This window comes from Brachycentrus maculatus, unplaced genomic scaffold, assembly GCF_059751285.1.
Source record: "Brachycentrus maculatus isolate JH-2025_06_01 unplaced genomic scaffold, ASM5975128v1 h1tg000326l, whole genome shotgun sequence".
Taxonomy (NCBI): domain Eukaryota; kingdom Metazoa; phylum Arthropoda; class Insecta; order Trichoptera; family Brachycentridae; genus Brachycentrus; species Brachycentrus maculatus.
In genome coordinates this window covers 2,183,847-2,328,025 of record NW_028281075.1, presented here as the reverse complement: position 1 = coordinate 2,328,025, position 144,179 = coordinate 2,183,847, and the positions used below count along the sequence as shown (strand labels likewise).

The 144,179-nt window shown below is 32.9% G+C and overlaps 16 protein-coding genes across 25 annotated transcripts; 6 read left to right on the top strand and 10 right to left on the bottom strand.

The window, feature by feature from the left end:
- Positions 1-3,364: 3,364 nt before the first annotated feature.
- Positions 3,365-6,412, bottom strand: LOC148304285 (uncharacterized). The gene is made up of 3 exons (XM_088268713.1): positions 6,053-6,412; positions 5,641-5,777; positions 3,365-5,557 (listed from the first exon to the last, which is right to left on the bottom strand). Exons 1-3 carry the CDS (start codon positions 6,207-6,209, stop codon positions 5,351-5,353), a joined length of 501 nt encoding a protein of 166 aa, XP_088124839.1. The 5' UTR covers positions 6,210-6,412; the 3' UTR covers positions 3,365-5,350.
- An 8,647-nt stretch (positions 6,413-15,059) lies between these two features.
- Positions 15,060-21,590, bottom strand: Arpc2 (Actin-related protein 2/3 complex, subunit 2). Its single transcript, XM_088268674.1, has 8 exons — positions 21,411-21,590; positions 19,847-19,940; positions 19,085-19,184; positions 18,372-18,558; positions 18,143-18,278; positions 17,760-17,844; positions 17,175-17,376; positions 15,060-16,801 (listed from the first exon to the last, which is right to left on the bottom strand). The coding sequence occupies exons 1-8, from the start codon at positions 21,482-21,484 to the stop codon at positions 16,774-16,776; spliced, it is 906 nt and encodes a 301-aa protein (XP_088124800.1). The 5' UTR covers positions 21,485-21,590; the 3' UTR covers positions 15,060-16,773.
- A 6,498-nt stretch (positions 21,591-28,088) lies between these two features.
- Positions 28,089-31,475, bottom strand: LOC148304283 (sedoheptulokinase-like). Of its 5 annotated transcripts, XM_088268627.1 has the most exons (4): positions 31,435-31,475; positions 30,927-31,018; positions 30,282-30,601; positions 28,089-29,657 (listed from the first exon to the last, which is right to left on the bottom strand). In XM_088268627.1, exons 3-4 carry the CDS (start codon positions 30,572-30,574, stop codon positions 28,550-28,552), a joined length of 1,401 nt encoding a protein of 466 aa, XP_088124753.1. In that variant the 5' UTR covers positions 30,575-30,601; positions 30,927-31,018; positions 31,435-31,475; the 3' UTR covers positions 28,089-28,549. The 5 variants fall into 5 exon arrangements, with proteins under 5 accessions (XP_088124753.1, XP_088124754.1, XP_088124751.1 ...); XM_088268628.1 differs by lacking the exon at positions 30,927-31,018 and having other exon boundaries at positions 31,334-31,469; XM_088268625.1 differs by lacking the exon at positions 31,435-31,475 and having other exon boundaries at positions 30,927-31,293.
- Positions 31,476-33,095: 1,620 nt separating this feature from the next.
- On the top strand, positions 33,096-34,835 carry heix (UbiA prenyltransferase domain-containing heix). The gene is made up of 2 exons (XM_088268591.1): positions 33,096-33,273; positions 33,654-34,835. The coding sequence occupies exon 2, from the start codon at positions 33,660-33,662 to the stop codon at positions 34,689-34,691; it is 1,032 nt and encodes a 343-aa protein (XP_088124717.1). The 5' UTR covers positions 33,096-33,273; positions 33,654-33,659; the 3' UTR covers positions 34,692-34,835.
- A 12,299-nt stretch (positions 34,836-47,134) lies between these two features.
- On the bottom strand, positions 47,135-56,412 carry Ube4B (Ubiquitination factor E4B). Its single transcript, XM_088268679.1, has 15 exons — positions 56,249-56,412; positions 55,415-56,050; positions 54,939-55,068; positions 53,756-54,814; positions 53,501-53,674; positions 53,188-53,308; positions 52,967-53,098; positions 52,448-52,678; positions 51,662-51,949; positions 50,957-51,250; positions 49,606-49,744; positions 48,860-48,973; positions 48,147-48,267; positions 47,836-48,036; positions 47,135-47,746 (listed from the first exon to the last, which is right to left on the bottom strand). The coding sequence occupies exons 1-15, from the start codon at positions 56,270-56,272 to the stop codon at positions 47,676-47,678; spliced, it is 3,735 nt and encodes a 1,244-aa protein (XP_088124805.1). The 5' UTR covers positions 56,273-56,412; the 3' UTR covers positions 47,135-47,675.
- A 4,234-nt stretch (positions 56,413-60,646) lies between these two features.
- On the top strand, positions 60,647-63,123 carry LOC148304280 (cytidine deaminase-like). The gene is made up of 2 exons (XM_088268531.1): positions 60,647-60,831; positions 62,384-63,123. Exons 1-2 carry the CDS (start codon positions 60,786-60,788, stop codon positions 62,788-62,790), a joined length of 453 nt encoding a protein of 150 aa, XP_088124657.1. The 5' UTR covers positions 60,647-60,785; the 3' UTR covers positions 62,791-63,123.
- Positions 63,124-66,448: 3,325 nt separating this feature from the next.
- mTor (serine/threonine-protein kinase Tor) lies at positions 66,449-76,097 on the bottom strand. Its single transcript, XM_088268540.1, has 6 exons — positions 75,727-76,097; positions 74,631-75,424; positions 71,619-74,197; positions 69,169-71,535; positions 68,870-69,085; positions 66,449-67,630 (listed from the first exon to the last, which is right to left on the bottom strand). Exons 2-6 carry the CDS (start codon positions 74,830-74,832, stop codon positions 66,485-66,487), a joined length of 6,510 nt encoding a protein of 2,169 aa, XP_088124666.1. The 5' UTR covers positions 74,833-75,424; positions 75,727-76,097; the 3' UTR covers positions 66,449-66,484.
- Positions 74,940-75,778, bottom strand: LOC148304279 (serine/threonine-protein kinase mTOR-like). The gene is made up of 2 exons (XM_088268583.1): positions 75,727-75,778; positions 74,940-75,424 (listed from the first exon to the last, which is right to left on the bottom strand). Exons 1-2 carry the CDS (start codon positions 75,776-75,778, stop codon positions 74,940-74,942), a joined length of 537 nt encoding a protein of 178 aa, XP_088124709.1.
- Positions 76,098-77,772: 1,675 nt separating the features above from the next.
- Positions 77,773-85,591, top strand: LOC148304277 (uncharacterized). Of its 2 annotated transcripts, none has more exons than XM_088268665.1 (5): positions 77,773-77,898; positions 78,156-78,335; positions 78,411-79,646; positions 80,158-80,265; positions 83,928-85,183. In XM_088268665.1, exons 2-5 carry the CDS (start codon positions 78,198-78,200, stop codon positions 84,057-84,059), a joined length of 1,614 nt encoding a protein of 537 aa, XP_088124791.1. In that variant the 5' UTR covers positions 77,773-77,898; positions 78,156-78,197; the 3' UTR covers positions 84,060-85,183. The 2 variants fall into 2 exon arrangements, with proteins under 2 accessions (XP_088124791.1, XP_088124790.1); XM_088268664.1 differs by having other exon boundaries at positions 77,889-77,972; positions 83,928-85,591.
- On the bottom strand, positions 85,171-94,429 carry SmydA-3 (SET and MYND domain containing, arthropod-specific, member 3). Its single transcript, XM_088268666.1, has 8 exons — positions 94,150-94,429; positions 92,012-92,225; positions 91,709-91,907; positions 90,394-90,536; positions 89,021-89,247; positions 86,016-86,173; positions 85,612-85,804; positions 85,171-85,461 (listed from the first exon to the last, which is right to left on the bottom strand). The coding sequence occupies exons 1-8, from the start codon at positions 94,277-94,279 to the stop codon at positions 85,238-85,240; spliced, it is 1,488 nt and encodes a 495-aa protein (XP_088124792.1). The 5' UTR covers positions 94,280-94,429; the 3' UTR covers positions 85,171-85,237.
- Positions 94,430-98,313: 3,884 nt separating this feature from the next.
- Positions 98,314-103,531, top strand: LOC148304275 (voltage-dependent anion-selective channel-like). Of its 2 annotated transcripts, none has more exons than XM_088268660.1 (6): positions 98,314-98,503; positions 101,309-101,467; positions 101,579-101,742; positions 101,834-102,061; positions 102,577-102,785; positions 103,012-103,531. In XM_088268660.1, exons 1-6 carry the CDS (start codon positions 98,369-98,371, stop codon positions 103,101-103,103), a joined length of 987 nt encoding a protein of 328 aa, XP_088124786.1. In that variant the 5' UTR covers positions 98,314-98,368; the 3' UTR covers positions 103,104-103,531. The 2 variants fall into 2 exon arrangements, with proteins under 2 accessions (XP_088124786.1, XP_088124788.1); XM_088268662.1 differs by lacking the exon at positions 98,314-98,503 and adding an exon at positions 99,570-99,671.
- Positions 103,532-104,878: 1,347 nt separating this feature from the next.
- Positions 104,879-108,375, bottom strand: LOC148304274 (calmodulin-like protein 4). The gene is made up of 5 exons (XM_088268663.1): positions 108,154-108,375; positions 107,995-108,025; positions 107,166-107,371; positions 106,469-106,576; positions 104,879-105,775 (listed from the first exon to the last, which is right to left on the bottom strand). The coding sequence occupies exons 1-5, from the start codon at positions 108,154-108,156 to the stop codon at positions 105,674-105,676; spliced, it is 450 nt and encodes a 149-aa protein (XP_088124789.1). The 5' UTR covers positions 108,157-108,375; the 3' UTR covers positions 104,879-105,673.
- A 1,232-nt stretch (positions 108,376-109,607) lies between these two features.
- Positions 109,608-110,590, top strand: galla-2 (MIP18 family protein galla-2). Its single transcript, XM_088268618.1, has one exon. The coding sequence runs from the start codon at positions 109,915-109,917 to the stop codon at positions 110,380-110,382; it is 468 nt and encodes a 155-aa protein (XP_088124744.1). The 5' UTR covers positions 109,608-109,914; the 3' UTR covers positions 110,383-110,590.
- A 1,426-nt stretch (positions 110,591-112,016) lies between these two features.
- LOC148304272 (protein-lysine N-methyltransferase SMYD4-like) lies at positions 112,017-117,492 on the bottom strand. 2 transcript variants are annotated; one of them, XM_088268524.1, is made up of 12 exons: positions 117,038-117,492; positions 116,211-116,456; positions 115,403-115,703; positions 115,228-115,332; positions 114,690-114,769; positions 114,386-114,507; positions 114,167-114,288; positions 113,684-114,001; positions 113,288-113,453; positions 112,849-113,073; positions 112,379-112,508; positions 112,017-112,255 (listed from the first exon to the last, which is right to left on the bottom strand). In XM_088268524.1, the coding sequence occupies exons 2-12, from the start codon at positions 116,403-116,405 to the stop codon at positions 112,091-112,093; spliced, it is 1,929 nt and encodes a 642-aa protein (XP_088124650.1). In that variant the 5' UTR covers positions 116,406-116,456; positions 117,038-117,492; the 3' UTR covers positions 112,017-112,090. The 2 variants fall into 2 exon arrangements, with proteins under 2 accessions (XP_088124650.1, XP_088124649.1); XM_088268523.1 differs by lacking the exon at positions 117,038-117,492 and adding an exon at positions 116,593-116,661.
- Positions 117,493-120,748: 3,256 nt separating this feature from the next.
- CSN4 (COP9 signalosome subunit 4) lies at positions 120,749-123,174 on the bottom strand. Its single transcript, XM_088268530.1, has 8 exons — positions 122,925-123,174; positions 122,761-122,840; positions 122,421-122,676; positions 121,954-122,139; positions 121,715-121,833; positions 121,474-121,628; positions 121,176-121,392; positions 120,749-120,978 (listed from the first exon to the last, which is right to left on the bottom strand). Exons 1-8 carry the CDS (start codon positions 123,005-123,007, stop codon positions 120,845-120,847), a joined length of 1,230 nt encoding a protein of 409 aa, XP_088124656.1. The 5' UTR covers positions 123,008-123,174; the 3' UTR covers positions 120,749-120,844.
- Positions 123,175-123,868: 694 nt separating this feature from the next.
- LOC148304270 (uncharacterized) lies at positions 123,869-142,348 on the top strand. Of its 3 annotated transcripts, none has more exons than XM_088268610.1 (20): positions 123,869-124,411; positions 124,492-124,642; positions 125,427-125,512; positions 131,422-131,568; positions 132,143-132,272; positions 132,442-132,612; positions 133,929-134,038; positions 134,172-134,301; positions 134,984-135,048; positions 135,277-135,390; positions 135,829-136,021; positions 137,307-137,381; positions 137,798-137,889; positions 138,186-138,317; positions 139,155-139,337; positions 139,707-139,791; positions 139,883-140,081; positions 141,068-141,182; positions 141,279-141,487; positions 142,036-142,348. In XM_088268610.1, exons 1-20 carry the CDS (start codon positions 124,361-124,363, stop codon positions 142,229-142,231), a joined length of 2,634 nt encoding a protein of 877 aa, XP_088124736.1. In that variant the 5' UTR covers positions 123,869-124,360; the 3' UTR covers positions 142,232-142,348. The 3 variants fall into 3 exon arrangements, with proteins under 3 accessions (XP_088124736.1, XP_088124737.1, XP_088124734.1); XM_088268611.1 differs by having other exon boundaries at positions 123,870-124,411; positions 133,944-134,038; positions 135,274-135,390; XM_088268608.1 differs by having other exon boundaries at positions 123,871-124,411; positions 135,274-135,390.
- The last annotated feature ends 1,831 nt before the right edge of the window (positions 142,349-144,179 follow it).

Here is a 144,179-nt window from a genome sequence, read left to right as displayed (position 1 = left end):
ACTCTTCACCAAATGTTGCACAAAATAAATAAATATCCAAGGTTGACCTAAAATTGTTAGTTGATACTTTTGTCGGATTACTGTTGCTAAATTATTAATTACAGTACACCCTCGATTTTCCGGGGTCGGGTTAACCGGGAAGGGGATTATCCAGGACATTTGAGTCATTGAAATACTATTTTACAAAAACAAAAATATTTTACAATAGTAGTAATAGTAGCAATGGGCAGGACATATTGCAAGACAGGACCCCAAAAATTAAGAGATGGAGACCTTGGAAGATTAAAAGAAGCGTCGGAAGACCCCAAAAAATAATGCCAAAACATGTGTGAGGGCCGAACACATTTGTTGTCCGCAGTGAAAGAATCTAACTTTTATATCATGTTTATGGCTTGAACAAAAACTCAAAACTTTGAAAATAGTGCAACCGTCAAATATTTGTTGAATGAATATAATGTTGGTGATTAAACTATATGGGACATCATTAATGAAAAGAGAAAATTTATAGATTTTGTGAGAACATCGGATAGCGCCAAAGGCATGATCAGTAGAAAAAGTAATGAATCATCTTACGAAGATCTCAATAATGCAATGGTTTTGTAGTCATTAACAAAAGCCAAAAGGTAAGGTAGTCATGCAGTAGTTGAATATATATCTAGTAAATAAATTAGTCACTCTCCACGTGACAAAATGTTAATGAAAATTTCAAGTGATGAAATACTTTAATAATTTTAATGTAATAATTTCATTTTAATTTCAATGACCGGATGATGGAATGATTTTCCGAAACCGGTAGTCACAAATAAGTGTTTAAAAAAGTGGTATTACACAAAGTAAACAATGGATGGTACGGAGAGTGTTTTATTAAAAGGATATTATTTGGCAAGCCCTGCCAATATCCGGATCGGCGCTTCCGCCAGTCAAAAAGTGTAACTTGTCAACACATGCGTCTTACTAAGCAAGAAGGTATACATAAGCGCAGTATTAAATTTATCTTTGTTTACTTTTTTTATGTTTTCGGATTAACCTGGAAATCGATTATTTGTGATTTTTTTCACAAATAAATAAAAGAATTTAAAATCTTACATTATTATATGAATTCAAACAAATACATCCGGCTCCGCAATTTAGACCATATAATTGGAGTGTAGTTAAGTAGAGCACCTGATCACTCATAGGAAAGGCAATGTTTCCAATTCCGGAGCAGGAAGTAATTCTTTAATTGAAATGTAAAGATTTTTCTTTTATATTTTGTTTTAATCTGAATGTATATTTTTGTCGATTTTGTTTATTTTTACATGATTCAATATTATAATTTGGGAAAGAACAAAGAAAATGAAAATATTTGATAGATTTTTGCAAATATTTAATTTAGGTTTTATAATTGTGTATCTATATATGCAAATATTTATATTAATGAAAATGCATTCATTTATGGTACAATGTACTGATGACCAATTTTATACAAATTTCACAAGAAAAAGTGACATGTGGTAGTAATCATGCCCAAACAACGTTCAACAATAACGAGATAATTACAAACATGTAAAATAAAAACACTACCCGCCACATATGGATCAGTATGTCTAAGAATGTATTACATTTTGTACAAAATTGAGGGAAAATAAAATAAACTTAAGTACACCTGATATAAAAACTACAAGTGATACCCATTTTCGGCTCGGAGCGGTATAGAGCCTAGTGATTCTCACTCAACATTCCTACTGCCAAACTGAAACACAACACTAAACCATTCTGCAAGTCGGTGACCCCAAATTATTTAGAATATGTAATAATTTATCAATACCAAATTATTTAAAGCGAATTAGTCCAAAATTTTATTGTGATAATTTCATATAATCCATGTCCAATTTTAGCATTTTACAGCTTAAGCATAGTCTATTTGTAGCAAACCAATGTCTCGGTAGATAGAGATGAAGGACCTTTCGGTACATAGGCATCTACATTGCCACACTTGACTCGATAGTTCATGTGTAGCACGCCGATGTCTCGATACAAAAAGTTGGAGGACCTATTGGTACATAGGCATCTACACTGCCACACTGGACTCCATAGTCTGCTTGTGGCAAACCAATACTTGGCAGATAGAGATGGAAAACCTATTGGTACATAGGCATCTGTGTTGCCACACTTGACTTGATAGTCCATTTGTAGCAAACCATATCTCGGTAGGTGGAGATGGAAGACCTATTGGTACAAAGGCATCTAAATTACTACACGAGACTCAATATGTATATTATAATCGATACAAAACTCCAAATTTTCCAAACTAAATACAGGTACACCCCAATTTATTTTCAACTTGGTGTTTTCGTTTTCTTAAGTAATTTTCTAATAACTCAATATAATATAAAATTTGTACAATTTCACATCAAAACAACATTTATTTTAAATCATAAATAATTTATTAATATCATACAATAAAATTATGGTTTAAAATATACAATAATATAAATTGGAGTATTTCTGTATTCCAGAATAATCTGAATATAAAAATTAAACGACCCTAGGAATGATATTAAAAAATATATATGAAAATTGCTTTTCTAAAATATAAAATTTGTGCATAATTCCTTATACAATAAACAAACAGAGAACACTGGATGCCAGTGCATTTCACAAGAAGTGAAATATTTTCATTCCTATCTAAAATTATGTAGTTAGTGGACATTAGTGGTAAGATAAAGTTGCTTCCACAATATGTTACGCTACATAATTGGATAACAATATTGCCATGCAAAGTAACTAATGCTCGCAGATACGACGGAATGTTTGCGTACACGGTGCGCCTTCTACCCATCGCATATCCCCAATATGCAATATTTACATCTTTAAGCTCAATAATCTTACCAAATATAGATGTTTATCTAATTTAGTTCCTCCTAACTGTATAAATTACATGGGCCCAAACAATTCAAATTATACTGTGTACTTAGTCAGTTAGAGAATAATGGAAATAGAAGAGATCTTTCAAATAATAATAATTCATCAATGGGCATATCTAGATACATACATTGAAAAATATTCTTAATAAATATTAAAGATAAAAAATAATATATTATTAAAAACTCTTTAAAAAAGTAAATATAAAAGTAACATGAATAAAGCAATTTTTCCTGAGAAAAAGCACTGGACATTATTTAGCAATGTATTCTACACATCAAATTATATTGCACAAACAAAAACAAAATACAGTAACACCCCAAATTAGTTAACCTGCAACATACATTATTTCACAGTAATGTAATGAATGAACATTACTGGTACAATATATTACATTTCCAAGACATATTTTAGCCATTTGCATATTTTAGACATTTGCATATTTTAGCTATATAATAAATTTTGTTTTCTGTTAGCTCTTTCGTGTTTATATTATATTAATCTTTTAAGGGCTACTTTTTTGCATCAAAATGTTTCAGTGTTACCATATGGGGTTGTTTAAATGTTATAAAACAAAAATAATACAAAATCTATCCTTACTCAAGTCAAGATGTCACTGTTATAGAGGGTTGTATCGACCTCTCTTACGTATATTATCGTAAACCACATATTGTTGTGTATAATAGTTGTTCCAACTATTATTTCATTTTATTTTTAGTTAGCAAATAATTTCATTTTTTCTTGGAGGCAAAACTCAAGCAACTCACTAAAAATATGATTAAATCCTCGAGTGACATCTTTTTGTGGTATACAATAGTATACCTTGGAGCAGTCGATATATTGTGCAATGGGAAAATAAGAGCAACATAAATGAAATGAGGTAAGTATGCAGTAGGGGAAATGGTGTAATGAACATCGGGGTATATAGGGACGGTTTGAAGGTACAGATATTGAGCCTTCTTAGTCGTGAATACAATCTATAATAATATGAATACAATGCTGTAAGTTCAAAGCATCAATTTGATATGATGTTTAAAATAAAAGAAAAAGGACATAGCTTAATAAGGAAGGAAAATGAGTGAAATCCTAATCACGCACGCACACAAACACGCACACGTGTAAGTAATGTGTGAACACATGGTGTATATTTTTATTATTTACATCATCTGCCTATACATATTTACACACTGTATTAAAATTTTATAAAAACTTTACACTGATTGCAGATATTACCAAAACCAATGTTTGGATTATACTAGAGGTTGCGAGAGTGACACTTCCAATGGTGCTTATCAAACCCATTTACTTTCTATCACTTCCATAATGCAATGTATACATACCCATCCATTTGGGTAACTTTAATTCCTTAATACAATATTAAATGTGAAGTCTACAACTGGAAAAAATGGTCAAGTGTATGAAAATATAAAATAGCTTCTATTCTTAAATATGATCACTTACTCTTCTGCGTTTCATTGCAAGGTGAAAGGAATGGACAATAAGTTACATAAATACTACGCGTACAGAAAGGCAAGCACTAGTCCCAGACCACCAATCGAAGCACTTTACGGCAATATGATTCAATATGGACTAATGTTTCTGAAAGGGAAATACCTACTAACTGAGATACTAACGGGACATTAGGATCACGAGCAAACAATATCTGGCTGGAAGCCTAGTACGCTAGTACATAACAATAGATAGGGAACTAAATTATAGCAACATTCAGGTATGCTCGAGATGCCATTTACCCGCTGGAGTGCTCTACATCTACCATTATCAGTATTATCTGCATCGCCGAATTGGACTCAATACACATGTATCGCTAAAGTCTACATGTCTCCAAACTAAACTGAAAAGTAGCCACCGGGGATTTCCATTCTAGCCATATCAATCATCCATCCCGCTGAAGTGTGGAGTACAAAGTGGCCGTCAATCTAGTATGCACCATTTAATACCGAACAAAGTTTGCAAAACACCAAACAAATTTATCACTGAATATAAAAAAAGTTCAATATTCCTGTATTGTTCTATGTACATATTGTCAAGACGCATCAATGGAACAATCAATTATTTCTTAAATTTCTGTCATTTTATTTACAAAATTCAACGATATCTATGGTATGTACTATCAAATAGTTGGATAATTTAATAATCTTATTTACATATTGTCGTGTCGAGAATAGAGTATAAGTAATTAGTGGACATAGAAGAGAAAACAATGGGAGTGCAAGGTGACTACAGTATCTAGCCGGCACCACGCTCCTGTCGGTCACCTAGAACCGCTTCACTCTATTCCAACTATCCACTAAACACAAGGCATAGTCTGACGGCCACGGCGAGCACTGCACTAGTGTCTGGGCGCCTCGACGGCTTATCTGCGCGTGGCCTTGGAGGAAGAGCGCGAGTGCGGCGTGTGGGGGGTGTGGCTACCCCCCGGCCGCTCCTAACTGGAGCACGAGGCCAGCGGCGACACGGGCGACAGGGGCGAGTCCCGCGGGCAGCCCGACAGCGTGACCACCACCTTGCGCGAGCCCGCGTGGTTGCGGTGCTCGCACAGCCACACGCCCTGCCACGTGCCGAGGTTCAGCTTGCCGTCCGTGATGGGGATGCTGAGCGAGGAGCCGAGGAAGCAGGCCTTGACGTGGGCGGGCTGCAACACCACACAACTCGTTACTCGCCGCTCTCTCCCTCTCTCTCTCTCAACACGCGCTACCACTACTCTACTGCACTTACCATGTCGTCCGGCCCTTCGCACGAGTGCCGATACGGTAACCCTTCGGGGACTATTTTATTTAACATCATTTCCATATCATCTCGTACATTAGGATCCCAACTCTCGTTCAATGCCAGGCTAGCGGAAGTGTGCATTACTGAAATTAATTCAAAATCATCATTGGTGTACAAATGTCAGCTACTGGAACGATTATGCGCTTCCCTGTCAGAATGACAAGCGCGAAAGTAGCGCGTCGGTGTACACTCGAGCGCTGAACAGATTATTGTGAGTATTGCGGTGGAAACATAAGGTCACCGTTATAAACATAATTTAAATAAGCGATACATATTTTATAATATTCGAAGCAAACTTCGTGAGTGGGAGGGGGTGAGTTTTTGACCATGCGACATTTCTCGAGAAAAATATACTCACTTTGTATGTGACAGAGACCCACAGAAAACTGAGACAACTCGGGAATTTGCTTTAGAATCTCTTCGGTTACTAAATGAACGCCTCTGTGTTGAGGTCGCAGATTTAATTTCCTCTGAAACCACGCTGATCCGATCTGAATTCCTCTATTTGAAGCCATGTTGAATGCAAAATTCTTTTATTACCGACGAAGAAAAACACACACAGTAGCGTTTACCGTCACATTATTAGACATAAGTTTAAATTTATTCCGTAATTATCATAAAAGAATCATCTTGACTTCGTAATAAATATAAAAATTAATAAAAAGGTTATAGAACAGATTCCGACACCCTATTTTCTGCGGGAAGATGAAATAGCCATAAGAGAAAGAGAAAAAGCATATGACACGCTACAGTCTGACCACGGTTAAAACTACTCAACATGGAAAATTAATCTTTAGATACATGTACGATACATACGTTTTTAGCGTGTTTATTTATGAACAATCATTAAATATATTTTAAGTATAGTAAACAGCTGAGTTTCTACAAATACATTTAGTAAAATTGAAAGATAAATTACATTTTGAATAAAAATAAGGTTATTACTGAATGTTCCATGTTATATCGCAGAAGTGTCATGTCATATAGAAAATTATTTAACGATTTTAACAATATCAGTTTCGAAATATAGATTTGTAATATTAAAATATTAAAGGAAATGTATTTTTTTCTTGATTTTTATAAATATATCTTTTATATATTTTTTGAAGTCTCGGAGGATAAAAATAGCTTTACTACATGTACTTTGAAAAACCAATATATTTCCATTTAATGGTTTTAAAAAATTTTTCAGACCAACCCTATTGGATAAAATTAATTATGTGAGTAAAAAATGTATTTACTAGCTTCAATAATACATATTTGCATAAATAATATATTTTTGGACAATAATACATTATAATGTGGGTTTTTCAACAAAATAGGGATGTTACCTACCTACGCGTATATGGGTACTTACCCGTGTAAAATTTATTGAATATTTAAAAATATATTATTATACTTGTCACACTTGTTTCGGCGGGAGTTATGAAATGATTTAAAATTAAAGTAAATTTGTACGATTGATAAATTAAATAAAACAAACTATGCAGTTTTTTATAAATATATTTTGACGCCTAGTCTTACCCTCATATATGTAAAAACTATTTTATTTTTAAGTGATTTAAATTGTTTCAAATGTATTTGGAATATCATGATAATATTTTGGGAGTGCCTTTATTGCGTGGTGCAATAGAGGCGCGGCAAACCACTCCTTAATAATCATAAAGAGGGAAGAATAAGGGTGGCAGACCTAAAATTAGTTAGTTTCTGTTAGTTCCGTCGTACGAACAAAAGTCTTTCTTTTTATCAAAAAACAAAATGGATGCAGTAGTTGATGGAATGTTTAAAAATGCAAAAGAGCCTGAATGGTTGGAACAAAATGTATTTGGAAATTTTCGTGCTTGGCAAATAATTTTTTTAGCCTTAACTGGATTCACAGCGTTGAGTAAGATATTCTCTTTGTATTACATGTTATCTTTGAATATATCAAGTATAGGTTAAATTTGAGTCTTTAGTTTGAATAATTCCATATAATTTTTGGAATGATATAGCAAATTAAAATAACCTTTATATATATTGAGCCTCTATTTTAATAAATTTATATTCGCGAACTTTTTAGAATATTTATAATTCTCTGAAACAGCGTAACAACTCTGTGATTCTAAAATCTACTGTTATCTTTGATCTTTTTTTTAAATAAAGTAACATAATACTTTATTTGCAATAAAATACTTAATTATCATTGTGTTCACTAAAACAAAATTAAGTATAAAATAGGTGTGTCCTAAATTTCAGATAGAGGTTTATTTTTACACTAGTAAAAAATAATGATATTATATGTTCATAAACAATATATTAAAGCAATATTTTGCTCAATTTATTACTAAATACGTTATTTGAGGAGCAGATCAGCGGTGAACTTTATCTTTTTGGCTCCGCCACTCCTATCCTCTCGTTTGACCCTTATAATATTAATTTACTGCCATTTTTACATACCTACCCATATGCTTATGAAAAAATACCTTGCATGTATTTTGTTGCATAAAACCATTTCTTTACTTTATTTTACAAAAATAGTATGATAATACAATTATACTATTGTTTTACTTTATTTAAATCTTTTTGTTGTTTGATTTTTGCTGTTGCCACCTTTTTTGTCAGGAGCAATTCATTATCATATAAAGTTAATAACCTTTTTAAATAATATTCCAATCCGAGCTGTTTCCTAATAATCTTGAGGAAAGAATTGCTTTGCTGTTGCATTTTTAATCTATCCTTTAAATTTATTTTGTATGGATACAGTTATAGCTTTGTGTTGCTGCATTAAGTTTAGAGTTCCCCGTACTAAACAGCAAATAGAAGCGGATTATCAAAGAAGAATTATTACAAAGAAGTTTCGTGAGCAACTAGAGAGAATACAGAATTCTCAAATGGACATGATCGATTTAAAAGCTGGTAAGTAAACAGGAAACTGGCAATACATCTTTATTTTATTCATTATTCATCAGCAAAATATAGCAATTTCAAAGTAACACCTAAAACTCCAACACCACTATATTATATTATTAATTGCAAAAAGCCTAAAATTCTCTACACGGAGACATCTAAAATGAAAACCACATTTATATAATTGAGTGTTAAATATAACACAACTAAGATCTTGCTTTTTTCATCCATCAATTCAATAATTTATTAGTGGAATAAAATAACAACTATGTAATTTTTTCACATGTACATCCGACATCATCAGACTGGTCGGTTACGACGAAACCCAGTTGCTGATCAAATAAAATGAATGTGGAAAAAAATACAAAGTTGTTATTTTATTCTATAAAATGCAGTTCCACCAAGAAATGTCAGTACAAAACTTAAATTCATTAGTGTTTAAAGGGGTTCAATTAAAAATTTAGGTTCAAAAGCAGCGATGGCCTTCGCTTTGCCAGTCCCCTCCCACAGAACTTATCTGGCTATTTATCGGCGTACTTTATGCTAGATACGCAAAACTACTATTTAGAGTTTCCGAATCAGGCGTTCTGAATGCACTAATCCTTTAAAAAAATCTATCATGCATAATTCTTTTTTTAATGGAAAATATTCCAAATTGGGAAAACATTTTGTTTGGACTCCTCTGAGAGTCAATGGGTCTCCCATCACTATCTGATCTCATAAGCAACTATTCAGTCATAAAGCGAGTAAATATTGCAAAATATACTGTGTGCCATATATTTTCACTTTGAAATCACATTTACTTTGTTGATGACAGTTATCAGTCCGCCTCCTCCTTAGGAGTTTTACACGGTTTCCTCCCAGCAATGAGCAAATGCTGAGAAGCTCCTGATTGGCCCACACTAGATCATCCCTCCTGTTCCCAACGCAGATTTAAATAAAACATTTTTTAAAAGTCAGAAGAAACAAAAATCCACTTAATAATCTATAAACCTTGTACATAATAAGCAAGGTAAATAATATTCCCATCTAAAAAAAATACTTTGAAATCAGAGAATGATACTTTTTGTAAGTAATTTTGTAGAACGATGTACACTTTCCAATGAAACATATGTATATAAAAAATCCATAGAATTTAGTCTCAAAACACATTTTCAATGAAAGTTCTGTCTGATCACATACATAGTTTATTTTCAGCACTCACATATCGCTCACTCCTTTCAAGAACGTCATAAATCTAAATACTTGATTTTTCAGGAGAACGTTTTTAAAGTTTAAAAATATAATAGAATGTATTAAAAATAAATATCAAGCCACTTATTAAACTTTTTACTGTGCAACATATTATTTAAGGTAAAACCTGAAGGTTTTTTCTCCATTTGAAAAATATTTAATATATTTAAAAAAATAATTAAACAATGCCTTTTCTTCAAAATGCAAAAACAACACTTTTTGCCCTGTAGTGGGTAAATATTAAGTTAAAAATATGCCTCTTTTGGTGGGATATAGTACATTTTCTGGGCATTCCGAAAACATTCACAACTGAAAATTGACAATTTTTGATTTATGACGTTCTTGAAAGGAGTGAGCGATATATAGTTTATTTTCAGCACTGGATTTGGTTCGGGCAGAATTTAAATCGGATACCGACAGTGAAAGAGAACAACAAAGTGCATCCTTAATAAGCTCTATAACATCACCTGTTCAAAGTAAGCCCTTTATTTTAATGTTCAAATGCATGCCTGTCAATCTTTATTTAAGTTAAACTTGCCCAACGCTATTTGAGACAGGTGTATTATAACAATTTTACATAAATTTGAGGCACATATTATCATACAGAGTGCCATTCAGAAGTCAAAAAATATAATAATGGTTTTTACTATATTTTAACCATTGTAATATTGGTGATTATCATAGGTTTATACCATATTCAGAAATAAAGGTTTCTAATAAATGCCACTTCAGTTAATATTTCATTGATTTTAGGTTTAACCCCATTTTATTTTAATAATATAATATTTCAATATTCATACATCCATCTTCTTTCCTTTAAAAAGAACGATAAATGTTTCATATCAAGTTGAGACACCTCCAATATGATTTTAACTGGCTCATTTATTAACATCAATCATATATGTTAAACAAAGAAACAAAAAACTATTTCTTTTAAAAGTTGTACACCCATACCTCGCTTAACGGCCTATGGCGTTCCACGAAACTTGGCATGTTACATAAAATATGTGTATGCATACATAATTTTTTTTTAAATGGCTTTAATCTGAAGACGATGAAGAAATCACTGTCATTTTCGCTGGTAAGGATGGGCCTGGCTTAAAAAAATTGTCTAACGTTGTTCGTCTTGCCTTCTTGTCTATTTCATTCTTCAGTGATTGGAAGCATGCAGATATATCGACATTGAAAAAAAGTTTTTTTTGCCGTTATAACATTTTAGGCCATAAATCGAAAACGTGCCTTAATTGAAGAGGGCCGTTACAGTGAAATGCCGTATAACGAGGTATGGGCGTACTATTCCCGTGTGTCCTTTCATCCGTGTTTAATATGCATTCATGATACATATTATAATATAATTTTAGGTTCAGAAGATAACTCACTAAAGGCTTCAGCTAGGAACCAGAACGGTTTGCAGGACATAGATATAAGGGAACCTAGAAAACCTACTGTTAGCTTCAGTAGTAAAATAGCTGCGCTTGTTAAAATGTCTAAACAGAGATCTGATAACCAACCATCGCACATCATTTGTTAGAACACATAAAATAGTGAGTGAGACTAAATGTGTACATTATGTGTAGTTTATAAAGTAAATACATATTTAAATTTTATTATTGAAAGTAGAAATATTTGCATAGCTGCCTTTTTTCATCCATGCCTTCTAATTTCGAACAGACGGAAGGTTAGTCAAAGAGTCACATAATGTGACTTCATTAAATATATTTTTTTGCTGTTTAAAATATAAAATATGTATATGGATTTTGATTCTTCACATGTTGTTTACTTTTAAAATATCCTATTATATAAATTAAATAATGATGATATTGATTTTTTCTAGCCCTTATCCGCACTCAATAGTGCATGGGGCACTGCATTATATATGGTGCATATGGCGGTGTTATCTTGATCAGCTTTGTGCTTCGGGTACCATTCCAGGGTAATTTAAATAATAAGAGTAAAAAGTCTTATATTTATTATGACTCCCTTTGGAATTCAACTTGGGACCTCTAGCTCGGTAGCTAATTTTCACTGAAAATTTTCACTATTGGAAATAAGAATGTTCGTATAGTAAAATAAGATTATACTTATACTACTTCAAATTACAAAAGAATTGTAACTAACTTAATTCAATCAGATACTTATCATAAAAAGTTATTGTCAATATATTTAACTAGTACTTAATGCTAGGGATTATTATTTTTAAATGTGAACCCTTTTTTGTTGAAAAATAAAATTAATGTAGATAAAAAAATGGTATTGTTCCTTTAAGAACCACACCTTATAATGTAATTTGCCATTGATATTTTTTATTACTCACTGTAAACATTAAAGTAGTGTGGTAAACCACAAAAAAATGCAAATCAAAAGCCGTAGTGATTTAAACTTAAATACAAAATCGATGGTCTGTGGTTGTTGATTTTGAAAATATTTACTTTTTAACTAAATTAAAATTATTTATTTTACATGACATGGGTGATGTTGATCTTGTGGATTGGCCCATGGGGGCCAATCCACAAGATTTTAAAAAAAATTAAGAGCAGAAAGAAGTCATATGGGGTCAAGTCTAGAAAATGGAGTGAATGAGCAATTAATTCAAAGCCTTAATTAATCAGTATAATTTAGCCATAGAAACTGTTGATTTGTGATAATCAAAAAGTATTGGTGAAAGAGAAAGCACTATTTTCAGTGCCAATCGACAAGCACGAAATCGGTGTTGTTTATTTTTTATTAATAATATTTCATAATTGGGTCTTTCTACCATTTTAAGTAGATGTTAGTCATCTACTTAAAACAGATACACTGCTTGCAAGGCGGAGCTGAAAGTCATTTCTCTAATTCCTATGGCCGTTAAACGTTCACTCAATGTTGAAATACCAACATTTAAAGCTTTTGCTAGATGGATCTTAATCGAGTGAACCCTCCATTCTTCGCCTTCAAAGTTTTCTGGTATTCAGTTTTTTGTCATTAACTCTAAAATCACTCGCTTTGAAGCGTCTATACCATTCTCTGTATGATTTATCCGATGGGGCATGATCGTCGTAAACTTCCACAAGCATTTTATGCGCCTCAGCTGCACTCTTCCTTCAATTGAAATAGAAAAGCAGAATGTCCCGCAAATGCTTCTATTTACCACAAAAGTAGACATTTTAAAGAGCAATAAAACAAACATGTGGGAACTGAACTTAATATGTCAAGAATATTTTTAAAAAAAATGGTCACCAGATTTATGATTTATAAAATTAGGGAGTTTTTATGTACATAATAATGCATAGTTGGCAATTTAAAAGAGATGTATAATCAAACTATCATTTAGTAATATTTATATTTATTCACCATAATGTATTAAAACCAAAATATAAAACATCAGACATAATTAAATGTTATCAAAATTAAATATAATTTCTAAATTAAAATACTAGATCCGTGACTCAAAAACACTTAATCATATATGTATATTTATAAATTAATTTATGTATTTAAAGCAATAATTGTCAGCTTTGCAATGAAAAGATAGAAAGCAAAATAGAGTAGTGAACTTTGTTCTTGACTAAAACCAGAAAAATATATTTAATACTGTATTTTGAAACTTATTGTACATATTGCCATTATTGTACATGTTCATTACTTACACTCAGTAATATGTACAAGCATATTGCCTTTTAGAGCCTGATTATTTGAAGTAAAATTTAGAGATAATTAAGATGAAATATTCAGGACTTGATAATTGCTAAGTCACACAGGTTTTTATTCAACTATTCAGATTATATTGTATGGCATTCGAAATAAGAAAACCTCTTTCATGATATTAATTGAAAAACAAAAAGGATTCGGAGTAAGAACTAAAATTTAACAGCTTACTTATAATCATTGCATTATTTCCATTAATTATTCTCATTCCAAACTTAGTGAATGATGTAATATATTGTATCAAAATGGGTGCACCATTGGGTTTCGATAAGGATGAGAAAATTTTGTTTGTGAATCATTTACAATATTATATAAAAGACAAAAACCTTTTGGTAATATCCCATAATAGTAGTAGATTTAGTTAAGAAAATATAATGGAAAACAAAACTACAACACCGAACTAACTAAATTTTTTATCAATAATTGGAATCAGAATACTATACATTTGTGGAGTTAAAATGAAATGATTTTACATATGTTTGAAGTGAAAAATTAAATTTTATCTTTATTGCAACTATGTCATTTATAACAGAGTTAAAATATGTAGTTTCAAAGAAGAAAAAATGTGTTAATACTTATTTGACCTAAACAGACAATATGGATTTCTGAAATCAGGATGAGATTTACCTTCTATCAAAACATGATACATCGATCTCATCACATTATATGTATGTATGTTCATATTAATGATGTATAAATTGAGAAAAAACATGTCAGTATTTCAACAAGATATAATATTACCTTTTAATTGGACGAGGTTTCATGGTCATACTAAAGCCAGCCTATTTTCCCCACAAAATACAATAATAATTTGAATATAGATATCGTAGTCGTACAGGAGAAAGCTTAAAACTTAAAATGTTCAGCAGGGCCATTTAAGTCACTATTGCTTGGCAAGAAAATAAACACCAATGCAGTTAGTCATTTTTAACTAGTCAATATATTATACTTCCAAGTTTAAAATCCTTTGGGATGTTTTCAGGGCAATATTAAGCTAGTAAGATATCAAATAGTCAATGATCACGTTTTTGTAAAACAATGCACTTGGTCACTTTCTCCTGTATGACTACGATATATTGAATGACAAAAAGTATATTTTTATAATTAAATGAACACATTTAACCCATAATCCACCAGTAATGTAGCTTTTTTTTTCAAGAAGATACCAAACAAAATAAAACATGTCCATAACATATTAACATCAGAAAATTATTATGATATAAATGAATGAATGAATGGTGCCTTTAGGCTGCCTGTGGAGATTTCTAACAGAAGTAATTTATTCTGAGACTAAAATATCGGTAACTAGATCTCAGCAAAATGTGAAATATGTAGGCCGATGTTTTTATCTTATATCTGATCCAATTTTTTTTTTTAGAATCTTTAATATATTTACATACAAACATGAAGTTTATAACGTCACGGTTAAACACTTTCAGGTAACAAGGAGTTTTCCAATTCTGTTGGCTTGCATGATCAAAATATAAAATTCTAAATAAAAATAAAAACATGGATTATTCGTATGAAGGGCAATTTATAAATAGTAAAAATATTAACTGTCAAATTCTAGATATCATTTTAATATCCTGATTTCACAAATGTTTTAAAAAAGCATTAAAAAATTTAATATGATGATAAAAATATTTGAAATAAAAATTTCAAATTAATGGCAAAGCAAACATTTAATAAACATAATATTTAGTAGAATTTTAATCTGATATTACATAGGGTATAGGAAGTACGATATATGCTGTCGTCCTTGTGAAAAGAGTAACATCTCCAAAAAGTGAAATGCCAGGAAAATCAAGTAAACAAAAATTTCCTATTTGACTGAAATATATATGTTACAAAATATGTGGCAATTTTATTACATTTGAGATACCACATTCTTAATTAGGACCGCAATATAAACAACTATAATAGATAACGTGTAAAAAAATAAATGTTATAAGTGTCATTAGTAAGATGTATAAATAATACAAATTTGTTATTATTGTTGTTTTAAGATGAAAATATTAAGCACGTATTGTGGTGAAAAGTTAGCAAATAAGAAATATGCAGATTACATGGCGTATGAAGCCAGATTACATATTTTAGCGCATATAGATTTGTTAAAAACATAACTAAATGTCTTAAAATAATAAGCTTATTACATATATATTACCTAAACTTTAGAAAATATACTTCATTGATTTGCAGTTTTCTTTATTACAAATAATTATGACTAACTACCATAAATCATATCAGAGACATCTCTTTTTGAAACACAATTTATGTTTTTAAAAAACAAGAATATTTCAGCATAAAAATTGACAAATGCATACTGAAGAAGAAAATTATTGATATATGTATTTGCGGACAAACACCATTTATATAATACATTCTACATAACATTATTTTGACAGTGGTTAATCCTATTAATTTCTACAAAATTGTATTGAATTTCATAAAATAATGTAAAACTGTATGAATATATACAAGTTGCATTCATCTCATTCAAACTAATCTACATATTTTATTTTCACTCATTGAAACTCGAGGGCAATGTTTAGAATACTAAATGGTTAGTCTAAGAGTCCTCAAGATGTATGCATAAGTACATTGGTGTCTAGTGAAATCTTGGTTCAATAAGATTTCTGTTTTAACCGATCAACCGTATAATCTGAGCTCTTGAATGGGAGTTTTACTCAATTAGTAATGAAAATAACAGGATAGATAGTATTTTGTGATTCCACACAACTCTTCAAAAATACATATTTATAGCCATAATGATGAATAAGGTTTGTACAGTGGTGTAGGTATATAATATTTTTCAAAACAATTTGGTACATATATATCAGCAAATTTATGTTGATTGTTTACAGTAAATTGCATACATATATTCCTGTTCTCAAAATCTAGATGTACAGCAAATATATAATAGTTTAATAAAAATTTACAGGGAAAATAGAAACAAAGTAAGTTTCTCTTTGAACCGGCTAAAAACATTATTTCTATGTATAGACGTTTTTAAAGTTAATATTTCTTAAATATTTAAATAATATGATGAATTTCCTTTTTTCAGGTTCCTAAGAAACCATTTTGAGCATCATCTAATATTATAAACAATTTTTACATAGTTAGGAAATACTACTTTTTAAAACCAGCATATTCATGAATGAAGTATTAAGATGTAGATACATATATTTAAAAACATATTGAAATTCAAGGAACAGATGAAAAGCAACAGTTTTATGCAGTAACATTTGTACACTTTTGACCTGTCTTCTCACACACTCAATCTTTTCTTATAAATAATCTTCCCCTGAAACAAAATTAAATACATAAGAATAAAATTCGCAAAAGAAAAACAAATTTACTATAGTGAAAATGAGATAAAAACAGGAGAATAAAAATAAATGAAATCTAATCATTTCATAACAATTTTAAAAAATGTATTGAAGTTATCGATTGAAATATTTTAATATTAAATCCACTGCATTAAATAAATAAATAATATATATATATATATATATATATATATATATATATATATATATATATATATATATATATATATATATATATATATATATATATATATATATATATATATATATATATATATATATATGTATATATATATATATATATATATATATATATATATATATATATGAAGATGTTAAAATACTTACGAAATAGTCTTCTTCTCAACATTTTTAGGCTCCGGCCGAGCCCTGTTTAAGACTTTGAGAAAGTCCTGTGTTTTAGCGCGCATCCGGGAATGTATGTATGCTTTGGAGCACTTGATATGGTAGTGAAGGTAGTCTCTGAACATGTGTAGCAGGTCTATTGTGTTATCTCTGGCATCAGCGCAAGTGTGACGAGGGAACAGGACTGAAATGTTTGCATTATACTATTATTCAAATACTAACTCAAACCTCTTACTTTTCTATAAATATGTAATAAGCTTTTTAAACAAAAGGAGTATGCAATGAAAATAATAAGAAATTTACTCAAGCTTAAGAATTTTAGAATATAAAAATATTTTCAAATAACAATGATTGTATTGCAAAACAAATTCCATAAAAGTGTGCACCCCAAACAAATAATTCTTCTTTGTTTTAAGGTAATCAGTTTTAGGTGTCAATTTAGAACAACACAATAAAAATATTACGAGAAAATTATTACTAGAAATGAACCTCACGCACGTACCCAAAGCTGCTACAGAGGCGGATAAGTAATACAGATAAATAAATAATTAAGTAACAGTAACTTACCGAATGTTACATAACCAATATTATCGCCAACGATAGCATCGGTATTTAACAGTTCTAGTGGAGGCTCCTTGTGCGAAAATAAAACCTGTAAAAAAAATACATATAATTTTTTAACAATATTTTCGAATTTTACGTTTCAAGCTATCAGCTATCAGTCAAACATTGCTTTATGAATAGAGATGAATATATTAAACAATATTTGTTATTACATATTTTGCTATCAACCAAGTTTGTGCCATGTTAAATGTAGTTCGAAGATGGGAGAGGGACATAGAAATTAACTGGTTATAAGGTTAATTATACATTCGCCGAGGTTCGATTGGTGGACAAGAATAGCCCAGTAAAAGCAATACTCCTAAACTAAATAACAGTAGCGAACTCACCTGCGGTGCCGTGTGCGAAGCTCTCCTTCCTTCCTTCAACTCCTGCATAAACACCTTCCCAATAACAACATCATCTTCATGTTTAAAGATGGTAGAGAACACAACTGTGACCCGATCATTTTGAGCTTCTACATACCTAGAACAGAAATTTAGCATTTTTAATGTAAAATCATTTATATACAAGTTTATACATACTTTTACCTGATACAGGTTAAATAAGTTTACTTACAGGGTTTCATCTTGTCTATAGTTGATTACGGCTCTTTTGTTACCAATCTGTCCCTCCTCCTGAAATCTGAAATATCTCTCAAACACCGATGCAAAGCAATGGCGTTTGAGCAGTCCCACTTTTTTTACCACCTCTTCCCAATTGTCGGGTATATTTTCTAAATCCAATAATACTGATACATTGTAACCTGTAGATAAAAATTAAAGTTATAAACATTTTAGAATATGTACCTACTTCATTAAAAGAAACTACAACAATTATGAAATTGAGAGAGAAACAATTTCTTTGATTCAAACCATTTAAACCAATCGCTGTGGCACTCACATACGTCAGTGAGCGAGTACCTTAGGTCACCACAGTGTCGGTACCGACAGCGTTAATGAGCTGCCAATACCTAAGCTTTAAACCTTAATTGCTAAGGACACACACACACATACACTATTCAGATTGTAATAATTTTCAAGGTTATCTTATTATAAATATAGCTTATTCTTCCATAAATACCATTTGCTTCTCAATCTATTGGCGCTCAAAGATATTTGTGAGCATTGCAGAGATTGCGTTTACATAATTTGGATCTCACCCATCAATATATCATTGGATAAAAGTGTGAAACTTACAAATCCGAGCAACATATGAAGGACTTGGTAATATTACCCCTTTAACTGTCAACATTTCCCTTAGGTATGATATGTAAATATTGAAACACTCACCATTTTCGGGTTCAGTTAGCAGTGAGCCATAAACCCTTTTAAGGAGCTCATCCGCTCCGTGTTCTAACAATTGCTTGTAGAATTTAAGTGAAATACTAACCTGAAATTAACATTTAAGAATGTTATAAGAATTTTCTTTTCTTTATTTATATAGGTATATTTATATTATGTGTATGTACATTAGGGTGTCCCTTACATGGTCAAAAATGAAAAAAAGATTCTATATAAATTTTATATGTACTTATATATATATATATATATATATATGTATATATATATATTTTTTGAATTTGAAAACCCACACCCTATACTTTTTTTACAGCTACCATTATCAATTTAGATACGAAATTTCATCCCTGTACGATGATTTTAATCCGTGTCGACGAGGCCCAAAAGATTTTCCAACAAAGAGAGATTCTCCTCTTCTAGACAAAATGGTAGTTCAAAATGTTTTTTTATTCTGAAGTGGCAAAATAATATCGCAATTAATTACATTTGAATGACAAGAAAGTGAGTGCCACCCGATCGTTAATAATCTAGCAAAACATGTGTGAAAGAGTTCCGATATAAGTCAGCACGGGTTACTGTATTTAAATGAACTGAAAATTACTGTGCAAATGTTTTATAGCAATACGAAGAAAAAAAATAGGCCCTAGTGATTAAAAAATAATCACGCTGAAAAATAAGGGACAGTCTAATATATGTATTATGTAAATTCATATCTAAGAGATATTAAAGCTAATAGAGATGAAACAAACTTACTCTGACTTTGGTTTTATCGCCGTTTACATTTGAAATATGAAATAAAACACCATCGAAATCTGCTACCGTCACATCTGCTGTTTCAGGCTTTAATCTGAAATTTTAGGCAATGTTAAAAAATATGGGACATCTGAATTTGTCATCTTACAAATGTGGGATTACTAAGTAAACAAATTCAACGGAAGATAAAAGAACCAACAAATAAGAACAAAACAATCTTTACGTGAATTCGGAATTGCAGTAATAGGTTTTCAGGAGAGGCACGCAAAGAGCTCTGCAAATAAGTGATGATTTTGAATTATATTTTGTTAGGTTTTCCATTTTAAAAAAATTATTTCAATGACTATAATATACTTACGTGTTTGTAGAGATCTTTGTGTGCTTTTCTGAAATACCTATTGTGGCATTACTGCGCAACTACATGGCAGAAATGAAAACATGCTGAAGTTAAAGAAAATTCTTGGAGGTTTATTGTAATTTATTGAAAGATTATTTGTCATAAAAACTAAAATTTATAAATAAAAGTAGATAACAGACAAAAAAACTTCAAAAGAAAAAAGGTAACAATAAATAATAAAAAATCAAGACTTTATATTCATGTATTTTGTCTCTACAGTAGCAGGGCTCAGAAAGGTAGTGTAAGACTATATTTTTTTGGTTAATTGCTTAAAAGTGACACCTTTTTTCTTTTCAAAAGTGTAACTGTTTCTTAATTATGTGAACAGATTATACTGTTTAAGCTACAAATCTTTTTTTTTTAAATCATCAACTGTCACCTTTTTTTAATACACTCCAATAAGTAAAAAAAAATTAAAGTATTTTTTGTCATTTTAAATATATCAAATGAAAACCCGGTGTTTTAATTTGTGTCACTTTTCGATCAATATTATGATCTTTCTTTTTAAAAACTGTATTCTCAAAATACAAAAAGGTCAAATGCAAACAAATAACAGTGTGAAATTAATAAAACATAACAATGGTATTTCTCATTCATTTTATATAGTTTAATTGTATTAAACAAAAATATTATGGCATATTTATTATGGCATTATATTTATATATTCGTTAAAACAAAACACTCTTTAGAAAAATCACTGCACAAAATAAACATTTTAATTATTTAAGAAATAAATATAACATGGCTTTTAAATAATTTTTTCATGAAATATGTGTCGCAAACGACTAACATTTTTAAAAAATATTTTGTAAGTATAAAAACAATACTGCAAAATTAAAATAATCATTTTTTTAAGGAAACAAATAGGTTGATAATATGATAAATGCAAAAATATTTATGCAAAATAAATTTAACGGTAACCAACTACTCATATGCGTCAGATAAGAGTAGTAGCGATAAAGAGGCGGATACCTCAATGACCAACGTGGGGGCCTCACCCTGATTAACGATACAAAATGATCATCGGCAAACGTTCTCAGATTAAAACGTCATATGCCGAAAGTATATTAATTAATTGAACTATTACATTTTTTTTAAATCCTTTTAAATATCAAGATTTATGCTCAACTGAGCGTTAATATTTCGTTGTAATTTAAATCGACTTACCGAGCTAATGCATTTTTATATTTAACTGTTAACGTCTCTTCAACTATCCGATTGTTGATCTCGAGTAATATCATTATTTATTTCTTTTTATCTACCGCAACTTCATGAAACCAAGCCCTAAAAATCTGACATGAAGCACCTTTTTTACAACCGGGATGAATAAGCAATACCACAGATATATCTTCCTTCAACTGACAATCCATAAAAAAAATAAGACATGAACAATTCATAGACGTTTTTCCGGGGGATGTTGTTCAAAACTGTTCAGATAAGTAGGGGAACCCGGGGCGGAACGGGGTATCTATAATGTTTCATGTGAAATTTGACAATGAATTTGAAAATAGTGCTTGCATTTTGTTTATATTCTCATTATTTAGTTATTTTTGGACGATATTGAGTAAGGAAAATATTTTTAAATCTATAATAAGCAACTTAAAACAATAAATAAAAACGAAAGTATAATTTTCATACACGTATAAGTTGACTTATAATTAGTTATTTATGAGGTGCAGAATCATCATTGTCACTGTCTAGGTCAACACACAGTAAATGAGTCTATCTGTAGCAATTTACAAATCAAGAACAAGAACACACTAGCTTTCATTCGACTTGGAATAAAGTTCATTGCAATAAAGACAACTGGCATTTTTATTTTGTGAACTATTGTCGTTGTAATTTTTATTCTACTTAGTTTTTGTCGTTGTTTTCTTTTCATTTTACTGGCTGTTGTTAATTTAGATATTTTTATTCAATCTAGTTTTTTTCTTGCCCTTTCCCTTTTTTCTTCTGCTTCTTGTAAGGATATGTTGTCAAAATTGCTGCTTTCCCTCTTTTTCTTACGCATCTTTTCTGTGCTGATTTAACTTTAGGTAAAGGTATCAAATCTTTAGGTGAAGCACATTCGAAAATAGTTTTAGATTGTATAGAGCCTGGAGGGTGTCAGACATCCATGAACAACCAGGGCGTTCAACATCAATGTCCATATTTGTAACCTCTTGAGGAGTCTAGGAAACAGTAAAATCTTGGGGATTTTGGATAGTTTCCAGATGCTAGTCGTCGTGTTTTTTAGGAGTTTTGTGAACTTCTACTAAGGTTATACTCGATTGTATATTTTCAAATGGAGTAGGATTGTTATTTCTCTCAGGCTTTATTTGAGAATCAGCTGTGCTTGGAACAAGATTTTAGTTGGCATAGTGAGTTAAGTGTCTAACTATATATTAGTCAGTGAGGGCAGAAAAACAGTCAAAATTTGTCAGATGCCCTTTTATAACCCATTTGTCCAGTAATAACAGTTTCCACAGCTTGTTCCATATTTTCTGCCAAGCGTTTTTGTCTGTCAGTTTTTCTGACCGAATGCCGCATCATATTTATAAACAATAAATTGTAATAAAGTCTCATATATATCTTGATCAAAAAATAATAAAAAAATTCTGGGGCACAACGGGATATTCCCTTTCCGGCCCACCCCGTTCTGCCCCAATATGAATGTTTGAATTTGATGTCAATTAAAACGATTTTAGAAAATGATGTAACACGTTAGATATTGTATTACATGTAAGACTTCACGAGAAGACACATGACTAAATACAATTACAATAGAAGATAAAAATAAGACAATATACCTCGGAAGACTACAGCTGCGATTCACAAATGTTGTGTAAATTTTAGTACATTTGGAATATCACGAAGTGATGCAGTGCAGCAATGACACTAATTATATGATATGAGTTGCGGCCTGCTACTGAGTGACAAAATACGATCGTATTTCATTCCCCACCACTACAGATGGCAGCTTTTTCCCGTTCCGCCCCGGTATCCCGATCAGCCGCTCAGTAGGGTCCCCCTTCCTTATCTTCTAGGCAAACAGTAGTTTGCAAAAAACATTTTCCTTTTCTTCAAATATTAGCAAAGAATTTCTGAAAAATATTAACAGAAATTATATATAAACCATGAATGCACGCTGAGTTGCGATGACGAAAAGTAGACCTCCACGGCAAACGCCCTCTCCTCATTCGTCCATGGCATGATCAACACTTAACTAATCTCAAAAAAATTAAGATCCTGTGCTTTCAAATGCACTATAGGAACGCGTTCTAGGAGTAACTGTGGTTTTGTGGCGAGTTTCAAAAAAGGTAGTGACCGCTCCCCATCCTGATTTGCAGTCTTGGCCGCCCTAGACCCCAGGCCATGTAGTAAGAACCAGCCACCCCTTTCTCAGTACCCATCATATAAACTACAAAATCAATTTGCCTTATTGACAGCTTTTATTGAAATAGATTCAGAAATGTAATTAACTATAATAGCTGCTGGTTTGTAATACTTTCCAAGGTTTCAAGGGTAATTGCACAGTTAAATAAAACATTTAAAAAGATTTTTGGTTTTATTTATTCAACTAGTTAGACTACAGGTTTATTATCATGCAATATTTAATAAGTGTTTCACAATGTCTTACGAAACTCGTCTGCACTTAAGCGCAGCAAAATCATTAATTTAATCTTCGCAATCCAATTTCCTTAAAAAATCTGCATATACAGCATGACATAGGTTAAGCAAAGGAAGATCGTTCAACCTTTGCTTCGTCATTGCTGTGCATAAATAATTTTTAACTTGTCGCAAACAAGAAAATGAACGTTCTCCTGAACAGTTATAGTAGATTATTTTTATACAATGCAGTATAGTGCGGCCCACCATAATCTGCACGAGATTTTAGAATGTTTAGCTACTCTGAGTTATTTCTTATTATCATCAGTGACTTTTTTGTCATGATTGGCCGCCCAAGGCCTAGGCCTACAGGGCCTTTGCACTGCATGGCAGCAAAACAAGAAAGCAAGTAGAAAGATTGCAGTCAAACAGCAATCACTCAAATGAAACATCTTTTTGTCGCCATTATGGAGACTATCTTAGAAATATGGACAATTAAATATCTTCGGGTCAAGTACACCGAGATTCTTGTCCTTACAGTCATCAAGACTTACATCACCAAGAGGCCAGATTAAAACATTAATAAATTCTGTAAGAAGAGCAAAGTTGTATTTGAGAAGGCTGATCGATGAGAATAAGATGCTTCGTATATTTTTTTGGGACGATAGTAATATAAAATATATATTTGGTCTTATTTATTCAATTTTCCACAATTCTAAAAATATATTTTATTTACTACAAAAGATCACTAACGTTAAAAAATTTAAGTTACTTGGATGTATGTAATTTAAAAAAAAAATATTTTAACAATGCATTACAGAATTTCACAAATGATATGACGAGCAAATTTTATGAGATTCACATTTAAAATCATAATCTACCGCTATGAAAAATAGAAAATTATAATACTACATATCAAGTTTTATGTGCCGAATTTGTCATAAAATTTAATAGAATTTAAAATCAAAAGATTTTTTCTGGCACCTACTGCTTTTTTAAATATAAATATGGACCCTTAAGATACGAGATAGTTTTTTTTTTTAAATACTGAAATGTATTCACGGTTAATTTAATTTCAGTCAGTAATATTTTACATCAAATATAGAATGCCTTTGATAAAAAATAGCATTAAAAAAATTGTAAGGACTATCAATTATTTGAGTAAAAAAATGTGCTTTATTTGTGTGCTAAAATTACTTATTTTAAATGTAATGTGAATTGATAATTTTTTTTAAATGAATATTTAAAGCGCTGACTTTGTGACTTTCCATTTTATGACTTAATTTTTTAAATAATAAAACAATATTTCTTCTTAAAACTCCATAAAACTATAACATGGACCGGTTTTGAAGCCAACAGCTTCTTCTAAACTAATTAATACTAAATACTATCTACTTAATAAAAATTGGCAGTTATTTTCGAGCAAGCGTTGGCATTGAAACGTGTAGATGTTATAATTAATTCATAATAAGATATATCGCAATTTCATAACACAGTTATTTTCAAGAAATGAAATATTTTGTTTAAAACATAATATGTACTAAAATAAATAAATTGACAGATAAACATTACTCATACAAAGATGTGATTATACATATTTATTTTGTTCAAATAAATATTAAAAGTGAAGATGCAAAAAAATGTTTTATAAAAATAATGTTTTAACAGTAGTATATTGCAGTTTGATTCACTAATAATAGTAGAAGAATGCCAATTTTCAGTGAAAAAAATAAACATTAGCTTTACCAACAATATAAAAATAGTTTTGTATGGTAGATACCACCTGAGCATGCCTAATACACCATAAGACATTGTGAACCTACTTAAATACTTATTTGAATATATTTTATTCATAATCTAATTACTACATACATGTGTACTTGCCCCTTAGGACAATAATGTATCTACATTATAGGCAGTGGCATGCAGAGAATTAATTAGGGTAGGCAGTAGAGGTAGGTAGTAAGGTAAGCTAGGTACTATTTAGTAAGGTAGGAAAGGAACTGGTTGCATCTTTATGTCATGCGGGTAAGTTAGGATAGGCACTGCTTTTCTGCCTATATGGAATGCACGCGCCTGATTATAGGTACGCACTTTTTTAAAGGTAATGGAAATCAAATACTCCAATGATGATGGTCTCGATACTCTGTTTATCAAAAGTGGAACAGTTAAATCATAAACTGAACAAGTGGAACAGTTAAGTCTTAAAAATAAATAAATTACAAACATACATGCAAAATTCATTTGACAGACACTAAATTGACAAGGGTAAAAATTATAAGATAAAATACAATGTATAGTTTTTTTTAAATGCCTTCAAAGACTCCAGTCAAAAATCATGTCACTTATTTGTGCTCAAAAAGAATTGCAATATTTTGTAGCTTTATAAGCTTACAGGATTTGAAGAAAATAAACAGTATTGTATTAAAGGGTACATATTCCAGGTTAATAATTTCATAAAGTAGGAATTTGAGTAATATTATATTACATAATTGGAACGCAGGCTACTAAAAAAAATACACAAAATATCAAAAACCACTTGTAAAAGGTATCTCTTTAAAGGCGCATGATCAAAAGGGGTTTTTAATCACCTTTCAGATTTGACATCAATGTACTCTACGTGTACAAAAAATAATAAACTCTTAAGAGATATGTTAGCTTCCATATGTTACATGTATGTTCACCAAATCCAATTAATGGTATTCAAGTATATAGTACCGACCTTAACGATGTTATATCTATCATATCCTTGTTTTATTATTGGTAGTATGTAATTAATATGTTTGACGTAAAAAACATACGATAAGGTAAAAGCAAATAAGATAACATGTATAATATAGATAACATATTCAATATATATATATATATATATATATATATATATATATATATATATATATATATATATATATATATATATATTTATTTATTTTTATATTTATATATATATATATATATATATATATATATATATATATATATAATATATATATATATATGTATATATATATATATATATATATATATATATATATATATATATATATATATATATATATATATATATATATATATATATATATATTTATATTTAATTGTCTAAGCTTGTAAATACAAGAAAGTACAGCATGAATACTAAATAATGTTTGTAGACAATGATGAACATTCACTCAAAAAATTCTAAAATCTATTGTAAATTAACTTAGATTAACCAAGTTACAGATTATGGTCACATAATAAGGCATACGATGCAAATGAAAACTCAAGTTTCATTTGCTAAATTACCTAACACACATTTTATACATATATATATATAGGTGTGTGTGTGTGTGTTTGCCTATTTAATAACATCATGAACTTATTATCACTATTTTGTTAAAGGCACTTACATACTACATAATTGGTTCCCCTTCATAACAACAATAAGATATCAATAAGACTGGGCGATGTTACTGTACTCAGTTCTTTGGCTTCATAATTTGTATATGTATTATTTAAATTGATCACATAAAATTACACCCTTAAACTAGTTTGTGAGTCAGAACATGATTAGGTCAGATATAAATTCTTGGTATTAAAATAATTTTATAAATAAATATGCTGAACATGACTGTCATATATTTTTTTTATTAAACTAGTAATGGATTTAGTTTGTTGTTTTATTATGACCATGCACTGTAATTATTTTATAAAATTCTATAAAAAAGAAAGGTATAAGATAAATAAAAATATACAATTTGATCGAATTCAGTAAATAAAACATATATCTAAAAGCTTAAAAATATTTTTGGTGTCTTAGGTTGGTTTATTGCGTTTTATTCAATTTATTTTTAATAACGTACTTTAGCTTAGCTAAAGCTTAGGCTTTTAAATAAACAAATAATATATATATATATATATATATATATATATATATATATATATATATATATATATATATATATATATATATATATATATATATATATATATATATATATATATATATATATATATATATATATATATATATATATATATATATATATATATATATATTATGCAGATTAAATTTAACATTTTTACACTACAAATCACATAAAACTACCCTAATAAGCTCGTTTAGTACCAATATACTTTTTCTAAAGGCAATCGTATATATATATACCTTTTTTTACATTAAAACTTCATCAGAGAAGACTAGGTATTAGTCGAAACCGGTTGGAATAATAGAACCAAAAATTAAATTGGTTAAAAACAAACTTTCTGTTTTATTAATTTTGTAAAAGTTTATAAAATGTGCCACAAAGAATCAACATTTTTTGAAAAGTTTATCAATTTAATTAGTTTATTAATCTATATTTAAAAATATATTAAAACTTCCCCAACATACCAGATATTTTACATACCTGTATTTTTATATAATTAAACCAAAAAATAATAATAGAAACGCGTCAAAATTTATTTAAAAAATTGACCATTTATCAAAATGATTGATTCCCTGAAAATCACATGATTTGGCAAGAATAAATGTAAATCTATTTGAGAAAAGGTGTCATTTTAGTTCTTAGGGTAATAACAAATGACTAAAATGACCTTTTTTAGAAAGCTTTCTAGTTAAATCCAAACACAATAATCAATTTACCTATACATATACAATTGTCAAAGCATATAGCAATGACAATGTAAAGGTATGTATGGTTACAATAACAAGCAGTCAATGCAGTTGTGTAATTACATTATATATAATCATGCACCATGGATATAGCAGCACCCTTTGCAGCATCTCCACCAGAAGTGAATACTAAAGGAAGATTGTAGTAAGTTTCAACAGCTTTTTGGAGAACAATGTTACGGGACAGGCCGGAACCATTTCCTAAAATTCTGGTTATACCAGCATTAACCAAAATTTCTCTAGCCATCATCGAATTAATGTTTCGAATTAATCCATCACAAAGTCCTTTGAAAACTTGACCCAAGGATAAATTTGATAAATTGATATTAGTAACTGATGCATATCTTTCTGGTGAATGTCGTTCTCCTAGCAAAACTGGATGAACATCTATAGAGGAAGAAGCATTGTCTTCTTTCCCCAGAGAAATGAGTTTCTCCCAAACTTTAGACTGAGGTACGGCAAATCCTAAATCCATAACCCATTGTTGCAGCATCTTCACAAAGGTAGCTAGGGTATTTCCACCATTTAGTGATGCGGCAGTAGCTAAATACTTGCCGTCAAAATATGGAATATATTCTACTGTTTTAAGTGATTTACCGATTTCAGCTACTACGAAACCCAACTGTGCAGATGTAGAGATATTTAAAACAGCATCAGTGTTATTTTCAAGAGTGGCTAAAAAGGAGCATTGAAGATCCCCGAGAGCTGCACTCACTGGAGTACCTTTAGGGATCCCATACCACATTTCATGTAATGATCCGGCAGCTTTACCACTCATAGTAATTTGGGGCAATAAATTTATTGGAAAATTTTCTTTCTCCAATATGTCAATGTTCCATGTATTAGATTCTGTATTAAAATAGCCCCAACTGGCGGCATTCTGGTTTGTCATTATTGGAATGTCCAGATTACACATTATGGCAACTACAAAATCTTGTATGGTTGCGGCCCGGTTAAAAAGTGCTAACTTTTCAGGTTTGTGTTTCGCCATCCAAAGTAGAGTTGCGCAACCGTATCCAGAATAACAGTTTAGATGAGAATCTGGTTTTGTCAAATTGTCCAAGAATTCTTTCTTACAACGGTTATCTTGCCAAGTGTAAAGCGCAGAGACATTGCTCCTACGAGCTTCATATCGTACCAGGGTCCCGTCTTTCTCAATTGCTTCCCAAGCTCTGCAAATATAAAAAAGAGAAATAATAATCAACTTTATGTTTAACAAAATTAAACACTACTCACTACTCTTAACACAACTGAGAAAAAGAAATTGGAAATAAAGTTAGCAAGTTATTTATCTGCATAAATAAATATTTTTGTATTGAAGTTACTTTATAACTTTCTATGAAGTTTTTTTAAAATGTTATTTTACTTAAATAAATGGGGCCGCATTTATTATCATTTATTGCAATGCAATCAGAAATATCAAAAAGCATAAAACATGGGGTTTGATTCTTGGCTGTGAAAGCATATGAAGAAAGAATGACCTTTACCAATTATCTGAAACATTAGACTGCCTTCCTATAATTTAAAATTTATAATTTTAATGTAAAGGTGAAGACTGACCGGAGCATTTCGTTGTAACGTAACTGTTGCGATGCGAGCATTCAAGCAGTCAGTACACCGAGCCGAGTGCTCCATCCATAGTTTCGGATGCTTGGTGATGCTCACCGCTAGCGATGTTATGACGTTATATTACGACTAAATGCTCCGGTCAGTCTCCACCTTAAGACAAATGAGGAAAAAGAAAAAATTCATATTTTACTAATGTTGTATGAATATTTATTATTTATGCCACTTACTTTTTTTCGTCTTCATTCTTCCATAAAAGTACTCCATGCATCTGTCCACACACTCCAATACTAACAACTTGTTTTAGCAATTCTTTGGGTAGTCGGGACACACACCCGTGGACTGCAGAAATTATCTTCGGAACATCCTGTTTATTTCCTTCGCTACCCAAATCGCTTGGAATATTGGCAGCAGTGTCTTTATTTTGTTTAGCAACTATTTCCCGGGTATCAATATCATATACGCAAACTTTTACGGAAGTAGTACCAATATCCATACCAAGAATTAATTTTTTAGCAGCCATTTCTGCAAGAATTCTTCAATACAGCACCTACAGATGACAAACATAATTTTAAAAACAAAATTATACTTTATATACTTATAGTATTTTTTTATAGTTAATATCAGATTTTTTTGTGAACTTTCACCTTTCGAGAATGTTTTAGACAGTGTTTAGACTTGACTATAAAACCGTACAAAAAAATCAGTAGCACATATACTGCTCTTCACAAGGCGATTACCAACGAAAGCCAAATCAAAGATTAAATATATAAACTGATAACACTATGTACTTATAAATACATGACTACATAAAATCATTAAACTTTTATTAATTAAAGTTAAGATACATGAAGTAATAGCTTTGTGAAGATTACCTCGGACTTTCTACCCACAATGAGAATTTTTCAATCCTATTTTATTTCACCTATACGCATTAATTTTTTTTATCACATTCAGTTCATATTAACTGAAAAAACAACAAGCTCAAATATTACATGATAAGCTCCGCTACTAATGCAGAATACTACCACAGACCACCGGTTACTCCACTGGGATCAAAGACTAACTAATTGTAAAACTGTATAATCCCAGCCGCAGACTAATTCATCCCAGCTGAATGAAATTGGCTGAATGCTGAAATAAGAAATTAGCTTGAATCAGCTGAAATTGTTGAAACCATACACACACACACACACACAACACACACACAAACACAAACACACACACACACACACACACACAAAGCAAAGTCACCCACACTGCTTTATTTTTTTTGAATTACCTAACGTCAAAGTGACTGAAATCTAGCTACGGCTTATGCAACACCGCTTATCATGGTTCTACTTAGACTTCAACTTTATAAGTTTTATAGCCTATTCCTACTTGTGAGTGGATTTACTTTTTATGTTTAAAGTTACTGACTGCACCAACTAAAAAATACATAAACGGCGCTGAACGCCGCGGAACGGCGCCCTCGAAAACCAGCGACTGGAAGCGAATTGCGCTCCCCCTGCTGACGACTAGAAGTGAAAAATCAACGCCGAAAAGCCGATGGCCGGAAGTGCATATTTTTGGTTGTTGTTTTTTACTATTTCATTTTTTACTATTTACTATTTCATGTACCTTTAAGCTAATTTTGGATGCTTTGCCAAAAAAAAATTGATAGACCTCAGATTCGTAGGTAAGTTGTTACACACCGCGGGACGGCAGTTGGGCTGCCGTTAGCTGATGCTCTTGCTGATCGAAGGGCTGCCTGTCTTCCATTGATTGTCTCAGCAAAACAATACTCTGAGATACATACCGGTGACATTTCGTGAATTGCCTTATTAAATTAATTTTTAAGGTGGGGACTGATCGGAGCGTTAATTGTAAAGCACCCTTGAGGTGATATCTCACAAAACCAGCAGTATACAAATTGTCCAATAAGAAATAATAATAATGTGTTGACGTCTTTTCGTGGCTGTTCATAGAAACTCTGTCTTTGTTGGGTTTAAAATCAATTTATTCGATGTTATTCAGCCATATATTTTATCTGTGCCCTCACTATTTTTTTTTCTTTAAAGCGAATCATTTGGTTTGCAATAAAAATAGTTTTGCTGATCATTTGCATAAAAATAGGACAAAAGACCATGTGAATAAACAATCTTGGACACATCATCAGCTAATAAAATGGATAATAAAGATCCTAACATGGAGCCTTATGGTGGGGACTGACCGGAGTTATTTCGTTGTAACGACGATACGAATGCTCGCATCGTAACATGTTACGTTACGAAAAAATGACTCCGATCAGTCCCCACCATAACACGTTACGATGCAAGCATTCGTAAAGTCAGTACAGCGAGCCGAGCTCGTTCCGAGTACTTCAACCGATTTTGGACGATCGCCGCGAATGTTACATTACGACGAAATGCTCCGGTTAGTCCCTACCTATATAGAATATCAGATTCTAGTGGAATGAAAGGGAAATTTTTACTTAAAGGTGGGGACTGACCGGAGAATTTCGTCGTAACGTAACATTCGCGGCGAGAATCCGAACATTGGATGGAGTACTTGGACTATATGAATGCTTGCATCGGAACATGTTACGTTACGACGAAATGACTCCCGTCAGACCCCACCATAACACGTTACGATGCTAGCATTCGTATAATCATTACAGTGAGCCGAGCTGCTCGCCGCTCGTTCCAAGTACTCCATCCAAAGTCGGATGCTCGCCGCGAATGCTACGTTTCGACGAAATACTCCGGTTAGTCCCCATCTTAAGACACATTGATTGCATTTGATTCGAGAAATGAAACTTAATCACTGATTCCAAAAATCTTATTTTATCATTCATGGTGTATAGTGAAAATGACGAATTAAATTTCTACAAAAACGTGTGCGCTAATCCTTGGTGAATTCCAAGTGAAAATGATGAATATGAAATATGATAAAAACGTATGTACCTGCTAATCCTTGGTAAATTCCGAAAGCTGAAAACAACCGTGTGCTGACATCCAGAAGATATAGATTATCCATGTCTTGTCTTTGATGTTAAATATGGAAATGTTTTTTTTCTTTCTGTAATACGTGACGTTTTGACAGAACTCGCCAGGGAATATGATGCAGAAATGGTTTAAAAATAGTACTGCGTCTATAGAAATCTTTAGAAGTTCTGGAAAATAATTCTGGTTTTATTTTTTCTAAAGTTACACTTTCCGGTTCTATAACAATACAAAGGTAAAGTAATGTAGTATCTGCAATGTTATGTTGTTAGGTTATGTCAAGTTTTTTTTCTTATTTTTTTGTTATGTTCACCCATATTTACTTAATTAAAAATAAAAACATAAAAGTAAATGTATAAATTAACTTAAAATCAGAATTATTCACAACTAAAATTCGATAACTCTTTCATTTGTATCTCAAAAACTTTTCACGATTTGGTGAAATGTTAAAATTATACCTTTTTAACGATTTTAAATACCTAATCCATTTAACTGATTAAAATACAAAACTGACTCCTAAATATGTGAATAATTAAGACAGTTCAAGTATATATTTTATTTTAATATTGAAAGTATTGTTATTATTTTTATTATTGAAAGTTAATTTATTTTTAGCTCAATATGGATGATAAGATTTCCAACGGAGATGTTTGCGAGGAAGATAAAATAATCACAGGAGAATCTGGTTCGCCATCTTCATTCCTTACAAAATCAGGGAATGTAGCATCAACAAGAACTTACAAAAGTACTCCACTGATGAAGCTGAGAACATATGTTTTAGCTTTAAGACCGTGGTCTCTCAGTGTGAGCTTACTACCAACGCTGTTGGGGTCTGCAGTTGCATTCAAATTTCCTGGCAGCAACGACTTCAGTTGGATTATACTTTTGCTCACACTGTTTACTGTGGTTACTGTGCATTGTGCGGGAAATGTTGTCAACACATACTTCGATTTCGTAAAGGGAATAGATAACCGGAAGTCAGATGACAGGACTCTGGTGGACCACATCTTGACTCTGGACGAAGTGGTTTCCTTAGGAGCCATGTTGTACTGCGCAGGTTGCATCGGCTTCGGCCTTCTCGTTTGGCTGTCTCCAGCTCAGATGGTTCACCTGGCTCTGGTCTACTTCGGGGGTTTATCTTCCAGCTTCCTGTATACGGGAGGGATTGGACTAAAGTACATCGCTCTCGGAGATGTACTGATACTTATCATATTTGGACCTATTTCTGTGCTGTTTGCCTTTCTGTCCCAAACGGGAAGGATACACTGGATTACCATATATTACGCTATTCCACTCGCTCTCAACACTGAGGCTATCCTTCACAGTAACAACACTAGAGACTTGGAGGCGGATCGGAAAGCCGGAATTGTAACTCTGGCCATCCTGATTGGTCACACGGCTTCTCATGTCCTCTATGCATTCTTCCTCTTCACTCCGTATATTTTGTTTATGGTTGTGGCTACAAAATACACATTTTGGTTTATGCTACCCCTTCTTACCCTTCCGAGGGCCTTCCAAATTGAAAAAAACTTTCGAAGATTGGAAACTCTGAAAGATGTTCCCAAACAGACTGCTAAATTGAACATATGCTTTGGCCTTCTCTATATTCTCGCTTGTTGTTGTTCACATACATTACCCTTTTTTACAAAATAGTATGTATGAAATAACATGTGTTATTCTCGATTGTTTTAATTTATTGGAATATATATTGTAGAATTTTTTAAATGAAATTCATGTTTGTTTGTGACAATGTTCTCGCTAGAATTACATAATAACAATTTGTACTTAAATATTGAACAATGAAGTACTTGATAGAGCGGAAAGTCACCTTATGATCATCTATGTTACCTATTTTAAACAGATCATTTTTCACACACCATTTGTCGACAATGAATAAAATTTTATATTACATTTTTCATGAAACAAATACAATAAAGGAAATTGTTTGCACTTAGCGCAAATAAATTCCTTGATAAAGTGATTGACTTATATGTTATTAAATACGTTGCAGTATATGTATGTTGGGTCTTAATTATTGCTGCAGACTATCTTTTCCATAAAAATTGTGCATAAAATAAACGCACAACATATTACAGTGTAAGGATACTTAGCTTATAGCTTATCTTTTTCTTCGTGTGACGATGGCTCTCCCATTCTTGCTTGTGGTAAATAAACAGCCTTGCATTGATCTTCTAGCCTTCATCCGCATTCAATGGTGCACAGGGTACTGCATCACATTAACGGAGTATTATCTTGTCTGCTTATTACATTAAGGTAACGTGATCTGTCCTGCACTTGAGATACCAATCCAATGAATCGTCACTCACATTGTATTGCATTGATAGCTCTAACAAATTTAATGAAAGTGCTATATATAATTAGGTATCTTTATCCATGCCTCCTTTGATAGCAAAAGTAGCATAATTTTAGGTTCTGGCATCAGGAAGTCGACTCGATTGATATATTGATTAATGCTGAACCAACAGTCGAAATTGTCTGCTATTAGCGACAATTTTAATGAAAATTGACACAATGCCATTTCTGAAATACAGTAGGGTCGTTTTATGTTTTATTTACATGAATAACTATTTATATAATTTAAAAACTTGTATAAATAGTTATGCAACTGCTCAAAATCAGTTGCGGAAGGAACACAATGCATGTATAAAATAAAAAAATTACTTGTATGCGACACAGTGTAATTCTGTATTTATGTGACAATATGTATACTTAAAATTACCTATAAAAAGAAATTTTTCCCAAACATTCTACGAAATCCATGATATAGCAGACGTTATGTTTCATTCACAACACTCAATACAATTGCACATACAGGTACAAACACACCTGATTTTGTGAGAGAAGCTAACCGTCTCTTTTAGTTAGTAGTCTCAACTATTTATGTGTGCTTATAGATAAAAACCTGTAATTTTGCACTTAAATTCCAGCTAAGCACGTCCAATAGGAAGTGCATCTATAGCTAATTGCCCATAAGGCCTGTAAGTTACTACAATGGGCATATTAATTATCTAAACATAGGGCAAAGGGGCAAGAAGCGGTGTGCTCGGGAGACGATTGTATCAATATTTTTCCAAGTATCTAACAACTAGCCATAAAATATTTCCTTATTTGTAAAACAAAATTGTAAATGATGATTTTCATGCATTTATAGTAACATCATTAAAAATTTTAAAATATTCTTTAATACGTATTTATTATGTACATTCAAAACATAATCTATGATTTATAAAAGACCCTATTAAGGCTTATTCTGATTCGTTTCTATCAAATTTTTAAGATGAAAGCTAGTAACATTATTATTATTACTTTTTTTTTTTTACCCCTGTCCATACCCAGGTAGTTTATAGGACACTGCACAAGATAGTGATTATGTGAAGGCAGGGGGATCATCCCTGCACTCCAAATTGTTGGATATAGGGGAGGGGAACATGTTTGAAGGGATGGAGATGGCCAGAAGTAAAAGACTTCAGGGTGAAGGACATTTTACTGTATTGGAAAGGAAATAAAAATAGAGAAAAGAGGAAGAATAGTAACTATCAGAAGGGAAAAAGAATAACAGCAATAGCTGGGGTACCCGAGATTACCTACACATACATATACTAGCTCGTATAAATTATATACTGCTAATATCCCTTGAGGATAACAAGGAATATAGGAAGGATTGAACAGATGGGGTTTTTTAATTTTTTTAAAGTAGCATTTGGAAGATGTTTTATTTCATAAATAGTTTTAAGCTAGTATTTATAAGCGTTTATCACAAGTTTCATGAATATACTTTTTACAGTTGAATTTTAATTCCAATTATTTATGTTTTTTTTCTATCATTTTGGGTGATCATTCCACTTTCAACTATTTATCGTTGTTGTGATACCAAACATTATTTTTTTTCTTTTAAATACAAATTAAATATTTTAAATTGAATATCAACCGTCTTTCTTTACACACATACGAACATATTTAATTTTACCATTTAAATGATAAAATAATATTCTTAAAATAGGTTTATCAACAATAGCCAGATGATGTTATTAACATGAAATTATTTTCTGAAGTACAAAAGCGCATATTTATTTTAGAATCGTCTTAATTAATTTAAATGTGCCGGGGTACAAAACAATGAAAGAGCATATTTCTTATTAAATTGTGGTTCATAAAAATTACTTATTTAACTCAAACTAATTTACAAGTACCTTAAAAATAGAAAGGTCAATAATTTTTTTTAAAAATTGAAATTGATGTAATGTTCTTATTGAAATAAACTGTATGTACTATTTCATGCAAGCCATGCTGAGAAAATAAATATAAGTATCCTGAACATGTATGTACAAACATATTAAGATATGCTTTTTTGTGTTGAAAATAACATGAAAAAAGCTTGCATTTGTATGCGATAAACTTTGATTTCATATATTTTGTAAAATATCAGTCACCAGTATTTGACCCTTACTGGTCCAATGTTGAATCTCATTCGACATCGATTTTTTGCTCTTAGGTCCCATGTCGGATGTTATGTGACATTTTTTTCGTCATTAGTATTATCTATTCAAATTCCAAGCTTACATTTTTGTCACTCGTATCTATTAAACAGTATGTGGAGCACAGGACAAAAGATTTTTTTCCAATTGGAATGTAACTCTACCTAGATTTTAATTTTTTAATTTTGGGGGACCGGAAAGGGCTAATTCTTGCAAGAAAGTATTCATTTTCTATTGGTATCTCTTAAGAAAATTCCAAATAGATATTTATACAATGTATAAATAAAATAAAAATACATTCATACTTGGCTTTTTCCTACCTAAAGGAGAAGGATCATTAAAAATGTCATCTCTGATGAAAATGCTTTATCGTTAATTAATAATAATAAAAACTTAAACAAAAGAAGCATTTATATTCATATTATGAATATTTTAATATAATAGGAATATTTTTTTATTGTATATGAAAATAGTTGTGTTGTCTAAAACTATGTTCAATTTGTGAGATTAAACTTTCCCTTTTGGAAAAGGGGTAATAAATCAATCTAAAATCCTGCCACCTTTGCATATGACAATTGTATTGAAAAGATTGTCATTTTTATTTTTCGGCTAGTTAAAAAAATAATAAAACTGAGTGGTACCATGCATTTACACTTTAGATATGGTCCCAAATTAAATAACATATCACTATAAAATAAGTTTTATATTTAGTTTGTGGAAATATCATCCAAAACTACAAATCCAAATAAATTATAATTGCACTACTGCAAATAAATTATGATTATACTTGTTTTCGACAAAGCATACAATCCATTATTACTATTACAATATGTTGAATTTAACCACAAAATGCACACATTATTGTGTCTTTCTTAACATTGTAAAAAGTTAAATTTTATGTCAGAGCCTTAAAAGTAAATTTGAAAGTTTCTTAATTTTTTTAAAAAACATTATTATAAGTCTCGTTTTACGTATAAATTAATAAATTCTTATTTTTCATAATGTCGTATCCTTTCCCAAAGTGCAATATTTTGATCTAGATTACAATAAAGGTAGGAACAAATTTTAATTGTTCACATTAGCAGTATTATGTACCGTACTATAATATAGTAAAAATGGTACAATGTTTGAGGATTACCCAAAATATAATGGATTCATTTAATTCTTTGGAATATGTTATCTATACGAGGTTGCTATACGAGGCCAATTGTGCTTTTTACCTTTACTGTTTTGTCAAGTACACTTGGTTTCTATTTTATCATCCCCATTCTGGCACAATCAACTATTTTACAAATATATGGTGGCCTTTCTTGACTCTGAAAATGAGACATCAGAACTAATTTTAACACTTTTTCTATGGTTCATATTTTGAGCGTCAATGAAATGCGTACCTTAGCAATCGTTAGATGCTGACTTTGGTCCTGAATTGATCAAATATACATTTAGTAATCCTGACTCCTGTAAAGTCTTCCAATAGTCCCGTCCCACGTACCAAACTCACCTTTGCAATTGCAAGCTTTTCTTAATAATTTTTCTTTGGACGTTAACAAAATAGTAACTTATTAAACATTCATGGGCAGTTCCATATACAGTGAAACCTCTATCTATCGTTCCTCGAATAATCGTTTTCCTGGATGTGTCGTTTATTTCTTCTACCCCGAATTCATTTCATACAAAAATAGATCGCATCGATCGTTTCTATCCAACATTTTACCGCATTCATCGTTTGAATTACGCTACATATTTGATATAATTTGTTTGTTTTTTTGACGTTTTTTTACATTTTCTCAATTTTGTTATATTCGACGACAATATTTTAACGTGTGGGATACAGACTATCAAAAGCTTGTGTGATGGATACAGCAAAAGAGATCTGAAGATCTTTGGGTTCTGTCCAACTTTATATTTTTTTTTTAATTAATACATTTATTTACATCTAAAACTTGTATTCTTAAAATTTCAACCTACCAATGGTTATGCAATTGGGAGGACGGTATCTTTACTCAATCGTATATCCTTGTGTATTGACTTCTTTATCCCGCATTAATTGTTTTACCGCATTCATAGTTTATTTCACTAGGTCCCTTTAAAAACGATAGATAGAGGTTTCACTGTACTAAAAGTGTATGTATTTTGTTTTCTTACAGTGAGTTTAACAGATATTTCATATATAATAATAAAATAATAATCCTTTTTTATTTGAAAAAGTAATCTATGTATAGTATTATTTTTTCACTTATGGTGTTGGAATTAACTTTGTAACACTTCAAAATTACTTAGGATTTAATTAACTTGGTTAAAAATTTCACTTTTATGTTTTTAAATTTACACTACTATTCCGTGTTTATAACATTTTAGTTAAAAATAACCTGTCGAAGGGAGGAAGTCTTTCCAAATTGACAGTCTAAATTTAAAATCATAGAATGTAATACTTTTGACCAAGTGGATCATACGTATATAAGATTAATTTATATAGTGACAATAATAAATACGAGTATGTATATCATTTCTAATTTCTTCATAAAGTTATATCAAATTTGGTTAATCAGTTATATATCTATATAATTAAATCATGTTTCAGATTTTAAGAGTTTGCAAATAAATCTTTACGACTAATAGATTGTTTCATATACTTATTTAAACTGATATTTTTCTTACGTTTTAGTTAAAGTAATTTGCTCAGATACGGTGCTCATGTGTATTTATGTAAAATTGATAATGGTCTAATAACAACCAACTTAAAAATGACATTTAACTACATATATTTAAATCTATTGTTTATAACATACATACATCTTGCTAGCTATAATTATACAGCTAGTCAAAAATAAGATGATATGATATGTATGTTGATGGTATTAATTAATTGACCCACCATTGATTTTATTATTGCTGATTTTTCCTCAATTTTTATTAATAAGACAGACTGAAAACCATAGGGGTTCAAGCGATATTTTAGTGTTTTTGAGAAACGTAATTTTTTAAGATTAAAAATAATTATACATAGTCCATACTAAGTTACTTAAAACATCAATAGATACTGACTTTCACTTTTTATCTTTTAAAGAACAACTAAATAATATTGGATACTTATGCCACTAATTAAATTTCTGTATTTTTTGCCATTTTCTCTAAAGTGCATACTTTTAATCATCATTTTTAATGTTCTAAGAGATTTTGGTTCAACCGAATTACATGTACAGCTAAAATGCATGTTTCAAAGTACCATTCACACTCAATTATTTTTTGAGAAAATAATACAATAAATCACCAATTGTATCATTTATTATAGTGAAATATGCGCTAAACAAATATTTTCGTATGTAGTATTGTTATTCTATATATTCAATTTGATTCGATTCATAAATTTCATTGATTTGCTACATTTTTTATGAAAAATAATCTTACTTTTTGGAAAGTCTTTTATCATCTTTAATATCATAATATTGATTATGAGAGTAATGGGTTTTTCATTAGCAAATAAATGAATATAAATAAAAATCAGTTCTATATTTACTGAAATCTGTAAAGAAATGAGGGGCAAAACTTATTTCAAATGGCAGAAATACGAACAAGTGCAGAATCACACGTCTCACCTACTGGTTGCATTTTATGGCCGTGTACTGTACTGTTAACACAATCACCACGGATAACTCGTATGCGAGTCATACATGTTTCTTTAAAAAAGTCTCAAAAACCTCAAATCTCAAAGAGTCCTTGTGTACGTCATACTTTGAACCTAAAAAAGATCTGTCAGAAAAATATTACATTAAGATTTTGTCCACAGATGCCACTAGAAGGATATTAATAACCAAAACAAAATTAAATGTGGCCCTGAATACACGGAACACAAATTTTAAACATCCAAAAAAATATTTTTAAATATTCAAGGTTTTAAAGAAATATTTCACTACTTTAAAATTCATAACCATTTTCCAAAAACAATGCATTTTTTTGCTGATGTGTAAAACTGCCTCGTCATAGTGGTGACTATAATGTAATTTGTACCCAACGCGAATGTGTTAATGTAGAGTTTTGGTTGTGTGTTCCAAGTATGTCGAAGAGAGAAACAGGAGTATTTTTTGTACTTACTTTTGCCCTATGTGATTCATATTCACATAATGTCTGTATTAAATCATCTACTATTCCATGTTATGCACTCTTGGATGTTTCAGATGGCTTTATCAATGGATAGAGATAGTTCGCAATTATGAGATCCTTCATTATAAACTTGATTTTTTCAAAAAATATACTTAATATACGCATAATATGTGGGACATAAAAAAATGTGTATATATTTTTTAATTTATTTTTATTAAATGTTTTTTTGTTTATTTTGTTTTGTTTGTTTAAGGAATAACCCGCAAAGCGTCTATTTTAGATGCTTGTCAGCAGGAAGGATAGTAAGGATAATGTGAAAAATACATCACAAACACCCAGACCAATTGAAAATAAATCTTTCTTGAATTAATTTTGCAATTGGCGGGAATCGAACCCGCGGCGCCAGTTTCGTAGTCCAGCGTCCACCAAACTGTGCCACAGCGCCTTTAAGGGTACTAAATGCATAAATAGTGTTAAGGATCTCATATTTACAAAACGAGCTCTGTGATGAAAATTAAAAAAGATAATATAAAGATTTATACTAAAATTCAAAACATTTACACACATAGTTGTCAAACATATTTATATAAAGTGAACACCATGCTCTTAAAACCTTTCATGATAATATATTGTATAATAAATTCATTATTTCCTATGGTGGACACTAGTTTCATGGAAATTTAAAACTACAAACCAGCGGAGGACTGATTATGCTTAGTAATGTTCTATGTAACTTTGTACATGTATTACTGTTTTTAAATAAGTCAACATCCAGTTAAGTTACATCTGATGTCTTTTATATGATTTTAATTGTAACATTTTTAAATAAACACTCTTACCAATCATTTTTTTTGTTTATAACAATACCTATTGATTTTGATTTTATGAAATAAATTACGACTGAATTATTATTTTTATTTGAAGAAAATATGGACAGTATTTTAGTAACGACAGTATATTTTTTACGTTTTGTACAATCAAAAAGATTTTGAGACATGATTTACATATTTTTTGACATGTAATCAAAAACAAACAAAAAAATAACTCCTATGTGGAGATAATCCAGATTTGTGAACAAGTATTTGGACACACTCAAAATGTTGTAAATAATGATTTATAGTTTTCTTCTTTTTTATAAATATCAGTATGGACATTTTATAAATATTTTTGCTCCTTATTTTATTTTATTGCTTTTTATTTTATCATAAAGTATGATAAAATAAAATACACCATTATGTTAAAAGCTAATTGATTAAAAATGAATGGACCGAAATTTGAAAAAATATCAATTTACGAATAAGCAAAACTGAAAAAAAATCATCCATTTACTATATATGAGGTCTGTTCAAAAAGTATCTGACTTTTATTCATTGAGATAAAATTAAATGACACTTATCCCCTTCAAAGTATGTAGTCCCCTTGAGCTGCTACACACTTCTCCCAACGGTTCTACCACTGCCAGAAGCAACGCTGAAAGACTCTTTTGGTATGGCGCGGAGGTGGTCCATCGCAATGTTCATGATGTCTTCCCTGGTCTGAAATCTGGTCCCTTTCAAAGGCATTTTCAGCTAGGAGAAAAGCCAGAAATCGCAGGGAGCGTATTGAGAAAGTTGGGATCATTGATCACAGTCTCCAGCATGTCCTGTGCGATCTCCACACGAAGTTCCTTCTGCTCAATTGTCAGCAACTTACGAAAAAATTTTGCTTAGACCCTTCTGAGGGCCAAATCTTCCGTTAAAATGGAATGGATCCAACATAAATGCTCACTTCATCAGCAAGATTTCTGGTCGTTGTTCGACAATCTTGCATTTCCAGGGTCCTTGTTGATAAATGACAACATCATTTTTGGATGTTGAGGGCCTACCGGATCGTGCTTCACTCTCCACTGATGAGCGGCCATCTTTGAAGCGGTTATACCACTCCTTTATCTGGTGGTGCCCATTGCTTCGTCGCCAAACACTTTTTAATTATGCGCATAGTTTCCACATGAGAATCGACAAGCTTTAAACAAAATTTTATGCAGTAACGTTGTTTGACTTTTTCTGTCAAAACTAAAATCCGACGACAATAGCGTGCATGTGCTAACTCTTCAACGGCGTGGCAGCGGCTGAGTGGCACTGTGGTCATGAAAAAAAATTGTTCATGAGCACTAGGTATACCTACAAATGGTCATCTAAGCTCCGCCCTCAAAGCCTTATTTGTTTTGCCAATAAAAATTATGGTCGGATACTTTTTGAACAGACCTCGTACAAACTGGTGTTGTTGACAAAATAATAAAATCAATTTCTACGGAGAATTTGGAAAAATCATACTGGGACTGAGTAATTGAAGAGGTAAACAATTTTTAAAAAAAATTGTTGCTAAATTGGCACAACTGTACTATATTGATATATATATATATCTATATTGATGCTTAGTTTGTAGTCGGCAGTCAAAAACGTTGGTTGTATCGTGAGGCAATTTTGACTATGGAGAACAAAGAATTTGTCTTAAATTTTGTATTGCAAATGAAATATCTGATTCAGACACGATGAAAATGTTGCAGAAAGCCTACAGTGACTACAATATTGAGAACGAGAGCATTTGAGTGGTACAAAGCGTTCAAAGAGGGTAATGAAGTTGTTGAAGACTCGCCTCATCCTGGACGTTGTTCAATGTCAAATACTGAAACTAAACATTGACCAAGTGAAAGAATTTTTGGTGCTTAAAAAAATGTCATTATACTTAGCTTATTCAATTAATATGTAGACTGATGTCATAAAACAAATTTTACTTTATTTAGAAGTTATTTGTCTGGGTCCCCCTCAAAGTAGTCACGTCCCCAACGCACAGTTATCCCAATGGTATTTCCACTTTTGGAAACAGTCCTGGAACGCTTCTTTTGTGATGTTCTTCAGCTCTTTTGTCGCATTTGCCTTAATCTCGGGAATCGTCTCAAATCTTTTCTTTCAAAGGTCTTTTGGGAACAAGAATTCAGAAGAAGCGAGATCAGGTGAGTAGGGTGGGTGGGGAAGAACAGTGATCGAGTGTTTGGGCAAAACTCATGGGTTTTGAAACCTAAATGGGCTCCAGTCAAGGTAGTGCTGCCCCTTCAATAATGAAAAAGTTTCAATTTCGGGGGGTGGCCACTTAGTGTTCATAATTGGAATGTTATGTTACGTAAATTAAATATGTCTGTGCAAAGATATCATGAAAAAATCAGCCGAGAACATTTGGTCCATCTGCCGCGAGTGTCTAATGAGCAGCTCTACTAGCGCTCGGACTCATTAAGCGAACATCATATACGGAGTTCACAGACCAGTACTTACGTCGTGGCAGGCCGGCCGAGCGTGTTAGGGTGGGGAAAAAATGACTTTCGGTCCAAATACCCAGATCACTCCTGTGAGCATTTAATATGAGAGTGATTTAGTTATACACCGCAGGACAAAAAAATTACGACTTTACCTGCTACCGCATCCCTTGAATTTACTAAACCTTTTTTCTAAGAAATCCTTTTTCGATACCTCTTTCTTTTGTTCGATAAATTAAGGACACTATGTGTCACCTTTCTACAATATTTACATTTTTAAATGTCTAACAGTCTTGTTTTACCGCGTTTGAGTGAACATAACACAACAATCATGAAAAGTGCAAAGCAAATGTCAATTGCGATAAAATCCAAAATAATCACACTGTCGCAACAAAACATACCTAATTGTGAAATATCTCGTCGAGTTGGGTATTCAGAAGGTGCAGTGAGGTTTTTATTTAAAAAATTACAAGAAACTGGATCCATAGAACGGAAAAAAAGAAGCGGACGGGGGCGCGTGACATCTGCCCGAGATGATCGCTTAATAAAAAAAAAAATTATGCGCGATCGATTTTTAACGGCACCTGAAATACACGCAGAGGTGCAGTCTACCAGCACATCAACATTTTCAGTAAAAACAGTGTCCAGGCGGCTGTTGCAGCATGGTTTCCAAGCACGAAGTTCCGCAAAGAAACTATTACTGACAAACAAAATGAAGAAGGCTAGACTAGATTGGGCGAAGGAGCACCAGAATTGGACCTTGGAGGATTGGCAAAATGTTACTTTCTCTGATGAATCAAAATTCAACCTTTTTGGTCCAGACGGCAGAAAGATAGTTCGACGAAAACTTGGAGAAAGATACCATCCGTCGTGCGTCACTCAAACCGTTAAACAATCACCCTACGTCATGATTTGGGGGTGCATGACAGCGTACGGTTTGGGACCTCTAAATTTTGTACAGGGTACGATGAATGCCATCCAGTACAAAAAAGTGTTGAAAAACCATCTTATTCCAATAATCGAGGACATTACGCAGTATACCGCGGACCCGATTTTTCAGGACGTTTCTGCGCCGTGCCATAGAGCCTGCACTGTGAGTACAAATATTTATTTTTTTAATGCATTTTGTGACCGCTTGAATAATTTAATGTTTTTTTTACAAATCAATGAATTCCAGGATAAAATTGCCTTAAAATCGTTGACGTGGCCCAGGAATAGTCCTGATTTGAACCCAAATTTACGGGCGATTATGAAAAAAAAAGTCGGGAAAAAAAATAAAAAAACATTGAAGAATTAAAGAAAAAACTTGATTCAAGTTTGGGAAGAAGAAATAACATCAGAAATTTTAGATTCGCTTTACGCTTCGTTAAATAATAGAATTTTACATGTTAATAAAAAATAAAGGTGAATTCACTAAGTATTAAATATTTTTAAATGTTATAAATATGTTTAAATGTAAAATACATTAATTTGAAATAAAGGGATAAGAACCTACTTCTTAAATATGAATTAAAAAATAACATGTCTTTTATTATTCCATCATAAACACTGACCATAAATGAATCTTAATGGGTCTTTACGGTTCAGGTAATCTGATACCTGTTATATAATGGCAATTTCTAAGTACAATTCACGAGTAAGATCTTTTATTTTAACCTTGAAGTAAGGAATAGTCATCACATATGTCAAACAAAAAAAACTAATGAAATAACAAGAATAATTCATTTTATGTCAATTTTAGTTTTTTTTTAGGACTCGTAATTTTTTTGCCCTGCAGTGTAAATCAAGTAAGTAAGCACTACGAGCACTGTGGAACTAGCACAGCACCGGTCTTTGAGAACTTAAAAATTCGAGGAGCAACGGAGCGTCCACTAAGTACCGGTCTCATTCTAGTGCCCAACACTTCCGAATAGAATTGGAGTTTTATTTGTACACCACACCTTTTTTTTTGTACCCAAAGAAACATAGGATTTTCCAAATATTATAAGATAAGTTGATTGACAGAAAATAGGACGTATGTTAATGGGTTTATTGTGTATTTTGTTTGAATTGCGACTTACTGTATTATAAAGTCTGTCGCCTCTTCTATATATTTTTTAAAATTCTTATGTTATTGATCATCATTTCAGGATAATAATAGATAAAAGAATAGATGACAAAAATAAAAATAGACATATTTTATTTATATAAATAGGAACAAAAAATCACGCTTCACTTTCTTAATACTTTATTACACATATATCATGTAAAATATTATATTCATGTATGTACAATACCTGTAAATTTATATGAAATTAACATGCGAAATATATTTTTACTTTAGTAAGATTCTTTAAAATAATAAAACATAAATACCTAGGAGTTTATGACTTTAAAGTAACTGTTTCACATTTTATATCAAATATTTTAAGCCTACAATTACTATGACAGATCTATCTTTTAGAAAAAACTTAACTACATAGTATTATAAGTAAAATAAGACTATTAAAGTACTGAAATTTTGTCCATACTATACTCTAATATTTGATACAATTATAGAGAAAAATATACACTTTCATGCAACACTGTCCGATTTGTGGATTTCAAGTACATATTTGTTTTTAAAAAACACCTTTTATTATACGAACATGCAAGTTGTTGGTAATGTTAGTTGATTATTAAGATCGTTGTCATATGATCTGATCTGAAAGTCTTTTTCATAAAACTTACACAAGATTTTTTTAGAACCTAACTTTAAACTGTAGCAGTCTTTTAGGGAGATTGGGAAGCTGAAACCTTCTTCAATTTCTTCCAATTTAATATTCTTTCTTTCAATTCTGTGGCTGTAACATAAAAAAATTATTATATTGATATTTTTGTTATCTACTAGCGCTGAAATAGAAATACATAAATGTGAAGCACTAGGAGTTACCGGGCATGAGTTGATCTTCGCGAAGAGGCTGCCGACTAAAGGGGTCAGTGCTGCTGTTGAGAAGGTGGCGCAAGATAACGGGCCTGTCCATGACCTTTCCTGAAGGAAGCACCACGGGTTCGCACATGAGAGTGTCCATCAGCGGATCTCGGAACTCCTCCGGAGCATCTGCGTACTCGTCATAGCTCTGCTGGTTGCTCACTGACAAATCACAATTATTTATTAATATCCAAATTCAACATTCCCCATGATTGTGTATTTTTACATTCTATTGATATCTCTGATTAATAATCAAAATAAAATTTACTGACCTGATATTTCATTGGCTTTCTCTATTAGCGACTTGAACTGTTCTATTTCGAGAGCAGTCTTAATGCCGCATCGCTCCATTTTGACAACAGCTACTCCAAAGAAATCCTTATTAAATGATCGCTAGGAAAAAGATTGGTAAAATTAGAATTTGCACATTACATATTTTTATTAGTAATACATCGCTCACTCCTTTCAAGAACATCATAAATCAAAAATCGTCAATTTTCACTTGTGCATGTTTTCGGAATGCCCAGAAAATGTACTATATCCCAGCAAAAACGGCATATTTTTAACTTAATACTAACCCGCTACAGGGCAAAAAGTGTTGTTTTTGCATTTTGAAGAAAAGGTATTGTTTATTTTTTTTTTTTAAATATACTAAATATTTTTCAAATGGAGAAAAAACCTTCAGGTTTTACCTAAAAAGATCTGTTGCACAGTAAAAAGTTCAATAAGTGGCTTGGTATTTATTTTTAATACATTGTATTACATTTTTAAACTTTAAACATTCTCCTGAAAAATCAAGTTTTTTTGATTTATGAAGTTCTTGAAAGGAGTGAGCAACATGTGTTACAATTATTGCAGCAGTATAAAAAAAATACCAGTTCAATAATTCAATGTAAGACTTTAAAAATACATATTTGTTTTTATTTAAAATAACAATGTCTATAAAAAGCTTTTTTCGTAAAAAAAAATATATATTGAAATTAACCTCATCAGCAGCGAGAGCAGCGGCAAATTGTTCACAATCCAAGTGAAGGTAGATTCCTACCAGCTGACTCAACAGTCGGCGCGGATCCCAGCCATACTTCTCCGGGCGGCGTACCTGGAACATGTATAATTTGGTAAAGAAATGGCAGATAAGATAATACATTTGAGTTAAAACTCAGGATTAACTTGAAGTAAACATTTTATTTGTACAGATGTCTTCTTTTGTCGGTGGAGAGAGATCATACAGTAAAAGGTTGTTAACTCAAATAACAATAATTCTAAAAAGATTACAAAATTTTAGTCCATATATTTTTTAACCTCAAGTAGAAAGAAATTTACCAAATCTGATTTTTTCTTACACGGTAATGTTATGCCATGCCTATATCTAGTTTTATAATTACGGACATCACTATTTAATACAATTTTACTTATAAAATATTTTGTAATTAATTTTCTTTATGTACAAATATGACAATATTATAAACAAGTATGTTTTTTATTTCAATCTAATAGAGCGCTCGTATCAGTTCTTCAATCTTGCTGTGTTTGCTTTATTTTAGTATTATTCTTATTGCCCTGTTTTCCATCACTTGCAGCATCTTGAGATTGACTAAAGACGATACTATCGAGCAAAAGTTTAAATAAGGAGTAATTAAATCCTTCTTTATATACCTTTCAACACTTAGTTTGATACAGAATATACAAACAAGTTATTGTAACCTAAGGTTTGTAAAAGAATTGTATTACCTTCAGATTTTTGCATTTAGGGCCACACAACTGTTGGAGATTGAAATTGAGCATTGAACTTAGTCGATCCACAAGTTCTGGTCTCAGGAATGGTTCTTTGATGTCTACTGTTAGATAGTCAAACATATCTACAGTTTCTCTGTAAAACAAATACTAAATGTTAAATGTTAGTTACATAAACAATAAAAAAAAATATATATATTTTGAATTAATAATTTTTATTCGCTTAAACTTCATTTAGTCACATAGTCCATCTATGAACCTGAAGTAAAACACAAATATAAGAGGCCATTTATTCAACCATAGATAATGAGCAAATATCGCTCACTTCTTTCAAGAACGTCATAATTCAAAAAACTTGATTTTTCAGGAGAACGTTTTTAAAGTTTTGAAATATAACACAATGTATTAAAAATAAATATCAAGCCAGTTATTGAACTTTTTACTGTACAACACATCTTTTTAAGTAAAACCCGAAAAAAATTTCTCCATTTGAAAAATATTTAGTATATTTAAAAAAATAATTAAACAATACCTTTTCTTCAAAATGCAAAAACAACATTTTCTGCCCTGTAGCGGGTAAATATTGAGTTAAAAATATGCCTATTTTGCTGGGATGTAGTACATTTTCTGGGCATTCCGAAAACATGCACAACTGAAAATTGATGATTTTTGATTTATGACGTTCTTGAAAGGAGTGTGCGATATGTCTCATTAATAGATTCGGCAGTCACTTTGTGGTAAAATCTCTCCATTTTTAATTAAAGTTGTACTTAGTAAATACCACAATTTTTTTAATCCACTGTGACACGTGTTTCGATGCATTCCGCATCATTTTTAAACACCGCATACGGTGTAAAGTAAAACTTTAATTAAAAAGGCAAATTGTCATTTATCTGGATATTTTAATAACAGCAGACACAACATTGCTTAAAGCATAAAAATTTATAAATTCCGTCACGCAATTATTGCTCACTAGCAAAACTCACTCATAACTACATTCTCTGAATGTCATTTTATGTAGTGTACATGATATTCAGAGAATATAATACAAGTCCTTTGTCTGCCTCCGTATGTAGCGCCTTCATGTAACAACCAAGTAACAATCGTGTAAAATACCATGTCAGTTCAGTGCGCAGCCCTATGCACCACCTGATGTTATTAGCCCATACATAAAGAGCGACTGTCAGACGACACACGCACATCACATATCAACGCCTCTATGGATGAAGCTTATAGTTGTAAATATGCGCCAGTTCAATATCACTCGTCATGTGGACAGGGCGTTAGGGTCGGAAAGAGTTAAGTTGCCTAGTGAAGGTGGCATTAATTAGGTGGGTTAAGAAATTACCTGGCCAGAGTGAGATAGGAGCGGCACTGCCTTTCGTCATGTATAAGCGCACGCGTGCGCGCCTGCTGCTGCTCGGGAGGCAGCCGCGCCCAACCCGCTGCGTCCGCCGCCGCCTCCTGCGTCTCGTGGATTCGCTTCAAGTACTGCAAGCACTCGTCCAGCAGGAACGTGGTGTCATTCATCAGCATGTTCACGAACCGAACAAACTGGTCGCCCGAACGGGACTCGTCTATGACCGCCTGCTTGTGAATGGGGCTCGCCCACATTCCTTTCAGTATGATGCTAATGTGGTATCTGGAAATTACACTCCAAGTTGCTCATGACAGTCATAAGGGAACAGTCATCTTGTTAACAATGATAAACATCTTTATTTGAGTATAAATTCTTATCATATTCTATACACTTGTTGATAGCATTACACTGATTGCGACTACCAAAAAGTAAAATATTCGATACAGTAAAAGAAAGTTAATTAGAACATTCAATTCTGGCTAAATAGTTTTAATGCAGTTAGATAAAGATTTTTTTAAGTAACTATAATAAAAATAAAGACACCTAGTTTGGAAAAAAGAAAAAATAATAAGCAGATTTTAAAGAAATACAGGGATAATTTTAAGGGGTTTCACGATTAACTTTAATTTAGATATTCCAGATTTGTAATAAGTATTGGGACACACTCAAAATGTAAAGTGAATAATTGTTTACCTTATAGTGAACTTATCGTAAAATTCAGTGCTTTGTCCAGTAGTTTCAATTTCAGTGTAAAACTTCATGAGGGCTCGAGGCAGGGCTTTCTGGGACACGGGGTGCGCCATTACACGAGTGTAGATATTTTCAGTGCGAAGAGTAATGGCGGGATCCATAACAAATAGGACTTCTATTATTTTAGCCACCAGATATGGATTCTTAATCCTGTGGCCATTGCATACGGCTACAAGCAGCCAAGTCAGCAGAGAGTCTTCCATATAATCCAGGACCACTTTTCTAACATACCTGAAATTCAATCATAAATGCAAATTTTATTTAAATTTAGGACACAAACAGTCTATTTAATGAAAGCGTATAATAAAAGTCAACATGCTTAGATTAAAAAATCCTGATAAACTGCAATTCAAGCAGTTAGTCATAGTGTTCTATAATGAAAAAAAAATACAGAACAGGATAATAAAGAGCATTTACATGTTTTTTACTGATTATCAGGTCTCAAACATAAAAACTAAAGAAATTTAAACATTGAGTAAAGAAAGTTTTGTAAAATTCTGTTATTTAAATATTGTCCATCACAAGCTACAACATTTCCCGTTAGTGAAGCGTATTCTGGAAAGTGAATTCTGCATTGACCAAAACAAATAGTAGGAAGAAGGGGCCAACTCTGGACTATATGGCGGGTGGGGCGGAACTTCCCATTTGCTATTTTCCAAATAATTTTGAGAATTGAGAAAAAAAATGGCAACCCTTTGATGGAGAGGAAGGATAATAAAATGTACTTACTGCATGGCAAACAGTAAAAACTCGGCAATGTCCTCGACATACCACTCGGGAAGTGCACTGAAAGGGTCATTCGTAAGATCGCCAGGAGCGCTTGCAGTCATTTCGCCAGTTCTCAGTTTACCATCGGGATCCAGTAAGTCGAGGAGCATAGTACCCACTGAACCATAGAACTGCAGGGACCGCTTCATCAAATTGTCTTCCAATAAACCAGTTACCGAACATTGTTTGGACCTATTTGGTAAAACACATACATTACTTTTGGCTAACTTGATTGTACAGTGATTACATTGCATTACATCATGCAATATCCTACCCCCGCTTTACTTGCGATGGCTCGTGTCATAGGTTTACATGATTAGCAAGTAAGATAGCGCATTATTACTATATTACACTTTCTCATTGATTCTTCGCATACTTCGAAGATACCTTGGTATTACTCAGTACAATATTACTATGGAGATATTCAAATAAAATGAACAATTAATACAAATTAAGAAAAATAGACAATTAATATCCCACCGTGTTAATTTCTTCACTTGTCGTTTCCATCTTTTGATTAACTCCCTGTTTCTGGATGCAACTAGCATGTTTTTCCACTGAGGCTCCATAGCTAGCATTTCTTCTACAAGTTTTTGTAGATCTCTAAGAGTTCTGTAATGAAAGCATATTTTATTATATTCTGTATCCGTGTGGCAGTAAACATATTTTAGTATATACTGTAAGAATACAATTTGCTTAACCTGATTCTTCTTTGATGGTTCTGCAATGCTGGAAGCAAGGCAACGTGATGGGCGTATAATGTTAAAAACCAACATTGTGTTTGGAATTTAGGATTTTTCCACACATTTGAAGGGTTGTTATCTGCAATAAATAAAATATCAACAAGTCAATGAGTTTCAATCAATTGAATTTAGGTCATTATTCTGTAATAATCTATATTAATATTTGAATAGCAATTAAACAAGCACATTATTCAACTTCTTTCTCATCTTCTTTTTCATCTTTCTCTTTATTTATTTTTTTTATTAATGTTCATTGAAAAATTAAACTCACTCAGTTGTTGAACCCAGTCAGAAGCTTCTTGGTTGGTGAACCAAAGTCGGGTGTCATTCAGTGCAGGAACCAAACTGTTAGGGTGGAAGGCATACAGCGGATCCACTCTCTCTAGCTTGATCCTGACAGACAGCAGTTGAAGTACGGATAGAACGTTAAGCATGAATCCATCGCCTATTTAACCAAAGGAAAAAGTAAATCAAATAGAACACAAAATCAGATACAGCACCCGTGTATATTGAACTTGTGATTTACCTGCCAACGATTTTTCTTCCGATTGTAACTGAGCTCTTTTTTCATTGTATTTTAAAATGTTAGCAAAATACTGTAGTAAAGGAGCATGTGCCGAACTCAATAACATGGCGTGACATGTTCCATGTAGGACCATTCTAGTATTTTCAATGTCTTGCTGCAAAGCGAAAGCTAATGATTTATCTCCTAACACTCCACTAGTGCCACTAAATATTTTATCTGCCAATCTCGGATTTTCTTCAGAAAACAATGATACAGAAAAGAATGCTCCGAGAAAACTAGTTTTGGCGAGTTCTCTTCCGGGCACAATAGAGCACGGTTCCGGATCGAAGTCAGGCAAGGTGGCTATGAGGGCCGCGACGGGTCGGGCGGTGTGCGAGGGACCGCTACGGAGCTCCGCCAGCTCCCCGAGTGCCTCCAGCGGCCGCACGTGCTCCTGGTCCGCAACGGAAGCCATCCGCATCGCTTCCAATACTCCGCGCAAGATAGGAATGAAGATACACTCCAAGGTCTTCTCGTCCCCGTGCATCTGTTCCGCCAACTCGGGCATCAAGCCTCTAGGAACACTGTTATTCAGGATATAGGACGTCAACAGAGAAATGCGAGGAGGGCATTGGCTGACAATTCTTCCTTGCAGTATCAAAATGAGATGTCGGACAAGCGATGTACGCAAATCTAACAGCAACCCGTTCAGCGGAGGAAGAGAGCTCTTCTTGGGGTGCTGTCTTTCTTCGGTAGCTACATTTATGTAACATCGGAGTATGTACGTCACCGCCCGGGCCATCGGATCATTAGCTACAGGAGCTAGAAGACCATCACATTCCGAATCATTCCGTATATCCATCGGTTGTTCTCCCGTGTCCTTATTAATAGGATCCAAGGAATTGTTTTCACTCAGAACTGCCGATTCAACTTTTTCTGATTCGGTAGCGTAAAGGAAAGGATCATGCCCATCTGCCATCAGCGATAAAATTTCCATAATAGATTGAGATATTATTTCATCCAAACTCAATGAGCTATTTTCCAGAAGTAATGCCGCTACAGACTGCAAGAAATAGCCATCTGAAAACAAAATAACATACAAACATATACAAATTATCTGCAGGAATATATTTTAAAAATCAAAAATAAATCAGTATTCATTAAAAAAATTGAGAAATGCTAAGATCCAATAGAAAAAACATACCATTACAATGGTCAGCCCATGAAACCTGGAGAACTCGGGCTACCACTGTACGAAGTTGTTCTTCAGACATGTCAGTTCCACTGACGGTGCGGGCTCGGGTACTCCTTACTTCCTGACTCGATTCCTCCACCTAATTATCAATACATCAAGATCAACATTCAGAATAATGTACAACCATAATATCCAGGGTCATGTATTACTGGAATATAAAACTTTAGGAATTAAGAAATACATTATTTTTAGCACAATACTTAAGATGGATCCAAAACATTATTTACAGGTCATAAGCCCAGCAAATATCCATCCTTCTACATATATTTTTATCTTAATACACTTCATTATCTATGCTGAGATATTGATTTTAATCTTGATTTTATTTTATTCCGATTCTGGAGTTTATGGAGCGTGCCTTCCAATTTGCTTTAAAATAAATATGTAACTATATTCTAATTGAATTATTAGACACAAACACATACCTCCATAGTTTCCGAAACAGAATCTTGATCTCTGAAAGTTTCCTTTTCAAAGTGAGGGGCTTCTTCGATATCCATATTGATAGAATCTTCTCTCACTAATTTAGAACTGCCCGGGGAACTGTCTCTCTCCTGTTGATTGGGAGAATTTGCATTTGCGGCGCAGGCGGCATCTCTTTGTGCCAACGTGTCTGAAGCATTGTCACCGGTCATCAAATTGACATTAGGGTCTTCTCTTACCAGCAAGGGACTCGCAAAACTCGTCCGTGTCAACGGAGATTGGCGGGAATGAACAGATTCTAGGTCGATGGAGCTTAAATTACTGAACCCTCTGTTTTCAGATATATCCGATATTTTAGTGTCGGGAATCTCTTCCAGAATATTAGAATTGTTCGACTTTTCCGTCACTATGATGCCATCATTTGAGCTGTGAACGGATTTGTCAGATACTGAGGTGGTGTCATTCTGCAAGAGGGTGGAGTTCTGGTTTTGCACATTGAAGTCGCTCACGGTGACGAGCGTGGGGGACGTCACAGAGCCAGCGCGCGCCTCCTCGGGCTCCGCCGGAGCGCCCACACCCGGCACTCCGGAAGACTCGCTCGACCCTCCTGTCAAACGCGCTAACCTGCGTCTCCGAATCTGGAAGCGTTCGAAATTATAACTAACGTATCGAGATCAACTCTCGTAAAAATAAACATTTCGTTTACAGAAAACGTGAAAAGAAAATTTTATCATATGCCATTGTTACGAAAGGACGCACCGTCATGACTGGCAATAGCGACCGTCTGCGACGCCAAGGTTAGTTATCATAACAAACAAGAAAAGTTGCACTCTTACCTCTTCTTGACTAAGTTCACTCATTTTGTGGGCACGATTGAAACGAAATAATTTAAAATATAATGGAGAACTTCTATATTTCTGAAAAGCGTGCTAATGCCACTTATTGTCCATTTGTCCACAATCCGATACGTCAGTCTGCAACCAGTCAGTCACCTCACAACAGCTGAGATGATTATATTAAAGTTAGACTGCTTTGTTTCACGAGGCTCCTTTACTAAAATTCATACAAAAATAAAAGTCGAGTACATTCTAAGCAAAGACGATTGCCATACACTCTAGTGGATACATAATGAACTAATAACGTCGACTCTTTCTGTTCCTATATCTATCTCTTTATTATATTCTTATATTGACGTAAAGAAAAGAGCGCTAATTTTGAATATATATTTTTTGTTTTAGGGCCATCGGGTGGGATAGAAATTTATAAGGGATCTTGTGAGGTCACAAATTCTCTCCCATTAACGCCTGCTCGCAGCACTTCAAAAACATCCTCGTTTTATGGTTTTTCCTAGGCTACCACACAAATTCCCAAAAAATATGTACATAAAAATAACAGAACTTCATAACGACGAATAAACGTATATTTAATATTTTTAACTTGACCAATATTTAAAAAAAAACTTCGTTTACATTTTTCAATTCCGAAACATGAAACTCATACAAAATATATTTGAAAAAAAACAACGTGAAAACGCACATGTCGTATAAAAATGCTATCTAAAAATTAAAAGCGAGATGGTAATCCAAAAACCATAGACAGGGGTCGCGGCTTGGTTACGTAGTCGCTCGACTGCAAAACTGGAATCTCGGGTTCGATCTCCGCCAGTAACAAACTGGATTCAAGAAGTATTTTGTATTTTTCACACTTACCTCCCCTATGCTTACTGTCCTACTTGGATACAAGCCTATAAAAACATAGACTTTGCGGATTAATAGTTTTAAAATATATATATTATCTACGAGTACATACCATTTTTATAATTTTCTCAAGTTTCTCTAAAAACATTTTCATTTGAATGCACAGTACATATATGCAATTAAGTACGTGCATACTTTCTAAATTGCAATCCAATTTTTTTATAAAAATTGTGGCCGTGAAAAATCTACTAAGAAGACAGCAATATTCAAATTTAATAATTATGATTATTAAATATATGCTTTCGGTAAAGCTGAAGAAATTGTTTTTCCTGGTAGATATTTTTTATTGTTTCATATATGTGTTTTAATACATAATTTGTACTAATCATCGTTGTTTAAATACCAAGTTTAAGTAAAGTAACGATTCGAAATTCTCTATATTATTTTAAGAGTACAATTTATTATATACAGTAGAATCCCTCTAATCAGTCACATTTGGGATTGGATATATAAAGTCTGAAAGCAAAAAGATTGGATTAGGGGAAATTATGGCAGCAATAAAGAAACTGAACCTGGCACCTGGAGTTGACGATATTAGCAATAAACTGTTGAAATATGCAGGGGAAGATTTGAGTCGAGAACTGCATAAATTGTTCAATAAAATCATAAAATGTCGTATACCAGCTGATGGGAAGACTAGTATCACAACTTATATTAATAAAAGGACAGGAAAGTAACCCTGATAACTATAGAGGAATATCATTGTTAGTACTCTTAAACTTTTCACGCAGATCCTGAAATCTAAACTAGAAGTGACCATACAGAATAACGAGGAACATCAAGATTTCCGGAAAATCGTTGCATAACAGGTGCAGTATTTGTAGTGAGCTAAATAAAAGAAAAAACTATCGAATATACAGAATGGCCGGCATTTGCATGCTTTATTGGCCAGAATAAGGAGTTCGACCGAGCCAGACTTAATGATATAACGCAAATACTGGGTAAAAAAGAGCGCTCCCAGAAATAATCAACAAAATTAGGCAACTCAACTCTAACACAAACAGCAGAATCACCGCAGATGGTAAACTTTCAAACATGTACGAGTCAGTACTGGGATCAGACAGGGCGACAGTCTGAGTCCATTCTTCTTCAACCTTATCATAGATGGGATTGTGGAGGATATTAAAGCACAAAGGATACAGACTGGGAGAGGTAACCGTAGATATTATTTGCTATGCGGATTACGCTGTAGTATACGCTAAGACTGAAGGGGCCCTGCAACTACTCTTGCACATATTCAATCTTGCTAGTCAAAAATACAACATGACTATATCAGCTACAAAGACTAAGAGCATGGTGTTCTGTCGGATCCCGGTGGGATGTAGCGTGATTGTGGATGGCGTCTTAGTAGAACAGGTGGAAAGTTCTAATATCTGGGTGTGGACATGTGTGTTCAAAAGGATCTGCGATATGAAGTGATACGGCTAGTAAACAAGGCTACAGTCATTTCAGGATACCTGAAAAAATATAAACGGAAAAATCCTGGCATGAAAATCGGAGGCTATATTAAAATATATAAAACTTGAGTGCGACCCATCGTGACATATATGAGAACGAATGCAGAGCGGACACCGAAATAAGAAAAATGCGCCGAGAATGTCAGAAATGAACACTCTACGAGATCTAGCAAGAGTCTACGAGATTAAAGAACACCAGGATAAGAGAAATATGTCGTAGAAATATAAACGTCATCAGGCGGGAAGACAACGAAGAAGAAAATTATGTGCGCATATGAGGAGAATGGAAGCATCCAGACTCCCACACATCGCATTGCAAGGCCAACCCCAAGGTAGACTCCCGGGTAGACCACCAAATAAATGAATTGACAGCTGGGAATCAACATAGCAGGAGGATCTCTTCTGGCCTGTTTTTAAGAGAGATTAGCTCTACACCAAGCAGAAGATGATATATATATATATATATATATATATATATATATATATATATATATATATATATATATATATATATATATATATATATATATATATATATATATATATATATATATATATATATATATATATATATATATATATATATATATATTTATATATATATATATATATTAAAATAATAATGTATGTAAACGAGCATATGAATTTATTATTAACTTGATTTCGTCATTGGCTCTGTTGATAAGCAAATTAATAGTCATACATGTTGATGTCAAAAGTGCATACAGTAGCGGATTTGAAACAAATATTTACTTGGTTGCTCTTCAATAGTATGAGAAAAACATTATAACGATAAAATAACAAATACAAGATTATAAAATCTCATAAATTCGTAGATTCAAATTTTGTATAATAAATTAGCAACTCTGTAAATTTTTTGGACTTTTATTTTATTTGACAAGTGACCGGGTTGCGTCGTTACTAACATCATCTGGTGATTCAATTTTTTTAAAATCATTTTCATTAAAAGTGTCCTTGTAGATATCAAGGACGATACAAAAACTTTTTTTCACTCATTCCGAAATTGGCTAGGGGTCAAGCATATTACTCAACCCTCTAATATTCATTCTCTTCATTATCTGACCCCTGACAATCACTCACCTATACAGCGCATGGCCTCATTATCGTAAAAAAAAAACATTTCTACTCCGATGTTAATCGCCACTCGGGGTCGGTAGTCGCTAGATGAGGTGAATATGGGGGGTGTTCAACGAGCAATTCAAACTTCGTGCAACACAGCCATTGGCACCAATGCCATGATGTGTCCTGGAGTATCGTCCATGAAACAGTACTCCCTTACCCAGTTACCCTCTGTTTTCGTTTATCAGGTTGGCATAATAAAAGCCTCTCATCGGCTCCCTTTGAGAGGTAGCCAACAAGCAAACACCCCGCAGCATCCCAATAAATTGAGACCATGACCCTGCAGGATAACACTTCCACTTTCTTTTGTGTGGGAGTTAACATTTCATTTCATTTTCCATCACGATTTCTTTTAATTTTTACATTTTTAACTTGTCGCCCGGTACTTTACGCGTAATCATATTAAGCTACATAACGCATACACCTCAGACTGATTAACTCGAAGAAGACGAATATAGCATATCAATTAACCCCCATGTAGCCTTAAATCTGAAAAGTGACCAAAAAATTTAACACGACAATAACAGTATTCTGAAAACCATTATCCTTGTAAGTTTACGTAATATTAAATTTATTTTGTATTCCTATAACTAGTTTTTATTAATTGTTATTATTATTTTGTTTGTAAATAAAAATAAAACTTCCTCTCACCGGGTGATTACCTAATAAGTAAATTAAGAAAAAATACTCTACTTTATTTTATTGGTATCCATATATATTTTGTTTGTTTGTATGATGGCGCCAAAAGTATACCATGAGTGTGTATAAAATAATATAGTGTGTACTTTGATTAAGTCGTCTTGGGTGAACAGTTTTCTGAAAACGTAATAAATTGTGTACATATACACCGCGCGGAAAGGATTTATATAAGTCCGCAGCCAGTGCTCTTTCGCCATTTCGTTGAAACGGCACTGAGAGTCAAATGTCTTAATAAAAAAATTACATCGGCTCAATCCATCGGTTATCGTATATTACAGTGTTTGTATTCTTGAGTTACAGTAGTAACAAAATTATTGATAATGGCGTATCCTAACCCAAAACAAATTATTCCCTTTGATAAATTGGGTAAGTTAATTATATTTTTTACTTCCTCGAGGCTATGACGTAATTTATGTTTGCGTGTAGAAGTAAGTCGGGACAATGAACATGAGATAAGTCTAAAGTAGGTCGGCAACAGTAGTTAATGGGCAGTAAGTATGTAGCTACAACATTATGTCTAGAGCCAATCCATTACATTGCTAAGGGTCTGCTTTTTGAAGAACTATCTTGAGACGAAATAAAATTAGTTCGAAGACGAATTCAAATCAGAGCATTTTAAATACCAAATTTAGTAGCGATTTCCCTAAATCCAGTGCGTACTAAATCCGCTTCCGATACAAATCAACAGGGTTCGTAAATTTCGCGGTAACAGTAACGGCGCCGCACAGAGGTCGCAAGTTTTGAGATTTTATTTTTTTCTGTAAAAAAACTTCCTTGATGGCGTCACAAATTGTTATTTATTTTATTAAAATACTTGGTTTCATCCTTAATTCATTTTTAAATTTTAACAGCAAAAATATAATTTTATGAAAAATATTTTTTTTACTTAAAATAAAATCCTATTTAAAGTAGGGTGGGGGTGGGAATAATGAGTAAAGTGTACAAAACTGGTCACGTCTAATTCGAAACGCGACGTTAACACTCCCTAGTCCAGAACCACGGAGCTACACGTGCGACTCCGTGTTTCTGCACATGAACTGGAAAATATAATATCGAAAAATTAATCATTTTTATGTACTGTATTTGATTCAAAATTCATTCGCGATGAATGACAGTGTTATAAGAACTTATACCATATACATATTTTTTAAATGCTTATGCTTATATGATTTCCATGTAATGATTAATAATAAAAAAATAATAAAAAACAATAAAAATAAAACGTGTACCGATTACTTTACGATTAAGATTATAAATTTGTTTAAAAAAATCTTCAACCTGTTGATTATTGCTGCACGCCCGGGGCGCGTGGGTGTACTCCAACCCACTCACCCACTGATTGCAGTTGCACGATGCGGTTCATGAGCGCCATCAAATGACCTGCCAAATGCATCAAACCATAGTTTAAACCTATACAAAAACTCTCAAATGCGAATATTTTTTAAAAAGTACTTTTAGTAAAAGTTTCGTGCATTCGGGGTTCCAGGTAGGTACTTCATCTACGACACACGACGTTTTTTTTTTAGCGAAAAATATTCTGAATCGTACGGATTCTGAATTCCGAAAACGGAAATAGCCCATATGCATTAATTATTTTATTCCTAATTCGGAATGAAAAATTATCACTCAGGATGAATATGAGGTCTAATATAATCAAATATTTTCATCCCACGCTCAGTAGGAGACAGGGGCGCTGGTTTGGAAAAAAATGCTTTCTTTGTCTTTCATGGGCAATCAAGCAGAAGTTATTCTTCCCATGGCACTTAAAACATATTAAGTGTAATTTGTTATAATTGAGGTAAAAATTAATACAACTTCTAATTTGCAGCGCAAAAGCTTCCACGAATACATACATCCATAGCATGGGAAACGGTTCAGCAGGAAGATATTGTTTCTAATTTAATATTTTTTCTTTCAGAAAAAAATATCCAAGATCTGATAAAACTTGCAGTGTCAGCAAGGAAATATGCGTATATTCCTTATTCGAACTTTGCAGTTGGAGCTGCTTTACGGACAGATGAGAACATAATTTTCACCGGATGTAATGTAGAAAGCAAAGTGTTTTCTCCATCAATCTGTGCGGAAAGAACAGCCATTTGTAAAGCAGTCAGCGAAGGTCACAAGACTGTTAAGGAAATAGCTGTCGTGGCTTACCAAGAAGATACCTTCACCACCCCATGCGGAGTATGCCGGGAAGTTTTATCTGAATTTAGCAAAAGTGACATGGATGTGTACATGACTAAACCTGATATGAATGTCGTTTTACATATGAAACTATCTGAATTATTTCCAATGGCATTTGAGTTGATTAAACGAACCTCTTGATGTATCCAATCCAACAAATCTTATCTTCCAAAAGCAATTGCGAATGCATACAACTAAATATTGAAATTAACGAGTTAATTTTAAACGACAGTTTAATATATTTATCCACTTGGTTATAAAGATTTAAACTTTGTGAATTACAGTATCATCCGTCATTATAATGAATTTCCACCAGAATTTAAAAAACTGATTTCAATATTTTTAATCAATAGTTAAAAACAAATATTTTACTAATTACTATACTGTTAAGGTTTCTGTGGAAATGGCTAAAACAATATTTCTCCTTGTGTAACAGATATTCAATAAATAAACGAATTATAATGCAAATTATGACACCAATGTTTCACATTTTTCTATTTTGTATTTTTATTATATAAGAACCCTACCTAAGGCTTTATTTTTCCAATATGTGCTAAGTTAGAGAGAATTTTGAGTATCTTCAGTGGTTCTTCCTGACATTTAATTTTTAACTTAGACTATTTTATCCACATACATAGCCGTCAAGTGAGGTATTATGTAGCTACTTACACATCAGAATATATAACCCAACACCCATTTGTCCACCTCTTGAGTATTTTTGTCTAGAATTTTTCACTTAAAAATTACATGAAATTATAGTAACTTTATTATAAAGAGTAAAACCCACCCACACTGAGGAAAAGACTATATATATATATATATATATATATATATATATATATATATATATATATATATATATATATATATATATATATATATATATATATATATATATATATATATATATATATATATATATATATATATATATATATATATATATATATATATATATATATATATATATATATATATATATATATATATATATATATATATATATATATATATATATATATATATATATATATATATATATATATATATATATATATATATATATATATATATATATATATATATATATATATATATATATATATATATATATATATATATATATATATATATATATATATATATATATATATATATATATATATATATATATATATATATATATATATATATATATATATATATATATATATATATATATATATATATATATATATATATATATATATATATATATATATATATATATATATATATATATATATATATATATATATATATATATATATATATATATATATATATATATATATATATATATATATATATATATATATATATATATATATATATATATATATATATATATATATATATATATATATATATATATATATATATATATATATATATATATATATATATATATATATATATATATATATATATATATATATATATATATATATATATATATATATATATATATATATATATATATATATATATATATATATATATATATATATATATATATATATATATATATATATATATATATATATATATATATATATATATATATATATATATATATATATATATATATATATATATATATATATATATATATATATATATATATATATATATATATATATATATATATATATATATATATATATATATATATATATATATATATATATATATATATATATATATATATATATATATATATATATATATATATATATATATATATATATATATATATATATATATATATATATATATATATATATATATATATATATATATATATATATATATATATATATATATATATATATATATATATATATATATATATATATATATATATATATATATATATATATATATATATATATATATATATATATATATATATATATATATATATATATATATATATATATATATATATATATATATATATATATATATATATATATATATATATATATATATATATATATATATATACATATAAAGTCGGGAAAATGGAAAATAAACACAATGTTTAATTTATGTTTTTAGTTAAAGAAATAATAAATATTTTTCACTGAAAAATAAATATAAAAGATTGATTTATAAATAATACTTTATTGATAGCATATGAAAATCAACTTTACTTAAATTTAAATATTTCTTACAAAAACTATGAAATAGACGACGCATCCAAAATATTGGCCTACTGTAGTGTCACCAAGGAATAAAAATCCTTTATTTGCAAAGTGCTAAGGATGGTTTTCTAGAGAAATTGATAAAATTATTGCTTCTTTAGAGAAATACTAACTTTACAGGTAGTCACATAGAGAAAGCCAAAAGTATGTGTAAATCCGTCCATATATTTTACTATCAAAAGTTTTATTGAAAATTTAACACATTCAACTCTGACCAATACATAGATGCAGTGCATGTAGCATGCCATGTTGTTCACACTGCATTAATGTTGTTCACACTGCATTATTTTGGTACTTAATCAGAAGCAATGCCTCAATGTGTGCTTTCCGCCTATTTTAATGATACGCAAAGGATTCCTCAGTTAGACACTAACATACAGCAGAGCCAAACAAAGTCTTTAGTAGCAATAGCAGAAATTATAATTTTTCCGCCATTGATATAATTTTTGGGACTATCTGTTACTAAAATAACGACAAATAAGATTTAAACAAACTGTAATTTTATCAAATATGTACATATCTATTTGATTGTTTTCAGATGCAAAATTTTTGAACTTTGCAGTAGAAAACTAAAGTGTTCATTTTTTTGTTCTTATTTAGCTGACAAATACCTATTGGCTATCTAATCGGGAACAAAGCTATTATTAACATTTAACTCTCACACGATAAATAAAAACACATAGTAATTCATAAATTTTATACATAAAAAACATTTGGTTATGTAAATAAAAAAAATTATATTTTAAACAAAATATTACATAATTGTGTACAACATCAGGATTTTGTGTCCGGCACAAAGTCCTAACAATATAATAGATATTATAGGTCAGTGGAGGCCAATGTGAGGCAATGATGCTATAGCATGTTGATTACTAAATTAAATCTGGTAAATATGACACATCACAGCAGTAAAATCTATAACACATTCACCAAAAAAGCATATATGTACATATGGACTTATAATTGAGAACTATGGAACTTCACAACAGTATAAAGCAATAAGGTGAACTGATTTTGTGACAGCAGAAACAAAGTCTGTGTCCATAATTAATTACATTAATATCAGCCGACATAAAATCAAAGTTGGCCTCCCTTGGTATACAAATAGATTATACATAGTGAAGTAATTTAAAAAGTCAATAAAGAAAGAATCCTCGAAAAATTTCATAAAAAAATTTCCTAAAAAATAGTTTTTGAATATTACAAAAATAGTAAACTTAAATATAACGGTTTGTTAATGAAAAGAAACAGTCAAAATATTTTATTTTATCCGAATTCGTAATAATAGCATAAAAAATGTATGATTATTATGACGAATGACACAATACTCAGATAAATTTTATGACGTGTTAAATATTTCCATTAAAGTTCTGTAAACAGTACCGTGTACATCATTTTATGAATTCATTTAAAAAATATTCTGAAGATAAATGAAATACTCAAATAAATAATAATTAAAATTATTACAGGAAAATAAAAAGGTGATTTTACCACGTAAAGTAGTGTTAGCCATATAACGATCTTCAGATAGATTTAAGACTCTATTTCTCTTTTCTTTGGGTCAGAACAGCTAAAGCTCTCGAGAACTACCAAAATGGACACCAACCAATATAGCATTGGCAAAGATTTTCGTTACTTGTAGCTTGTTGGATCAGAAGATCAACTTGACTAGTGACTGACAAAGTTTTATCCGGATTGAAGTCTCGGCCGGTGAGTTTGTCTCTCACTCGAGTGATGATGGCGAGTGCTTTCTTGTTGAGGGCTTCGGGCAGCCCTTCAGGGGGCGGTGCGGGCGCACGAAGAGGCGCCAGTGGCGGCAGCGGTGGCAGCGGTGCGGCCAGTGCGGGTGGTGCCGACAGCGACCCGCCCTCCACGCCCCCTGACCCCAAGGAGCCCTCCCGCGAGCGGCGTCCTGCATCCATCAGCCTCCAGTTGAGCAAGGGATCGTGCACAAAGGCCTCCAGCACCGCCATGAGGCTGTCCTTGTTGCGATGAAGCACAGTCATGACAGAATTACAAGTGCACCTGTAAGTGCCCTCGATTCCTGTCACCTCCATGGCATTAATCAACATTCGGGTCAACCTGAATGGAATTTTCTCGGGAAATTTATCACGAGTGACCGCTACTTCGAAGCAGTCGCCGAAGTCGATGTGCAGTATTTTGCCCGTCACTCTGTCGAGCATCAAGTTAGAAGGGTGACGATCTCCCAGGCCGAGGATGTACCCGACCATGGACATGACTGCCAGAGATCGAGTGTAATTTGTTCTTCGCTCGAACCAAACTTCCGACGACGGACTCTTCAGCCATAGAAGTCGAGCTAGATCATCTCCGGCAGTATGCTCCAGGGCGTGCTCGAATACTTCCACTTTCTGCATCAAGAGCAACCGGTCATAATCTGCGGCCATACGCAGCATTATTCTGTGCTCTATATTCAAGAGACATTTCTTTCTTTCCCGATAATCTCTTATCAGAGAGTGCAAGGTGTCACAGTGGGGAACCCATCCGATGAGGCCGGAATTAGTACTGAGAGGTATGACTGCATAGCGCTGTATTGTCAAATTACGACGGAATGTATCGGGATCATTTTGGAGCAGGGTATTAGCGAGGCCAAACAGTTGCATAACTCTCTCGTCTTGCCGCAAATCTTCATGGCCCTTTAGAAGGAACATGTAGTCCTTACCGTTGGAACCACGAATACAAAGCTTGCGAGGACGCTGCTTCGATGTTATTACCTACCAACAAAATATTTTACACAATTATTCATATTTCCTTCATGCATAACCATCATTACTTATATGCTAAAAGGTCATATTTTTAAATATTTTAAAATATTTTAGTAATTAAATATTTACCACATGTTTAAAAAAAGTAGTTTTTTTTACAAAACAACAATAGCAACTAATGAAATTGGTAATCGATGAAAAAATGCATACTCGTTATTTCAATTTTGATATTAACTTGTATTTTTTTTAATTTTGAGATATTGTTAAAAAAAAAATATAAATTATAAACTTTTTCAAATTAACAAAAGTTTTACATTAAAGTATTTCAAATCAATAAGTTTGTACTGTATTCATTTTGGTAATACAGAGAAAGAGTACCAATGTTATTTATAAATTGTACCAATTGATCAATAAAGATAGGTATGTTTGTGGTCCCGTGGTAAGAGTCCCGAGTAAGAGTTTCTGGATTCCACTCATTCACCACAGCTTGATATCTATTTTTAACCCTCTCTTCCCGGTGTGGTGTACATTGTACACATTGCTTCTAATAACCATCAATATCTCTATAAATATAATAAACACAAGGCTAAGATCTAGGTATTCCTCCATAAAATATTTACGCATTTATTTAAAAAATAATATTAATAACAATCAGATTTTATCGGGTACATCGGAGGTATTTTGTGAATAACAATTTTGCATATAAACAGCGCGTGAAGAGTGTGCGGGAAGCGTGACACTATACAGTATTCGCATCTCACTCTTGCATACTTGCACTGTCCAAGTGCGAGGAGCTCAAAACTCAATGTTCTCAGTCTTCCTCTGGCTCTTGAGCTTGCAACTAAAGTGGACCTATGATTGTTCCGTGAGCATTGCCAGATGGTTTATTAATGTTTTTCAGAAAAAAAATCTAAATTATTATAATTTTTTACTTCATTTATAAATAATTAAGGGGATTAGCTATGAATGTCCGTATTTTTCCGATTTAAAATTGCTAATTTTTTATTGTGTAGTGACTACCCAACACCGGAATGCGCGTTTTATTTTAGCACCGGAAGGGAAAGGTTAATAACAGGCTGCATAGGCCTACAAAGTATGAAAGCTTGTGTTATAATAAAAGCACAAATATTCTTTTTAAAAAAAAAATACTAAAATAAAAATAAAAACAAAATATGATAAATAGTGGAAAAAAAATTTGTTTTTAAAAAAATCCTAGAAAATACATAAAGTTACTAGCTGTAGAGCTACCTGCAAGTTGCTCTGAATGTGGGCGATCCGCACCACCTCCTGGCCCGGGCGGTAGGTGCCGGGCACAGCGAGCTCCAGGTTGTGGCAAGCCAGCAGGTTGGGGGACACGTACTGCAACTCCAGGGACGTGAGCTGCGGCAGCTGGCGGGAGATGCGTCGGAACACATGATAGTACAGGTCCCAAGCTTGGTTGAGGTCTCGAGGATTTGTTGACTCCTACAATAATACGCGTACTTGTGTTAGTTAGCTCCTCGATAATAAGGAACTGTAGACGAGACAAACTATGCATTATTACTTGCCTTGTAGCGGTTACACCATTCTTGGGCTTCCATTAAATCCCTTCCATAAGCCTGATTGAAGGAAGTTTCCTTCAAGGTCTGAGGTCCCCTTTCTAGCATTGCGTGTAATGGTTCCAGTGTTTCAAACATTCCTCTAATATTCCTTTCCCCAAAATATAATCTAGACGCTTCTTCCAAGCCTTCGTGCCATTGTTCGTGCCATAAGATAGCGACCCGAATAAGTTCATCAGAGGCCATGATAGCTTGACTAACTAGTGTTGCGGAGTGTGTACACATAGAACTTAATATCAGATTTGCCGCATTTCTTCGTGCAACAAATGAAGATTTTGAAGCAACAGTGAGCGGATAAACTAAAGCTTGCGGATGGGATTTTCCAATGTCAATAAGAAGAGCATGAATTAGTCGGCCGACTAAAGCTCTGGGGGTATCAATTCTTGCAATAAGTTGCGGTATTACCTGTAGCCAAGTGTTTATCTCTATGGTCTTAATACCTTCCACTATAGCTTCGTGAACTTCTGGCCACTGTCCGTACTCAAACCATAATGTGAGAAGCCTTAATGTATCTTGTAAAGAACTGCCATGAGATAAATTTATAGACTTGAAGAATCCCTCAACAGCGGGCACAGTATATTTTGAAACATAGTGCCCATTATTCTCAGTCCCGGTTCCAGGAGCATTGGCATTATTTTCGCCATTTTTATGTTTATAAAACAGAACTGCTTCAAAGTTCATATAAGCCCAAGCGTGCCAAGCTTTATACCAATCAGGAGCGTGATCGGTGGCAGATGAATACGATTGTAAAACAACAGGTATGGACGTTTCTGAAATTCCTTCCAGAGACTCTCGCCAGCCACCGAGCTTGAGATAGCACCGTGCCAACAGTCTCCGCCACTCCGACTCACTTGTCTCATCAGATATTCTAAGGGGATTAACATTCACAAAGTGCTGAAGCTGCGACAGCGCTAACTCTTTCTGAGACGCAACCCATAAGTATTTGCAGTAAGCAAATGTAACTTGCGGTTGTTGTGTCGGTAGGGGCATATCGGCCTGTTCAGAGGGATCACAACCTAGGAGCATAACCAGGGTCTTATGGGAAAGATTTAAAGAGCCACTTTTACGACACAGAGAGGCATATTTGAGCCACGTGTGCATATCATCCACAGGACTAACAACCAATCGACGTACTCTGATGATGCGTTGCCAATCTTCCACTAGCCTCTGGCCTCCCTGGAGGCGAGCCCACCACATAGACCGGATGGCAGTCCTTCGTTCAGGTACCAGCTTATACTGCACCACTTCTTCTAGTTCGGCCAGCATTTGGACCCAAACCATTGCCCCATAGGCCCGTTGGTAGGATTCTCCAGCCATAGCAGTAAGTTCTGTATCCAGTAAATCTCTGGTTTGTTCCACTAACAGTTGGGCTTGGGAGAACTGGCCTTCGTGTACAGCGAGTACAGCTCGATAGAAGGCGCCATCTTGCGAGTCGTTAGGTATGCACTGCACATACCGCCTCATGGACTCCCATTCTCCTAAGCCCCAAGCTGCAGCAGCCGCTAACCTACCAGCGTGTGCCTTGTCTTGCCAGCCCCAATCTCCCCAATACTCTCCGGCAGTACGATGAAGATCTCCCCACTCCCCGAGAGCCTCCATGCAACGCATTTGGCCAAGACGGGCCTCTGCTTTGTCGGGTTCCGTTGTCAATTCATCTTTATATAGAGACAATGCTTTTTCCCAGCTGTGCAGTTTCTCATACCAACGAATTTGCACTTGTAAATCCATGTCCCCACCACGACGTCTAGCCATGACATACTCCAGAAGACCTTCAGCGGCCTCGCGCTGCTGTAGTTTATTATTTATAGAAATTAAAGATTCTACAGCGTGTGACCCGACACCCTGCCTAAATTCTTCTTCTTTGTAGTGAAGAGCTTTGGCATAAGCTCGGCAATGCATCGCTCTCTCGCCCAGCAAGTGAGCCCGGATGGGGAGGGACCCACGATCACAGTGCTCCATGAACTCTGCTAAGTTTAGGATGGTCTGGGTAATTTCTGGCAAATCAGGGACCATAAGAGCTTCTTCTAAATTTTCAACTAATTCAGATTGCATCGCTTCAGAGAGTTCTGTCCAGCAGGATACAAATGCGGCATTAAATAAATCTCTTAGTAATTGGGAGTAATTTTGAGCTAAAGCCAGACACGACCGTAAAGCTGGACTTTGGGATTCTTTCAGTAGACCGATGCTGAGGTTACGCAACCATTCCAGCCAATCTTCCTTCGACACTCTGCGACTCGCAGTCCAAGCCAATCTTAGATTATCAGCATTAACATGCAACTTCTTAATTGTTGTAGTGTCACTTGATGTCATACTTATCTGAAAATGTTGTTATTATGTAAAATGCCTAACAGAGAATACATAGAAATAAAAATTTATGGTGTAAAATGTGATATAATTACCTCATGATTATTTTGGCCAGAAAACCAATGCCTCGTAAGAAGAAAATCCTCATCCATGGCGAGAGTCGTGTTAGACTGCAACTTGGATATGAGAACATCATACTTCTGGCAAGGAATCCGATGTTTAGTGACCACTTTATGCACTAAAGGAATAAAGTGATTGTACTTCCTTCCTAACTGCACTACGAGAGCACACAGAGTGTCCATGGCAGTCGGCCGCAACTCGGGACAAGTTTCCAGACTCCGAATCAGAGGATGCAGAATTCTGGAAGTGAGGTCGGTGAAGTCGAGACAGTCTGCTAGATGCCCTACTGTTTCCATGGCAACCTTACAAACTGCCAAAGGACAGTCATTTGAGTCAAACAACCGCACCATCGGTGGTAATACTAAATGGAGATAATCATCCAAATTATCTCCAAATTTTTGTAACGCTATTAACAGCTTTACTGTTACAGTGCGCTCTTTACTGGAGTCGTGAGATAATACTCTCAGGATTTGTGGAATCAACTGAGGTAAGTAAATCTTAAATTCAGCTCCCAAAGCTACGGCAATATGTTCTACCAATAGGATCAAAGTTGTCTGAAGGGTACTATTCGGAGTCCAAAACTCTTTAATCAAATCAAATATCTTATCCAGATAATTTCTGATGTGCTGCTTTACTATAGCTATCAGAGTGGCCAATTGGGTAAAGAGAAAATCTCGAAATGTTATATCTGCCATTCGAACGACATATAAAAAACTTGGCATAACTTGAGATATATAGGGTACACACTTGATCCCGAGAGACTGAAAAATAAAAGTTACAGCTTGTACAACACTTGTATGATGTTGGGACAAGGTTGGATCACGGATTATGCGCATAAGAGTTGAAATAGCTATAGCAGGATAATACTCTTCTAACATGGATGAAGACATATTCACGAGCATCTCGCTAGTATTCATATCATAATTATTCTCGTCTGTCTTGCTGTCAGCTAGAGACAGGAGGTTAGTGTCAGCTTGCGCATCGATCATCCCACAGCTGATTTTATGTTTGTACGGGTCTAGTGCTCCCAGCAGGCCCAACACTCTGATAGTCTCTCTCCTGATAACAGGCTGCTGTTCCGTCTTCAGGAAGTTGATGAGAACATCCATCAAGTTGGGGAACTGGGAATAGGGAGTAACGACTTGACCGGTAGCGCTAATCAGTTGCCCGAATGCCCATAGAGCCACACTTCTTTTCTCTGGTGCGCTAGCGTCTGCTAATAATTCCAACAAAATAGATAACAATTCGGGCATCCATTTTTGAAGACCATTTCCATCGCCATTCACTTCTGCCAAGTCTCCTATAGCGCGTAAAACACTGAGGACAACTCCCGGATTTAAATCTGATTCTTTCAGTTTCGGAACTAGCACATTCAAAATAGGCTCCATATATGGTCTGATGAGTCGTGGAGCATTCACAATCAAGTGGTCGAGCATTCGAGCCGCTTGCTCTTTATTTCGACTCATTCCAGAATGCTCCAGTTCAGTCAAAAATTGAATGAGAGTTTTCCTCAAACTGGGCATTACATACGCAGGATTGACTGTACTAAGTCTGCCGATAGTACATATTGCAAGCTCGCGGATCTCGAGCACTTCGTCATTCATGGCTATAAATAAAGAACTCAGATTCTCAATTTGTGCTAAATGTGAGTCAAATGTATCGTCGAGAGATGCTAACACCCAGTACCGGACATCACAATTTGTGTCAGTGATACCTACTATCAAGAGTTTACTGAGAACATCAGCTACAGTACAGGTCACTGTATGTGAATATTCCTTGTGATGTGATTCAATGGCGAGCGCTAAGAGTCTGCTACAAGTTCTTACAGCTTCCAGTCTTATTTCTTGCTGTTCGCTTTGTAGAAAATAATTTGCACAGCGTCTTACAAACTGAAGCAAACTGTACCCTTCAAAATCAAACGTTCCCAATGTCCTTAAAGCCAATACAAAACAAGACACATCTTGTGAATCGGCTGCAAGGTAAGACAAACTCATTTGCTGTTCCAGGTGTTTTGGCATTCCAGGGTGAAGAAATGGTTTCTTCATCAAGATGTGAGATAGAATATTTAACAAGCATTCAGAAATATCTTTCTTTACACAGCTAACACTTTGAGCAACTTCCCTCAAACATATTGTCAAAGCCGGGGTTAATCCGACTGCCATCATAGATTCTAAAATATCTTTTACATGCTCTCCAAATATTTCATTCAATGCTCTTCCCAATAAAGCGATACAAACAAACACTGCAGGATCTGTAGCTGTGCGCTTTTTGGCTGGAGTATCCGGAGAAGGTAAAGCCATTTTTATAACAAGCATTATTCTGTGAAGATATTGCATAATTTCCTTTTCTACAGCAATAGCTATGAGACCGATAGTAGTAAAAGCCATATAACGATCTTTTTCTCTTCCTCTTAATGTAGCCAGTAAAAAGTTAATGGTAGAATTTAGATGATATTTAATAAAAAATTCTTTATTGAATGCTGCCAGTCTTGGAATGATAATCAGAAGTATTTGTTGAACGTGGGGTGATCTGGATAGCCGATGTTTCATAATTTCTAAGAAATGAAAAAAGAAAACATGAGATTATAAATTGACAAGATAATTTCTTAATAAGGCGATCAGTATATATACACATATACACACACACATATATATATATATATATATATATATATATATATATATATATATATATATATATATATATATATATATATATATATATATATATATATATATATATATATATATATATATATATATATATATATATATATATATATATATATATATATATATATATATATATATATATATATATATATATATATATATATATATATATATATATATATATATATATATATATATATATATATATATATATATATATATATATATATATATATATATATATATATATATATATATATATATATATATATGAAATAATAATTGTACTATAATAAATACTTCATTCATATGTACCTAAGCATATAGTGTCATATTTATCCATCACAAGTTTTCTACACACGGCAGACTCATACACGTTTGAAGTTTGAGCACTGCTAGATGCATTAGAGATATCAATGTGATGTCCCCGGGAACTCGACGGACTTCTGAGGCGGGGCATCATGGATATTATATCCTCAGTAAGACTGATCTCCTGGTGAGTATCCAGCGTTTGCATCAAGTGGGTATACTTGCGCTCCCACGCGGCGTGTGAACACCTCAACAGTTCATTTAACACGAGAATGCCTCCGTGTATGCAATCTTCTCTCGTCACTCCTTTTTCTTTTATAAGTGTCTCATCGAAACATGTGACCACTTCCTTGTAGCACCTCGTGTACCAGTGGGGAGCGTCTGTTTGGCGCTCTCCCGTTGCGCGGTGACTACCAGTCCGGCCTGCAGAGCTTTGCTACCAGCTTCCCGGATAAGCGCTTTCGGGTCACGCATCGCAATGAATATATGATCGAAAAACCCCGATACTTGTTGATGAAAATATGTCGGCATGGCAACAATGGCCAGTTCTCTCAATATCAACACTGCTGAATGACGTTTTCCTTCGTTCCTCTCCACTGACAGCCATTCGAAGGCCCGTTTGACCTCAAACTCAACATACTCCGCCCTTTTAGCTCCCGAGATGGCAGCCAAGCGTCCGACCGTTTTGGCCGCCAGCTCCATAACACCCACATCAGACGAAGGGAAGAGATTTCTCAAGTAGTTGGCAAAGCGGGATATTCTTGTCTTTGTGGTGTCACAATCCCCGCTTATGAGGCACACTAAAAAAGTCAATTACAACATGTTATTAAAATCAACCAAAAATTATATAAATACCGTTTTAAACACGAGATATAAATATAAAATTTTACCTGTTTTACGTATTAAATAAATATTTTACGTTTCGAAATACGTTTTCCTGAGGAAAGTGAAAACTTTTACTATGCATCCAAGCTGATAAGGGCATATTGAAAATAATAGTGAATCATATAATCAAAGCTTTAACTAACATGGGTTCCATAAGAATAAACAAATAAATAATCATATAAACACAGATTTCATAACAGATATATTTTTTACTCACCAATAGCTAAAACACCGCCTTTCTTTTCATTGACATCACTTCCAGAAACCATTTCAAATATATGATGGTTAAAGTCGTCCAGAAATTGGGTAATTTCCTCTGGAGGCACCTCCCGTAGTTCAGTTTTAACATAGAGATACAACTCCCGGGCGGTTTTACTGCGCGTATCCGCATTTCTAGATTTTAGTCCAGCAACAAACTGCTGGACTAAAGACGACGACATTTTAGAAACTTGCGCTAAATGCCACAGAGAAACATACAACTATCAGCCGATCAAGCCGTAAGATCTAAATCAAAATAAAGAAACATTGTTTAGCCGAAAACTTCTTGTAAATATAAAGAACGCTCGTTGTACAGTATAATAATAAATAGGATAAAATATACAACTAAATAATAGTCAAACGCTACAATATGGTATCGTTTATATTAGCTGCGCTCAGTTATCAGTTTTGTTATCTTCACAAAATTTGTTAAAAGCACCTCGAAAATAACAAGAAAATAAAGTGTCACAAAGGTTATGTCTGGTCGTGTGAACATAGACATAACACCATAGACAAGCGTAAGTAGCAGTACGTAGGTTCATCCAAATGGATATCGAAAACGAAGGAACAATGGGAGATTTTCATACCTTTTTTATCCGATAGATATCTTACTGAATTTCGAGTTTAGGCATAAAATAAAAGGAGAAATTTTAGACGAATATTACAGAAACATAAAAAACCTATTCGAATTCTTCTGTGATAAATATTAATCGTTATATTTTACGAGAAAAACACACAAACAAAAAGTTTTTTATTCTTATTGTATTTCAAAATGTAAAATTTCCAGTGGACGTTGATTCTAATGCAACGAAGATAATGAATTGAAATAAATAATTGTGGTTAGATAATCATCAATCAATCAATTTAGAAGAGCTAAAATCTGTAACTAAAGGTGTTTTTTTGTTGTTTTGCCATTTCACCATGAATAGACTGAATGACCGTGGTGCGCGTAGTAGATTCGTGAATGGGCCAAAAATATTCAGCTTGATCCTCTTTTTCAACGCAAAATTTTTCTAACCGTTGAGCCACAATTTTGGTTAAATGTCCATGTCAATAAGCAGAATTGCCGAGTTTGGAGTGGAGAAAACCCAGAAGCCTCTGTTGAGACCCCTGTACATCCATTAAAAGTCACCTTTTGGAGTGCTTTATGGGCAGGTAGAATCATTGGCCCATATTTTTTAAGACGATGACGGCCAGAATGTTACGGTTAATGAAGAGAGCTACAAAACCATGATTACTAACTTCTGCGTACCTCAGTTAAATAGTATTGATGTGACAGCGCTGCGGTTTCAACAAGTTGGTGCAATATCAATTTATTACGAGAAATTTGAATTTGTGTACCTCTAAAAAAATATCCTTTACTTAAATAACACGTACACATAGAGTAGTAGGTACTTCTTTTTGGTAAAGATCTCCCTATAACCTAAAATTTTATTGATACAGAATTTATATGTAATTCGTTGTTTAAATATATTTACGAATTTCACCCAAAACCGTCCACTACAATGTTTTATGCCCAAGTAATGTAAGAAATATTTTTTTCCAAGAACTTTATGTTTAAAAGCGCCATGCATACGTTCTAAATATGAAATAATGAACCTTTTTAAAAATTATTATTACTTTTTTTTAATTTTCAAAATCAATTATACGAAATAATGTTTATGCTTACGTAATTACAATCTATATTTATATCATTCATTAAAATGATAAAATATGGTATTGTTATTAATATCTGAATTTTTTTTAGTAAACAGCTTGACATGAAGTGAGTTCCGGGACATTTTTTGTAAAAGGCCCTGTTTATAATGTTGTTTGGTGTATGATAAAACAAAACCAACAAACCCCACTCTAAATATTAAAAATAAAATAAAGCGTTATAATATTTGGCACCCTAACACTGGGCTCGATTTTAAATTAATAAATATTTTTAAAAAAGAATAAAACGTAATCTTTGTATAGAACTAAGCAATTTAGTTAGTCTTTGTCTTGGGTAATCTTTGGTATTGGGTACCACAGACAATGATAACGTATTAACGTAATCTCGGGTTTCATATGCCACGATGTGTGGCCATGTGCATCTAGCGAGATTTGACATTTGACAAAATTTAAATATACCACATTGATATTTGAGGTTAGTCGAAATCTGTCGGAACGTTTTGGAACGGTGGGAACTTGGTATATAAATTAGTTAGTTTGTGGAACTTGGTAAGAACTATACAATTAGTTATTCTGTGGCCAGAATCAGTCAGAGCTGTCTGTGTGGATTGATATTGACATCGTTTTGCATGTTTTTTTGTTTGTTAGACTGATGACTACACTTTCTTAATTAATGAACATCTATTTTCCATCTTTTTCTGTATAATCTTGCAATATAATCTGTGTTTTCAGTGGTACTTTAAAAATAGGATATAAACAACGTTATACTTAAAAATGACACGATTTGCGCGATCTAAAGGATCTAAGTCATCAAATGAACGCGTTCCAGAGCAAGCTACTCCATGGGAAGTAATGCGAAAACAGTTGCAAGATCAACAAACACATAAAGATGATTCTTCTAAGCGAGCAGTGGTATGAACATATTTTTTTAAACATACCGATCCAAAAATAACATAAAAACTTAATGTAAAACCATTATTGTTTCAGTTTGAAGCTATTCGAAAAGAAAACTATGAAAAATTTCTGAAAGAAGAGAAATCGAATAAAACAGTTGAAACTTGGTGTGATTTTCCTGGTAACCCTACAACAGAGGACAGACAAGAATTGGATACTGAAAATGACAATATCGTCTCTAAAAGTAAAAATAAAAAAAAGAAATTAAAGAAAAATAAAGCAAAGCCAGTTGAAGATGCTCAGTTTGTAGTAGATGGAGCCGATTCTAGCGAGAAAAGCATTGATATTGATGATCCGGAACTGGCCAAGTGGTGTGATGAGTACTCTGATCCTGAGTCCAACGAGCGTCTGAAGCAACTCACAACACAACTTGAAGAAATTTGTAAAACAGAATCTAAGAAAAAGAAAAAGAAATTGGTTAGACAAGAAAAGTCTGGAGATGGCAGTGCTGATGTAGGTAAAAGTTTGAATAATGTAAATTGTGTAAATGTTGAATCCAAAAACAAGAAGAAGAAAAAATCTAAAAAGAACTTCAAAGAACCAAATACAAATTGTGAAAATATTGATGATAAAAATGATAGCTCTGAAATGATTCAATCTTCTGAAAAAACTGAACCTGATGTTCCATCCAAAAGATCAAAAAAAAGAAAACTTAAAAATAATGAAGATAATCTGAATTATATTGAGACAAAAAAACAAAAAAAAGATAATTTGTCAAATGACGTAGTTCAACAGATGAATAAAACCCAAAAAAGTAATAAAACAGGTAAATTAGATAAAAAACCTCAGAGAAATAATGAGGTAAAGAATAAAACTGAGAACTTAAAAAAAGATGGAAAAGAACATGCGAGACGAAAACCTATTCCCGAAGGAAAAAATCTGTTAATTGTGAACGGAGAAGAACTAGAAGTGGTAACCCTCCATGGCTTTCCCATTACCGCCAAGGACGGAGAGCGGATACAGGAACTCCGCAAGAACCTTATCTCCAAAGGTATTCCCAGGAGTGAGGTAGAACGAACTATCAAGTTGGAAAGAAGAAGGGCCGAGAAAACATTGGCCAGATTGAAGAAAAACCTCTGTTTCCACTGCAGGAAAGGTGGACACATCTTGTCAGAATGTCCAGACTTGAATAAAGATGGAAGTAAATCAGCCATGCCATCATCAGGATTATGTTTTAAATGTGGATCAACTGAGCATACTCATTTTGCATGCAGAGTTGTTAGATCACAAGACTACAAATTTGCTCAGTGCTTTATTTGTAAAGAACAGGTATGATAGTAGTTTTATTATCTTATTCTGTGTTGCCTTGAAATATGTATCTTAAGAAATCTCTTGCACATAAATTTATCTTTACGGCTGACTTTTGACATCCAATGGATGCCATTTACTACATCCAGAATAAAAGTTCCCCTCTTAATATAATAGTTTTTTTCTTATTATTTCTTGATTTACAGTTTTGCTAATAATATATTTCTTAATGTTGTTTTAATATAACCAAAATTTTACAAACTTCAACAATTATTTTTCGTCATAATTTTTATATTGAAATATTTCCAAAATCCATGGACAATTATCAGTAGAAATTTCAGTGAATCGAGTCTCAATATTTGCAGTTTTGCCATTTAAAAGTGTTTTCTAAGAACACAACCCCGACGGTATATTTTATGAGCACTGTTAATTCAAAAATATTTTAAGGCCAAATTAAACTCACAAATACAAGATAATCTCAAACACATTTGAAGAAAGAAAATGTGTCCTATATATAATATTTATTTTCTAGGGTCACATATCACGGCAGTGTCCTGACAACCCAAAGGGAATATATCCTAAAGGAGGAGCTTGTCGAGTTTGTGGAGATGTAACTCATCTTAAAAAGGATTGTCCGCAGGTATTTATTTCTGGGTTCAAATTTCCTCTGTATTTTTTGTTGTGTATGTATATCTATATCAGCGGTCGGGGATCTTTTTTAACCATTATCCCAAAATATTTTTCGCATGTCGATATTACCCCTCCCCCCCATTTCGAAAAGAAGACAATCAATGTATATTTTAAATAAACATTATTTATTGAATTAATTTACACGGAAAAAAAAAGTTACATGAAAATGGTATGTAAATAGACAAACAAAAAAATCTCAAATTGGATCAAACTAAAATTCAGGTTTTCAGGTTTCCTTTTCAGTTTTTGGAGAAATGATGTTGCTTCATGTTTCATACAATTACTTCGAAATTGGGACTTTTTTTATATAAGAGCAATTTGACAACAGTCTGGCGTTTAATAGATTTCTGTTCTTCGTGACATCTATTAGAGTGGAAAAGCCTTGTTCACAAAGATAGGTTGTTGCAAATGGCAGCAACATTTTTGCCGCCTCCTCATGTGCAATTTTGAAAGCCTTCGCAGCTTTTGACAACCAAAAAGGCGACAAATTTGCTTTTCTAAAAAAGAAAAATTTCCTTATTACCCCAAAAAAATCATATTTACCCCATTTGGGGTAATTTACTCCGGTTCCCCGATCGCTGATCTATATGTATAGTAAGACCACGCCTAACGGTGGTGACTAACCGGAGCCATTTCGTCGTAACGTAACACGTTACGGTGCGAGCATTCAGGCAGTCAGTACAGCTAGCCGAGCGCTCCATCCATAGTTTCGGATGCTCGCTGCGAGCGATGTTACGACGTTACGTTATGACGAAATGCTTCGGTCAGTCCCACCCTAAGGCTATTCGAATATTACTCTCCATTATTGGGGTTCCCCGAATTCGCAAATGGTGTTGGTATTAATGTTCTGTTCATACCTTTACCTATTTATTTGTATTTCTTAGTGATTTTGTGAGGAGGTTTTAAAATGGAAAAAATTCAGATCTAATTAAAAATCTAGTGTAATAAAAAAAATCTAGGTGTCGTGGAAAAAAGCTACTTAATGAAGCATGTTAATATCTTATTCCTTAAATATTCCATATTTTCTCGCCATCACCGCCCTGTTGCTATCAACGTTGTACTCTTTTCCTTTTACTTGTTAACATTGGCTTTCTGGACCCGTTTCCACCGGCATGGTATTTTTCTGGGCACTGACTCTTCCCTATATGCTGACTCATCCAGGCTGCCGAGTCTCACTTCTTTTCCAAATCTGGTGCCTAATTTAAATTGTAGTCAGAATCTCACATCCTCCTAGTTGATTTATCCCTTTTCTCCCACTAATGTAGGGTTCATCCCTCTGCCATTTACCTGTTAAAATGGGTACCACCCTCTGTATGTTGGATAGCCTGTTCCCGGTCTTAGCTCCTGTCTCTTTTTTTTGCGAAGCAAAATCTTAAAATTAACTACTGTGTCATAAATTGTAAACAATGTATTTTGATTATGTGAACATTTTTTTTTCTCTAATTTACTTCTTAAACTACAAGAATAAAGGAAATGATGACAGGCGCCATGGCGTAGACATTCGACTGCGAAACTAGTGTTTCAGGTTCGATTCCCGTCAATTGCAAAATGAATTGTAAATAACAGGCGCCGTGGCGTAGTTGGGTAGACACTTGACTGCGTAACTGGCATCGCAGATTATATTTCCGCCAAGTGCAAAATAAATTCAATAAATATTTATTTTCCATTGGTCTGGGTGTTTGTGATGTATTTTTAACATTAACCTTCCCTATCCTTACTATCCTACCTGCAGACAAACGTCTAAAATAGAGGCTTTGCGGGTTATTCCTTTAAAAATAAATATTAATTTTTATGGGTATAATTAAATCCTGGAACTTAAAGCACACAATATAAATTATATAAATGTATTCGCCGCGCTGACCTCAACGGCGTTGTGGCATGTGTTTTTACAATCCAATCTCGGTGGCAGACTATGTTTTCCAGATTTCGGCACAATGTGACTCATGGAGTAACTTGTAGTGGGTTGTGTGGCACTGATCAATCCCACATAACAATTACTGTTATAATCCGGGATTCGGATCTCACATACTAATATAAGAGTTTCTGCTTAATAAAAAGCTTCTTTAAATCTCACCAATAGATGTCTCTAGTGAAGTTTTAGTTATTCATGAACAAGGTTTCTAAATTGGTTCATATATATAGAACTTCCAAGAATTTGAGTAGTGTGGTTGTCAATAATGGGTAGAATTGGTGAATGTTACACGTGTGTAAAGTGATCACTTAAACCAGCCTATGACGGTCGTAAGCCCCGTAAATGCCCAGACTTCCATATTCTTCTTCATCTTTGATGAGATGTCAAAAAATAATATGAAAATAACTCCTGTAATTGGAGATAATCCAGATTTTGTGAACAAGTATTTGGACACACTCAAAATGTTGTAAATAAATTATCTGGTCAAATTATAAGCTTAATAATAAAAATGAAAATGGTATTTTCTGGCGTTTCTCATGTGTGTGATTATAATCCGGGATTCGGATCTCACATACTAATATAAGAGTTTCTGCTTAATAAAAAGCTTCTTTAAATCTCACCAATAGATGTCTCTAGTGAAGTTTTAGTTATTCATGAACAAGGTTTCTAAATTGGTTCATATATATAGAACTTCCAAGAATTTGAGTAGTGTGGTTGTCAATAATGGGTAGAATTGGTGAATGTTACACGTGTGTAAAGTGATCACTTAAACCAGCCTATGACGGTCGTAAGCCCCGTAAATGCCCAGACTTCCATATTCTTCTTCATCTTTGATGAGATGTCAAAAAATAATATGAAAATAACTCCTGTAATTGGAGATAATCCAGATTTTGTGAACAAGTATTTGGACACACTCAAAATGTTGTAAATAAATTATCTGGTCAAATTATAAGCTTAATAATAAAAATGAAAATGGTATTTTCTGGCGTTTCTCATGTGTGTGATTATAATCCGGGATTCGGATCTCACATACTAATATAAGAGTTTCTGCTTAATAAAAAGCTTCTTTAAATCTCACCAATAGATGTCTCTAGTGAAGTTTTAGTTATTCATGAACAAGGTTTCTAAATTGGTTCATATATATAGAACTTCCAAGAATTTGAGTAGTGTGGTTGTCAATAATGGGTAGAATTGGTGAATGTTACACGTGTGTAAAGTGATCACTTAAACCAGCCTATGACGGTCGTAAGCCCCGTAAATGCCCAGACTTCCATATTCTTCTTCATCTTTGATGAGATGTCAAAAAAAAAAAAAAAATTACTGTTATGTTGTGGCAGGCGATGTGTATGTTCTACAGCACGAGAAACACAAGCTGTGATGTCAGCGTTTGTTCACCGTCATGTCCAGATGTCCCGACACGACTGCAGCACATTCTAATTCCTATTACTTGGTTCATTGAGATGCAAAATTTATTACATAAGTTATTTAACCCCCAATATGTATTTAGTTATCAATGCAGGGTGGTTCTTTATAGACATTTGTGAATCTCTGTAAAAGGTAAAGCCAGGGTGGTCTGAGGTAATCTGGTACAAGTCGATGTATTAAGATGATGAACTTGTTCAATGCTGTTTCATTTAGCAACTGAACTTATTAGAACATATTCTCCCAGTAATGGTTTTTTATTTTATATTTTTTCCTAGATAATGCAGCAAAGAGAAGATGATACAATTCGTCTGGAAACATTACAGTCTGAGAATTTGGAAGACATTGGACAAGAAAAAAACACTGCTGCTACTATATCTTTACCTAAAATAAAACGAGTGAAATTTTAATTTTACATATTATATATATAATGTTGAAGGATACCATTCAATTTTATTCTATATAAGTTTTCTTCCCATTTATTTTAATGTTTAAGTTAATAATTGACACATCGAAAAGTACACATCTCATTTTCATTATATTATAGTATTTGAAATACAGTCGTCCCTCGCTATTAGACAATGCCTCAGGACATTCCCAAAATCTTGACATCTCAGACATGGGATTGGACATCAAGGTAATTTACATGCCCCCTAACACACCGTCAATATACGGGTATAAACAATGTCAATATAAAGGTGTAAACAACCCATGGATCAGGGGGGTATTTATACCGTTAAGCATACTATTGGCACATAACATTAAAATAAATTATAAAGGCGAAAGATACTAATTCCGATCAGAGCGTTAAAGATTATTGGTCATTTTTAAAAGGAATAAAAATATGAAGTTCAATTGTATTTCAATTGAAGCCCGAGTGTTAAAAGAGCGTAATAGCTGCTTCTCACACTTATGCTATGATTTTGCAAGAAAAGAAGCAAAAATCAATTCAAATTAAATAGGTTGCTTTTTTTAATTGTCTGAGAATTTAATTTCGTTCTGACGAACTGGTGAATTAGTATTTATATTAAAAAATGCATTAATAAGAGATTATTTGTTTTGTAAAACAATTTGAATTTCATTTGTTAAATACATAAAAAAATTATAAATAGGCTATGTTATTAATAAACATTTTAGATTTTTATTGAAATTTGACACAACCTTACCTTATATCGCCATTATATTTGTGTTCGTTTTATGGCAATTTTCTTTTACACCGATGTATCTCAGAATGAAACTCAGGTGTAAAACGACGGTTACCTGTATTGTGCTTTTTTCTTTTCCTTTGGGCAAACAATACTTACAGCGCATAAGGTATTGCACTATTGTCTTGACTGTTAATTATGTAAAGATTGTGTGATTCAGAGGCAAGTATAATATTTACATATTAAAATGTATACATTTTATTTTATTTTTCCCCATATACCATAACTGAAAACTTATAGGGTGGTCAAATGTATACAATAATTAATGTATTTAGAACATAAATAATTATTAAAGGAGCACAATAAAAAATACTTATTTTGGAAGTAAATATATTTTTTTGTAAATACATGTATAATATATGTATGGTTTAAAAACACATGTTTTATAAACTTGCTAATAATTCCTTGTAAGACATCATTGCTGCTCTCCCTATTATACCTTTCTCGCTGTTTTCATCTTCCCGAGATAATATCTGAGCAGATTCGTACAGCATCTCTGCTATATCAGACATTCTCTTTTTTAGTTGGTTTTCATTTATTGACCCATTTTTGTATTCCATCCTTGTAAGGATCATTAAGGGGGCATGCATTTCATATAAATTCATCCCTAAAAATAAATGAAATAATACTAAGTGACAGATTTATTCCGTCAAAAGATGGATATACTTTATAAAATATTAGACCGTGTATAAATTAATCTGCATATACATATTATAAAATAATTTGTGTATAATGAATTTTTTTGTGTTTTATTTACCTCGCATTCGGGTTTGTCCGGGAGATATGATGTCTAATAACTCTGTTACTTGACGGCATAAACTGACTTTCTTCTTTAGTAAAGGAATAGACATACTGTCTAAAGTGTATCCTTTAACCCGTCCGTATAGTTGAGAAAGGTTGTATCTCAAGCAAGTCAACAATGAATGCTTTGGATGTAGAATTCCTCGATACTAGAATATTATTAAAATTCAATCTATCAATACCAAAACATTTTGTCCATGCAATACCAACATTATCAAGAATAAGTAATTATACAAGATAGTGTGAAAAGTATAGACTAACAAAAATGAAAGTAATATAACATTATTTTTAAATGTTTTTATTTATTTCCGAATTTGAGAATTCTCATTTCATAATACATACATATACATATGTACATACCCATATTGCTGCTTGTTCTCTCTGCTCTATTTCAGCAGGGCCTAAATAATTTTGCTCTATTAAGGCAATCTCATTTTGCACAACTGATAAAAGTTTTCTTACGGCATCACTTGTAGTGCTGTAATCACAATTGGAGCACTTCCATATAGAACAGCTGTCTGAAATTTTAAATAGCATTGGAAATCATTTTCAAGAACTCATTAGAGACCTCACTCTTAACACATTGTCGGGCGAAACGGTGCGCTAATTAGTGCGTAGAGCAGGCATTTTTTACGTATTTTAAAAAAATTATACATTTGTGTATAAATCGTCATATCATCGAAAATATTTTATATTTTGTGATGAAAGTTTCTGTACAGTATTCATTATACCTAGTATCGTATAATAGATGTATTGTTAGATATGTACATATATTGTTATTTGAAAATTTATTTATACAATATAAAAAAATATATTTATAAAAATATCACACTCTCATGGTCTATCAAATTAAAACTGTTAAATAATAATCTAACACAAGATGACCAACATCACACTTAAATAACTATTGGGTTGATGCAAAAGTTATGACCGTTTTTTATGATCCCAGGTAAAAAAATTTTTTTTTCTTAAATTATGAAAAATATCTTCTTTTTTATGATTCTATTGTATAAAAGATGCTTTTCCTCTACTTTCTATTCAGTTTTGGCCTAGCCAGAGTACAGTAATGACCCCCTGTATTTTTTCAAAATGTCGCTCGATAAAGTGCATTTACGTCATTGTTTACTTTATGAATTCCATAAAGACAATACCGCGAGTGTGGAAACCAAAAACATTTGTGAAGTGTATGGAGTAGATGTCATCAAAGTTCGACAGGTACGAAGATGGTTTACAAAATTCCGATCTGGAGATTTTTCACTCATTGATAAACCACGTACCAGGCGGCCATTGAAGTCTGATGACGACAAGTTAAAAGTCATAATTGACACCAATCCACGTCAAATCATCAGGGAGATTGTGTTAATGATGGGAGTCAACCAAACAACCGTATTAAGACATTTGAAGCGTATGGAAATGGTTTCGCGGTACGACGTTTGGATACCTCATCAATTGTCGGCTGCCAATTTATTGGATCGTGTTTCAACGTGCGTTGCTTTGAGTGCGAGACAAAAACATGAACCTTTTTTGCATCGTTTGGTGACGGGAGATGAGAAATGGGTCGTGTACAACAACGTGACAAGAAAAAGACATTGGGCTATACCTGGACAAGCCCCATTAACAACTTCGAAGGCCGAAATCCATAAAAAAAAGTTAAACATTGTGTTTGGTGGGATAATAAGGGTATTGTGTATTTTGAACTCTTGGAACACGATCAGACAAGTACAACAGAACGATATTGTCAGCAATTATCCAAATTGAACATGGACCTTCAAAAGGATAGACCAGAATCGGTAAAAAGAAAAGGGGTAGTGTTTCATCACGACAACGCGAGACCACATATGGCTATGATGATCCAACACAAGCTAAATGAGTTAAATTGGGATGTTATCAAGCATCCACCATATTTTCCAGATCTTGCTCTTTCTGATTTTTATTTATTCCGATCACTGCAAAAAAAATTAAATGATGAAAAAAATTATACCATAGAGCAGGTAAAAACATCCCTTACTTAATTTTTCGCATCAAAATCCACGGATTTTTTTACTACTGGTATTAATAAGCTGATAGAAAGATGGGAGAAGGTTATAAGAGCTGATGGAAATTATCTCATTTATTAAATAAATAATACATATTTAAAAAAAATTAAAAAATATTAATGTAAAAAACGGTCAAAACTTTTGCATCAACCCAATAAATAACCAAGAAAGCAATTTAGCGTCAAATGTTTATAAAATTTGAGCTCCAATATTTATAACAATGTTCACAGTCTGAAACTTGGCTCTGAATAGTGTTGAGTGTTTCCATTTGAGGTTATCAAATGAATCATTAGTTGCGGTGTTGTATTTTCCTCTTATATTTAAACCTGTTTATTATTCTGCTGTGCTGTTGGTTGTTTGCCCTGCAAACAACCAACAGCACGGTTCCGAATAAAACGTATTTATACGTGGCCCCCTTACTACACACAATTCAGAAAAAACATTTTTATACATGTCCTGACAATGCAATAACTAAAAAAACTAAAGATTTTAAATCTTTGAATATTGTAATTAAGAGTATCGCCAGGATAATACGTCTTCTGCGATGAATACATATCGCTCACTCCTTTCAAGAACGTCATAAATCAAAAAACTTGATTATTCAGGAGAACGTTTTTAAAGTTTAAAAATATAATGCAATGTGTTGAAAATAATTATCAAGCCACTTACTGAACTTTTTACTGTGCAACAGATCTTTTTAAGTAAAACCTGATGGTTTTTTCTCCATTTGAAAAATATTTAGTTTATTTAAAAAAATAATTAAACAATACCTTTTCTTCAAAATGCAAAAACAACACTTTCTGCCCTGGAGCGGGTAAATATTAAGTTAAAAATATGCCTCTTTTGCTGGGATATAGTACATTTTCTGGGCATTCTGAAAACATGCACAACTGAAAATTGAGGAATTTTGATTTATGACGTTCTTGAAAGGAGTGAGCGATATGTCCTAGTAAAAAAATCATATGTATTTTTTATTTACTATCATTACTATCTATTTTTTTAGTGTATTAAAATTGTTGTGCACAAGTACTAGATTTGATCACCAAGTGATCATTATCAAGATACTTTTTTTATAGACAAAGTCATATCTTAAACCAGGCATTAACTTCCATATTTCCTTTTCATAAAGTTCTCGATCTCTTGAGATATTATGTTTGATCTAACTCCACTATCAAATGTATTCTACTTCACAAAATAATAATTTTTATACTGGTAATGGTTTACAACGTATTTGATAATTTTTCTGCATCCAGGTAAATAAAAGACATAGTATTTTCTGTCAGGAATCTTATGCATAATATTTGGTATTTTCAGTCTTATCTAACTTACCCAATGGAATCACAGGGAGTACATCTCCCGAGTCACATTCACTACACTTCAAGGTACTCATGTTAGTCCCAAACTCCGTGGGGTCAGCACATCTATCGCAATTGCAGTCAAAGAACTTTGATAGCTTCAAAAAATCTCTTCTTTGTATTGTCGAGTAAAGGACATGTGTGTAACACATTTCTAATTTTCCACCTTTTTCTATGTCAGTTGCTACCCAAACTTCAGCACTGAAATATAATATGGAAAAACAATTCATGCATATGTTGCAGTCAAAGCTCATTGCCAAGGTATTCTTAGGTTTAACTAGTCAATCTTAAGTGATACTTCAAACTGTCAAACATGTCAATTATAGTTTGAAAATCAAACAAAATCTTGGTTTGACTAGGCAGATGTATAGGTTTTTGTTTCTGTGGGGTAGCCGAGAAATTACTTTTAAAACGAGGATGTTTTTTTGAAGTGGCGTATTTACATCTGACAACCTAAATTTATTTTAGATTTTTTTTTTCTTCATAATTAATAGTTTTGACTTTGACTGCGAAGTCATTCTTAATATTGACTAGTCCAGCCTAAGAGCCTTAAAATTATAAACAATTTAACATATATTTAGAAAAAAATGTCCTTTTAATGAAAGTATATTGTTACCAACGTTTTGAGTGTGTCCAAATACTAAATCTGAATTATCTTCAATTACAGGAGTTATTTTCATATTCTTTTTTTGACATCTCATCAAAGATTTTATTTTATTTATTCGGGAATTGTACAGCTTTACATTTAGTAAAAGTATATAATAAAAAATAGTTACATTAATAAAAAAAATGTCCGCCTCCGTAGTGTAATGGTCAGCACGCTCGGCTACCGTTCTGGAGGTCCCGGGTTCGATTCCCAAGGGAGGTAAAATAAATATAAGTGATTTTTTCACTGTAATGTTTATTCAATATTACCATGGACTAGTACCTGAAGCGGAGGGCTGATAACCTTTCCTTCATGTGTAAACGATCAAGATAACACTGCGTTTATATGACACAGTGCCCTATGCACCATTGGGGTGCGGATAAGGGTTTTATTATATTATTTTATTAATAAAAAAAGCCAATTACACAATTCCACATTTATGTTATAATAACGATCAAAAACATCAAGAAATAAAAAAGAGTGGGAGTGTGTGTGTGTGTGTGTGAGGACATGCAGAAGAATATGGATGTCTGGGCATTTATGGGGCTGATGACCATCATAGGCATGGCATAACTAGCCTATGACGGTCATCAGTCCCGTAAATGCCCAGACTTCCATATTCTTCACCTTCGATGAGATGCCAAAAAAATTATATGAAAGTATATTGTATTGTTTTATGTGTTTTCTTTTAACATACTTACAAATTTTTTGGTATTCCATTCTTCCCTCCAGATACTATGGTGTGCACTACAGAGGGTACACAATTATGAGACATAATTCCAACTTTAGGATAAATGGCTCTGTTGTTCGGCCCACATTGTGATGGTACTTCGACAGCATTTACCTTAAAAAAATATTATTTCAAAAATCAGTAGGTAGGTACCGGAAAATATTTTGTTTTTCAATATAATTTTCTAAATGATCAATATTATTATTACCATAGCCTTGTATCGTATTTCTTTCAGTCCATTGCCTTAAGTTTGGCAATGTTATTTAGCTACTTAATTAGATTTTGAAAATGTACATAGTATACTATAGATTGAATTTCAAAACAAGAAAAAAAACATTATAAATATTTAATATGGATAGTAATGTTAATAATTTTTTTACTGTAATGTAAATTTTATAGCGCACATTAAAACAGAATTAGAATAAAAATAATATAAGTGTTAAAACATGAGTTACACAAAAGTTGTCCTATAATCAGTTTCCCAGGATGCTATTTATATGGCACACATTAAACGGCATTGTTTGCTAGGCTGGGCTCTATTGAGAAAATATGAAGTAGTATTTAAAAATAAAACCAATGAAATTGCGAAACACTATTTTTACCTTCTAACCAAGAGTTTTCATACAAATTTAGTATTTTATCAAGATGAACTGAGCCCTTGGGTCGAGAGTCCCGGAGATTTAGTTATAGATTAAATACCATGCATGATTGCTTCCTTTATAATTAATATTTATAAATTTTTTGCCCACAAGCAGGATACAATATACAAGTAAAAGATAATAACATAATGTGACACATTTATTGATTGGAATATGTTGATCCCAATTGTATTTAAATGGTATAAATATTATCATTTTTTTTAACCCTTATCCGCAACCGATGGTGCATAGGGTACTGATCATATAAATGCAGTGTTATCTTGATTGTTAACACATGAAGGAAAGGTGATCTGCCCTCCGCTTCAAGTACCAGTCCAGGGTAATATTGAATAAATATTAGAGTGAAAAAATCAGTTATATTTATTTGACCCCCCCCCCCCGGGAATCGAACCCAAGACCTCCAGTATTGTAGCAAAGCATGGTGAGCATTACACTACGGAGGCGGACAATATTATCATTAGTTGCTAACATTATAATTAGTTACAAATATCTTTTAGAATTAGGATAATTAGTGTATCCATGGCGCATCGACTCCACCCTGGTCTTCTCTAAAAGTGGCAGATGCTGCTGCTCAAGGTCTTGCTCTTAGGGTGCTACGGCATTGTACGTAATATTATTTTATTTTACCTCCAAAATTCCACAAACTTTTTGGATAAGTTCTTCAGAAAATCTTTCCTTTAATTTACAGGGGCCACGTAAATATTGCACAATGTTGATTTGATCCACTCCCCAACTATTTCTTAGTTTTCTTTCAGCATCGTGGTCTTCCATTACTGTCACTTCTTCGTCCCATCTTTTTGGATCCTTTTCTTTTTGTAAGAGTACTCTGAAAATACAAAATATTCCTATTTTATAAATGAAAGACACAAGTGCATTTATTGTATACCATCCTATAAATAATTTTATGATGCATAAATATAATAAGAAAACCTTAAAGGAGTGATGCAGTCATACTGAAGGCATGGTAGTCTAGTATCCTCGACACTTTGAAATTCTGCGTTGGCATTAGAAAAGACCTCGCATTCGTATTCTTTGTGAGTCGAATTATTTTCACAAGTTTCATTACAGCAGGGCCATCCACACCGGCTGCATAAGTATGAACCATTCCAAATACCCAGGCACCCCAAGCACACTGGTAGGGAATCTAAAATAAATAATATCACTATAATAAAACCATCAAAACATTCTAAACATAATAAATAGGTACCTACCTACAGATAGATAAAAAATAAAATAAAAACCATTTGTTAATTTTTTTAAAGTTACACTGAGCTTTTTCTTATACTATTTTGAAATATCAATTTAATTACTGTAGGTATGCTACTGATAAATTTCATTAATTAAAACTTTGTATGGGTAAGGTGAGGGAATCACATATCTATTTTTTTTTAATATGGTTGGTAAATAGGTCAGGTGAAATAATTACATCCAATAGATTGTGATTAATTTCTCGATTAACTAAATGTTTAGCTCTAATCTAATGGTTTCTGAAAGTTCCGGATATGAGTTCTCTTCTAGGCAGGCACTTTGTTGAAATATATAATTATTTTATATCATTCATAATGAGAAAATGAGATGTAATATATTCAAATCAAATCTTCTACTTAAAAAAATGTCCAATATAAATTATATTTTTAGATTTTAAGCAAAATAAATGTTTTAAAAAAAGGTAATTTCATTAGTATTGTACGGTAAATTTGCAGTAAGATTCAAATAAGTCAGCGGTTTTGGTTTCGTGACCTAAGACAATTTTAATAATAAAGTAATACGCATAAACATTTTTTTGAAATAATACAAACTGTATTGGTCGTTAGATATTATTAACGTATGGTAAATATTGACTTTGGATTCCAGAAGGCTGCCGCTGACTTGCTAGTACACAACATTTTGAGTGTGTCCAAATACCTTTTGACTTGTGCCAATTTTTTTTTTTAAATCTTTACTTATAAAAAATTAGCTTCCATATATTTGTGTCCTCAAAACTCAAAAAGTTATCGATGGATTGATTTGACTTTTTTACAAACACGGGCTTATGTCAAATCAAATAAATGAATGTGGCCTTTAGAAATGAAAAGGTGCCCTACCCCTGGCCAAACACGTCTGTCGCACGGATGAAACATACCGACATGGCATTTACGGTACAGGTGTCCTACAGTTAATTATAATAACGATAATAATAATAACAATTTCGAAACCATTGTATTAAATGAAATTTTTTTAATTGAATTATTTGTTAAATTAATTATGTATGTACATAATATTAATCAGGGCAATATACAGCGTGTTCTATGGAAACCGTGTTATACGAAACTTTGAAATGATATAAATCAAGGCAAGGTACCGTGTTATATCGAAATCAAGTCTTGAGGTGTTTAATTTTATGACAGCTAAAATTTCACTCTAACAAAACAAACAAATAAAAAGGTGTAAATGTAAAAGTAAGGTGTAAATGTAAAAAAAAAACAAGTAAATGATGCTATGGTGGTGAAGGGTGGTATTGTTTGCATGCTGTAATAGTGGTTGTCCTGACGAAGAGACAGGTACGTCTCGAAGCCGGTAGACATAAAAATCTCGGTCATAAAATCATAAAATTTTAATAATATACTAATATTATTAAAAAATTTGTAAAAAAAAAATAAGTAAAAATGACTTACCACAAAGTAAATGCTTTAAATATTTATAATATTGAGAATAAAATAAAAAGATACGTTTTCTTCAAGTTTTTAATCGAAAAGATTAGGAAGAGTGCTTTAAGGTGTTATGGACATGTGGAGCGAATGGATAACGAGAGAATGACTAAGAAAATATATGTGGCGAATGTGAGCGGGAGAACAGAACGAGGATGGTTGAATAAGACTTGGCACGATCAGATCAATCAGAACCTAAAATCTGGTGGTGTCAAAAGCCTGCGTAATTGGAGGGCATGTATGACTAGATGTATGGATGTGAAGGAAGCGAGGAGTGTATGTCAGGATAGAAGAGTGTGGCGTTCAATCCTCTCTGCCTATCCCTGCGGGGAAACGGCGTGATGGTAGTTATAGTAGTAATAAACGAATTTATTCACTAACCTGGTTTAGGTCCAAATGCAAAGGGAACATCTGTAAAAACGAGAGAACCTTTTTGTAATGGTTTATTCGCAACCAAATACCTCCCCAATCGTTCGTCCCTCATGATTTTATAAGCGGGAACATCACTCATCTTGCCCAAAAGAGAGTGCTTATAACGGAGATAACTTTAAATGAAGTATTCAAAAAATATCCGGCTTATTTTATACTCGCTGTCTTAATTACTAGCCGGAATTTAATTTTAGCGATAACTGCAAACATCGAACGAGTCCGAACAAAGATTGAAAAGAATATCGCGCCATATTACACACACACGCACAACACACACACTCGCGCGCACGCGCACGCTCACATAAACGAGTTCTTATAGAACACAACGCTGGGACGAATTTCAAATGATAATGTTGTAGCTACATATATCGGTCTATTTAAATTTAAATGAAAATGTACGTTCATTCAAAATCTTAATATCCTAAAGTGATTCTCCGATTGCAACGCAAAATTTCAACACAACCTTGCATGCGAATATGCGCATGTTTCGTATAAAAATATAACAGATGCAAGGTAAAATGTTTTTTTTTCGAAAAACAGCTTTCCTAATTATAAATTACATCTACCTGGTTATTAGTTAATATTATTTAATGGTCCGCCTCCGTAGTGTAATGGTCAGCACGCTCGGCTACCGTACTGGAGGTCCCGGGTTCGATTCCCAGGGGGGGTCAAATAAATATAAGTAATTTTTTCACTCTTATATTTATTCAATATTACCTCGGAATGGTACCGGAAGCGGAGGGCTGATCACCTTTCCTTCATGTGTTAACAATCAAGATAACACTGCGTTTATATGATGTAGTGCTCTATGCACCATTGGGATGTGGATAAGGGTTTGAATAAAAAAACAAATTAAATAACCACTTTTTTCATTTATTTGCGACTACAGTTCGTCACTGTTAACAAGAGAAGATTATGATTACGTTTGTAAATATATTGTATATTTTACAATGACCCTTTAACATATATCTAGCTGTGATAGCGCTTGTGTGTAAACGGTCAATAATTGATTTGTATTATAATAATTAGATTATACTAAGTAACCACTAGAAGTTATTCCCCGATTTTCCACTTTGGAAAATTTTGTTATTTTACCTATTGTATTTGCTCTTACATAATATAGTATGTGTATGAATTACATGAAACATACAACCTTGTAAGATTCAATATAGTTATGAAGTTATGATATGAGATTTGCAATCCTCTTCCCAACTGCTACAGTTTTCCATACACCAGTGAAGGCGAGGCCTGTTGCAAGAACTTTTGCGAGGTCAACCAGCAAAATAAAATAGAAAAAAGCTTCTCGGTGGAGGCTATGAACAAAACAGTTCGTCGACTCCAAAATCTTTATTTTTCCCTCCAATATTTGCTAGCTACTTTTTTACCGTGGTCATTCTGTTTTGTCTTCTCCGAAAATTCTATCACACCGGTCACACAAGGGTTCTATAATATAACCTAAGCCAACAAACAATCAGTAGTTGCTTATTTTTGAAGAGAGCGACTATAATCCACTGATCCAATTTCAAGTTTGTAAACTTGACATCGCTTTTGTTGGAACTTTTCCAAAATGGAGCTCTGACGTGGATCTCTGATGCCAGCTTCATAGATTACGAGTACGTTGTTCGAATTTGGCGGATTTTACACACATAGCTATTGCGTAAGCAAAGCATCATCAACGTCAGACGGTTAGATTGGTTGTTTCCCCGGACAGAGGTTTATTCCTGTTTTCGAAGTAACATTTCATTTGTTATCTATGTTAGGAAATATATATATGAAACATATATATATATATATATATATATATATATATATATATATATATATATATATATATATATATATATATATATATATATATAATATATATATATATATATATATATATATATATATATATATATATATATATATATATATATTTATATATATATATATATATATATATATATATATATATATATATATATATATATATATATATATATATATATATATATATATATATATATATATATATATATATATATATATATATATATATATATATATATATATATATATATATATATATATATATATATATATATATATATATATATATATATATATATATATATATATATATATATATATATATATATACATATATATATATATATATATATATATATATATATATATATATATATATATATATATATATATATATATATATATATATATATATATATATATATATATATATATATATATATATATATATATATATATATATATACATATATATATATATATATATATATATATATATATATATATACATATATATATATATATATATATATATACATATATATATATATATATATATATATATATATATATATATATACACAGTCGAACTCGGATATAACGAGTTTAACATTTGTTGAAATTTTGGTTTTTGGTTTTCTCCATACATTTATTCACGGTTATAACGAGCAACTTCTCGGCTATAGCGAGCAAATCGTTTGACTAATTTACTATCTTGGCGCCTGTAGTCATTTGTAAAGGTGTCTAATTGGTCGGGGTTACTTTCATTGCCCCTTGGTGTTTTTCGTTTTGAGAGCTCAACTCTCTTCCTCCAAGTATCTCGAGACATCCAATAAGATATTTTTACTATCCTGAGGTCAAGAGCTTCACTGGCGGAAAAGTTGGAATAGATTAAGTATCAGCTTCTCGCTAGGCGCGGTGTCCGACAGTTACCTCGAATTTTGGGTTTCCTCCCAGCAATGAGCAAATGCTGTGACGTTCCTGTTTGGCCCACACTAGATTATCCCTCCTGTTCCCAACATAGATTCAAATAAAAACATATTAAATTAGCTAGAAGACACAAAAATCCACTAAATGATCTATAAACCTTGTATATAATAAGCAAGGTAAATAATAAATGCAATTCCCATCTAAAAAAAAAGTTACCTCGAATGTCAATCTTATTTTGTCACTCTTTACCTTATCTAAATCGATTTTCTTCCGCCGGGAACATAACGCCTTCCCGACGACCAACTTGTGATTGGCGTATATGCCGGCCGCTATGTAGCATCAGACATCAAGAAGTCATTGCCAATTAATGCGCCTGTGGAGAATGTGATCTACATATTGCGCTTTGTTTGTCCTTCAAGGGATATCCAAATGTATGCTTTATGGGAAAATAGTGTGCGGCCAATGACAACATCATTGATACTGACGAACTCAACCAATCTTTCTCTATTGTCATTGACTTGCCCACTGGTCACCATCACCAGTGGCCCAATTGATCGGTTCATTCCTATCGACTTGCGTTAAAACTCCCATCACCACTACAACGCGGTATTTTTTTTTTGAGAGAGACGTTGACTACTGGACAGAATCGTAGAAGAAATTTTGGGTGTCCCTAAGCGAAGTGAAATTATGAGAATTCCATAGTATTTGGAATATGCTTTTTCATTGAATTTTCACCATCCCAAAGAGCGCTTGTGCTTTACACGGAATTTTACTGTCAGGCAGTCCGGTTAGCATGAAAAAACGGATTATTTGCTTGTGCAATTGTCCCTCTTTCTCCGTATCGGTGAGCTCGTTCGGTGCACGATCACGGTGCGCGTAAGCTCGATCACGCTAAACTGTCGTAGTCCCTTTTCTTTGAAAAAAAACGGACTACCGGACGGTGAAATTCCGTGTAGTGCACAAGCGCTAAAAGGGCCTAATACTAAAAACCCAAAAGGTCGATTTATTTCGACCGGTAGAACGGAGCAGGCCTGAAGGTCAGATAATTTTAATATCCGAAGGGGTGGCGAATAAAGGTCCTCATGGCCGATTAATTTTACCGACCAACTTAAGATGCAGCAGTCGGCGTCAGTAAATTGTTGTCTGTTAGTATTATAGTATAATAATATAACACAGCGAATGTTAAAACAAAATATGTTGGGTCTTATGAAAAAAATATTGAAGATTATCATTTACATTTTTATTTTTTCTTTATAGGTACTTTATTGCACACATTACGTTCGAATAAAGAATCAGTTTTTCTTAAACATGTTTTTCTTTTTCTTGTTGACAGTTTACAACAGTTAAGCTGTGAATATGAATTGAATGCGGTAAAGCAAGTAATTAAATTGCTATTTGAAAAATTAAAATACAATATTTTAAGTATATCATGAGTTGTTCACCCCCAATTACGAATTTACCGAACGAAAAATCTGACCAGTGCAATCCTCCACCTAATCACAGATCATGTACCGATGGACAATCATGCCCGCCGAAAATGAACATATTTCCCTCCAAGCCAATTGTGAGTGTATACCATATAGAAATTTACATCAGTTGTTAAAATGACATCATTAATATAGTAATCGTATTGAGAATTTGTTGGCTCTCACTCGAAATGTAATGTATAGAATAAAATGTATATTCCATACGTTACATTTCGAGTGTAAATAAAAAACTCAACTTATTTTAATCTATTGTTAAATAATATTACAATAATAATTTTGGATAAATTATATGCCGCCATTTTCATAAAATACTGCCTCAAGGGTGCTTCACTGTGATAAAAATGGGAAAAGAAAATTATGGAAATGATTTAACAAACAAATGCGTTTTTTTCTAAAGAACATCTCACTCTCACTGTTTCTAACTGCGGGTGAAAGAACATGCCATGCCGTCCGTCCGCAACAGCAAAGGCACGTTCGCCAAATTTAGTGCTCTGGTTGCTCTGGCAAGATCATTTTACCCATTCCAGTTGTTGCAGCCGATCGAAACGTGAAACGTCTATCAACCGATTCGCGTGGCATGAACTCTTTGTATTACTCTGGAGCCGCATTATGTATTGATTTATACATAAACATAGTTTATACTCTACCTCTTCGGGAAAGCGTAATCAGTGCAGTTTGGAAAGTAATGTGGACTGAATTAAGAAATTCCAAAAATCGGTTTATTCTAAACAAAATTCCCGCCAGTACATAATTCTTAAAACAACTGTATATTTTACAACAAAGAATCATATTACACTAAAATTACATTGTAAAATCCCATTTTTAAAAAAGTTTATGCAGTATTTAAACTATAATTAAAAATAATGAAAACAAAAAAAATATTTTGAAATTAGACTTCTTATTTGACTCTCAAAGTATTTCCGTAATCGGGGTATGCGATTATTTCTTTGAAATTATCTGTTGAAAGAAAAAATGTCACATTTACTGTGATCTTCGATGTTATAAGTATTTTTAAAATTAATTTTAAATTAATGTTTTATAAATTACAACCACTAATAAGTGATACAAATAAACCTCAAACCTTCAGTGTGGCACATGACTTATGGGAGTAAAGCGCCATCTGCTTGTCTACTCACTTCGTGTGTGTGCGGTTTCAGCTCGTTGGCCAGGTAGTCCAGAATTCTGGTTATAAGTGAAAAATTGTTTTATTTTGAATTTTGATTGAAATATTACTAACAATTCGAGGTGAGTAAATGCATTATTTTATGCTGATATCTCTTTTTTTAATCGGTCACTTTGGCCTGTATTGTGGTCAGCCGGCTACCAATTTCTGAGTTGATGAAAAGTTTTAATTTACATATAAATAAAATTATCTTGCTATATTTAAACATGAAAACGTTGCTGGATGCGGTATTTTTATAAGTAGTGTGTTATAAAAAAAAATATCCCGCCACTGTCCCGCCTGAGCTTTCTTCTATTCCCCGAAGCAACTTTCTTCACGCCGTTAGATCATGCGATTCTTCATCTTATAGACGAGATGGGGGCGAAGAAATGTGGCGTGGTCTACATTTTTCTCTATTGGATATGAAGTCGTGTATCGGCAGATATATTTGCTATAATCCAACCCTTCAAATACATTCTCGTCCATTCCGAATATGTTATGTAACTCCTATTATAAGTTGCGAAATTTATATGGCTATTATTTTTGATAATTTTTGACAGGACGACTAATGTCAAAGTCGAAATGTCAAAAGACAAGTCCACGTACATGATTTGCTCCAAATAATTTATTTTTAAATTGCACTGTTCGTCAGTTAGTATTGCTCTTTAGTGACTGCATAGCATTAATATCATTCACGTTGCATTATCAGACGTGAAAATCGATTACATTAAAATTAATGAAAAATGTGTTAGATTTTTGCATTTTGTGTTTTTTTAGGATCTCAACTATGCAACTTCCAACATTAATACCAATATTTGCAACATAATACAGCAGAAATGAAATTTAATTAATAATGTTTTTTATTTAAATTAATAACGAATTTTATCCCTTACCACTCCTATGTCAAATGTTGCTCGACATCGTATTTATTACCCCAATTCCGATACAGAGTTTGACTCGACTCTATTATATGACGCAATTTCTAAAACAATATGCACTATAATGTTAATTAAAATAACCTTTAATTTTTAAAAAAAGGAAATCGATTAAGTGATTGGTTCTTAGTAAAAAAAATATGATAAGAGTGCTAAGGGTGAGAAATATGCTATTAGTAAAACAATTTTACCATTAAAAAAATATTTTAACCATTTTTTTTCATTAATTTTCAACAAAGCAAGTAATTAGTGTTTGCAGCTATAAATTTTTACTATTTTAAAATCATAGTTACAGTGAGATAAGACATTTAAATCAACAATGAAAAAATTTATTGTCATTCCATATTTTTTCTTCTCTATTATTTAATTCTTAAACTGGCCAAGGGTGTGACTGCAATTTGCTATCTTGAATATAACAGCCAAACAGATTATTAAATGTAAATTTAAGTGGTGAACTTTGGATCTTCCAAAGGTTTAATGTACAATGCCTAATCTATTAGAAAATTTAGCTGCTTTTAAAATTGTTTTAAAATAATCAATAAAATCATAAAAAATAGGTACAAAAAATAATATGAAACCTGATATGAAATTTTGCATAAGAAGAAGCACATCTGTGTCATAATTGTAAAATGTTCTATTCTCAGATACAATATTTGAGATGTACTTTTCAACCACAGCATATAAATGTAGATGAAATGGTTATTAGGTGTACTGAACAATAACAACTTGTGTAGTGAAAAGGTTTGTAAACAATACTGTGTTAAATAATACAATTATATTTCCAGATAATGGCAGCCCCTGCTTATGGTGATCTTGGTAAACATGCCCGGGATGTATTTGGAAAAGGATACCATTTTGGATTCCTCAAGTTGGATGTAAAGACCAAAAGCTCTTCTGGAGTAGAATTCAGTAGTGGAGTACAATCTATCCAGGAGTCTGGAAAGGTCAGCATTTTTATCTATATTTTTTGTGAACCTCTAAAATAACTCGTATTAAAAATTGACTTGTCCACTTCATAACCTCTTTCATATTGATTTTTTTTTTTTGGATAACAGGTATTCGGTAACCTAGAATCTAAGTACAAAGTAAAGGAGTACGGATTTACATTCACAGAGAAATGGAACACAGACAACATTTTGGCCACGGATATTACTGTACAAGATCAACTAGCCAAGGGGCTGAAACTTACTCTGGACTCTTCTTTTGCTCCTCAGACCGGGTAATTTCTGTCTTATATTTATGTCCGGTAACATTTGTAGGCATATAATGTACCATGTATTGTAACATGCAATATTGTAAACCCATTACAGAAGCATAACCGGCAAGTTGAAGACTGCCTATGTGCACGAGCTGTGTGCGTTGAATTGCGACGTAGAACTTGACCGCGCCGGCCCCATTGTAGATGCATCCGCCGTGTTCAAGTACCAGAACTGGTTGGCCGGATACCAGATGCGGTTCGACTCCCAAAAGGCTGCCATCACCAAGAACAATTTTGCTCTGGGCTTCTCCGGTAATGACCTCGTTCTCCACACCAACGTGTAAGTTCATCCATCAAACTACCTACTCGTTTCCTATTGCAATGATGAAAGCACTGCAAAATTTAGTTATAAAATAAATCATCCTTCGAGCCACATTTACTCGTTTTACAATGTCTTAAAATGTCACATGACTTTTGACCAAGCACTAATATATCGTAGTCGTACAGGAGAAACTAACCAACTAACAAAACGTACAATGTTCAGGAGGGCCATTTAAGTCACTTTTGCTATGCAATAAAATAAACATCAATGCAGTTAGTCATTTTTAACAAGTCAATATATTATACTTTTGAACTAGAGTTCAAAATCCTTTGGGATTTTATCAGGGAAATATTAAGCTAGTAAGATCTCATATAGTCAACGATCACGTTTTTGTAAAAAAATGCACTTGGTCACTTTCTCCTGTATGACTACGAAATGTGCAAATGTTTTAAATTAAAAAATATTAGTAAACTGTTTTGGGACTGTGCAAAATAAATAAATTATAACTGTAATACAAAAATATTATATTCCAGTGACGATGGACAAAACTTTGGTGGTTCCATCTACCAAAAGGTTTCCCAGAATTTGGACTGCGGGATCTCCTTGAACTGGACAGCCGGCACCAACAACACTCGCTTCGGCGTCGGTTGCAAGTACCAGTTGGACAGCGATGCCAGCCTTCGTGCCAAGGTTAACAATGCCAGCCAAATTGGACTTGGCTACCAGCAGAAGCTGAGAGATGGTAAGCTAATAGACTTCTCTTTAAAGCTTATTGCCCTATGTGCCCATTGTATCCGAAGACCAATAATAATAATTTTGGATTGTTTAAATAGTTCCATTTTTGTAAATAATCTCAAGTGCGCTTTGATGATAATACAGTACGAGTTAAGCAGTTGTAATATGTAAATATTTTAAGAGTTGTTTGTAAAGATGCCTCGATAATAAGGTACTGTGTGTTGTGTTTCCAGGAATCACGCTTACACTGTCTGCCCTGATCGATGGACAGAACTTCAACGGTGGCGGCCACAAGGTGGGCGTCGCTCTGGAACTTGAAGCCTAAGTGAAGTACTTACGGACGCCATGCAATGTTGTAGATACTTATATATTGTTGTCTTCGCATCTTTCCAACCATAATTATGTATAAATCACGGGAAACAGTCATCGTTTAATTGTTCTCTTTGTTAGGCCTGTATACTATTTGAATCGTCTAGTAGAAATTATGCTTATCGGTAAATTGAATGGCTCACACAGCGTTACGTTATATTGAGTTAGAACAAGAGGGGCCATCCTCTGCGCTGCCACCGCCACTACACGCCCCAGTCAAACTATCTTCCCGATTAAGGTGAATCTACCCATTGTATTGTACCCAGTGCCCCGAGCCTGCCAGTATTCCAGTCCCTGTAGTATCCTGTTACATTAATCATAGATAGTATTCCAGCAGCTGGTTTGTTTATAATTCACTTTAATTTTAATAAAGTTATCTCTTTATATGTTGTGTTTTTGTTCTACCTATAATATCTCAGATAAGAGCTAACCTACCTAACTTTAGAACTTTTTGACCTTTAACCGTTTCAAGTTGACACCAATCACAGCGTGAAAGAGAGACTTACTTGAGAAAAGTTGCACTGTCATTCAAACCTATTGAAATAACAGCAAATCTGCAAATGCATTTTTAAAACCACCTTTAAGTATTCTTCTTCTTCTAACCCTTATCCGTACCATGGTGCATAGGACACCGCATCGTATTGATATGCTCCAGGGTAATATTAAAGAAATATTAGAGTGTAAAATCACTCATATTTATTTTCACCCCCCTGGGAATCGAACCCGGGACCTCCAGCACGGTAGCTAAACATGCTATAAAAATATGTATTTCCTAACATAGACATCAAATGAAAATACAAGTCAGTTGCTAGCAAGTTGAGACTGTTTGATTTTCATCCGACAATGTAGTAACACCTATTGAAATACATATTATGTTATACCATGATTTATGAAAATACATTCTGGTAAAGTTTTGGAACCAACTGACAATAACAAAAAATTCATAACGTATTCGCAATCACCATAAGTAGATACCATAATAATAAAATAATAAAACCCTTATCCGCACCCCAATGGTGCATAGGGCACTGCTTCATATAATCGCAGTGGTATCTTGATCGTTTACACATAAAGGAAAGGTGATCAGGCCTCCGCTTCAGGTACCAGTCCAGGGTAATATTGAATAAATATTGCAGTGAAAGAATCACTTATATTTATTTGACCCCCCCGGGGATCGAACCCGGGACCTCCAGAACGGTAGCCGACCGTGCTGACCATTACACTATGGTGGCGGACAAAAACCACTGGAGATACCATTGTAGATGAAATTATTGATATTTGAGTTTACGCATTCACTGCCCATAAAATATTTTTGTGTCTGTACCCGACGGATTCTCCAGTTCTTTGGACGCGTTGCACGTGGCAACAAGGATAGCCTGGAATGGCTAGTTATGGTTTTTAGCCTGGAGGGGAAGAGAGGGAGAGGAAGATCCCCACACGATGGACCGATCAAATCAAGGCAGCAGCAGGAACCTCAGTGGTTAGAGCGCTAAGTGCACAGTCAAGGGATAACTGGGGAAGTGTCATTGCTTCCACAAGGGTCACAACCCTCAGCAATGAGGAATAAAACGGAGAAGAAGAAAATATTTGTAAAAAAATATTGTGATTTTTTTTTCTCTGTTTCAACTTTTATTACAAGGGGTCACATCTTTAGGCAACATGAGTATTGTGTTCCATATTTGACATACACAAAGTGGTAAGAGCTCTAAAAAATTGAAAATAAAAACTAAATAAAATCAAATATTTTATTCAATTAATTTTTATAAAAATATGTATAATACTTTAGTAAATATATACCTACAGTTTTAAGTAATCATGCCATTATAAAGAATATAACAATGTGTAAAACTTTAAAATTCAACCACGGTGACACTAAATATTATGCAATAATCTTTAAAAAATAAAATAAAGTGCTCCCAATAAATTTGACAATTTAAAAAAATATTGTTTATGCAAAACGATATGCTGAAAATATAGTTTCACTATAACTCTAAATAATCTTAACTAGTCTAGAACATATATGATGAATTACTGAATGTATAGAGAGAAGAAAATATTTATCTGGCCTCTAAGGTAGGTCAGGTTATTTTCAAAGAGTTTTGACTATTTGAAAAGTTCAGTAATATTTAAGTGGACAGGGGTATATTGACACCACCCTGTCAACTTTTTAAAGGGTTAAAGAAAAATAACAGGTCCAAAGAGTTCAATATTCTAATTTTATGGAATGTTTTGTAATATGAACATATGGTAGGTGTCTAAACTTGATCAAAACTCATATAAGTTAATTATTTATGAAACTCAGCGGCAGATTTGCCCTAAGAAGGCCCAGTAGGCTCGTGCCTAGGGCGGCCAGATATTAGGGGACGGCGAATTGAGACAAAAAGTCACACAAAGGGGCGGCTGATACTTAGTACATGGCCTAGGGCGGCCAAGACTGCAAACCCGCCACTGACGAAATATTTTTTCAATCATGAAACTGAAATAAATTGAGTTGATGCAATAGGTAAATGATGGATTATTTGAAACTCAATAGTAGTCAGGCACTGGTGCACAAGCGATCTTCACAAAGTCCTCATAACGTACTTGGCCATTATTGGAAACATTAGCTTCTCTGAAGATGTTATCCACCTGTAAATTTTATAAAAAAAAGTAAATATGGGTTTTAAATTTCATGTAATCCCAAACTTTGTACATATTAGCCACGATAAACTTAATTTACTGCCTACCAGTTTCATAACATTATTATGTTATTTATTTTACATACAGACAGAATTTTATTTTAAATGCGTGATTATACAAAACATAATATTTAAACAAAACAAATTTGTCACAATTTTTTTTAGTTTACAGGGGAAGAACTGTGTATTATTATATTTAATATAAGAGTCAATCTGTTTTCTCAATCTTCTTGTTCTTGTTCGATCTGTGCCTTTTCCACTTCGTGTTTAAAGGCGGGGACTGACCGGAGCATTTTGTGGTAACGTCAATCGCGGCGAGTGCTTCGACTATGGATGGAGCACTCGACTCGCTGTACTGACAATACAAATGCTCGCATCGTAACGTGTTACATTACGACGAAATGGCTCCGGTCAGTCCCCACCATAAGGTTCTAGAAAATCGCAGAGGTTCTGGCATGACAACTTTTGGTAAGTAGTAGTTCCTATTCATTCAATTCCATTTTACGATTTTGTCAAACAGTGGAAAATAATATTATTGTATCCTACAACTTATTAAATCAAGGGGATCGATACGAAGTATTTTCATAGATATTTGTAAAAAATCCAAAACTCCTTTCATAGAAATGAAATATGTATAGATTACCTCTCTGGAGGAAAGTCCCTCTCCCCAGTTTTGTAGAAGGTTACGGAGTTGTGATGCCGGAATAGTCCCACGACCTGAACGGTCTCCCGCTCGGAATGCATCCACCACCTGATGATGTAGACAATAGTATCTTACCACAAAGAATGTATTTCTAGAAATACAATGATTCTTAAAAATAATATTATTTCATGTAATAAAGTGAAGATTGCTATATGTACTCAAAACTATTCTTTTTGTGTACATTTATTGCACATATACATATTCTTATTTATTTGGATTCTTTTGTTATTGTGTTTACAAGTAAAATGTGAAAATTCAATATTTGATATAATTGGCTTAATGTCAATGTCAAAATGCCATGCATAATGTATATGTATATGTATATGTGAATGTGTTATTACATATACTTAATATATTTTTATGTAGTAATGATGTTCAAATTGTGATGCAAAAAAAAATCTTGCGCCCCAGATCTGAGAGGAGTGAAATAAATTTAAAAGGGATACAGATGAGGTAAGTGAAAGAGCTCAGGGTGAAGAACATTACCGTTATATGGGAAACGAAATAGAGAAAGCAACAATTGTTAGGCCTCTCGGGGAACAGCATAACAGTCCCTGAGATAAGAAGTTTCTCTTCACTGTTCACGATTTTTCCCACTCCCGCAAAAACCGACTGTACATGATGTTGTTAAACTGACCTCTTTTGGCAAATTTTCCGCACGGGAATGAACGTGCATGACCTCCAGGAAATCAGCAAAAGTCATTCGACCTTGTTTTCCCTTAAGGTAGCCAGTAAGCTCAGCTATAGTGGGTGATAGCCCCAGAGATCTCATGACCACCGTCAATTCATCGAGAGACCTAATTTGACCAGACCTTGCAAATAAATAGAAGCACTCCCTAAATTCTGAAAAAAATTTAAATGTCCGTTAGATCAAAATGTACAATGTGCATGAAAGAGAGTACTATTTTTTTTCAAGTGGCGGCATCTTCACAAATAACTTAAATATAAATAATTCATTTTTACAACATTTTCAGTGAGTCCAAATACTTGTTTACAAATCTGGATTATCTTCAATTAGGATTTATTGGACACACTCTCACTTAAACCAGCCGGTATGACGGTCGTAAGCCCTGTAAATGCCCAGAGTTTCATATTCATTCTTCTTCATCTTACATATTAATTTTTGTCAAAGAATAATGTAATTTAAAAAAATGTACTGCATTTTTATACAGTATGTACTTTAAACACACAAACACTATAATTTAAGACTTTACCTTGTTTTCTGTACTTAAGTAGACAATCTAAACAATGGAATTTTCATCTTTACAGTTTTCAGATGTTTGTTTAATAAAATTCAAGTACATATGGTTGAAGTTTTAAAATATCACCCAAAAACAGAATTTAAATGTGGTCATAAAAATTTGAGTCTGGTAGTCTGGTAGTACTTTCCTTTTACATGTATAGAAATTGAATTAACAAAACTAAACAAAAAAATAGTTTAAAAAATTAATATAACATAAACTCACCATCTATATCTTGCTCTTTAAAATAGCGTGCCTAAAAAACAAAATGCAATAAATATTTATGGTGTATGAAGAAAATTTCATTTTTCACGTGATTAACTTTTTAAAATGTAATAAATCTGAGGGACTAATTATTCATTGTTTATTGAAATGAATTCTTACCATTCTGTCAAAGACTATTTACAGCCTTAATTTAAACTTACTGAAATCTTTATATTGTTAGAATTTGAAAAAAATATAAATGTGTATCGATCATCTGAGTTTAGATAATATATTTTATAACAAATTCCAAAAGATTAAGATTACTGACGTCATCAAAATTCACAACAAAATTGAAACTTTATAAAGCTACACACACTCACACATAAGGATGTACGAACCACAGTTACAAACACAGTTAATTGGTTCAAACGAATGCATATGGCGCAACATACGTTTTTTCTCTACTGTCTATGGTACATCCCGTTCAGCTATAATTTAGGGGCGACGATCGACTTTACTGCCAACCTGGCGAAATGGCTCAAAATTAGATAAATAGCAAGCAAAGATTATATACTGATCGCAAGTTTACCTTTAGCCGCTGCGATGAATTGCAAACCAAAACGCGCCAGATGAACGTTGACGTTTGTGTCTGTTGTCCAAGAATAGAGTAATAAATTTATCGAATCTGGTCAGGCCAGGTCATATAATATTAAGATTATATTAAAATGTTTCTTTTTCCATTTATAGTCTTGAAATTGCTTGGAGTCACTGTTTATGTCTGCCATAATATGATGAAATTCATCCCTTTTTTATATTTCATTCACCCACTCGGTTCTATAACGGCGACGAAGCTGAAGTCTATGTGTCAGTTAAGAATTTTCTTAAAGTTAAAGATTATTAATTTCGATACGATATGAATTAACACCTCACAAAAACGTTACCGGGGAACTGCACAAATAGTGTACGCGCTTGGTACGTACTACATGAATTCGAATGTACGATTTTGTACATATATTGAATGTACATATTTGGACGACTCAAATTCGTACGAAAACGTATCCAATGTGCGCAAGGCTTTTAAGTCTTTGAAGTCTGTGATCGTAAAACAACTACCGTGCCGGAACGTATTACGCGAAGCCTTCGGAGGATCTTTCGTAAAACTGTATAATTTTTCTTTTCCACATGATGTATTCCATACAATGTTAAATTATATTCCTTCGGTGGTGTAGGGTAACTACCTCCAAAGCGAAACTGTTTATTTATTGGGGGGGGGGGATCCATACCGTGCCATATTACATTACAGTAAAAAAAAGTCCTTTTCTGACATATATACATATATTTTTATCCAATAATAACATTTATCTCATATTTACATTTATAATCAGCGCAGATATTACGCTTTTCACACTTTGCAAATCATTTGTTTTCGTATGTGTGTATGAACCAGCCGCTTGCCACATACTTGCTCAAAAAACTTATCTAGTAGAACGATTTTAATATTTATATTTGTATGGCCAAAATCGGCATTAATTGGACCTGTGAGTCACTCCACAAAAGATTGTCGAAGAGTTTGCATCCAAACCCATAGATTATATAGAATTCAAATGTCATTTTTCTTCTAGGATATGGTCTTTGGTCAAATTTATTTCACATGTCAAATTCGGAATAACATTCGGTATACAGTTTCAACAGAAGTTTAAAAAAAAGTATCACATAATATATGTTTACATAAATTGAACAGTAGTATCAAAAATCTACAATTAATATGAGTAGCTTCTGATGCATTTTTTACTATTTGAAGTTCCGTGTGTTGCGCACAACGAAATATCTTTGCGATCGTACTTCTTGTGTAAAGTGGATTTATATCATATCGTTTAAAATTAATGTCATTACGCGCAATCCTTAAGATAATCGTCGTACAATTAAGGTCATAATTTTACAATGGATAAAATTGTTGACAATTTAAACCCTCAAGTGTATGAAAAAGAAACAGAGAGACCATTATCAAATACAGATCAAGATGAAGATTTCGTTGATGAATTCGACAAGAGGGAAATATTTGATTTAATCCGAAATATAAATGACCCTGAACACCCCCTAACATTAGAAGAATTGCATGTAGTGGAAGAGAAGAATATATCCATTGATAATGCCGTTAACAACATTCATGTAAATTTTACTCCAACAATTCCTCACTGCAGTATGGCAACACTAATAGGACTCTCCATACGAGTTCTACTACTCCGAGCCCTCCCTTCCCGTTTCAAGGTGTCTGTAGAAGTGACTCCGGGAAGCCACGCATCGGAAGCAGCCGTGAATAAACAACTTGCAGATAAAGAGCGAGTAGCGGCAGCCCTAGAGAATAATAACCTCATTGAAATTATTAATCAGTGTACTAGTTTTTGTTAATACACATGCACTTCTAAACATTAGTGTTGTTTTCTCATTTAAATAGAATATAATTGGGCCTCAAATGCTATCTTATTTAATGATGTACTGTAGATTAAGTATTTAATTTGGTACCATGATGACATCTTTTTGAAATTGTTATAATATGATATCAGCACAGTAAAAAGGGCATTTTTTTATTATTAAATAAATGGATTTATATATTTATTACTACTCTTATTTTTCTTTTAATCTTTGTTTATTTGCTATGTCCTTTTGCCACATTTTTGACTTAATCTTGCACTTAAGGAAAAAACCATTGTCAACTAAAGTGTTAACTGTAATTGATAGATACGGTTTGGTTAACTTTGTTAATGTGCGGTTAACAAATATCCATTAGTTACAGATGCTAACAAATATCCATTAGTTACAGTTGCATGCTCCGGTGAGTTAAGTAGAATATATTGTCATATGATTAAATAAAGGCTGAAAATCTTTGTATATGATATTAGGTGTTCCGCTTATGCATCTATTAACTTCTAATGGAGTATGGCAGTACAGAGTACGTTTTAAACTTGCCAGTAAGTTTTAACCTCGAGATAGTATAGACATACAAAGGGTGCTTGTCCACTACCCGGAATTTTACCGTCCGGCAGTCCAGTTTTGAAAAATGAAAGCGACTGCGACATTAAGCGTAAACGTGTTCACGCACCGATCAAGAGCTCCGATCCAAATAAAGATGGACAAAAGCACAAGCCAATCATCGTTTTAAAACGCTCACTGACGTGGCGGACGGTAAAATTCCGTGTAATTCCATGTAGTGGGCGCACGCCCAAAGTCATCCAACACTTTTATTTCCGAATACATAAATTCAATAATTAATCCATAGAATGGATATTGCTCTACCATCCATGTCATATTAAATAATTTATAGAGATAAAACAGGTTCAGTTATAACTGATTCACTTCTCTATAAACATATAATATGTTTTTTTTTTTTTAATCTAAAGTTTAGCTGTTATTTGAGTAAAATGAATCAATAATGCAATACAGCAATGCAACTTTAGTGCCCGATACGGTTATTTCCAAGAAGTGCCTTCGCATAAACACGTGTTAAATGCGTCCCAACGACCTTGTCAATATATTGTAATATGTACTGATGTAATCTGTATTAAGTCGAATTCCAATAAAAATAAATCAACGGAATACAATAGACAGTGGCAGTCCAAGAACATGTGCTTACTCCAACTTCTATTTGTGCAATTCATTATTAAAGCTTCATGAAAAAATATCCTTGCAGTAAAAAAAACCCACTTAAAACTATTAAACGTTATGGAATACAGTGGCAAAATTTTAAACACCTAAAACACGCTAGCTACTACGATGCGATACGACATTACAAATACAAGCACTTTGTTTTGAATTTGAACAATATATTTGAAAAGGATCACTTAAACCAGCCTATGACGGTTGTACGCCCCGTAAATGCCCAGACTTCCATATTCGTCTTCATCTGTTGAGATGTCAAAAAATAATATAGTTTTATTCATGTATTTCTAAGCAAAAGTTCTTTTCAGAAAAAAAAAAACAAGTGATTAAAACATTTATCCTGATGTTTTTTTCTCTTTTATTAAAAAAAAATAAGGAACACAAGGTAAATCTGAAACACATTTATTTAACATGGAGCCATCAGACCAATTTTTCAGGAAACAATACTTAATTGCCATAATTAAGAATGAGTACTTTGTGATAATTTTATTGCTGTACAAGACCGTAAAGCATCTTCAGCACGAAGAGAAAGAAGACATGGCTGATGCGTCAATTCACCATATTCAGTCAACGAGAGCTCCAAGGCGATTGCTTTCTCCTCTTTATCTTGAATTGCAACTGCAGTCTACAAATAAGTAAAAAATATATAAATGTCTTAGCTAAGTCATTTCAGTTTTTTTTTTTCATTCACAGTGGACAATGTATTCAAATATAATGTTCTTATATAATATGAGATATTTGCATTTACCTTAATTCTTTCAAGACATTTTCCCAAGGCATCCTGTTTCTCATGAATGTAATCCATTAACGCAACTTCTTTGCAAGTATTGCAGATGCCATCAACATCCACACAACCGACACAATCCTTATTCGGACACCTGATCATGAAATACATTTTATATGAGTTGTTCATTATGTGAATTTTGTGTAGATTTTAAATTTTGGTCTACCAGCATTGTTTTGAGAAATTTCATTTAAATATTTAAAACTTAAAACTATGATTATGATATTTAAAATAAATAATAACAATGGGAAATAACATTTACAATGTTTTGTTATAACACCTTCATGATTAGAAGTCATGTCAACCATTTTATTTTAATAAAAAATTAATGAAATATTACGGTTGAAAATAAAGTAAGACTTCATAAATTTGGGAGTAATAAATTTATAAAAACCTTACTAGGAAATAAGTAGAAAGATTGAGTCTTAGATTACTTGATGCTAGGGTTTTGTGGAGGCGGAGTTGGCCAATGTTGACTGCAAGCGAGGCACCGACAGGTGAACCAGTAACGAGCCTGTAGTCCTTTTTGTCTAGTTTCTCTATCTGTCCCATAACCAGACTTTGCTCGGCCCCACTGGGGACCATAACTATCTCCCACAGCATATCCTACCGATACAGATCGTAACGCTTTAATAATTAATTTCTTTCCTAAAAAATATCTGCAAAAAACAAAAAAAAAATTGAGTACATTTTTAATGAGATGATGCTTAAAAATTAATAATTTTAATGTTTGAATCAAACACTAATTTAAGTCTACTAAAATGTTTATTTTATTTTTAAAACATAAAAACAAAAATTCTGTGACAATTGTTTCGCCTTGTTAAGGCATTTTCAAATTAATGTGATATTTTTAGAGATTGATAAAAATATTACCGTATGACTGAAGGACAACAATCGTGGTTGAAGAGTGACGCTGTAGGATAAAGTGCACACCCCAGCTCCTTTTCTCCGCGTAAACCACACACTTGGTGAGCATTAAACTGTAAAACTTGCAAATTAAACAGTAGAACACACCAAACCGACATTTCTTCTGGACAGACTGCAATATATAAAATTCAGCTTTAAAATATATCTTTATGTGTACATACATATTAGGCACATATATATATATATATATATATATATATATATATATATATATATATATATATATAATATATATATATATATATATATATATATATATATATATATATATATATATATATATATATATATATATATATATATATATATATATATATATATATTTGATTTTTCTATACTTACGAGAATTGTGAGATTGATCCTCCATATTATTCATAGATGTTTTTACGTCAGTGAAAAATGATGTTTTTTGAAGACATCTGGTTAAAAAAAGTGCCATAAGTGTTCTATTAACATAATCTTCTGGTTGACGCCGTTGCTCATGAGTTACCAAATTGTATACAGCATTGTGCTGAGACATTTTGAAGTCTTGGATATTAGAGTTTTCCTCTGTTGTAGGGCATCTCTTTAAATATTTATTGTATATTTTTATCACTTCACTTAAACTAATTTGTGTTACCATTCTGAATGCAACATAGCAAAGAATTGACATCCCGGAACCTAAAAAGATTTATTACTATGCAAACTTCATTACTTAAGCATCTATTATGAGATTTATCATTTATAAACTATTGTTTGACTGCAATGTTAGATTAGGTATTCAATGAAGTAAAACATAAAAGCCTATGAGTTTGATGATTAATATTTATCAACAATAAAAAATACCTATAAACAGGTCAATAAATTTGCATTCATATTGATGGTATGTAGTGATGGCTACTTGATAACATTTCTTCCCACAAAATGCAACAGCTGCACAATCAGGACATCCAATAGGTGCTTCCAAGCTGTAGAATTTTAAATATGATTACTATGAAATATATTTGAATAATATGTTTTTAACTACAACCCATACTATAGTTTTAAAAAAAAGGAAAATTCTACCTTTCAAAACAATTGTGGCAATTAGTTCCAAAATACTGTGGTTTAAGGCACGCTGCATATGGGTTTTCAACAATCAAATAATCTCCGATTTTGATATTTTCTTTAGCTGAAATAAATCTTCCCTGTATGATATTAGTAAAAAATATTTGTATCACAATCACATATATTAACGGTCATGCCACTAGAAAGAGGTAAATGTAGAACCATTACAAAAATCATTGTAGGTATGTCAAGTCCAATTAGCTTCATTGATACAATACAATGTGTACAATACAACATTCAGACATAAAGACGAGGCACCAACCTGCTCAAACGTTTCAGATATTTTTAGTAGTTTTGAGGCGCTTTTTATATGTTCATGTTCACTCCCTGATAGTGGAATATCTACAAATGTAAAGAATTTTTATTTTGCTATATTATGTTAAAAGTAAGGCATTTTTCAACTTTAACATAATTATAAACAAAATGTTACTTTTCTGACCACTATTCACACTTGATGATGCGTAGGGCACCAACTCAGATTGGCACAATGTAAAGTTCATCATTAACTATATGAAAGCAAGGTGATTTATGCTGAGATTTAGATTCTTGAATATAGGGTTGGAATTTATTGTATTTGATATTGGGTAAGTAAGTGAATAATATAGTGCTATTTGGGGAAGGAAATAGAATAGAGAAAAGAGAATAGCAGCAATGATTAGGGCACTCCAAATTGCATACCCATACTCGTACTTAAGTTTGACAATACTAATATGTACAAGACTCTTAAAAAAATTACAAAACTTATAAACATTTCTATAACTTTGGAGAATATTTTGGAAATATATAAAGTAAAAAATTACCTTCATTCATTCCGTATTCTGGCTGTATTTCCCCATCAATATTTATTTTCTTGAATTCCCCCAATATTTCTCCTAAATACTGTTTTAAGAAATCTGATAATGGACCTAGAAATATTATTATTTTATGAAAAAAAAATCATGAAACCCATATATATTTTTTTTTTGCCTCACATACCATGTTGAAGAGCTGCATTCAGATCTATTTTCATTAAATCTTTCTTTCCTTCTCTTAAAAGGCAATGAGCTCTCAAAAGTAATATTCTTTGCAACAAATTGTTTTCTTGAGAAGAGGAAGTTTTCATCTTCACATTTGCTGGAGCCCGTAGCAGAGCTTGGCTGCACTTTTCCCGACACTGTTGCCATTGTTTATCCTTCCAGAAGTTTTCCCCCTCGTTAAGTAATTTATTTGCAGTTTTTTCACATTTTCTTCGGTATACCTCTGTTACAGTAAATGTCTCCAAAATTTTTTTAAATATCTGAAAATGTACAAATTTGTTTTACCTTTAAATTAATTGACAGTGAAAAATCTCAAATATAATTTTATTGAAAATCAAAAATTATTTGTTCCACTTATTTTAAAGACAAATTTTGTACCTACTTATTTCAACATTACTTAGAAAAATAGTAGATATCGTTAGGAGGCACTATAATAAAGTAATCTATGTAATGATTTGTTACAAGGAAGTTATTATTCCGTTGAGAAGTACAAGTTGGCGAATATAGTTGTAAAAAGAAGCAGAGGAAGACTGAGGAAAATTTGGCACAATCAAGTATGTCAAACACTTGAAAGCGGCCGGGTCAGGAGTTGTCGGGTATGTATGAGGAGATGCATGAGTGGAAGAAGCGAAGAATGTTTGCAAAGACAGAGTGGTGTGGCGTTCGTTTCTCTCTGCCTACCCCTGCGGTGAAGCGGCGTATGGGTTAGTTAGTTACTTAGTTAGAGAAGTACAAAAACATGGTACTATGTTTTAACCAATGCTTACATCTTCTTGTTTTACCAATGATTGGATAAATTCTTCCCCATGTAATGGTTTTATCCACATATCTCCAACCCATTCCCTTATTCTTGTATTAGTTGAAATGTTCTCAACCAAAGAGCCAAAAAATCCACGAGCGTCTTCTTGAATTGTTTTTACATTACAAAGCGAAATTGCTTTAGGATCGCTATCTTTTTCCATTTTAATAGGGAGGCATAAAAAATATTTTTTGAGTAATTTTTCTTTTAATAACTGAAAGAAAATAAAATATTCAAGACATAACATAATGGAGTTCTAGAATTCACATAAAATACAAATAAGAAATTATTATATGTATTGAATTATTTTATAAAGGTACTTAATTGAATCGTTTTAAAAAATACCTTACCCCGTCCGCGTCCAACACTGCATCAAATTGATGTAATGGTAGGTAAGTTGATTGTTAATTATATGAAGGCAAGTTAATCAGTGTTACGCTTTAATATTTAAAAAAATATTTTTTAATATATATTTTTAAATATAATTATAAGGATTGATTCCCATGGAGGTCAAAATAAATGTGTTTTTTTTTTATTTTATAAAAAAACATTTAATTTGGCCTCCATGGGAATCGAACTCTTCAGCCTTCAGCGCCCACTTTAATCCAAACGCGATAACTACTACACTATAGAGGCAGATAATAAAATAAATAGGTATCTAATAATAGAATGACATTTATTTATTCATGTTTCAAATAGAAGAGTATCAATATACTTAATAAATAATAAAGATGAGGTATTTATATTCCGATCGTAATGTTTCATCCTAGTATTTTAACCTGCAGTTTTACTCACATTTGCATATGATAATCCAACAATAATTCATTAACAGGCCTATCTTTAAACACGATATAGTAATTCATTGCTGATTTACATTAAATCGAAATATTACAAATTTGCTGGAAGCAGAATGTACGACGATGTGACTCTAAATATGACTCGAGGCGGGCCGTGGCGTGCGTTTCTCCACTTCACAAATTTGATTCTAAAAATACGCATCGAGCACGCTGAAATCTTGTAGTTATTTTTAAATAAATAAAAAAAATAGGAGCAAAATAGAATTTATTGAAGTTTTCCTATTATAACATACAAATAAAAATTACGAGTCAACTATCTATAACAATTATATCAATCGACTATAATCTGAGAATCACAATATGACTGATCTAAATAAAATATTACATAATTTTCGCAATTATAACTCATTATATTTCACTATGTGGTACCTTTGATTTTTTAAGGTTAACATTAAAAAAAGTATTTAAAAAATCTGTAACGCATTCATCGTAAGAGAAAACATCCAAAAATAATTCAAAACACGCATAATGCCTAAAGAGTAACTGCTGTTTTTTTGGTTTACCGATTTAGATAGTATTCTTTGATTTTTCTTCGTTTGTTTCTTTCGAAATGTTTATATTTTTGTCATATATTAGTTGGAATAAAATATACAATTCGCGATCAAATCTGTGAGCGTGAGTGATCGAATCCAAAAATCGAATTAAGTAACGAGTTCTTAGAAGTAATTCTTAATTCGGTTTTTCGATTAGATTGCCATTCACCAATCTCGTTTTTCTAATGTATCCTTCAACGGGTACTGTATCGTATTGAGTTATCTTGATCGTCATATACATGAAGGGAAGGTGATCGCTCCTGCGCTTCAGTGACCGTTCCAGGGTAATATTTAATAAATATTATAGTGTAAAATCACTAATATTTATTTTCACCCCCCCCCCTCTGGGACCTCCAGCACGGTAGCTCAAACACGCTAACCATTACACCACGGAGGCGGACAAATTTTAAAAAATGTACATAGGTATATAATCTTTGATCGTGATATTATACATATTCGTTTTCATACTACACCATAACTATAGACTAGTCTATTTCAAAATTAGATTTTCATTATTGTTAAAACCGAAAATCCAGACTCGCGCGTGTATGCCGTTAAATTCAGTATAGAAAGTAGGAGTGCTCTTACTTTCTCAGTATTTTCCTATTGATTAATAATAAAGCTAAATTGCTAGATTTGCCAAAGTAGAGATGTGACTAATTGGTAACCGTTAATTTTTAGGTTACCCGATTACGATGGTATTCGTTACTTTTTTCGGTTTATATTTCTTTCTGGCGTTTTTGGTATTAAATATATTGAGTACTAGAAATACATAATACAAAGCCATTTGTGGACTGATCGGCTTTAAATAATCGAATCCATAAAGCGCATTAAATAATGATTTTTTTCAAAGGGTTAATTATTTAATTCAAAAGCCCGTATCTCCTTCGAAGTCGCGAGTTAATTGAAAAAAATTGTATTAGAATGAGTATATTTTTAAAATTATTTTACGACTGATTACAGTTAAAGGGTTGTAACTGACATATTATTTTATATATCCTAGTTACCTAGGTTCAGACAAATTATTATTACTCGTACCTTTTTAGAAATCTCGGACATTATAACAAAGTCTATAAAAAATATAATTTCCAATGACAGTAAGTAGAAATTTGGATTTAAATATTGCTTGTACTTTCTCTATGCTTTTTTTCTAATATCTTTTTTTAATTGCCTAACGTCCAAGTGACTTTGAAATCTAGCTACGGCTTATGCAACACCGCTTATCATGACCCTACTCAGGCTTCAACATTTAAAGTTTTATAGCCTTTCCCTACTCGTGAATGGATTTACTCTATATGTTTAAAGTTACAATAATTACATGTAATTCATGAATGCTAGGCAAAAACACTCGCTGCTTCTAATCTCTATTTTAGAAGATAGATATGAAACAATATCACAAATATTCGTACCAATTTTAAATATTACATTTTTTAATCCATAATGCATTTAGCGGAAATCGAACCCGCAACGCCAGATTTGCAGTAGAGTTTACCTGACTACCCACGGTGTTCAAGAAACATCGATTTGACCATTAGTACCTATCGCCATCAGTGCAAATGATTGATTTAAGTTTTCTGACCAATATCAGATGTGAATATTTAGCTTTACTAGCAGTAAATGTTTTTTTTTAAATACTGTTTTTCGTTATATTAAAAATAATTGTTCACAACTTTTATACAATGGACATTTACGTGCATATGTAATCAAACAGATTGATATGTTAATTTAAGTCCTTCAGTTTAAATCAGTTGTGAAATTTAGATTTTTACGTGGTTTTTGCCACTTTGCTGGTGAATAAGTTATGATTACTTATTTATTTTTTTTACAAAAATGTTAATAAAATTAGTATATAACCACTCACCGAGATTTTTACGTCTACCGGTTTCGAGACGTACCCGTCTCTTCGTCAGGACAATCACTAACACAGCATGCAAACAATACTACCCTTCACCACCATAGCACCATTTACACACTCAAAACTACACAAATTGTCTAACACATGCGATTTTTGGTCGACCCGAAGACCAACATGCACTATAGTTTTCAATACAGACATGCGTTACGAGCCGAGGTTAAACGTATATTAATATACGTTTAACCTCGGCTCGTAACGCATGTCTGTATTGAAAACTATAGTGCATGTTGGTCTTCGGGTCGACCAAAAATCGCATGTGTTAGACAATTTGTGTAGTTTTGAGTGTGTAAATGGTGCTATGGTGGTGAAGGGTAGTATTGTTTGCATGCTGTGTTAGTGATTGTCCTGACGAAGAGACGGGTACGTCTCGAAACCGGTAGACGTAAAAATCTCGGTGAGTGGTTATATACTAATTTTATTAACATTTTTGTAAAAAAAATAAATAAGTAAAAATGACTAACCACAAAGTAAATGCTTTAAATATTAATAATATTGAGAAGTTATGATTGGTCTAATAAATACTAAATGCGTTGGTGGAGCACAAAATGACCCTTTTATTAACCATTATCAAACCTATCCTGGGCTTCCCTTGTTTATTAGGCCATACATTATTAGGTCTAAAATACTTAACGTTTTTACGATTTGTTTTAAAGCACTTATTCAACTTGCTGTCACAGTGCAAAAAGAAATTCTAAGAATATATCTATAAAATGCAAAATAACTACATCCGGTTCTCTTGTCCACAGCCTAAAAATTCTAAGCAAAGTATACCTGAATTTGGCTTGGGTATAAGAGCCACCTTCAAATTTTTATTGCTAATCGACTGCAGTGTAATGGTCAAAAAATGAAAATTGTATGCCTACATCTCCTGGCGTTGATATAAGTGCCAACGTCAAAGCAGTCAGTAAGTTGAGAAAGGAATGAGTTTTTTCTTCTTTTCAATACATACATCATTTAGGTTTCAAGCGTGCTAGATGGTAAATACTATAACATACTGCACATACTCCTTCTCTTTAAACCCTTATCCGCACCACAATATTGCATGGGACACTGCATCATACACTACGGAGGCGGACAAAACATACGCTACACTGCACATACGCTATTCCATAATTTATTCACATATACATTTTTATTTACTTATCCCAAGCAAAACTAATTTAAAGATTGTTTTAAAATAATGTAATTAATGGTAAATCGATTATGAGACTCATGGAAAAAATGCTTTATTAACCAAAATTACAATTAATGTTACAGTAGAACGTTTTTCAAATGTTCAAAGTTACAAAATCTCATATTATTGTATCATCTGCTCTTCCATCACACTTGCCATCCACTCTGGTTCCTTGGCTGCAATTTTATCAATTATACTGTTCACTTGGTAACACAGGCTCTGTATCTGCCGGTCCCATTGGGGCAACACTTCCCGAGCTGGAAATAACAAATAAATAAACTTCAACGGCTGTTCATAATTTAACATACACTATTTCGTATATATATCTTTCAACTTGTATAATTTGAGTCTCAAATGTAGACGATTTACTGTATGGGGTGTTTTGTAAAGTCAATTATGAAATATCAAGTTTTTTATTTATTTATGTATTCTTCAACAACAACAAAAAACTTACTCTCAAAATGGACAATAGAATCAATTTGGTCTATGTAACCATTCATTCTTCCTTCTGTAATCATTTGGCTTGCGATTCTTTCAGCCTTTGTAGGGGGTATTTCCAACAACGCACCCAGTTCCTCAAATGTTATGTTATTGTACAACTTACTCGCTGATAGCAAATTGTGCTCAAATACGGCACGATCTAAGATTGGTGATCCATCCACAGTACTGGCCTAAAACATATAAATCTGTTAAAAATTCAATGTATAAAACTTAAAGGTTTACTATTTATGTTATGGAACTGATATATATACTTTTTGGTGATTTTGCATCAATGCCTCAAATTCCTGTAGTTCTGATCTTCTAATTATTCTGTCTAAATACATTTTTTCCAGGATTGAATAAGCGGGTAGTTGTTGACATCTTTCATCTTTGAACAAAGTAGCGAGCATTCGAGATCTTTGCTGTCCTATAAATAAATAACAATAATTATTAACAACAATAAGCAAAAAGTAGTTGCTATGAAATAAATAATAATAATATAATAATAGTCACCAGCTGATGCCAAGACGGTGCATATAAGTGCATTACGGAGACAAGTCATTCTTTCATCATCGTGTATTATTGTACGGTATGAAAGCTCATTGTACCTTTGGGCAGCTTCAATAAACTTTCTGAAAGATAATTTAAGGATCAACTGCCACACATTGAAGATGGACTTAATTCTTGTAACAATATTATTTGCCTTTCTAAAACAATATTTGAGATTAAAAATGAATAAAATTCATACAAACCTTCTATAATCTAATACACGTGCGTAGCATACTTTATAATAGATTTGTAACTGCTCATTGCTACTTTCAGCCTGAAGAAGAGAGGCTCGATTAACAAAAGCTTCTGCTTGGACTGGATCATCATCCTCCAAATAAAGTCGTGCTATTTTCAAATAAGTCTCTAGTTTATAATCCACAGAATATTGTCTGGAAAAAAATTAAAATTAAATATTTTTATCTATTTAATAATTATGAAAAAAATCATTAGTTAAAAAAAAAATTAATGAGATAAAACAAATAATATATATTTTTTTAAATGTCATAATTAACAAAGTGACTTTCTGGGGATATAAAATTGAGCAATCATAAATAATTTATTTTTTACTTAGTAAATACCACTATTTCTAAGAAAGTTTCAAAGAAATAGTGGTATTTACAAAGTAAAACTTTAATTAAAAATGCCAAAACAATTAATGAAAAAAACTTACTTCTGTCCAGTTTCAAGTGGTATTCCTACGAGAACATTGGCTGCTTCTTTCCAATTTTGATTTCTTTCATAAATATCAGCAAGATGTTGCCGAATACTGGCAACCTGTTCTTCAAAAGATATCACTCTCGGTTGAACTTTATCCAATGTGTAGTGAGACACTTCCTTCGATACATCATCAGGTAAGAGCGTGAGGTGAGTGCTAACATCTGTTAGGAGCTGCCTCGATATTACCAGGCTTACATTTTCATTGACAACTAAAATATAAAATTATTAATTAAACAATTAGATTACTTTTCTTTTAAATAATAAATTAATAATAAATCGACAACCTAACTTACTTGCTTCTATAAATACTTTGAGGGTCTCTGTTAATTCTTCGTAAGGATTTTCCAACAAATCGATAAGAATATTTCGGTATCTGCAAATTTAGTAATAAAGCGATATAAACATGTACACATTTTATTCTTAGTTACGTTTCGTATTAAGTATAAGTATTTCATACTTCTCAGCCTGATCCTTGTGAGAACTGCAAGAATTTCCTAACTCATTCAGACTTTGGCGGACATTCACAAGGGACATAGGCATTTTATAATGCTGAGTATTAATATTAAGGGATCAAAGGTATATTTTACAGCCAATAAACAATATTATCGACAGTGGTAACCACACAGACTAAATAATCATACAGTCACTGACAGTCACAAAATACTACAAAAACCGACAATAACGGCCCGACTCGTGACAGAAAATACACAGATAATGAGAAATTTGCATACATCATAGATAATATAGTAAATATTAACTATAGACACGGTAATAATTCCTAGGGGACGCCACGTTCGTTTTTCCGCTCCCTTAAGTTATTATTACATGTCATTAAAAGTTTTCATTTGCAAAATTCATTTTTTAAAAAACAGCATTTCACTGTTGTAATAGATTCCGAATCCGAAATAAAAAGAAATGAGACCGAAAAACGCTCGCGTGCAGCAGGCTTATGGTATCCACCAAACGCGGATTTGAAATTCGGAAGCAATGAAATGCAAGCAGAAAATGCGCGTTTACTGTCTACTGGCTACCTAGATCTCTTCATTTAAAACGATAAGTTGAAACGCTAATCATTTTTATTTACTTTTTTTTTATTCAATTCATTCTCTCAAAATAACCAAAAAACATATTTTTAAATATTTCAAATCTGAAATGAAAAATTTTTTTAAAAAAAAAAATCCTGTTTGTTTTATTTTTAAAAAAAATACACCTGCACCTTCAGGTACATATACGCATGCAAATGAACATGTCGACCATGGTCTCTAGCTGCATAAATTTGATTGAAATAACCTTGCTCGTTTACATACTACATCTTGCTTGATTTTTGAGCTTGCTTTTTTCTAGTAAAGTACGTACACACATTCTACTAAGTGGCAATTGCTCAATAATAGCGTACTTTTGTCCTGATAATGAGCATGTGCATCTAGACCTTAATGTAAGTACCTACCTACATTAATATTATTCGAAGTATTTGTTTATGGTTATCTGACGAGTTTCTAATATTTTTGTGTTGGTGTCATTGTTAGCATAAATTGAAATGGGCGCTTTGAATTTTTGGTGATATTTTGAAATTGTATTAACTTTTACTATTTATATCATAAAATTATTGCTCTCCCCATGGTCTCAAAGAAAGTTTGGAAGATCATTTACATAATTAATTAGTTTTAAAATCTATTTCTACACCTAGGCTGTCGATCGACAGTGAAGGCTTGTTTGTCATGAGTGGCGTATTCACGTATATTATTTTATATTTGACAATTAGAGATAAAATGGCGGCCAATTTCAAATATCTTATGATCTTTTTGTAAATATTGCTTAAATTCAATTGAGACACAAATTTTCGCAATACCCATAATGATATAGTAATGTTACGCTAAATTAAAAGTTTTAAAAATGGACCAACAACTGGACGATTCTCTGAACTTGGACGATGGAGCTATCGGGGTAAGTGATCTTTGTTGATGTGTTCAAAAATATAAAATCGTCAAAGGTTATGTATAAAATATAATTTTCCACTTTTTAAGCTCGAGTTTAATGTCGAGCAAGAAGTAGTCACTACATCCGAGTGTAGCTTTGACACAAGTAACCCTAATTTTGGAAGTGAAATAGATGAAGAAATGGAGCTTGGGCAGATAAGAGATGATCATGACATGGAAACTGAAAATCAGATTATAGGTATTTATTATCAGTATTATTCTCAATATTTCTTTATTCATTTATTAATTTATGTCAAGTACACATAACTTTCATTTCACTAATGAACAAATCAAATCCTGGATCCTATTATTTGGGTCAATGTAATATTTAATTAGAGTTGTGTTGAATAGATTAACCTTTTTGTTAGCAATGTTACCATTCAATACTTAAGAACCTAAGGTTAGCTCTCAGTTAAGTCATCATATTGACCTGCATAGCAAGAAAATCCCAGAATTCCGATTCAACAACTCCTTGTATTCTATTTTTAATACAGTGGTGTACATTTTAAATATGCCAATCAAAATTTAGGGAATGAATATGGTAAAACTTGATTTAAATAAATTAAAAGTAATGTCATCCAATAATATCTTCAATACTAGGTCATTTTTGGTCAAAAATACAAATATATTTTACATACAGGCGGTCCTTGGCATTTACAGATTTGAGTTGCATATTATTTGCTATTTCATACGCAGTGAATTGATGAATTCTTGAATTAACCATCACCTGATTCAACGTTTTCTTGATTTAATTCACTTTGTTATGATTCTGCTTAATTTTCATTGATTTCATGTAAAGATAACCCCATTTTTTAAAAATCTTTTTAATTTTTTTTGTTTTACAGAATTTTGTTTTTAAAATATCTCAATATTTTTCTGTAAATTATTATCTACATATATTCACATATTACTAATATTGTAAAATAGATATTTAAAGACAGTAAGTATTTGTGTTTAATTATAAATGAATATTTATTTTAAAGAAAACATGGAGTATGTCCACACTACTAGTGGTCAGGATATGCCGTCACTCGGTTGTGAAGAAGAAGTGCAAACTAAGCATCCAGAGGTGAGAACTCTAGAGAAATGTACCGATTCCAATTCAAAACTTATTAGCCAAAAATGCTGTGTTGACCTTTCCCACCTGTAGGATACAATGCCTCCGTGGTGTAATGGCTAGCGTGTTTAGCTGCTGTGCTGGAGATCCCGGGTTTGATTCCCAGGGGGGGGTTGAAATAAAAGTGAGTGATTTTTCACTCTAATATTTATTCAATATTACCCTGGACTGGTACCGGAAGCGGAGGGCTGATCACCTTTCCTTCATGTGTATACGATCAAGATGACACTGCGTTTATATGAAGCAGTGCCCTATGCACCATTGTGGTGCGAATAAGGGTTAGAAGAAGAAAAAGAAGGATGCAATACAAAAAGATTATTGCTGAAAACATGTACCTATTATAGATGTGACTGAAATCTGGAAATGGAGCCTTTTTTATGGAGCGTATTGCAAATCATTTGTGCTAAGTATGTATTTTTTAAAAGAATACTGCCAAAATACAAAGATGTATGGATAAGTACATAAAACAAAAAATCATTAAAAAACAATCATAAGAAATCGGCAGTTCTGTAAAAAAATTAAGCTCTTTGTCAAAAATCCTTTTTGTGGATTATATAACATTACTTTTATTTATTTATTTAATCTTAATGTACAGAGAAGAAATGTGAACATTGGCGGGCTTACTGCTAAAAACCAAATATCTTCCAACCAACCAAAAGGTTCTTAATAACTAATGATATCTTACTTAATTTTTTAAAGCTATTTAATATCGGAGTTTTACCTACCATTAAAACTCTTATTATGTTTCTATTGATTTCTGGAGTCCATCATGAGAGAAGCGTTCATTTTCTTTTCCGTTATCGCGGTTTCTACTGTCTATTCCTGGGTCAGTGTCCTACTCTATGGTCGCTTTGTCCGTTTCCGCTGATTTGGTATCCGGTCATCCATGGATTTGGGTTGTTCATAAAGCTCATGATGCACCAGGTAGGTCTTACCTGGACTCCAGAAATCAATAGAAACATAATAAGAGTTTTAATGGTAGGTAAAACTCCGATATTATGTGTTCTGAATTGATTTCTGGAGTCCATCATGAGAGATCTGTCTGTTATCTCCTGGTGACCGGGTGATGCCTTTATTTGATGTTAACTGGTTGAAACAGGCTTGCTAGAGAGGAGTCTTTTGAGACGGTGTGATTAAGCAACTCTCTTTGGTAATATTTCCTGAAGGTATTTTCACTTTTCCAATTTCCTCTCTCTAAGATATTATCAATTGGGTAGTTTTCTAACCAATTGAGGGATGCGACCGCTGAGCGTGTACTGCCGGGGGTAGCTTCCACTCCTGCCATTTTCAGCGTGCTCTTTACCCATCCTCCTATTATGGTTCTTGTAGCCGCTTTTACGGGGCCCCTCGTACTTATAAATAGGTTATTAAGGTTATCCACTTCCGACCTTCGATCCTTGGACAATTCTACTAGTTTTCTTGTCCAAAAGACTGGGTTTATATTAAGCTCCGGTGATTCTAAAAGTTTCCAGCTGGATTGCTGGTGTAACCGGGTGTCAGTCTTTGATCCAAAAGACGGATGTAATATAATAGAAGTGCCTTCATCCTGCAGGTTTCCATCCGAGATGTTTAGTAACGTCAGGTCGTGTACTCTTCGTCCTGACGAGAGCAGCAATAGTGTTGCCACTCTACACGATATCTCGTATAAGGAGTTTAGTTTAGGGCTATTTTTACAGAGCCAATCTTTAACAATCTGTGGATTCCAGATTGGAGATTTTGGAAGAGTAGGCTTTGCCATGGCTATTGCTTTAAGGGTATGTTTTACCAAAAAATTAGAGCTGAGACTTTCCTCAGCTGTTGGGTTACAGAACGTTGCTATCGCTGACTTATGTACTAGTATAGTATTGTATGACAATTTCTCTTCGATAAACAACTGCGCCAGGTATCTGGCCACCTGGTTTGCAGACGGTTTGTTAGGATGGAAATTGTTATTTGATGCCCAGCGGCACCATCTATCCCAAGCTGGCTTGTAGGTATTTAGCGTCGAAGCTCGCCACCCTGATAAAAGCAAATTCTTTTCCTCAGGATTCCATCTACTCAAAACGCCGTCCCACCCCCAATTTTCCAAACTTCTATTTCCAGTTCTTGGATTTTGGGCGGAGGTTTGCCGGTGGATGTGTCGATTAGTACCGATTCCAGGTTTGCTATTTTGAGTGGTGGCGCTAATGATCGGCGTATTAGGTCTGGTCGCCAGAACGCCCTCGGCCACCTTGGGACTGCGAGAAGGTATGTTCCGGTCGCCTTGTTCAGGTGTGCTAGGATTCTTGGTATTAAATTTGGCGGAGGAAATATCCAGGCCAGATTGAAGTCCCAACATTGACTGAAAGCGTTTTGAAAGATTGCGCACGAGTCCGTGCAATCTCTTGACACGTATGTCGAAGTCACGTGTGCCGTTACGGAAGCAAATAGGTCTATATCGGGTTGCCCGAAGAGATTGAAAATCGGTTGGGTTGCTGCCGGTAAAAGGTGCCACTCCGGAGGTGTTTTTCCCCGAGATAGGTGATCCGCGTCTCCGTTGTATTTTCCGGGAAGAAACTGAGCTGTCAACGAGATATCCCACTTGTCTGCAAGGATCAGGAGGTCTTGGGTCAGATTTAAAAGTGTTAAGGATCTGGTGCCCCCTTCCTTGGAGATATACGCAACCACTGATTTGTTGTCCGATTGCACTAAGACTTCTGAACCGGAGAGGTTGTGAGCTGAGTGTTGAAGGGTTGCAAGCACTGCGAACAACTCTTTTCGGTTTGAATGCCACTTTTTCTGTTGGACGGTCCACTGACCTGATAAGGTTAAATCGTCTAAAGTTGCTCCCCAAGCCAGGTCTGAGGCATCTGTTGTCAGGAAATGACTGAACATTTCCTTGTGAATGGTGCTTGACGAGTTCAAGTTCTCTAACCACCATTCCACCTCCTGCAAGCACTCCTCGGTCATTGGAACTAATCTTCTGGGTGGAAGTTGCTTCAGCGGTTTGCTCGCTATCTGCAATTGTCGGCAGTGCAGCCGTCCTCTTCTCACCACGAAGTTGGCAAAGTTTAACCTTCCCAGGAGACTTTCCGCTTGCTTTCGTGACCATCGGCGAGAAGACAGTATCGCTCGAAGTGATTGGTGGAATGCCGCACACTTCCGTTCTGACAGGGACTTGCGATTGTTGCGCATGTCCCATACGACCCCCAGGTATTCGCACTTTTGTGTTGGGGAGAGCACTGACTTTTGGAAATTTACATTCCATCCCAGATATTGTAGAGTGTTTACTGCTAGCCGCGTTTGTCGGCCTAGATCTTCCTTGGATTGGCTCGCAAGGAGGAAGTCGTCGAGATACACGATTGTCCGTATACCTTTCTGACGCAGTAACTCGGCTACCCAATTTGTAAGGGTCGCGAACATTCTGGGAGCAGATGAAAGGCCAAAGGGCAGACTTGTCATCTGAAGCAAGTTTCCTCGGTAGACCAAGCGCAAGAATCTCCGATGCTTTGATGCGATCGGGAGATGGTAGTATGCTTGTGAGAGGTCTATCTTTGTCAACCAATCGTTTGGTTGCAAAAATTCCGGAACCTTGCAGTGGCTTATGAGTTTGAATGGAGCAGGGTTTAAAAACAGGTTTAGGGACTTCAAGTTGAAGATTACCCGTGAGGAGCCGTCCGATTTTGGTGTTAGGAACATTTTTGATAAGAAGCTGGGAGTGAGATCCGCGGCTTCCAGAACACCGCTCTCGGTGAGTTCCTTTATTTGGGAGTCCATCTCGGCAGAAGGGGGTGTGCTGAGGTGATTTAAAGTATTCTTGTGTGGCATTATCAAAGGAGGTTTTGACACAAATGGTATTCGTGTCCCCCTTATCATTTTTAGCATAAATGCTGGTGCTCCCAGTGTCGCCCATGCTGCCTGGAATAACTTTAAGCATCCCCCGCGAAATGGATTCCTTCTGGCGTCAATTTCGAGTGTGCCTTCCTCTAAACTTTCCTTTTGAACTACCAGAAGTAGACTTGCCTCCCCCTTTTTTCTTGGTGGAAAATTTGCTGGGGCCAGCTTCTCCTCTGGGAGGACCGTTATTTTTGTTAGCGAGAGGCCTTCGCTGTTCACGAAAAAACTGGTTATCTGGCTTTTTTCTGGTAGGAACCTGGGGTCTTGATAAAGGATGGGTTGTTGCAGGTTTTATCGTAAGCTTGTCAGAGGTACCTACCCTAGAGAGGAAGGCCGTCAGATTCCCCTTTTCAAAGAGATATTCTGAGCAAGGAGGGATTTTGCAAAGTCCCTCTCTGACATGCTCGTCTCTGACTTCCCCGAGGATGGATTTTCTGCGGAATTGTACCGCCTCTGTGCGCCTGCCACATACCATCTGAAGAATATCTTCGGAAACCTTCTGGTATGCGGAGTCAGGAGCAAACAAAACTTTTACTTTATCGAATACGTTTCTTTTATTAAGAATTGTGTTCTTATCAGCGGCCCAATTGACCAGTTCTTGGAGCCCTGATTGAAACTCCTCTTTTTGTATGAGGAGGGCATGAGATAGAGCGGCGAAAGACCTTTCCAGCGAAGCCTGGGCAGGGGAGCTGACATCGCAGCGTCTGAGCTCGTCGTTGACTTTCAATTCAACAAACGATGGCTCTGCCAGAAATTTCTTCTGGACATCAGCATATCGCACGCCTGCCCAGTTTTCACTACCAAAGTGTTGCAGCTTTTCTAAGGCTCGAATCCTGATGGGATTTGCTGTTGGATGGATAGGTTCCTTGACTACTGTGCTGGGTTCCTGGAAATCCAGCTGCAGCTCTTCTTGGATATCCTGAGGATCCTCGTGTTCCTCTAGTCCAGGAGGCTGCTGTAGAAAACCGTCGTCGTCTTCTTGCGATCCCGAGTCTACGGGAGAAGTGTCGCCTGGCGCCGCGACCTTAGCCCCGGTTTGACTTTGGAACACGGCGTCAGTCAAAAGTCCTATCTGCTGAACTAGATAGTCTATCCGTGGGTCCATTAACACTTTAAGGCGCTTTTGCTGACGCGGTTCAGGAGACTCTGAATCTGACGATAAAACGGATGGATCGCGGGATCTTTTTCGAGATTCACTGCGCTGAGAAGGCCCAGCTACCGGCGATAATGGCGAAACATTTTCTGTATCACTCATTTTCTATAAAGATCGGTGTTTTCGGACAGATGTGAAAATTTATATGAAATTAGGCACAAAGCATAAAGTTCTATAAAAATTTAATTAACTATCCGTCGCCCTTGAAAATCTTGACTCGCACGATGTTTGTAAACAACAAACACGTGTTTCAAGATGGCGTCGTTTTGTTTATAAAATATTCGAAATGAAAAGTTTTTTCGGTAAATGCGCGACAATGCCGTTTGGATTGAAGCGAAAGTTTATAATACGAGCACTTCTTTAGTTTTGTTTTTATAGAAGACGAGACACTTAATAATAATAAGATTCACACACTTCTCACGGTGTTTGTAAACAATTACCGCGCACTCAAAATGGCGGCGGCGTCTCGCAATCAAAATAAACACGATAATTATCCGTTATACACAAGAACTTGACGTTTTAATGACGTAAGTTAAAAGAACTAAATATGTTTTCAAAGTTTATAACACTATCTACGATATACTGCCCAGGAATGAATACGATTTTTTCGAATTGATCGGACAAAATCAACGAACGTCGTTACACGATGGGAAAATGACGCTTTATGAACAACCCAAATCCATGGATGACCGGATACCAAATCAGCGGAAACGGACAAAGCGACCATAGAGTAGGACACTGACCCAGGAATAGACAGTAGAAACCGCGATAACGGAAAAGAAAATGAACGCTTCTCTCATGATGGACTCCAGAAATCAATTCAGAACACATAATGTAATGTTTTGTTTTAAAGGTAAATACAATGGAAATCCACGACATGAAGGAGGTATCAGATTCGACAGATACAAGTAGAGAAGTTCCCTTATTGGATGTTGCCACACAGAAATTACCCAGAGTAACAAGTTCTGCAACTTTAGTGCCACATTCATTTTCCTTTCAGGTAAGGATGTGCAAACTCTTTATTTTCCTATCTTGAATGTATTTTCAGAATAAACTTCATTGATGACATTTATGGTTGAAATTTAACCTTTCCGGGAGTATGGACGTAAATGATCGTCAGTGCGAATTTTCCTTAACCTGTTAACCGGGTGGGACGCATAAATACGTCAAACGTAAACAATATCGGGTACGGGTAGGACATATAAATACGTCCTTGAAATATATGTTGCGCCCTGGAACAGGCAGGACGTATATTTTTCCAACAACAAAGGTACTAGTCATCCATATATGTCTCGACATGAATTTAAGACACGGAGTGAATCAGTATCATTTCGCTATTGAGAGTGGTAGACGTGTTCTGAGTGAGCAGTGACGGGTACGTACTTACACTTACCTACCTATTTTTGCACCCGTTACAAGTTGCGTAATTGGACGTGGACTTATTTACATTATGTTGAAAATTTGCAAATTCTCTTTTAATTCATTATCCTTTAATTAATGCGAGAATTATAATACTGTCTTTACCACAGTTGTTCTTCTAATTTATATTAATTCCAATTTATTTTTCTTGGCAGACTATCCGTGTTGCCAATAATACAGCGTCGAAACCTGTTTCTATTGCACCGAAGCCGATCACAATGTCTGCATCAGGATTTGGGAATATGAAGAAAATATCTCTACCTGCTGGGTCTAGCAGCATTTTGGGTAAATGTAATTTTATATTATTTCCTCATCTAAAATGCCTTTCTTATGGATGTAAAAATTTGTTCGTCTCCTTTCAAAATCATATTGATGATGCTTTGTTTAACTGCAATTTTCTGTTGCACTAAGAATATTAAAATGATGTTTAATTATAAATCCATTTTTTGTGCAGGTACGGAGCTCACGGGGCGACAGGTGGTGGTGATGCCCGGCGGGGGGGCTCGCCTGAAGGTGGTGGGGGGCGCGGTGGGCGTGGGAGGGGTGGTTCGCACCCCCTCCCCCCAGATCCTACAGTTACGCCAGCGCCCGACCCCCCCACTCACCAAGTTGACACTTGCTCCGGGTAAGAAAACACCTAGGTGATCGCATTTATCAAATTTAATAAAAGCAATAAAATTCTTCATTTAGAGTCGAGTCGTGGTCCTATGGGTTCTAGGTTCGAGCTCGCTCTTCTGCATTTTTTTTTAACCTTTTCATAGCCGCAAATAAATTACGCGGCAGTGCTCAACAGGCCAAGTATTTTTTTGAAAAAAAAAAGTTGTCTAAAGATTTTTTTTTTGTTGTTTTTATTGAATTATAATTTACTTACCAAATATTATATCCCGCATCGATTGTTAGAGTTTTATTCTTGAAGTTAAACCAGTTTCAAATTTTCAGGGTTGTCACACTAAGTCGCACACGCAAGTTTTTATTAAATTTAATATTAACACAACTATTATTTATCAATGGAATATTTTAAAATAATAAGAAAACACAAAAAAATTGAGCAAAATAAAAACCCCTGGCGTTCAAAACAATCGATTAAAATAATCAATATTTCAAGTGGTTTGAGTGGTAGCCCTAATGACATCTGTCAACTGTCAGCTGAAAGTGATACCGATAAATCACTTAAAAGTATTTAAAAACTTTATAAAATATTTTGTGACAACTTCAACTGATGGCAATGTATGTTCCGTTTTTGACAGATTGTCAATATGAGTTAAAACTGCGGAGTAATACGTCATCAAAAGTACTGACGAGATATCTCGTCTCTGGCCATACGGGCACTCCGCCATTTGCCGAGATATCTCGTCTCTGGCAACCATCGGGTTAAGAGAAATATTTGTGTTTTTATTATTTACACAAACATTTCAATTTCATACTATTTCTGTGAGCCTAAGCGGGCTCATTATTAGAAATAGGTATCATATTGTGGTAGAGTGGATTCAAACCGAGAAACTCTGACTTAAGAGTCCGCGACACTAACCACGGGACTAGAACCCGACATTTGATTCCTAATCTTAACCACAGACCGCTTAAACCTATTAAAATATTATGGTATAGTTTTACTACACTAAAGCAATTCTTTTCGAACTTTACAACTAACCTTCAGCACTCATTTTGCGTATATGTACACTTTTATTATGTTATTGATCCATAGAATTATTTGACCTATGTAACTGTATCCTAATTTTGTAAATAGATGTAAAATATTTATGTTGACACATATCCAACCAATATTTTTTTTCATTTGATTTCTAAAACAACGTTTACAGTAAAATAATTCACATAAAATTTCATGTTTAATGTAAAGTTATACCATTTTGACACTAAGGAGTCAACATGTAAATAACTATATCAGATAACATAATCAGTTGTCACTTTATGCGTACTTAACAGCTGTCGGCTCACCAGGAACAGTTGCTGTTCAGAAAAATGCTCCGACTCGCTACATCAGCATCCAACAAGCTCAACAAATGGGACTGCTCTCCGGAGGCAAAATCACTCAGGTAATGCGTATACATATTATATATATTTTAAATGTGGTTCTTAGGAACACAAGGACCAAAAATCAAAACAAAAGAAAATGAAGTTGTTGCTTAGTTATGTCATGTACTTATATCTAGTATTGTATGTCTACAGTTGGTGGCCATGTCCCCCACAAAGCAGAGTGTCCCAGTGGCCACAGCGGCACCCGTGGTGCGCCCAGTGAGACAAAACCTACAAACTTCACTTAAATCTCCTACTAAGATATTACCAGCTCCGCCCCCCGGTATTTATTTTATTTTCCACCCATTATTTTATATTTATACTTAGATTTTGCTACTTAGCAACTAGCCCTCTAATAAAATAATTCAATTTAGATATCAAAGTAAAATGAATTTGCCAGTCCATTTTTCGGGTATTAATTTTGCCTCTCGTGACAAACATGTCCATACAAATATACACACATTTTTTTCCCCGAAAATCCTTATAAGGTATACATAGAAAGCTACATTTCAGCACGCATTTTCGAGTTTAATATGGAGGAAGTATCGAATATAATGCATGGGAAATTTTCCTCTCCGTAGTATAATAATTAGCTCATTTCACTACTGTGCTGGAGGTCCCGGGTTTGATTCCCAACACAAATATGAATGATTTTTTCACTCTTCTTTTTTGATATAACACCGGACTTTATAACCTTACCTTCATGGAAGTAACCATCAAGATAGCAAGTGATAGAACCAGTGCGGAATTTTCGTATTTAGCATTAGACCAGGGGCTTTAGCATATGTGTGATTATATTTATTATGTTTTATAGCCATTTTCAAACATAATTTTTAATTCATTAAAAAAAAATTCAAGTATGAAGTATCTATCAAAATGTTGCAATAATCTTGCTACAGCTTTGGAAATCATTGAAGTCTTAACTTTGTAATGCTTTGATATAATTTTTTTTATATATATTTTAGGTAAAGTGTTACTATCAGCTGCTCCACAAAGTGTAGTCATCAGACCTGCAATCAGCAAACCTAAGGTAAGAAAATCAGAATTCAATGAATGCATATTTTTCATTACTTCAATTATGGCCATCCTTTTCTGATCTGATAAATATTCAAAATAATTTTTTTTTAAAACATCTATGACTGGGTTTGGCATCCCAAATAAATGTTTGTATTTTTTTTCTGAAATAAATTTAACATTGAACTGGACTTCTTAATTTTTAATTTTATTAATTAAACAATATGTCAAAATTAAACAGCAGGTTCTCAAAATGGAAGGTTCAGTGGGTTCATCTGGAACTATCCTAGCCAGTATTCCTGCTGGACAGAAGATAAACCCTCAGCAGATTCACCAGATCAACATTCCCGGGAAAGGCGTGAGTGTAACTCATCTAGTTTGTATGTGAAATACCCGTATTATTCGGTGCCGTATCGCTCCATCAACTCTAGTTGTTCCGAGGCACTGATGATGCTGTGTATACGGTGCTGATAAGTGTGTGTTGCTGTATGGTACTCCATATGAACAAATCAGAATGACTCGAGTTGAAGCCATGGTGATGCGATCCCAAGGCGAAGACTGTATGATAACCATAAATATGCTTGTAGTAATATATTTTTAAAAAAATCTCTATGCTTAGAATTTCAAGATTTTAAATTGTTATGCGACTTTTCGTATCATATCTGTTTTAATTTTCACTATGTTAAAAATTTGGAGGTATGTTTTCCAACCATAAAAATTCCAAATTTTCTTTTTAGATTTCTTTTTTCCAGTCCCTATGACTGTAAAGATTTTCTCTATGTTTACAAATTTTCAGGTACAATATGTGAGATTGCTCCCTGCCTCGGGGCTGGGACAGGGGCAGAGCAAGGCAAGTGCCCCCGCCGCCACCGCTCCGCCCCCTCCCCCCGTCTCGGCGACCCCGACACCGCTTTCGCCACGCACTGCCCTTAAGGTATCTGGCAACCCGCAGATACTGCCCAAGACATTCCTCATAACGGACTTCCAAAGTAAGTAATAGAATTCTATGCACAGTTAATGTAAATGTTAGGTATACAATAAAATCTTCTTTTTATAATTTTTATACACATGAGAAAAAATAGTGTTAAATCGAGGAAAATGAGAAAATAAAAAAATATTTTAAAATAATGTATAATTTCTAAATACAGTGAAACCTCAATTTAACTTTTCCCTCTAATAATTTTTATTCAAAAATAAATTCTGATTCTTAAAGCAGTGTAGAAAAGTGCATAATTTTAAATTGTATAAAATCTAGAGAACTTTATGTTTATTTACATGAATGTGAAAAAGGAATAGATTTCTTCCTGCACAAAAAAGTCAAAATGTGAAACGTAACGTGAGGTTTTATTAAATTTATGATGTCATTTAAGTAGAGCTAGTATTGGTTACAACAGTGATGATCGTATAACATTATTTGCTTCATAACATTATTTGTTTAGCGGGAACCCATTGTTTGTAAAGTGGTATTAGTTACATTAGTATAAAATGAGTGAATTAGTGAAATGTTTGAAAAAATATATATTGTTTTGCATCAAATATCAGTTTTACGATTACTATTCTCAAGGTACTGATATGGTTAAATTAAATTTTGCAAAGAAGATATAAGAAGCTATTCCATGCTTTCAAATATGATGTTTTCCACATTTTTCATTTTCCAATTTGAGAAAAATAATTAAGTGAACCATTATAAAACATGAGTGTCAACTTAATTTTGTATTTTACCAAGCATTCATCCAGGGTAACAACATGCCCTGTGAGTAAACCTATGTAATCACTAATTATATCATACTATTTATATGTTATACATATGCATATGACTCGAGGCCGGTGGACTAAAATCTCCGTATCCATATATGTACTTAACATTTTGTTCAAATGTCTGACTACAAAGTCAATGGTTTATATATTAATATTTTTTGTTCATAAAGTGAAGAGAAATTTTTCAAATGTAACACATATACATTATAACGTAAGTTGCAATACTTCAATAATTATTTAGGCTTAAAAGTCATTCAGGTTTTATAAAAATCTACAAAATTGATTTATACTTTGTTGTCGCCGTCACGGAGACAGAATACATTCTAACATCTCCGATAGTGCCGCAGCGGATAATTTTACATATAATGGATAATAATTTGAAAGATTTTTTTTACACTAATATAAATTTATACAGACAATTTTAAAATTAAAATATTAAGATAAATCCTTTGCTTTATCTCGTGATAGAAATTTAGTAAACGCATGTTTATAAAATATGTTTGTATATCATTTTAGGTAATCTTATGCAAGTGGTGCCCAATAAGGGACAGAGTATCATAAGCACGCCAAACTCTGGTACCTTGAAGAAATGTAAGTTTACATGTGGTTAATTATTTTATTCAATGCTGAAACATATATTTTGTATGAACTCTTTCACTCTCTATAATATCCCTCCCTTGTAATTAATTTGTATTAAAACCCTTTTTTTTTAAATACCGAAATCAATAATAGTGAAAAGATTGTATTTATGATCTGTATGTTTAACTTTTAACTGAAAGATTACTTTATATAAAGCGGTAGTGATCACTTTTTTTACGATCCAGAAGTTATTCGTTTAAAACTAAAGATAAATATGATTATAAAACAAAATTACAACCTTCTTAAATATTATAGTTTTTTTTTTAAACGACGTAATATAAATGTCGCAGTTCTCTTTTTATTTGTAGCACCATATGAGTATGGTGTACCAGCTTTTGACACTTAATAAACGATTTGTACTTTTTTAGTGATCAGCAAAACACAATCCAAGATAGTTCCTGTATCAATAAGTGTGGCATCAACTGCGGCAAAACTTCCTGAAAGTTCTTCAAAAGTCACGGTAATATTTTCAGTTCATTACTAGCACCCAATTAATATGATATTCAATTTCCCACTAAATTTCTTACAGATTAAAAAAAAAATGTTACTGTGCTTTAACTGTATTGTTACTTTTACTTTTACTAGCAATTCTCTGCTTACTGGGGTTTGATTTTTCAAACTTTCAAGCTAATCAAGAACATGGTTTTCTGGTTTCTCAAACAATTAATTTATTAAATTGGTAGGCGAATATAGGATTCCCAATATTATAGAGGCAATATTAATTTTTTTGTTAATTTTTTTACAATTCATTTTTAGTTTACAATCGCAACAACTCCAAGCGCCAAAGTACAAACCATGACGACTTCTGCAGCACCACAAGTGCAAGAGATAGAAACCGAAGAGCCGAAAGAACATTTTTTTTCTCTACAGCAATATATCAAGGAAGAGGTCAGTTTATATTTGTAAATTTAAATTTGAATGTAAAAACTATTTTAAAAAATATGAAAATTACTTTCAAAAAGGCTATAAAAAATCCAGAATGATAGTAATGAAAATGTATGAGAATGTAGAATGAGAATTAATGGAATGAGAATTTCTTTTTAGATTATTTTTCCGAATTACGCCAAAATTCGAATTGTTGGTAACGTTAATATGCGCAAATACCTTACCACATGAGTTATAATCATGCACAAATCTAAATAGAATTAATATTGTATTTCAAAATTGATTTGGAATGGGGGATTTCCTATTTTGATTTTTATGTTACACTTACATTATACTGTTGTGTTCCGTTATTTCACGCCTGATGTAAATAACTAAAATTTATTTTCTTTTTCCCTTTTTCAATATTTATCGATTATTTTCATTGTAAAGTTTTACAATTTCCATTTATCTTAATGTAAACCAGTATGTACAAATTGATTTGATAGCAGATTGGGAGTTCATTTTTATGTTTGAATTCTTCAATCAATTAAATAAATAAACAAAACTGTATTTATGAGATCAGTACCTACCTATTATTTATAAATACATTTTTTTAATATCAGTGCTTACTTTGGGATTCTTTATTTAAACTATTGAAAACCATTTTATTCTTTTTTATGTCATTTTAAATAGACTTCTTGTTAATTAAATATATTATTATTTTTTCCTTAAATAAACAATTTGAAAATGTAATTCTGAGTATATTTATTCTCATTTTATTGTATACATGTGTTTAATATTAAATTTAATTGATTGCTTTGAATTATATGTATGGTTAATAAATTTGTATTTTTTTCCTAGATGTCTCTAAGTAGTGATGTGCCAGAAGAAGAAATGGAGGAACAGACAGAAGAGCAAGTTGCAGCTCAGTCCCCTCCCCAATCACCATCCCCCTCCCCTACCCCCGCCCCCGAGTCTCCCACTGACTCTAAGCATATTGTCATGCTCCAAACGTCCTATCTATATCAGCCTAACAAACAAAATGTAAGTAGTCTTTTTCTTCTTATATAATTATTTACTGTAGTAATCATGCTCCTTACTCTGCTCTATCACGATGTTGAATACATACCTGGGTGTAGAGTCAATGCTGCAGTTTACTTTTTTTTTTAATGGATAAATACTTTTCTGGCGTAGAAGAATAAACCGTTTAAATATTTATATGCAGTTACGCAAGGGTAAATTTTTTTCTTTTAAATGTGTGTTAAATAACAAATAACACTCATTATTATACATAAAGTCGCTTCACTTACAAATCTAATTTAATTAAATTTCTCTAATTTTAAAACAAATTATTTTCTCTATCATATTCAAATTCGAGTATATACATACTATGTATTATTTGTTTTGCCTTAGGTCATGAATAAAACAATGCAGATGCTTCCAACAAATGTTGAAGTTAAAGAAGAATTGTCGGATTATAACGCCAAGTATGAAAGTGGTTGGTATTTGTTTTTTTTGTGATTCAACATTTATTAATGCTACAGTTATTTATGATAGATATTTTATTTAATGCTAATATCACTTTTCAGCTATAGAATTTGGTCTGCGACCGCGTAAACCTTGTAACTGCACCAAGTCACAATGTCTCAAACTGTACTGTGATTGTTTTGCCAATGGAGAATTTTGCAATCAATGCAATTGCAATAACTGCTTTAATAATTTAGAGAACGAGGAATATCGCCAAAAGGCAATTCGAAGTTGCCTTGATAGAAATCCAAATGCTTTCAGGTAACTTCTTAATATTACAATATACATATTTTTACTGTTTCAAATATGTACCGTATAACTTAATTTTTATGTTACTCGTTTATACATTTTCCTGCCTTTTATACCAATACATGAAATTTCAATTTCCCCATCTCATTTCCCATACAAACACTTCGGGTAATTTGTGCCAATTGACAACTATTATGCGCACAACACAACATTAGTATGTCACCAAGGTATATTTTACTGCGTAATGACAGAAGCGGAAATAAACAAACCCTTACCGTATGTGAGTGTAAAATAAAAAAGGGTGCATCTTTGAGGTTGTAAGGTTGAATTTCCTATAAAATTTTATAAGTTCTTCAAATTTTTCAAACCAAAAATCCAAAACATTGGGGAAAAATGCAAGTTAAGCTAGGTGAGACCACGCAAGGAGAACAATTTAATTCAATTCAATTCAATCTAATTGAAAATTCGCACTATGGTATTGAGTTTTGCAATCTTTTGACTTAATGTACCATCCAGTTTTATGAGGATTAAATATTCTTATATTATTTTAATAAATACAGTGTATTTATTATTTTACTTGCAAGTGAAGGATTAGAATTGTCGCTTACCAGTGGTGGTCCATTTTCTATTTTCCATTAGCATTTCGTATTGCTTGAGTAACCAACTTGCCAGAGCCCGTTTTCCATCTTTACCTTTAAATTGTATTTTTTTAAATTTTTAATCCTTATTTCCTTATTAGTAATAATTATTTTCAAATTTCAAAGTTAATTTAAAGTCTTCTTAATTAAGGTCATTTATGCTTGAATTTTTAATCTATTCTTGAATCACAAATGGCTGATGTTAAGCATAATAAAATTCTTCAAATACAATTCCTGTTTTTTGACAGCTTTGCCTGTTCCCTGTTATTCTGTCAGTTTTTAGAGATACAAAATTTTCTCCTTATTCTGTAAGATTAAATTTTATAGCAAAATTTATAATTATTTATTTATGGTTTTCAGACCCAAAATAGGAAAAGCTAAAAATAATGTTGGACCAGAAGTTGTTCGGCGACATAACAAAGGGTGTAATTGCAAGAGATCAGGATGTTTAAAAAATTACTGTGAATGTTACGAGGTAATCCAACTCCTTAATTTATATATAATAGTTTTGTGCAAAAAATCCTGCGAGATCATTCCATTCCAATTGTACTTACCTTTTGCTGTTTGGTAGGGTAAAATTGCCTGTTCCGCAAACTGCAAATGTGTGGGATGCCGCAACATCGAGGACTCCCTGGACAAGAAGACCCTGAGAAGGGCGAGAGTGGCGAGTGTGATGGGCATCGGTACAGAAACCGTAGGAGAAAGCTTCCACAACACAATCCGCACCTGTACCACCACCAACTTACTCGCTCCCAAGACTGGCTCTCCTTTCCCAAAACGGTGAGAAAAATATGCTAATTTCTCCTATTTATTTGCTTTTACCTATGGCATACCACTTTTGTGTCTTAATTAATATAACTTCTTGTCTCTCAGCCATCTCTCTATTGCTGGATATAGGTCTCTTCTATTGTTTTCTATTCCTTCCTGTCTTGCGATCCCCTCAACTGATTCTTCCTCTCTTCCCGCAATTATAATTATATCATCTACCCATTTTTTGGGTAGATGATGATATCCCAGTCGCTTTCCTGAGGCTGTTACATTTTAAAACTCTGGGTGTCATTCTCTCGTTTCTTTCTTTTCCAGCATGACCTACCACTTCAACTTTGCAATACAGTCTGTTTTACAAGCGAGTTTTGTTTGCCATCTGATTTTTTTATTCTAAATATTTCCCTCAGACCTATCATTTTGCCGCTCCATGGACCACTGTGTACATAATTAGTTATTATTCACTACAGTAGCAATATTATGTTTTCTTCAGGTGCCAGTATCTTCACAGTAAGACATATAATATATAGTAGGTATAGTTTTATGTTGCAATCGTTTTTCAGGCAACCTTGCAGCATAATGACCAGCGATGTGATAGAAGCGGTGTGCCAGTGTTTACTGGCGCAGGCTGCAGATGCGGAAAATCTTGGGGGGGCAGGCGCCGCAGGGCAGGTGCTAGAGGAGTTCGCTCACTGCCTCAAGGACATCATCGGGGCGGCACACCACACCGCCCCGCTGACCTCTTCTAAGGTCTTGTAGGGACCATGACCTCTTAAACTGTTGCGCGCAACAAAATATACCATGTAATCTGCATTCAAGTGTGTTGTACGCAAAGTACTAAACTCTACCAAGGTGATTAACTTTATAAATATGTTTATATATATATATATATATATATATATATATATATATATATATATATATATATATATATATATATATATTTATTTATTTATAAATATATATTTGCCATTTGAAACTGCAATATTGTACAGTATAACAAAATGATATGAGAAAAAAACCATCCCTAAAATTTTGTTAATAGGTAAAGGGTTAATTATTTTATTATTAAGAAAAAATATTCCATGCCAAAAATGACTCCCTCGTGTTTGATAGTAGCTAATTAGATCAGTTGTTAGAAATATGAAAATCTCTGGAAAAAGTCTTATAAATATAATGGTTATTAACAATTTATTATTCGTCATGCTATCAGACACTAGACTATTCACCTTACGGATGATATATCAATGTATTATAGGTATCTCAAATTAATGTAACATCTTTATTTTATGTTTTTTTCGTTTTTATTGAAAGAGTAATTGTTTTTCACAAAATTATAGTAAAGTGACAATTGAGTCATGAAATTAAACTAAAAATTTGGGATAATATCTGTTTAATAAATAATACATCTACAATGTAATAAGAAATATTTTTATATTATATGGCAATAAGAAGTATAAATCTAAATATTTTAATGAAATTTATGTAACTGTGTTTTAGAATTTAATTGATAGTTTTCACAAAATAACGTCATATATATTAAGATTTTTCCAAATTCTCTCAATTTTAAAACTATACTAAGTATTAAATACAAATGTTAATCGTATTGTAATACATATTATGATCTATCTACTTTTTTCTTTCATTAAAGGAAAATGTTCTTATTTTTAAATAATGTGTACAAGTAGAGCTCAAAACATTAAATAAATCTTAAATACAATTTTTATTTGCACATTTTAACTAAATTGCCATAAATCAGAAACAATTTAAAGCAAATATATCTTTACAGTTACCTCATTTTTACATTTTTCTAGTGACAAAAAATATTTCAAATTGAGGAAAATTTTAAAGTGAGAGAATAAATGTATAGAATAATGAAGTACAATTTTTAATTACAGATGAATTTTTACCCCATTTAATATTTTCTTTGTTTTTGGTTTCCATTTCACTTTTGTATATTTCACACAAACTAAACTCCAATTCAATGCACTTAAAATCCTGACGTAATATTATTTTGCTATTTATATTTTTGTACAATATTTAAAACTAAAGCCACACTAATCCTTTTTAAGTAAAAAAAGAAATAACAATTTTGGCACCATTCTTGTTTTATTTTTTTATTGACATATAATATGAAAAATTGACAAATTATAATTTTTCCCCTGTTCTTGTGGTATTTTGTTATGTAAAAATGTCAAATAATATTTGGTATTTTCATAAATCCTTTGCTGTAAAAAATAATACAAATACTTTGAAAAAAAAATCAACTCGCCTGAAAAAGCAGGAATATAGTTTTTAAAACCTTAAAATGTTCCGAGTTATATTACATATTTTTCTACAATTGTTTTCTCTAGAAATTTATTAATACACACATACACTGACACACACACACATATATATATATATATATATATATATATATATATATATATATATATATATATATATATATATATATATATATATATAAACACACATTTATAAAAATTATATATGTATGTACATATTTACTGTCACGAAATCATGTTAATGATTTACAATACAATTCTTTCCGATTATTAATAGGTACTAAATTTTGTAAAGTTAATTGTTAAGTGTGTAATGTTTTATTTATTGCTTTTATTTGTAACCTAGAAATTATAATTTATTCTAAATACTGTTTGATATAAAATTTAATATATTAAATTTAAATTAAGGAATTAGGCTT

Excerpts from the sequence above, each read along its gene's own strand:
- mTor (XM_088268540.1), bottom strand. The coding sequence starts at position 74,832 with ATGCAAACGCTGGATACTCACCAGGAGATCAGTCTTACTGAGGATATA. Across the intron at positions 69,086-69,168 it reads AATGGTGTAACCGCTACAAG|GAGTCAACAAATCCTCGAGA; the intron begins GCAAGTAATAAT and ends GTATTATTGTAG. Across the intron at positions 67,631-68,869 it reads ACATTCAGAGCAACTTGCAG|GTAATAACATCGAAGCAGCG; the intron begins GTAGCTCTACAG and ends TTTTGTTGGTAG.
- LOC148304277 (XM_088268664.1), top strand. The coding sequence starts at position 78,198 with ATGACACGATTTGCGCGATCTAAAGGATCTAAGTCATCAAATGAACGC. Across the intron at positions 78,336-78,410 it reads ATTCTTCTAAGCGAGCAGTG|TTTGAAGCTATTCGAAAAGA; the intron begins GTATGAACATAT and ends TTATTGTTTCAG. Across the intron at positions 80,266-83,927 it reads TTAAAAAGGATTGTCCGCAG|ATAATGCAGCAAAGAGAAGA; the intron begins GTATTTATTTCT and ends ATTTTTTCCTAG.
- LOC148304275 (XM_088268660.1), top strand. The coding sequence starts at position 98,369 with ATGAGTTGTTCACCCCCAATTACGAATTTACCGAACGAAAAATCTGAC. Across the intron at positions 101,743-101,833 it reads TCTTTTGCTCCTCAGACCGG|AAGCATAACCGGCAAGTTGA; the intron begins GTAATTTCTGTC and ends AACCCATTACAG. Across the intron at positions 102,786-103,011 it reads CCAGCAGAAGCTGAGAGATG|GAATCACGCTTACACTGTCT; the intron begins GTAAGCTAATAG and ends TTGTGTTTCCAG.
- SmydA-3 (XM_088268666.1), bottom strand. The coding sequence starts at position 94,279 with ATGAGTGATGTTCCCGCTTATAAAATCATGAGGGACGAACGATTGGGG. Across the intron at positions 91,908-92,011 it reads GACTGCATCACTCCTTTAAG|AGTACTCTTACAAAAAGAAA; the intron begins GTTTTCTTATTA and ends TTGTATTTTCAG. Across the intron at positions 85,462-85,611 it reads CGGACAAACCCGAATGCGAG|GGATGAATTTATATGAAATG; the intron begins GTAAATAAAACA and ends ATTTATTTTTAG.
- LOC148304279 (XM_088268583.1), bottom strand. The coding sequence starts at position 75,778 with ATGGTTTCTGGAAGTGATGTCAATGAAAAGAAAGGCGGTGTTTTAGCT. Across the intron at positions 75,425-75,726 it reads AGGCGGTGTTTTAGCTATTG|TGTGCCTCATAAGCGGGGAT; the intron begins GTGAGTAAAAAA and ends TGACTTTTTTAG.
- LOC148304270 (XM_088268608.1), top strand. The coding sequence starts at position 124,361 with ATGGACCAACAACTGGACGATTCTCTGAACTTGGACGATGGAGCTATC. Across the intron at positions 138,318-139,154 it reads AGCAATATATCAAGGAAGAG|ATGTCTCTAAGTAGTGATGT; the intron begins GTCAGTTTATAT and ends TTTTTTTCCTAG. Across the intron at positions 139,792-139,882 it reads TAACGCCAAGTATGAAAGTG|CTATAGAATTTGGTCTGCGA; the intron begins GTTGGTATTTGT and ends ATCACTTTTCAG.
- CSN4 (XM_088268530.1), bottom strand. The coding sequence starts at position 123,007 with ATGCCTATGTCCCTTGTGAATGTCCGCCAAAGTCTGAATGAGTTAGGA. Across the intron at positions 122,140-122,420 it reads CCACTTGAAACTGGACAGAA|ACAATATTCTGTGGATTATA; the intron begins GTAAGTTTTTTT and ends ATTTTTTTCCAG. Across the intron at positions 121,393-121,473 it reads TGATGCAAAATCACCAAAAA|GCCAGTACTGTGGATGGATC; the intron begins GTATATATATCA and ends TATATGTTTTAG.
- LOC148304272 (XM_088268524.1), bottom strand. The coding sequence starts at position 116,405 with ATGGAAAAAGATAGCGATCCTAAAGCAATTTCGCTTTGTAATGTAAAA. Across the intron at positions 114,289-114,385 it reads TGCCACAATTGTTTTGAAAG|CTTGGAAGCACCTATTGGAT; the intron begins GTAGAATTTTCC and ends AAAATTCTACAG. Across the intron at positions 112,256-112,378 it reads AATGTCTTGAAAGAATTAAG|ACTGCAGTTGCAATTCAAGA; the intron begins GTAAATGCAAAT and ends ACTTATTTGTAG.
- LOC148304283 (XM_088268627.1), bottom strand. The coding sequence starts at position 30,574 with ATGGCTGCTAAAAAATTAATTCTTGGTATGGATATTGGTACTACTTCC. Across the intron at positions 29,658-30,281 it reads AAGAATGAAGACGAAAAAAA|AGCTTGGGAAGCAATTGAGA; the intron begins GTAAGTGGCATA and ends TTATATTTGCAG.
- Ube4B (XM_088268679.1), bottom strand. The coding sequence starts at position 56,272 with ATGAGTGAACTTAGTCAAGAAGAG. Across the intron at positions 53,099-53,187 it reads AACCATCAAAGAAGAATCAG|AACTCTTAGAGATCTACAAA; the intron begins GTTAAGCAAATT and ends CTTTCATTACAG. Across the intron at positions 49,745-50,956 it reads TCCTATCTCACTCTGGCCAG|AGAAACTGTAGATATGTTTG; the intron begins GTAATTTCTTAA and ends TTTGTTTTACAG.
- heix (XM_088268591.1), top strand. The coding sequence starts at position 33,660 with ATGGATGATAAGATTTCCAACGGAGATGTTTGCGAGGAAGATAAAATA.
- LOC148304274 (XM_088268663.1), bottom strand. Across the intron at positions 107,372-107,994 it reads TAAAGAGCAAGATATAGATG|AATTTAGGGAGTGCTTCTAT; the intron begins GTGAGTTTATGT and ends AATTTTTTTCAG. Across the intron at positions 106,577-107,165 it reads CGGAAAATTTGCCAAAAGAG|GTGGTGGATGCATTCCGAGC; the intron begins GTCAGTTTAACA and ends CTACATCATCAG.
- LOC148304285 (XM_088268713.1), bottom strand. The coding sequence starts at position 6,209 with ATGGCTTCAAATAGAGGAATTCAGATCGGATCAGCGTGGTTTCAGAGG. Across the intron at positions 5,778-6,052 it reads GGGTCTCTGTCACATACAAA|TAATGCACACTTCCGCTAGC; the intron begins GTGAGTATATTT and ends AATTAATTTCAG. Across the intron at positions 5,558-5,640 it reads GCGAAGGGCCGGACGACATG|CCCGCCCACGTCAAGGCCTG; the intron begins GTAAGTGCAGTA and ends GTGGTGTTGCAG.
- Arpc2 (XM_088268674.1), bottom strand. The coding sequence starts at position 21,484 with ATGATATTACTCGAGATCAACAATCGGATAGTTGAAGAGACGTTAACA. Across the intron at positions 19,941-21,410 it reads TATAAAAATGCATTAGCTCG|ATTAAAGCCTGAAACAGCAG; the intron begins GTAAGTCGATTT and ends CTAAAATTTCAG. Across the intron at positions 18,279-18,371 it reads TATAGACAAGATGAAACCCT|GTATGTAGAAGCTCAAAATG; the intron begins GTAAGTAAACTT and ends TTTCTGTTCTAG.
- galla-2 (XM_088268618.1), top strand. The coding sequence starts at position 109,915 with ATGGATAAAATTGTTGACAATTTAAACCCTCAAGTGTATGAAAAAGAA.
- LOC148304280 (XM_088268531.1), top strand. The coding sequence starts at position 60,786 with ATGGCGTATCCTAACCCAAAACAAATTATTCCCTTTGATAAATTGG. Across the intron at positions 60,832-62,383 it reads TATTCCCTTTGATAAATTGG|AAAAAAATATCCAAGATCTG; the intron begins GTAAGTTAATTA and ends TTTTTCTTTCAG.